At 53.2% G+C, this 107,212-nt stretch overlaps 3 protein-coding genes across 14 annotated transcripts; 1 reads left to right on the top strand and 2 right to left on the bottom strand.

Moving 5' to 3' along the window:
- Nucleotides 1-481: 481 nt before the first annotated feature.
- On the bottom strand, nucleotides 482-1,706 carry LOC141409676 (uncharacterized). The gene is made up of 3 exons (XM_074031959.1): nucleotides 1,435-1,706; nucleotides 1,181-1,323; nucleotides 482-1,063 (listed from the first exon to the last, which is right to left on the bottom strand). The coding sequence occupies exons 1-3, from the start codon at nucleotides 1,577-1,579 to the stop codon at nucleotides 779-781; spliced, it is 573 nt and encodes a 190-aa protein (XP_073888060.1). The 5' UTR covers nucleotides 1,580-1,706; the 3' UTR covers nucleotides 482-778.
- Nucleotides 1,707-4,215: 2,509 nt separating this feature from the next.
- NBEAL2 (neurobeachin like 2) lies at nucleotides 4,216-33,642 on the bottom strand. Of its 11 annotated transcripts, none has more exons than XM_005546936.4 (54): nucleotides 33,393-33,642; nucleotides 25,244-25,332; nucleotides 25,031-25,159; nucleotides 24,835-24,916; nucleotides 24,620-24,741; nucleotides 24,408-24,490; nucleotides 22,695-22,780; nucleotides 22,311-22,593; nucleotides 22,053-22,159; nucleotides 21,443-21,523; nucleotides 19,979-20,062; nucleotides 19,451-19,549; nucleotides 18,371-18,972; nucleotides 18,158-18,290; nucleotides 17,953-18,072; nucleotides 17,408-17,729; nucleotides 17,166-17,248; nucleotides 16,954-17,046; nucleotides 16,567-16,741; nucleotides 16,306-16,439; nucleotides 15,766-15,925; nucleotides 15,427-15,529; nucleotides 15,068-15,230; nucleotides 14,828-14,986; nucleotides 14,471-14,630; nucleotides 14,230-14,315; nucleotides 13,538-14,056; nucleotides 12,769-12,947; nucleotides 12,510-12,669; nucleotides 12,122-12,259; nucleotides 11,669-12,028; nucleotides 11,438-11,587; nucleotides 11,156-11,313; nucleotides 10,896-11,020; nucleotides 10,668-10,803; nucleotides 10,016-10,176; nucleotides 9,599-9,915; nucleotides 9,402-9,497; nucleotides 8,890-9,014; nucleotides 8,665-8,805; nucleotides 8,367-8,497; nucleotides 8,139-8,248; nucleotides 7,923-8,040; nucleotides 7,724-7,821; nucleotides 7,537-7,653; nucleotides 6,825-6,914; nucleotides 6,629-6,738; nucleotides 6,282-6,454; nucleotides 6,083-6,177; nucleotides 5,748-5,864; nucleotides 5,493-5,651; nucleotides 5,266-5,414; nucleotides 4,792-4,927; nucleotides 4,216-4,698 (listed from the first exon to the last, which is right to left on the bottom strand). In XM_005546936.4, exons 1-54 carry the CDS (start codon nucleotides 33,441-33,443, stop codon nucleotides 4,597-4,599), a joined length of 8,259 nt encoding a protein of 2,752 aa, XP_005546993.3. In that variant the 5' UTR covers nucleotides 33,444-33,642; the 3' UTR covers nucleotides 4,216-4,596. The 11 variants fall into 11 exon arrangements, 9 of the variants coding, with proteins under 9 accessions (XP_005546993.3, XP_065395496.1, XP_073888027.1 ...); XM_065539424.1 differs by lacking the exon at nucleotides 33,393-33,642 and adding an exon at nucleotides 25,923-26,010; XM_074031926.1 differs by lacking the exon at nucleotides 33,393-33,642 and adding an exon at nucleotides 25,556-25,600.
- Nucleotides 33,643-37,109: 3,467 nt separating this feature from the next.
- Nucleotides 37,110-92,598, top strand: CCDC12 (coiled-coil domain containing 12). Of its 2 annotated transcripts, none has more exons than XR_012431091.1 (7): nucleotides 37,110-37,261; nucleotides 71,719-71,786; nucleotides 87,379-87,458; nucleotides 89,241-89,302; nucleotides 89,543-90,072; nucleotides 90,603-90,679; nucleotides 90,776-91,104. XR_012431091.1 is itself a non-coding variant. In XM_015445796.3 (7 exons), exons 1-7 carry the CDS (start codon nucleotides 37,127-37,129, stop codon nucleotides 90,856-90,858), a joined length of 540 nt encoding a protein of 179 aa, XP_015301282.1. In that variant the 5' UTR covers nucleotides 37,110-37,126; the 3' UTR covers nucleotides 90,859-92,598. The 2 variants fall into 2 exon arrangements, 1 of the variants encoding a protein (XP_015301282.1); XM_015445796.3 differs by having other exon boundaries at nucleotides 89,543-89,577; nucleotides 90,776-92,598.
- Nucleotides 92,599-107,212: the final 14,614 nt, after the last annotated feature.

The following is a 107,212-nucleotide window of genomic DNA, read 5'->3' as shown; positions in this document are numbered from 1 at the left end:
GAGGCCCTTGGTAATTAACTGCTCAGGACCAGCCTGCTTCTTGCCTCCTGTCTAGAGGAACAGGCCTCCAGCCTCCCCTTGGTGCTGCTCACAGAACAAGTCAGGAAAATGATCTCAAACCCGGGGTCCCTCAGCACCAACCTGGGAGTCTTAGGTGTGGGGGAAACTACTGAAAGTGTCACCTAAACTTACTGTTCTCCAGCTAAGGAAGTTGATAAAATACCAAGGTAAAATAATCAGCAAGGTAAAAAAGCTTCCAAACAGGATAAAGCCAGCAAATGGTAGACGCAGGATATGAACTCTGATCTGTGCCTCCAGAGCCCATGCATCTTCTATAGGATCACAGTCCCTGCCATCCCAGGTGCTGCTTGGAGAGGGCCCTCCCACAGCCTAGGGACCCCCAGCCCTTTTCTGGGCCTCTCCCTCATAGCCACCCACCCAGCTGTCTCACAGGCCCAAGGAGCCAGATAGAGCCAGCGGAAAAGTCCGAACCACCTTTAATACGGGTTACATAAGTAGCAAAACCAGCTGAGGCTTAAGAGGAGGTGGAGTAGGGATCCAAAGGGCAGGACCACTCCTCACTGCCCACTTCCCTGCCATATCCTGGGGCCTCTTCTGGAGGGGATGGGTGGGTGAGGGGAAGTGAATGGTGGCTGGATCTTCGGTTTTCTTCTCCAGAACAGAGCAGGCTGAGCCCAGCAACCCCAGGAAGCCCATGAAGGGAAAGATACATGAGATGGGGGTACGGGAGCACCAGAGCAGGCTCCGAGGAGCCAGGCTATGGAGGCAGCACTAATGCCACAGAGCAGCCCTCAGCTTGGGGGCCCAGGACCTGGACCACATCTTCCTGGCCCATGGCAACCAGGGCATTCTCTAGCACCTTGTGGGTGGCGCCACTGCCTTCTTGGATAGCCCAGTCCCTCAGCAGTGTGTAGGCTCGCACCTGGCCTTGGGCCATGATTTCTACAGCCTCAGCCTGGTAGCCCAGATGGTCTGCCAGTCCCCGCCAGCCGTTGTCAGTTTCAACTGACACCTCTAGCAGCCGCTCCACTTTCTCCTGGTGCTGCCGAGGGAGATCAAGGTAAAGTTGGCACCCAAACTCAGGATGTGGTCCTGAGGCAGGAGATATGAGGACCACACAAGGGCTGGGTGGTGAGGCAGTTCTGGGAAAGGGGCTCACCCTGGTTGGAGGCACAGGGTTCCAGACTGCTAGGAGAGTCCAGGAAGACACTGCTATCCCCATGCATCTGGTCCTTGTTGAGACCTCCCAGCTCTGCAGTTCGAGCTTTGGCCAGCTGCTGTCTTTGTCTATGTGAGCGCCAGCTGTGGGGAGAAAGGGAGACCTACCGACCTGCCCCCACCTTCAAGACAGGGAATTGGTTGGGAGTCCAGACAGGGAAGGGGGTGCCACAAGGCAGTGCCCAGACCACCTACCACTTGAAGGCCACATAGGCAAGCAGACCGAGGACCACAGTGGCCAGGAGGGTACAGTAGACTGGGATGATGCGCCTGAGACACTGGAGGCTCCAGGAGGAAAGGGGAAGTATTGGGGTACAGGGCTCCCCCTGCCCCTACCCATACTCCTTCCCTGTCCCTCTCCTGCCTCCTCAGGATCTTACCTGTGGAAGAAAAGACAGATCAGGTCAGGAGCAAGGAACCAAGGCTAGGGTCCCTAGGTAGCCTCACCTAAACTTTGTTGCCGAAAAGGTTTGAAGCCAGTGGTCCCTACTACGTAGAGTCAAAAGCTTATACCACAGCATCAGGAGCTGTCTGGCCTATTTTTCCATTTTCATCTACTTCCCCTTTGCTTACCACTCTGGACACCTTGTCCTTCCTACCCTGTTCTCATAACCTTCCAGACTTCTGCTCTTGCCAATCTCCGTTCTCCATCTGGCATACTGGCAAAAATCTTCTACTCTGGGAAGACTTCCTCGATCTCTTCCTTTTGGGGGTCCATTTGCACGCCTGTCTACCACAGCACTAAATCCAGTTTTTTTTAATCCAATTATCCAGGGCACAGGAAGAAAGACCATGGCACTGTCTACCACGGCACTTGTGTCCTGTCTCTGCCACTAAGTCTGGACTGTGAGGGCACATTGATTCATGTGGTCCCCACAAGCATCTCTGTGCAAAGGAGGCCTTGTAAATTTTTGCAAAATAAAGCTGAACTGGAAAGGAAGTGTTGTTGCTTTCTTCTGCCTGGAAGCGACTTGTCCTCCCGATCTAGTGCAGTCAGGGTACACAGGATCTGAGAGACTCCAGAACCTGTGGCTGGACTTGGGTGTGACCTACCCACTTGGGGTACCTCTCAGCCTGCCTGGTGCCCATGATCTGAATCAAGGGATGCTTACCCACATAGGCCAGGCCTTTGCTGTGGCTAGAGTTGTGAAGCATGGCTGTTAGTGGGTAATGCTCCCTGGGGCTGTTTCTTGGAGAAGAGGTTAGAGAGTTTTAGGCAGCCCCCAGGCAGGGGAGCTGGGAGCTGCTTCTCTCAGTCCAAAAAGGGCTGTGTGCAGGAGGAATATGGGGGAAATCTCCAGGCCTGACGTTGGCAGTCCCTTGGGGTAGTCTGTCCCCCTTTTCTCACTTCAACCTGATTCACTCTAGCGCTGGACCAGTTTCCTCCTGTGTCAGATGGGGTGGAGGTGACAGAGGTGGTCCCAGCTGGCCAAAGTTAGAAGTGTCAGGTACAATTCAGGATGGAAAACAGGTTGGAAACCACCCTGTCTCAAAGATGTTGCGAAACACTTGGTCTGAGTCCAGGGATGGTAGGGAGGATAGGGGAGACATGCCTTCTAGCTCCATCTTAGCCAGAACCAGGCTGGAGAGACGTACTGGCCTGTGGGAGGCTCACTGCCAGGCTTTTCAGCTATAGCTCAGGAACCCAACATCCTGAAGCCCCAAGGCAGGAGGACTTTCTGCAGTGACCATGCTCGCAGTCCTTCCTCAAGGGTCAGTGTCCAGCCCTCTCCTGATCAGGAACTGGGTGGAATGCTAACTTGGTGGGTTCAGCAAGGGAATGGAGGATACGGGCCCAGAGATCCCCTAGTTGATCCTGCTTCATCCAGAAATTCAGAGAGGGCCTAAGACTCAAAGGATAGGACTACTCAGTCCTACCTGGATCCTATAGGGCTGAATCTGATGGGACCCACTTCCTAAGGTTTGAGGAAGAGAAGCTCCTCGTCTAGACTAAGGAGAGCTTGCCTGGAGACAAGGAATGGAGGAGACACCCGGGAAGGCCCTCCAACTCCCCAGTATCCACCACCACATACTGGGTACCAGTCTATCCCACACCATGTCCCCATGTGTATGGCTAAGTCAGCAACACAGTGCTGTGGCCAAGTGTGTGCGACCTGGTGGCCCTTGCCACATGTGGGGTGTGTACATTTGTGTCACTTACATTAAGGGACCCTGCAAGATCCTGGATGGTCGATGGGCTTGTGACCAGGACGCAGCAGCAGACAGGCCTGGCTTCCACCCAGCCCACTCTGAGCAGCGGGGACGGAACCCGTCCCACCTCCCATCCGTCTCCAGGCCCACGAATACGCACACACAATGCAACCACCCTGCACACCCACACCACCCTGACTTCTCATGCACACGCCGACACCAGCACACACAACACCTGCAGGATCACGAGTCTGGAGATGGGGGACAGAGAGGCAGCCCCCGGCTCCCTCCACTCAGCAAGGGCTCTGCCCCTAACTCCTCCTGACCGGTGGCCGCCAGGATGGATCCACTCAGCAGGGCACGACCGAGCCCTCCGAGAAGACAACGTGGAGTCTCTGGGGTGGTTCTGGCCCCCAACCCCAACCTCGCGACCACAGCAGCGCCACAGGGCGGCCCAAGAAGTAGGCAAGACAATGAGGGGGCAGGGCCAAGCTGGAGGGGCGCGGCCTCAGGTGTTGTCGCCCCCGCCCGGCGAAGGAATGCAAACGCGCTTGCGGGACGCCTGGCCGGGTTGCGGTCTTGGACGAATGGCGTGCGAGGGCGACCGGATGAAGAGATGAAATCTTGGGGAAACCACGAGCCGGGGCGAGATGTGGGGCAGGGGCTGCACGGCCGGGGAAACTGAGGCCCCAGTTCAGCGACGGCCACGCGGAGGGGGGCGAGTGAGCCCAGAGGGGGTCACGGGCCAAGAGAACGCGAGCCAGGCCAGACTGAGACCGCGACCCGAGACACCGCGCGCGCACGCACAGTCGGAGACAGAGCAGCTACAAAACTAGGCCAGGTTTATTGCCGATAAGGGAGAACCGGGGCCGCCGTTAGGAATTAAGGCCACAGGCGGCCCTCGTGCTCTGACGAAACCGGGACTTGGAAGCCGGGGAACCCCGACCCAGACTGTGCAAAAAGTGCTGCTACGGCCGCAGACGCCAGCGCTGACTCTCAGGGCCGCCCCTCAGCCGGCGAGGGGCAGGACTTCCGCCCGCCAATCCCTGAGGGAGTAACATCGCCCGCCAATCCCTGAGCTGGGCAGGGTGGGGCCCCGCCCACCCCCTGGGCGGCCCACCCCGGGGTGTTCCCGTCGACTTCTGGGCGGGGCCTTCCGGGCCAAGCCCGTCGGGGGCGGGGCCCGAGCAGCCGGACTGGCCAGGTTCAGCGCGCCTCAGCAGGGTTGTATTCCGTCTCTCCCGAGGACACCTGGGAGATCCGCCGCGCTGACCGCCACAGCTTCCGCGCGAACTGGCTGCTGCGCACCTGGTGGGCGTAAGGTTGAGTAGGGTCAGCTGGGACCGCCGCGCTGCGCCCCGCCCCGTTCGAGGGGCCTCCCCACCCTCGCCCCATCCTCACCTCAGAAGGCTGCCCGGCGCCCACCACGATGAGCTTGCCGTCCTCCAGGCCCACCAGCACGTGGCTGCGCTCCTTGGTCACAGCCACGCTGCGGATGGCCACCTTCATGGGCAGGGGAGGCGCGGCCGGGAGCAGTCTGGAAGGGAGAGGGGATATACACCAGCTTGCGACTGCAAGGGGGCTTTGCGACCAGCAGATATCCCTTATCCCATATACTCTCTCTGTCCTCATTTTAAGGATGGCTAAATTGAAACTTTTATACACAAAGAAATCTCTCACAACTGTGGCTAAGCCGAGGCCCAGGGCAAGACCTCCCTATGGGAAGATGAGGGGACAGGTAACAAACCTTGAAATATGTGCCCACAAACATGTATGGTGTGTGGATTCCTAGGGGGAATCCCCCCCGCTTTATTCTACACCAATGACCACAACCTTCAGGGGCCATGAACTCATAAATGGGGGGGGGGGGCTTACGTGTTTAGTTGGAGGATGTGCAGGGCGCACTGGGCGGTGCCCAGCAACACAAAGTCCTCTGTCACCGTCAGGGCTGTAGGCTGCTCTGCCAGGGGCAGTGAAGCCCGCAACTTCCCATTGACCGAATACAGGTGCAAGGAGTAGGTGACCTGGAGGAAGCAGGGAGTGTCAGCAAGGACAGGATCCCAACTGCCCCTCCATCTTTGCTGGGTACCCCTTCCCCATACCTGGGCCCCAGGACGTTCCCACGCTGAGCTCTGTACCACAATCTGGCCTTCGGACCCCAATGCCAGGTGGAAAATAGGTCCAGGCACTGAGGCACTCGGAGGCTGTAGTGCTGCCACAAACTGGCCACGGCGTACAGTGTGTATGATCACAGCTCCATCCTGCAGGAAGGCAACTTAGGGTCCTGGGCAGGAATCTGGGCTCCAGGGGGATTGCCCAGCAAACTCACCCTCCCCAGGGCACATGCATACACACACCTCAGATCCAGACACAGCCATGTCAAGTTCAGTGTTGATGGCCACACAGCTCACTGCAGCCCCATGCCCATATAGGACCTGCACAGGCTTTGGTGCCAGGCCTACTGACAGACCACCCTGTGGATGACCAGGGTTGGCTTAGGACTGGCCCCTGAGGCTCAGGAAACGAAGGCCTTGTCCAAGACTAGAGAGCTGGAGGGTCATGGAACCCCAGACTTGCTCATGGTAGCAAAGGGAAGGGAAAGACAGGAGGGCAGGACCGGAAGGCCACCGAGGGATGGATGGGCTGTAGGTCTGGGCTATGGGGACCCCACAGAGCTGCCCATCAGGCACACCTGATGCAGGAGCCGCCACACCATGCATGTGGTGTCCCGGGAGCCTGAGATGAGGTAGATGCCACAGGTGTCCAGTGCAAGGCAGGTTACTACATCTGCACGGGAAGGGGAGGGTACAGGCAAAATGGAGGAATCACATCCACCCCGGCCAGCCTCAGAACCCGGCCCCATACCTGCGTGCCTCCGAGGCTGTTCATACCAAGGTGGCGGCTGAGCTGGCTCAACAGCTTGCCACGGGATAGTGCAGTCACTCGCAGGCTGCCATCCCAGTGGCCACCGCTGAATAGCAGCTTTCCGTCAGGGGCCACTGCCAGTGCTTGTCCGCTCACACCACTGTCTGGCACCCATGGGCCACTCAGCAGTCGCTGCGTCCTGACCCAGTGAGGGGGATGACAAGTGAGGCCAGGCCACATGGAAGAGACCCAGGCCCTCAGGGAGCCTGGTCAGACCTTTCCCCTGCAGCTGGCCTACATTCTGATTAGGGAGAGGAATAATTCAGGGTGCAGAGCATTTGTAGCCCACCCCACCCACAGCCCTCTGTCCTACTTGTGGCTGCCCATGGTGGGGTCTTTGCTGAAGCTGAAGTAGTTGCTTATGTTGCGGTCATAGGGCAACCAGCTGTGGGTACCCAGCAGCCCACTGGCACTCACGGTCACCTGAAGGCAGGAGGGGGCAGAGATGGGTTTGTGGCAGAGGCAGAGGGGGAGTGGAGCTGAGCTAGGGCTCTGCACAATGCACTTACCAACAGGTCTGGGGAACCCTGGGTGATGAAGGAGTGGGGCTGCCGGTGGGGGACCAGAGCTAGCACCAGGGGTACACCATCACTGACGACCTGCAGGGACAAGGGCAGGCCTAGCTATGCCTGAGTACTATCAGATTACACTATCTTCTCCCTGAAGCATCATCCCTTCCTTTACCCTCAGTCCCCAGGGGTCACGGAGTAGGTATCACAGATGCAGAGGTCCCTCCAAGCAACAGGCAGAGACTTTAGGAGGGCATCTCAGAAAGTGGGTGAGAAGCTGGGACAGACATGGAAGGTGCTTCCAGAGTATCACGCTTAGTTTCAACCTTGGTCCTCCCACCCTGTTATTCCTTGTCCCCCTAGCCCAAAGGCAGGAAGAGAGGGAAACCTAAAAAAAAGTCAGGCCTGGGGGCAACATTCAGGAATGTTCCTGCCTAGGAAGGCGATGGAAGGGGTCCAAGGACAGATCTCCTCCCTCCTGATCTCCCTAAGGCTTTCAGAGCTTGTTAGGTGAGTCAACACTTTATCCTGGCCCTGATGAGAAGAGCACCCCTCCTGCCCCCATACTCTTCCCATGTTTAGCTCATTTTCTAAGGTGCTTTGAAATCAGTGACCTTGATTAGGGTTCCCATCTGCCCCAAGTGGTTGGTAAGGACAGTGGGGTTAAACCCATTTCACATAATATAAAGTTGAGGTCCTGTCTTCCTCTCACCTCTGCAAAGAATGCCTTGAGTTGGTCCAGGTGCTGGAAGATGCTAGGTGAGTTAGTGTCCAGGCGTGCAAGGCGATGGGCTGCTTCCTCAGCTGAGAGCCGAGTTGGATGTGGCTCCTGTGGGCAAGTGGCTGGTCAGCACCATGGCGTGGGCATCCCTGGCCACTATCCTCTAAGCTGGCTTTACCTTCAGCAGCTGACAGGGAGTCTGCCCAAAGTTGCTGATAATACCCTCCAGAGCCTTCTGTTCCCGCTCATCTGTCACATGGTCCAGGTCTACAGCCCCTGGGAAGGTAGGCAGAGCAGTCAGGGCTCCCCACGTGCCCTCTGCATCCACCCCTCCTGATTTTGTCCTGGCCCCGACTAGAGTCCAGCACACTGCCCACCCTCATAGGTGCAGTAATAGAAGACATTGAGGGCCTCCTCGGCAGCTGGCCCCCGCTGCTTGTAGCCAAAGATGAGGTCGATCCACTCGTGCAGGTGGGCAGACACATACTCCGACTCCTGGGAGTAGGGAGGCAGCAATCAGTGCAGGGACGACTGACCCCCCATGACCTTCAGAACCCCGGCTGCCTGCCATTTGCCTGTGGTTGCTTCCTCACCAGAGCCTGGCGGTGCTGCTGGATGAAGTCCTCAGGAGAGCTGGCCCACGGGGGCAGCACTACATCGCCCACCTTCTCGTTGGTCAGCTGGAGACAGCCCAGGTCAAAACCTGGCACAAAGGACTGCGTCAGCTGTCTCCCTGTCCATCCCAACTGCCCCCTGGCCACTCCACCATCTGCTCTCCATCCCCACACCTGCCTGCTCCAGTGCCAGCACCTCACGCCTACCGTTCTGGTTCTCCAGGAAGTCAGGAAAGTAGAAGAATTCTGGGATGAGCTCCTTCACATCGGCGGGGCTCTCCAGGCGTGCCTGCCAGGCTGCTGCCACTGAGTGGAACTGCCGGTCGGAGCAGTCAAAGCTGGGGGAGGGGCATGGGGCCAAGGTGAGGTGTGGAGAATGGGAACAGGGAGGGAGATGCTGTGGCTGGAGGGAAGAAGGGAGCCAAGGGTGGGCCCAGGATGTGGGGAGGACCAGCCTCCTCCCCTTGTCTGCCCCCTAGTCTGCCCACCAGCCCCTGGGCTGTACCGGCCACTCTGCAGCTGGACGTGCAGGGAGGTGAAAGGCTCCACGCGGATAAGGTAGTGCATCACGCCTGCTGCATTGGAGTAGTGGGTGCCATAGTGGAACTTGTCAATGGTCCCCGCTGGGTCCTCAAAGCTTTCATACCTGGGGCCACAGTTGGACATGTCAGCAGAAGCCCTCCCCTCACCTTTCCCTACCCGCTAAGCCCAGCCCTGCCCGCATGCTCACTTCTCCCTCACGAGCTGGGCATGCTTGGGGTTCACCACACCGATGGGCTTAGACAGGTCCCGGAAGACGGCTGGGTTGCTGAGGTCCAGGGTTGGGGACACGTAGTCCTGCAGGACCCAGGGGAACTGGCCGCCCACCCAAGCAGGGGCTGCATGAGGGCCCTGATGGCCTACCAGCCCACCCTGCCCTGCCCTCACCCTCACCCTCAAGAAGGCGGGTACAGAACCTGCCCACAGGTTGGGGGAGCACCACTTAGAGGGGTCCCAGGGGAGCAAGAAGGACTGTCCTGGAACAGGATTCCTTTTGAGGAATAGAGGCTAGGTGGGGAGGGGAAGGTAGTGAGGCTGGGGACCTCTGGGGGTTGGCAGGGAACAGAGGCCAGCTCTTCATTGGCACACCTACCCAGGACCAAGCTCAGGGCTTGGCCCACTGGCAGGTACCTACACTTGGGGGAACCAAGGGCTGATAGGTCAGAGGGGCAGGGGTGGAGGGGTACAGAGTGAGGCCCTCACCACAGGGTACTGAGACAGGTCATTGTAGGTCCGCCCCGCAATGGTGTTGAGTTGCATCAAGTACTCGAAGTTGGATATCTCACGCTGTACCCATTTCTGGGGACAGGGGCAATCAAGATGTGAGCCAGGTGGGCTGTCCAGCACTGCCCCCTGATTCAGGGTCCCAACTTCACATCCCTCACACTCCGGGCTCTCACCTGTGTAAGGCCTGAGGCACGCAGCATCTCCTGGGGGGAGCGGCTGCTTAGGTAGCCTTGAGAGGGAGGCCGTAGGCGCAAGAGCCACGAGTACACCTGGTTCCGTACCTGGGTGTGGGGTGGGATGGGGCCAGGCTGGGGCCTGGGAGTCTGGCTAGGAGATGAGGCTGGGGTCGTGCCCACCTTGCATGGGAAGTTGAGGAAGTAGTTGGCCTGATCGATAAAGAAGAGCTCAAGTGCTGAACGGCGCAGGTTGAAACGCCGCAGGTGGACCTCACGCAGCTGGGCCAGTGGGCGCCGGAAATCATAGCCAATGCCTATGGGGAGGAACAGCAGGTACAGGAATCACTCACCCCAGGCCCACCCAGACCTCAGCCATTCCTTGCCATCTTCCCAACCCACACCACCAGGACGCACCCTCCTCAGTTTCGACACGCTCAGTGCTGCCATCGTAGAAGTACACATTCTGTGTGGTGACCTCCAGCAGCCCTGGGACCACAGCCACTACCGTCACCAGCTGGCACTCAGCCGACAGCACCAGCTTCTCACGCTGCTCATCCAGTTCTGCTGCCTCCATCCTAAAGACCAGCAACCCACCTCAGGCTCTAGGCTCTGAGACCCCCTTCTTCACAAGCCCAAAGGGCATCCAAGTGCCATTGAGTCATGGGGTATATACTCTCATGACTCCCAGAGATGGGGAGGGGCTGTCTAGGGTCCAGAACCTACTGGTCCCAGCCCCTGTCCCCAGCCTGCCACCCACTAGGCTTCTGAATATTTTGCCAGGATGCCAACCCTTGTCCCCTGCTCCCCTCACCCAGCCCCTGCCCACTCCCTGGGCCCCCTTCCCGCTCTGGTTTGTTTCTCAGTGCTGTCCTCGGGTGCCTGGCTGTTAAAAGAGCAACTCAGCCCTGTTAGGAGACTTTCCCACCCCCCATCTGGCTTTGGACAGTCCCTTCAGGGGGATGTAGTCAGGCAGCAGAAGAGGGAGTTGATCCCACAGAGGCATGCACACACTGGAGCAGACCCCTTGCCCACCACCCCAGTCCGATCTCTCCAGGGCCTCACTCACGGGGTCTCCAGCTCAGCCAGCTCATCTTCGCCGAGCTGGTCCTCCTGCAGCTCCTCGGGTGGGGTGCTCACTTTGGCCTCTTTGGTCACTGCCAGAGGCAGTGAGGCCTCCTCGGTGGGTGTCAGGGGAACCTCACCTGCAAGGGGCCAAGGGTACTCAGATGAAGCAAGGCAGGATGGGACATGGGACAATTGAGTTGGGTGGACCCAGCTCAGCATACTCCCTCACCCAGATTGTCACGGAGGGCACTGGCTTCCAGGTGAGGGTCGAAGTGATGGTTGGGCACCAGCTTCAGACGCATGCGTGAGTATGTCTCAGCGCTGGACAGTTTCCAGCGGAGGGTGGGAGGGTCCCTGCAGAATGTCCCCCACGTCATGGAGGCTGTAGACACCCCCATCCCTCACCCCAAAGGCAGTCTGGGGTTCCAGGTGACCCCTCCCTCCCAAGCCCCACCCCTCCACAGTGACGCTGCCTCAAGCCCGGCCCACCTCAGCGCCCATGCCCCACATGGGCTGGCGAGCTGGCGCCACAGCGTGCCCCAGTGCAGCAGGGCTGTGGAGTGCTGGGCTGCCTGCTGCTTCAGCGCTGCCGCGTAGCGCAGCCCCTCCAGGCGCGCCCGCCTCTGCGCAGGTTCCAGCACCAGCTCCTGGGGTGGGGGAGATAGGTCAGTCCCCTGGCTGCTGCCTGTCCTACCCCTATTTCTCCACCTTGTGAGACATCTCCTGGGCGCATGTGTGGATCAGTTTCCCATCCCCACCCCTGTGGCACACCTGGAAGGCCCGACGACTCTGGGCACGCTCCCGCTGGCGCCGCTGCCCACTGCTCATGAGCATGTCATAGCAGGCATTCCAGAAACCTGACATAAGGTCGTGGCTCTTAGCATACGTGTCCATTTCGAACTGGGACATGGTTGGCTGCACCTGGAGGATTGGTCAGAGGAGAACAGTGCTCGATGTGGGCCCCAGTCCCCACTCCTCTTCCTGGGCCCCACCTCCAGGCACCTGTTTGTCGATGAAGTGGCGCCATTCGGGTGTGGCACAAAAAGCCTGGAAGTCTTCAAAGAAGGTGGGGCTGCCATTGGTGGGTGGCAGGGACGGTAGTCCCCACTGCAGCCCCAGCGGCTCATAGGCACGGTCTAGCAGCGTGCGCACCAGCGGCACCAGCCAGGAGCAGCGCTCTGCGGCTGCTGTGGCTGCAGGTGGGGGCCCTGCCTTATCAGTGGCTGACTCGGAGGAAGAGGTGTTCAGCGCCCGCCCCAGTGCAGCCTCCAGCTTGGAGAGCACATAGCAGGCTTCCTCGCGGCGGGCTGGCACTGCAGTCTGTAGCAGCATGTGCAATCTCACATAGGCCTGGGCATGCAGCTGTGGGTGCAAGAGAGATGAGTGGCACCCAGCCACTCTTGGAGCTCCTCACACCTCCCATGCCCCCTGCCCCCATGCTCACCCTGTGCTCACCTGTGGGTCTTCCAGCAGGATGTAGCCAAGCACAAGCCGCAGGCCAATCTGTGCCATCTCACGGAGATCAGCTGTGCCGTTGGCCAGGTGGGGCCAGGCTCCCAGGCAATCAAGTAGGCTGCATACACCTTCAAAGAGCTGCCACAGACAACGGGTTCCCAACAGACATCACCAGGGGAGGCCAGGAGTCCATGGAAAGAGAGCAAAGTAAAGTTTGCGCTGGGGGCCAGGTAGGGTTTGTGCACACAGGCAAGTCCACGCTCACAGGCACTCATGCTGATGTACCCACAACTGCGCACGTGTACCCATCCACCTCCCAGACCAGATCCCTGCAGCCTTGCGTGAACCTGAGTGTTCATGTGGCTCACGCCTCTCTGAGGGGCCGCACCTTCTCACTCCACAGTTCCTGGTTACCATGGCCTTCAGCACACAGGAAGTCCTGCAGCAGACGCAGCAGCCAAAGCACCTGCTGGGTGAGGCTGGCCAGGACCCCCACGGGGGCTTCCTTGATGTCGGTCAGGGCTGACTCCAGCATCATCTCCAGGAGGCTGGTGGGTGAGTGGGGAACTCAAGGGTCTACCTGACTGTCTTCTTTCCTTCCCCCGAGGCTCCCTGAAGCCCCTCCCGCTCCAGACTTGCCCTCTCACCTGCGCTTGATGCAGTCTGGCGGGCGCACAAGTGTGGCTGAGGCCCCCAGCTGGGTGAGCACCGAGAAAACCTGGCCACGCTCCCGCCAGGCAGCCTCATCGCTGCCTTCCACACCACGCCACGTCACCGAGAACAGCACGTTGGTGAGCAGATTGCACAACTCTTCCTCAGAGGTTTGCTGTGGGCACAGGTGGGTGATGTGGGCATGGGTTGTGGGCCGCAGAGGGAATCAGGCTGATGCCCATCCATCCCCAGTCAGCATCCCTCCTGGGGTAGCCACCCAGGAGGCAGAGCATTTGGCTAACAGTGAGCCTGGCACTAAGGGCCTGGAAGAACAGTTTAGGGGTCTCAGCTACTACCTGAGTTCCAGGCAGAATCCTGGGGTCTCGCCAGACTCCCAAGAAGAGATGAGGCAGTTCACATAGAACGAGCAGAGGCCCATCCCCAAACCCAGAAGCCCAGGGCAGGGCCATTGGCGTTTGCTGCCCTTGGACCCTCTGAGGTCTCTGCCCTACAGGCTCTCTTGAGGGCCCTCCTGAAGCCTGGCTGGTGTCACCCACTCTGGCTCGTCATGACTCGCCCTGTTCCAGGAGTCCTCTGGGAACACAACTACAGATGAAAGCTATGATGGGACAGCACAGGCCTGACTGGCAGTGCAACCCTGGTCAGACAGGGCCACACCTTTGGAGAGGCTACACTGCCAGCCCTGTGTAACAGAAGTGTCCTCCCTTGGGTACCATGCAGTGGCAGAGGGTGGGCCCATCTCACCTGTGGGTTGCTGGTGTTCGAGGTATCATCCCCGCTAATGGTGGGCTCTGGGAGGCTGCCGTCCTCCAGCACATTGGAGAGACTGGAGCTGTGGCGGCCAGGGGCAGCAGAAAAGGGCCTCGGCCCATCCAGTGGGGAAGGAGTGCCAGGCTGGCTGGCTGGAGTAAGAGTACCACTGCTGCCGCCACCACCACCAGCAGTGTTGCCTGATCCTACACTAGACCGTTCCAGGCCCAGGTCAAAGGGCATGCAGAATGGGGAGAGAGCATGGTAAAAGCCATCAGGGTCAGGGCAGGGGGCCTCTGAGGGCAGGAAGACATCTGAAGGCTCAGCAGGTGACTCAGTGGGTGGCTTGGGTGGGGCTGGCTTGGGGGAGGTGGGTGACTCTGGGGAAGAAGGAGGGGGACTGCCAGCTGTGGCAGCCTCCAGGACATATAGCCGGGTCAGCACATCCTGCCAGCCAGCCTGTCGGGCCAGAAGGCGCACTATATCTGGCTGTCCATAGATGAGGTGGAAGAGCTGCAGGCAAGAGCACAGCACGTGAGGACGCATCCAACTGCCTGCCCCAGACCCTCATCCGGGGCCTTTGCAGAGGAGGGCTCCAGAGACCCCCTCATGAGACAGGCAAGGTGAAGGCCAGAGGGTAGAAGCCACCCTCCCCCTCCCCCAAAGCTTTTACATCTCATGCTCACCTGGCGACAGATGTCTAGGCGAACGCTGAGGTCAGCCTGGAGGGACAGCTGTACCACAGCCAGCAGATCTGAGAGGTTCAGGCAATCTGGGGGGATGGGTTGGAGGGACCTGAGGGACTGACCTGACTAGGAAGGGTGGGGCCCAGCCCTGGCCCCTATGCTACTACCTTCCTTCTTCCTGCCTGCCTGCCCAGTTTTTCTGACATGTCACCCCCTCCACTTGGCTGTAACCAGGTTGTACCTGCCCCCAGGAACAGCTTGTAGAGGCCCTGGCAGAGCTGGGGGGAAACAGTCCCCTCAGGCAAGCAGGCAATCAGACCCTGGAGACCACACTCCCGCAGCCGGAGGCGCTGGCGGCTCCGCTCAGGTAGCCGCTCGTTCTGCTGCAGTCTGCGCAGGATCTGTGTGGGGGTCATCGGAGGACTGTCATCATGTGGAAGGAGTTACTGTAGGAGGGGAAGTCACCGTGCAGGTGTGTGGCTCAAGAGGCCCTTGAAGGCAGCTTCATCTGCTGGCCCAAGGCCTGCTGTACCTCCCTGAACCCCAGGCAGGGGCCCCAGTGAATGGGATGCCAGGGGAGGGGATGGGCTGGGTGTACCTTGCAGACTCGATCGGGCAGCAGGGGCAGTGACCCTGGCCGCACTAGCAGGGCCAGCAGCACTTCGAGGTTCCCTGGCTCCAACAGAAAGATAGCCAAGGACTCCTGCGCCAGGGAACCGTGCAGCAGGGCTAGCAGCAGGTCCAGCGCACCCACCACCTGGGGATGCAGAGTCTCACACTGTGCCAGGCCCCCATGCCCCCCTCACCCAAGCCTCCCCTTCCCCAACCTCCAGCCTACCTGGCCATCATCGCCTGTGGCTGCCAAAAAGTTCAGCATGATCTGCGTGACCTGCACGTCATCTGCTGAGAGGCTCCGCACCAGGAATTCCCTTGCCAGGCCCAGGAGGGAGGTCTGCACGGTGCGTAGGTCGTCAGCAGCCAGGGGGCGCTCCCGCTGCGGGCTGGCAGGTCAGCAGGCACACCCAGCCAGGTCCGGAGAAAGGTGGGGAGACAGGGGGAGAGAGGGGGAGAGAGGGGGAGAGAGGGGGAGGGAGGGTGGGCAGGTGAGTCAGGTAAGCGCATAGCCCAGTCCCCAAGGCCAGAGGCCACTGTGTCAGCGTCAGCCCCCCATGGCCCATCTGGCCCCACTGGCCTCACCTGTAGTGGGTGCGCAGAGCATCCAGGATAAACTGGACGCCGTACTTCTTCCGCAGCTTCTGTCTGTGCTCCCGAACTATGCTGGACATGTACTGGATGTGGCCTGAGCAGGAATGAGCAGGAGGCTCAGGCCACTAGGCTGAGCTGGGCCCTTCAGATCCTCCAGGCCAGAGCCATGTGCCTGTCAGACTTCTAGGGCAGGGTCATAGTCCCCTCAGCCACCCCATGGCATTCTGGATTCCTATCAGGTGAGTCCCTCAGATCCCCCAGAGCAGGGTTCTAACTTCTCAGTGCTCAGCCACCCTATGGCCAGCCCCTTGCCCAGGTCCTCACACCTACCGAGGCGCACGGCGAAGTCACTGAGGGTCCAGAGGTGAAAGTTGAAGAGCAAATGCTGGTAGAGTAGGTACAGGAGGGGCCCGCTGCCCTCAGCCGCCACTTGCTCCATCAGCAGCTGGGCAGACATGAGCACGTTCATGTCCATGGCCCAGCTGGGGACCTGGGGTGAGACAGGAGCTGGAGTGAGGGCTCAGGCTCTGCCCACCTGCTGTCTGAACTTCTCAGCTGCCACCCTTCCCTGCACAGCCATGACGGCCACAGACATGGCCACCCACCTGCTCAGAACCCTTTGGGGGCTCCCTGCCGCCTCTGACATGCAAGCCTCCTGCCTGCTGTGCGGGTCCCCACCCCAACCTGTGCTGGGCCTTTCCCCAAATCTTCCAGATCCAACCCTGCTCGGCCTTTCAGGGCCCACTCAAGTATCAACTCTCCCAGGAGGTTCTCCATGACTGACAGGGCAGCAGGTTCCCCACTCAGTCCCCTCGGTCAGACAGGCTGACCATATCCCTAATCCCCCATGCGTGCCCTACCAGGCCCTACCTTTCGCAGGAGGGCCCCGATGATGGCAGGCCCCTGGCACTGCGCCAGGCTCTCTTGGTTCACCAGGTGACCCTGAAGGAAGTTCCGCAGCATCAGCAGAAAAGCAGCCACTGCATTCCTCTCCATCCGTTCCTCTGCCAGCCACCAGGAAGGGGACAGAGGTGCATCAAGGGCCTGCCAGTGGCCAGGAGACCTTGGGCATTCCACCCCCCTACCATGCCAAGATTCCCGCCCCATAACATAGGCACCAGGAACACTTACCTGAAGATTTACCCAATGGGAGAACCAGGCCCTGGGTTTTGTGGCCAGAGGTCAGTTCAGGACCCACGAGGTCATGCGTTTCAGCTGGACTTGCCTCAGCCTCTTTGGGCTGTGCAGCTACTCGCTCCAGCAGGGGCAGCAGGGCACCCATACCCCCAACGCAGTTCACCACATCCTGGGGGAAGGAGGATGGCAGTGAGGGGGGCCTTCCAGTCAGTTTCCTGCCCTGCTCCACCCCAGCAGACCACCCACAAGGGAAGTTTTGCTCTCTCGAGCTGGACTGTCCAAATCCTCCCCACGCACAGCACTGCTCCCCACCTGACTCCAAACACACATGTGCCCCATGTTCATGCCTCCTGCACACACCACCCACACGTGCTCACAGACCTTCACATCCCAGGTCTCCACTCTGTGGCCCGTCAGGCGCCCATCGAGCCCATGACTGGGGGACAGGTCCAGGCAAATGTTGTTCTTACAAGCCTAGGGACAGGGGAATGGGCAGGCAGCCAGGGTCAGAGGGAGGAGGGGGTGGCAGGCACAGTGTGGGAGCCAGAAAGTAGCACAATCAAGCCAACCACTCCCCTGGGGCCCCCAAATACCTGAGGTGAGTAATGGAGGAGCAGCCTGGTGCTGAGCTCATGCAGCTCCCCCTCAGGCTTGAAGGGTGCCGTCTCATTGGGCCCTGGGAGGTGGGCAGGGGGCTTCAGACCTTGCTAGGCCTCTGGCCAAACCCCATCCAGAGCCTGCCTGACCAGAGGAGAGACCCCCAGAGATGCCTTCTCACCCCTGGACCCCTAGCTTCTGGCCTGGGGCTGGGGCAGAGATGAAGGATGCTGCATACCCAGGGTGCACAGGGTCCACAGAGCCGTCGCCTGCAGGGCTTCGTGAAAGATGGCCACAGTCCCCAGCTCACCCTCCAGGGATGTGGGACTGCCCCACCGAGTGTCCTGGGTGCCTGCGAGGGTAGAGTCGATGCTGCCCTCCTGCAGGGGGGCCACCAGCCCGGACCCCCAGCCAAGCCCCGTGGAGGCTGGGACTGACTGGGAGCGGGTGAGGGTGGGGTGAGTGTAGGCCAGGGTGGCGGGGACTGGTGGCATGGGCAGCCCCGTGGTGGTGGTCGTTGTGCGGTGCCCAGCGGAGCCGATACAGCAGGAGGAGAAAGGCTGTGGGACCGGGGTTGGGGGAGCAGTCAGGTCACAGCAGAACCTGGGGCTCCGCCTACATGCAGTTCCTCACAGTGACCCCCATGGCTGCATGGACCCCAGTGGCTAAAGTCCAAGGCCTATGGGGCAGCACGGGACACAAGGGCTCCAGGCCACACCCTGCCCACTGTGTTCCAAGTCCCCCCATCTATCCAAGGCCTCCCCAAACCTTGCTTTGGCACACCTCACTGAGGGAGGGGCAGCGAAGGGGTGCTGTCTTGACCAGATGGCCGTCTTTGTAGACATGGACCAGGTTCTGGCTGAAGGGCCGGCGCCCAGGCACATGGACGATAGCCACGCAGTGCTAGAACAGAAGCCTCATGTTAGGCCATACTTGGGACTCAGCACCCCTCTCTCTACTGGGCCACATGAGAAGGATGGGGTCTCACCCAGGCAGAGTCGGCAAAGGACACTTCGGGCAAACTCATGGTCAAGTACTCCTTCCGTGTGCACACAGCCACCACCAGGGTCCCGGCCGCCGTGAAGAAGGCCTCAAACCCTGAGCCGCTGCTGGTGAAGAAGCTGGGGGCAGGCGAGCCAGTTATGTCTGCTTGTTCCTGCTCACCCTGGCAGGAGGTCCCTGGCCCCTGGCAGTCACCCACCTGTACAGCTGCTTTCGCTGGAGTGGTCGGGTGGGGGCAGGGGTAGGTGCTATATCCATGGGGTGCAGACAGAGCCAGGCATGAAAGGTGAAGCCAGGCCCTGGCCATCGCTGCACAGGGGGTACCATGATGCCCGCCATGCTGGGCGTGAGGTCAAAGTAGCGTAGAGCGCGTGCAGGGCCCTGGTGCCTGGCCATGCCTGATAATGAACGGATGACAGCACCTGCGTGTCGGGCCTTTCCAGCCTCAGCTCCACCTGGTCCCGAGTCCAATCCTGGCGGAGGGCGCAGCAGGTGACGCAGCTCCATGGGCCTTATTGATACACGGCCCAGTGCTTGTAGCAGTGCCAGCAGTTGCTCTTGGCAGCGGGCCTCCAGGGCTAGCCCTGTGCTGAGTGTCTCCAACAGGCAGCCCACCAGGCCTGCCTGCACACAGGTGGCACGGCTGGCAGGGCAGCTGTCACAGAGCCACCTGAGGCGTTGTGCTAGGAAGAGCCGCAGCTCAGCGGTGGGCAATGACGGCAGCCACTGCACCAGCACCAGTATCGGCTGCTCATTGCGGATTGGTGGAGGTGGGCACAAGCTGTGGTCACCCTCCACAGCCTGTGGGTGGACAGAATAACAGTCCCTGGTCAGTTGTGGCACCCTGTCAACAGTAGGACTTTCTGGCTCCATTTACTTGCCTACAGCAGCAGTCAGCAACATGATCTACCCCATCCTGCCCACAGGTTGTGTGTGAGGCTCAGGAAAGTCAGAGGGACACAGATGACGATCACTACTACTAAGAATCCTTCAGTGCTGTTAATCCCTCAACCTTAGTTTTCAGCCTGGGTTGGCCTAACCCCTAACTGCATGTTCCTAAGATAATCCTGGGGCTTGCTAACATGCAGTTGCTTCCAGGATCCCTACAGGGCCAGAATCCTCATTCCAGTGACACTGATAGACATGACCAGGCTACAGGTCACACTATGTACTGGCCGCAGTCAACATGGCCCTCCAGGGTGGAAAGCTCACCATCTGTGGTAACCCTGACTCAGTTCTGGTTGCCTTTGGGACCCTGGTCCCAAGCCCCTTCCCTCACCATGTTGAGCAGCTCTTGCAACAGCCGATGGGTGGGGGGACCATGGCTCTGCAGAACCTCCTGCAGGTGAGGGTAGCCGATGCGCTCCTTAAACACCTCCTGTGTAAGGTAGTATGGGGAAGAAGTGAACATATACATGTGCCCCAGGGCAAACTCAGGCCCCCTGGAAACCCTGGAGGGGCATCACATTTTGCGGTTCCCTTGCGTGGCTCTGCCTCTGGGTGACAGTACTGGTGGGCAGTGGGCTGCAGAGGGATGGGGGGGACATGAGTCCATCTCAGAAGGCTATAGATGGAGGTGGGTCTACAAGTGTCCATTCCCCATCCAGCCCTGATAGAGGAGATGCAGCTCCAGGACAGACTGGCGACCACACCTGCCCAGTGTGCTTTAGGGCAGGGCAGTCACCTCCCAGCTCGCTTTGCTCCAGGGAACAGGATTCTTATAGCCACCGGCCAGGCCTGTTCTGGGGATATGGTCAGTTGAACTCCACCCCGCACCCCGACTAAAGCTGCAGTGCAGCAGCCTCACCTTGGCTGAGGGGGAGTCACTCATGATGCAGGTCAGCACTCTGACTACATGGACTGCAATGGCGTCTGTGTCTTGGTCCAGGACCTTGGGGTTGGGAGGGGCCGTCAGGAGAGGCAGGGGCCAGGGTGTCACAGCTGGCAGCCCCCTGCAGTAAAAAAGGTGCAGAGCCAAGCACCCCAAGGCATGTGGCATGTGCTAGATCAGCAACTCTGTTGGAGCACCAGACCTTCTACTCCTTGCCCCAACTGCTGTGACCCTATCATGACCTAGGGCCCTCTCTGAGCAGCTCAGCAAGACCCAGTCTAACAAAGGCTGGGAAGGGCCTCACTGGGACAGATTAATGGTGGACACTCTCACTGCACCGTCCAGTCCCCCTTTCTGTGGTGGAGTTAGGGCCCCACCCGCAACCTGTCTCCCTAAAGCTAGACACACGAGTACAGACAGGCCAGCAAGTGCCCCATCACCCGCAGTGATTGACAGGGGTCAGAGATTCAGGGACAATCAATCACAGGGTGTTAGAACCAAAAGAACCTTCGAGACCTTTAAGTCCCACCTTGCCCCTTCCCCCTAGATCCAGGTGGGGACACTGAGGCTCAGCCTGGCTGAACCTGACAGCCAGAGGCATGCTGCTGCCTCTCCTGCCCCACCCTGAGGGGGTCAGGGTTTGGGAGGGCTTGGAGAGCTTCTCAGCAGGGACCAGGTCACATTTGGCTCCATGGGGCCTTTGGTCCCAACTTTGCCTGGCTCCCCAAGTGACCTCAGGCATCAGTCTTCCCCCTCCAGGCCTCAGTGTCCTCATCTGTAAAAACAGAGGGAAGTCACTTTGCCCTGCCTGCTTTGCAGATGAATAGACGTGCCAGCTCTCAGAAAATGACCATGTGCAGTGAACACATAGGGTTACCTCATGAAGACAGAGCCAGGGTAGGGGCTATGGAGGTTGGGGTCCACAGGTTGAGCCCCCAGAAAGGGTGCCCGCTGTGAAGCCGCCAGCTGACACCCTGCAGCTGCCTACAGCCCACATGCAAGGTGAGTCAGGGAGCGCATCATCAGGGGCTGGCTGGGGGCACCCAGTGACCTGCTGAGGGTGGGTGCAAGAATCTACAGAAAGAAATGGCACCATGAGGGAGACCCCCTTCTCTGTGACTACAGCCAAACCCTTGAGTGTCTGGGCTTCTGTCTCCCCTTCTGAGAAATGAGGTAGGTAGTTGAGTTTCGAAGGTTCCATCCCGCTTGGCACAGGCAGACCCCAACACCCAATCAAACACCAGGCAGGGGATAGACCACCTTCTGTCCTGTTCCCTAGGATGGGGACTTGGAAGGCAGGCAAGACAGCATGGAGGACCCACACCCATTGCTAGACCACACCAGGCCTTACACACATCCGCTCATTCCCCCAGCTATAGTGGAGAAAGCTTAAAGAGGAAGTCCCGGGGGTGTCTGAGCTGGTCAGGCCCAGGATGGTACCTTTTGGACATTGGGCTCAGTCAGTAACCGGGTAGCCAGGTCACTGTCCCCCTCAGGGGGCGCCCGGGCCTGCAGGTACAGCTGTGGGCAAGGGGGAGGCACAGGGTGGAGGAGGCAAAGAAGAGAGAGGAGGAAGATGGGAGAGGGTGGGGTTAGAGCAGGACCAGGAGCAGCTGCCAGGTGCCCTGCCTGGCACTAGGGAACAGTAGGGTGCTGAGCCCCCTGTGCCCTGCTCAGATGGGCAATCGGGGGGATGAGTGGGTGGGAGCAGACACTGCATCTGAAAGCAGTGGTGTGCTCCTCTAGCCCCTGTACTTGGGGCCAGGGAAAGGGAAACAAGGCGCCAGAGCAGCTCCCTTCCTTCCATAACAAGCCCCGCTTCCGTGGGGCACAGAGCTGTCCTGAGCCTCAAGCCCAGTCCTATAGAGGCCCCAAGGGACGGGCCCTTGTCCATGCCCCAGACCCTCCCACTGAACTGCAGGCCATCCCACCAGCTGCAAACAACTGACTCTGTCCAGCCCATGTTTGCTCAGCAGCAGCCTGGCACCTATGCATGTCTCCCCTAACCTCTGGCTTCCAGATCCTCACCCCCAGGCTGGGGCCTACCCACCTTGCTGTTCTGAATGAGCCGAGTGAGGTGTTCAAAGCAATTGTTGCTGAGGAAGGTGGCTTGCAGCACTGGCCGGTCTTCACATGCCAGCATCATGGGGATGGCATCTGTAGAAGTGTCAAGGGTCAAGCCCTGCTCAGACCCCTCTAGGCAGCCTTAAGCCTTCCTTTGTATGCTGCCCCATCCAGCCCTTCCATCATCACTTAGGCTTTTCCCTCATGATGCCCCTTCCCCAAGAGCCTGGGAGCCCATACCCACCGAGCATGCTGACCCGGAGGGTGACAAGGGCCTCTTCGGGGCCTGAGCTCAGACCAGCTGGCCAGTCGGCATTAAGGACATGGAAGTAGCTCTCAAGCAGGGCACGAAGCTCTGGGCCACGAGGAGGTGTGCGGCTGGCATGCAAGACATGGACTGCACCCACCAGTGCCTCTAGAGCCAGTGGTACTAGGTGGGGGTCTGGGGCTGGCCCATGGCTCCAGCCCCGCACCACACTCAGCAGGCCTTTCACAGAGCCGTCACTTACAGCCATCTGCCCGTTCTCCTGCAGGTGTGGACAGAGATGGGCAGTGGGCAAGGGGCTCACCCAGCAGATAGATGCTGAAAGAGCCGCTCTCTAGTCCACAGGCTCACCTCCCAGCCTACCTTTCCTCCAGCGAGGATGGCGCAGAAGAGGTGGATGAGACGCAACAGCAGTATGGGAGGCAAGTGGTCTGCATTCTGTAGGCTCTCTGGGTAGGGGGTTGTGGGCAGGGTAATGTCACCAAGGTTGCAGGGCTATGGACCCAGGGGGCTGCACAAGAGGTGGGTGCCCTGGGGTGGAGGGGAGAAGGAACTGGGCCAAGTAAAAGACCCAGTCTGAGTGATAAGACTGGGCTTTGCCCTGGGGGCATCTAAGGAGTTATGGCTGTATAGTAGAGGGTCTGAAAGGGACACAACCCTTCTCTGGGGGACTTAAGGGGGACACAGCCCAGCCCTGAGAGTCTAGCCAGCTTCCTAGATCCTCAAGCGCCAAAGTGAGGGCCCCAGCATGAGCACATCCTTCCTCTTCCCCGTGATGACCAGGGCTTAGTTTCTCAGATGCAAATCTCTTGCTCCCTCTGCCCCTGTGACGGTTGGTGCTTCCCATGCTGTGCTCTGGGGACTCTGCTGTATCTCCTGTACTGATGCCACCTCCCCCACGCCCATGCCTTTGCCTGGGACTTCTAGGGGCTTTCACAGCCTAATACGTAGGAGGCCCACCTGGCCCTGCGCCAGCAAAGCTGGACAGGATGCCAGGCCAGGGACTGAAACTCAGAGGGCAGAAGGGACCAGCCCTGGGTCACATGCCTGAGGGAGGAAGAAGAGTAGGGCTGGGGCTTGATTCCGGTTGGATGGGTGGGAGGCCCCCTTGGGGATGGGGCTTTTGAGGGGAGACCTGAGAATGCAGTTGGAGGGGAGAGGGCACAGCATGGGCTAAGACCCTGAGGTGGGGTCAGTGGTAGCAGTCTGGGAATGAGAGGAGAGAAGCGAGGCTGGGCAGCAGGACAAGTGGAGAGAAAGGCTGTGGGAGGAGTAGGATTTCATCTTGAGGGTGCCAGGTTGACATCAAGGGATACGATGGGAGGAGGAATAAAATCCAGTTTGTTTTAAAAAGAGCACCCAGGCTATGGGAAAATAAAGGCGGGGAGCTCCCTAGGGGTGCCTCCCCTCCTGGAGCTGCTGCCCCAACTCTAGATCCAGGCCCACAGCTCCATGGGGGCATCACTGAGACACTTAATATCCCAATAGGTCACCACCTTCTCACAACCCTGCCCACCTCTGTCCAGGCCATATCCCACCCTGAGCCTATCTAAAGTCCTGGCCAGTCTCCCTCCAATGAGAGAAGAGAGGGGACCCAGGGGAGAAGGGTCACTAGGGAGAACAGGTTCACAGGACCACCTGCGAACAGGCGGCCGCAGCTGTCCTGGGCATCGGATCCTCCAGCAGCCAGGGAGCAGGAGGTGGAGATACCTACTGTGTCTCCAGGATGGGTGGAGAGTGGGTGGAGGCTATGGGGACAAAGGGATTGGACCAGAGAGTTTTAAGATCAGAGTAGGGTACAAGTGGCTAGAAGGATTCAGGAGATGGGAGGGAAAGAGGATGAGAAATCTGGGTAGGCAGGTTGACCCCACCCCTCCACCTGATGGGATGCCCTCACTCCAGTCCAAGATGTCCTTTCTCTTCTCTCTGTCCCTAAACTCCTGCCTAGTCTTTGGTTCTCCCAGACCTGCATGCAGACACCACCAAGTGGTTCCTGTGTATGGCAGGATCAAGGAACTACAGGAAGGGGCCTAGGCTTGGGGGTGGGGCCAAGTGGGGGTAGGGGCGGGGCCTGACCTTGGAAGAAGGCACTGAATTCCTGGGGCAAAGCAGCAGGAGGGAACTTGTATTTGCTCTTCTCCTTGGAGCTGATGACTTCCCTGGGGGCAGTGAGGCCAAGTACATCAGCCCGGCTCTCATCACTCCCCGCTCTCACCCCTCCTTGGGCCCAGCACGGCCATCCTCTCCCCACCCTCCTCTGGGTTCCCTGCCTTTGGGCTGGGTCTCACCCACTGCGCTGGCGCCGCCAGGTCTGGTAAGGGTCAAAGAGGCCCTCGCAGAGAAGCAGAGCATGTAGGGCCACATTCTCCAACTGTGCCCCTTGGTCCTGGGGTGGTGGGCATCCTTTCAGCTGTAGGTGTGGGGAGAGAGGTTTAACCCTGCCATGGCTACCGCCTGCCTCCCTGCATGTACACTCTGCCCCCCAAGGTAGAGGCCACTTCACCTCCGCCACCAACTTGGTCAACAGCGCCAGCACTCGGGGCACTAGCACCTGGCCCCGGCCTGCCTCTATGTTCTCCAGGTTTCTGGGGGAGTCAATGAGGAGAGAGGTCACAATAATATACCATGCCCCTCCCTGCCCCCGTTCCCTCTGGCCCACAGTTCTAGGCCCCTGCTCATAGAGTGGATAACAGGGACACCTGCACAGAATGATGAAGAGCTTGAGCAGCAGGAGGGCTTGCTCCAGGTCGGCCTGGTGCAGCTGCTCGGCCAGCACATGCAGCGCATCCAGTGGTAGCAGCGGGACCTCTGCACCTGCCTCCTCTGGCCTGCAAGGAAAGGGGAGACATGGGTGCTGAGGACCCCTCAATCTCCCTGCTCTGTCCCTGCCGTCTGTGTAGATCCGGCCTCACCTTCGTGGCTCCAGAGAGGACAGTGAGATGCTCTTCTTGAAGGCACCTACGAAGGCCTTCAGCCACTGCTGCAGGTAACCCAGGTCCTTCTGTAGGCAGAGCAGGGGATCAGTGGTGGGGGGCAGAAGGGGTGCAATAAACAGGGCAGGGACAAGGGGATGTAGACAGAGGTGAAGAATGAATGGTGGTGGACACAGGGCATGGACAAGGGATTAAAGGCAGAGTGGTGGGTGTGGAGGAGGGGAGTAAGGGATGGGGGAGGGAGGGCAGGACATTGGAAGGTCAGCATCAGAGAGTTAGGTACATACTGACCACTCTTCCAGGCACCCCACTGCTTCTCTCAGCCTCCTAGTTTCTGCTCCCACCTCCCTAACGCCTGCAGTCCTAGGCAGGTCTGACACAGCCAGGGGAGGGGCGTAAGTGGGGTGTGGCTGTGGCCCACACTGGTGCTAGGGCTGGAGAAGGTGTCCCACACAGCAGCCACCCCCTACCAAGAGCCTTGGGCTGGATCCTCATCTGCCATCGTCACCCAGCCCAGCAGAAGGGGTTACCTTCAGTAACCTTAACTGTGTATCCCGGGACACATGTGTACCATTAGACAGGCAGACCCAGACATGTGCACATCCTCATGTGCAGCACTACCTTGCCCCGGGAACCTCCACCCACCCTCACTGGTTACCTGGACCCCAGGCCCCAGAGCTGGTTCCATGGGCAAGAGGGGCAGTGGCTAAGCCCAGGTCTAGGCGCTGCCAGGAAAACTTTGGTGTGAACGGGAAATGTCTCCTCCCGCCCCGGGGCTGGGGCAGGAAACGCAAAGTCACGGTGGGGGAGGGGGACCGCTTCCTCCCGGCAGACCGCAGGGATGTGGGGGGGCCGGGGCACCCTGGGCCCCAGTGAGAGAGGCTGCAAGCGACCTGGCCTGCGCTGAGGGTGGGACCTGTTACAGAGGGGTGGAGTCACCTATCCTGGGTGGGGCTTGTGGGCCAGAGACTAGTTTTACAAGCATGAGGTTGGCGCCTGGAAGAGCTCTTATCCAGGTGAGGGTTCTGATCCTGCTGCTTCAGTACCCTTCACTCAAGGCACCCACAGCTCCCTGACCTGTGCTCAAGGCCTTAGGCCATAGAGGTCGATGTAGAAGACTCAGCCATACCTTTGTCCCCCCAGCACGGCCATGTCCTGGCCACCTCATCTGGACCCTGCAGTTCTCTTTGCTCAGGAACACAGCTGATAAATCCTATCCTAGCCCGTATCTCCTCTAACCTCTAAGCCCCTCCCAGGGGATAGGGGTGGGTGGTGGCTTATACAGGAATTCCTCCAGGCTGGTGCCATCTGGAGCTCCCAACCAGCTGAGTCCTAGAGTTAGAGGTGGACAGGGGGAGCTAGAGTGGAAAAGGATGAAGAGGCAAGGGACACATCATGGTCAGTACTCAGCAGGCCTGAGGCTGCTCCCCAGGGGCCATGGACCTCATACCCAAGGACCTCCAGAACTATCTTTGGATGGATGGCTAATTTTTGCAGTCTATGGACCCAGACCATAGGGCAAGGCCTGAATGGTCCCAGGGCAAGAGGCCTGACCACAGCAGACCTGAGCCAGATCCCAAAAAAACCTAGGCAGAGCAGCCATCCACCCTGTGACTGGGGAACTCCCTGGTATATTTTAGTGCAGATCTGAAGACAACTCAGAGAGGTGCCAGGGCCACCATGGAGCAGACCCACACAACCATGACATTTTGCCTGTCAGTGACATTTATTGACCTCTCCACCCTCTCCTGCTGGCAGCCTCCTCCCGAACAATCAGCAAGGAGCCCAAAATACCCAGATCCCGAGACAGCAGAGGCGGCCAGGGGTCCTGGACCACTTCTTCTGAACCTCTCCCATTACAGATGGGGAAACAGGAGGCCCCATAGGGGATGCCTTATCTACTACTTTGCCTTCAGTGTACCTTTGAGGATGCTGAAAGCCAGACCTTAGTTCTAGGCCAGGACCACTCATGATTGCTAGCAAGCCAGCCCATGCAGACCATGTGACCCGATCCTTGCCTCAGTGGCCCCACAGAGACCGCTGGCTGCCTTCAAAAATGTCCCAATGCTGTCTTCCCCTCTTCTGCCCCTCAGTCAAGCCAGTCACTCAAAATGGGAGTCTTCCTGCCAGCTGCAGCTCTACTGAGCACCAGAAAGCCCCACATTTGACTATGTCTAACCCCTCCCCATAAAGGCTCGACTGCTGAGCCTGGCATTCCAGGCTGCTGGTCCAACCAGGACCTGCTTCTCCGGCTTCCACCTCTCCCCATCTGTGGTTCACATCCTCTTGTCCAGGCCTCTGCCCACCCTATGCCCTACTGCCTTGTGTAACTTGGGCTTGTAGTACTTGAGCAGGAACCTCCCACCCTCCTGGTGGCCATCACCTTGATCAGCCTTCCCAGGATAGGGGTGGGTCCCTCAATCTCTACATACTCCTGCTTTCTGTCCCCAGAACCACAGCCTTGGCCTGTCCAGTCCTGTAAACTTTCAGCAGATTGGGCTGAGCTGGGTTCAGGGCTGGGGCAATCAAGACAGCCTTCAGGGGCTCTGAAAGGGGATGAGGAGGTCTCCAAGGCACAGTATTAGGCAGGGGTGGGGTGGCTGCCTGTCCTGCCTCCCTGGGTCTTACCTTTTCTCCCTGGAAGGCCTCAGGCCAACTCTGGCCTAGGCCCCATGGCTTGAGACTGCGATGTGTCGGGGTATGGGAGTCCCTCAGGGAGCCAGGGTCAGAAGGCAGAGAATGTCAGGGGATGGAAGCATAGTAGCAGTGCTGCATGTGAAGGCCCAGGGCCTGGGAGGGGTGGCCGTGATGCTCAGGCTTCCCATGCCCCTCTCAGAGCCTCTGCCTTGGTCAGTTGTGCCAGCTCTGAGCAGGAACATGGGTCAGGGACAGTCCAGCCCCTCGCTCCCACCTAACTGGGTCAGAGCCCCAACCCTGTCCCCCACTGAGGGCAGGCTGCGAGCAGCTACACCTGCCAAGCCCTCTCCAGGGCCCATAGGTAAGTGATGCCCAGGTCCTGCAGCAGGGGAGAAGGTTGTGGGAATGGGGAAGGCCGGTGTCCCTGGGAAGAGGGGGTCTCATGGTCGCCTCCACAGAGACCCCAACTTATGCCCAACTAGCTGTGAGGGCACTTGAGAGTGCTGGGGGTGAGGGGCTCCTGAGGGCTGCTTAGGCTCAAACAGTCCCTGGCTGCGCATGGAACTGAGACTCCTCTGGAATTCTGAAGTAACCCGGAGGGCTGAGGGCTGGTGGTTGTGACACTGGTGGGGAGTACAGGGAGTACACCTTGTTTGCCAAGGTGACAGGGATCACTGAGCTGCCTGACACCATGCTGCTCCCAGACCCTGCCTGACGTACCCCAAGTCCAGCGCACAGTGGGCCTCGAGTAGACATCCGTCACCATCGCCTGATCAGCCAGTCACATGCCCTATCACAAGCTCACATCTGAGGCCCTGTGTGGGTGGTGCCCACCTCACCTCCAGCCTCCACATCCCAAACCTGCAAGATGCCCGGGCCCAAGGGCGTGACTCGCTGTCTATACCCCCACAGGTCTGCCTGTGCTTTGCTCTTGTTTGCTCTGCTGGAATGCCCCCATCAGCGGCATCAGCACCCTTTGTAAGACCTATTCCTGTCTGGTGCCTCTCACGAACCAAATCAGTGGTGAGCACGTGGGTTCTGGAGTCCAGTCCCCATTCTAACTCTCGGTGGCTTGTTACCTAACATTCACCTCTTTAAAACCATCCCTTTGCTTCATGGGTAAAAGTTCTCCAGCCATACCTACCCAACTCGAGGTCAGGGTAAGGTGAGTGGAGCTCCAGATCCAGGGGCTCTGGACTGCCCAAGCTCCCTGAATTCCAGGCAACAACCCTCAGCCCCCACTGTGAGTGACAGTAAGAGGCATTAATAGACCCCAGGGAAGAGCTAGGAGCAGGAAGGGAGAGAAGAACACAGCTCAAGAGTGGGTGACTCCTCTCAGTCAGAGCTGCCTGGGTGGTAGTAAGCACTCCATCTTCAGGGACAGACAAGCAGAAGTGGGACAGGGTGGGGTCTGTGTGGAATAGCCTATCTCAGGCCTAGGGGGTCCCCCAATTCAGTATCCGGATGGGGAGGGCAATGTCAAGCTAAATGTGACTTCTGGCTACATCACCAGGACTGGAGGTCAGGCTTGGAGGATGTTAGGCCATGGGATGAAGCAGGAAGATGGGACTTTGCTGGGGCAGGGACAACTGAGGATAGTGGTTTGAGTGCCTGGGTGGCTGGGCCAGTCTCTCCCCCTTACCTGGAGAGGGGGTGCTGAAAGGGTGGACCTTCTGATCTCCATGACACCCACCCTGCCCCAGGGCCTGACCATCCCCTTGTACTATATATATATATATATATATATTTTTTTTTTTTTTTAAAGCAAGGAAAGCATAGATTTATTGAAATGAAATCACACTCCACAGAATGGAAACAGGCTCAAGCAAGCGGCTCAAGAGCCGACCACCCCCTTTTACTATCACTATGGAAAATGGCAATCTCCTTCCAGGGTCCCCATAGACCCATAGTAACTGACCCTGTTTCTTCGGGGACCCCACACTTCCCCATCAGCTCCCCAGTTGTCATAACAACCCCAGGAATGACCAGTGGCCACCCAAGCCTGGGCTGTGTGCTCATCTCTCTGTCACTACAGACCCTCCTCCTTCAGGCGCCTTGGTAATAGAGGCAGGGGACCAAGCATCAAGGAAGTGATTCCACCTTCCATTTACCCATTTCAGGAAGGTAAACTGAGGCCCAAAAAGGAATATGACCAGATAAAGTACCAGGGGGAGTGGAGGGCCTGACCAGGCTTCTAAGAGGCAGTAGACATCAGTTAGGGAGAGGGAACTGGGGGAAGTGTGGGCAGGACGGGGTTGCCTCCAGCCTGACCTAACCTTCCTGGACCCCTCTGAGGCCTCAGTGGCATAGCTGGACAGGTCAGCTTCTGCTCCCTCCTGTCACCTGAGGGTTTGTTCTGCCCTGACCTTTGTGACCCTGAGTGCCCTTCCATATTCAGTGCCCCCTCACTCTGTGACCCCATTCACTGGGGGGGTTGCTGAACATCACTGCTGCTCCTGCCTGAACAGGGACCACTCATCTGCATGCTATGTGGCATTAACTTTTATGGGCTGCCCAACCGCCAGCCTGTCAGGTGCTGTCCCCAGTCCCCCAAGACTCCCCTGTCCTTCTTATGCCTTCCCTGGGGGAGCTCTGGTGGGCTTGGAGTCCTCTGGATGAGCCCCCACTGTCCACCAGGCCTGCTTGACTAGCTCTGCCCTACCCCAACTCCTGACAATTTGCTTCTTGTCTCACTGCTCCTGCTGTTCCTTCCTCTCGGCCCTCAAAGCCCAAACTCAGCCTCCTCTGGGGTAACTTCCTGACTGGTCACTGCTATGGGACCCACCCTTCAGCTAATACCCAAGGAGCACCTACTACATGTGAGGTTTGACAATCGTGGTAGGACCCTGCGTTGGTTTCCCCACCAGGGCCCTAAGGAGCTCCAACTGAGTGAGGTCCTGGGGTGCTCTGACTCTTCCCTCTTCCCTCAGCGGCCACCCACAGCCCCCTCCCTCACTATGAGGCCCCCAGTTGAGCCGGGCCCACAGGGAGAGGGGGTGGTGGGTCTAAACCTGGGGTCTTTAAGGAAGAGGAAGGGCAGGAAGGAGTTACTCCCCCCTCTCCATCCCCACCCAGACCCACAACTGGGGAAACAGGTTTGCCAGCTGATGTCAGCTCTCACAGCTGAAGGGAGGGGTGCAGGTGTTGCTGGCTGGGTGGCTGGCCAACTAAAGGGTCTCTAAACACCCACTTTCAGCTCCGCCCCTTACCTTGCACTCCCCCTCCCCAAGCACACACACAATAGGTCCCTAACAGGACTCAAAGTTGCATAGCACTAGTCCTCCCTGGATTGGGGGTTCCAGGAGCAGGAGCAGGCGGGCAGGAAGGCGAGCTGGGAGGTTGGCCCTAGCTTCCTCTTCCCAGGCAGCCTGGCCCCGCCTGGCTCCTGAGTTTGCTGTCACATCCTGGATTTGTTTGCCTGGCCCCAGACTGCCCTCTGCCTGCTCAGGCTTCCAAAGCTACAACCTGCCAGCCTATGTTCCATATCTGCCCTGTGAGGTGAGGAGCTCCTGGAGCGGGAGGCTCAGCACAGATATGAGCCATAACCACCTCCTGAGGGGATGGGGGCTGGCCATGTACAGAGCTCAGCTAGATGGGGCATCAGGAGGCAACCATGCTGGAGTTACTGTCCTGGGAGATACCAAGACACTCCCAGCAGCCTGCCACCCGACCTGAAGACCTGTCATTAACATCTCTCACACTCATCACCTGGTTTAAGTCCCCTTTACCTGCCCATGCACCTAGAACCTGCCCATAGCTATGGGGCAGTCAGAGGGAGGACTAGGGGTAGGCTTCTCTTCAAATCCTCTGCTCCTTCACAACCACTGGGGATGGAGGCAGAGAAGCTGGGGCGAGGGGACCCAATGGGGCCAGGGAAACAGGAGCCTTCTCTGGTCTGGACCAGCTATAATGGCTACCTCTCCACAGAGTCTAGGAAGCCCCTGAGGTCAGGGCTGTGTAATTTTTTTTTTTTTTTTTTGAGACAGAGTCTGTCACCAGGCTGGAGTGCAGTGGTGCAATCTCGGCTCACTGCAACCTCCGCCTCCCTGGTTCAAGCAATTCTATAGGCATGCGCCACCATGTCCAGCTAATTTTTGTATTTTAGTAGAGACGGGGGTTTCACCATGTTGGCCAGCATGGTCTCGATCTCCTGACCTTGTGATCTGCCCACCTCGGCCTCCCAAAGTGCTGGGATTACAGGTGTGAGCCAGCACGCCCGGCCAGGGCTGCCCGGCCAGGGCTGTGTCAATCTTACAGGCGGGAAGCAGAGGCTCAGAAGTCGAGTTTGATCTGAGTTATACCTAAGAGGGACTCTACTCCATGCCTGGCCTCCTGCCGGGGGCATGGACCTCTCACAACCTGAGTGGACTGAAGAGGCTGTGGTCCTTCTGGCCTGGACTCCAGGTTGGTGGAACACAGTGGGCCAGCCTCCTCATGGAGGGCCAGCGCGTCTGAGCATGAATTCCCCCCACTGACAAACTGTTCAGGGCACACAATGGTCTATTGTGCCCAGGGCACACCTGAGCCAGGAGCATGATGCCAGGCAGGTGCAAGGAGGGAGGTGCTGGGTGAAGGGGAAGGGAGCGTTACCCTGGGATCCCTCCCTGCTGTGGGTGCAGAAGGAAAATGGGGGACTATGTGTGTGAGACGGTGTGAGTGACACCAGGTTCTCAGCTGATGGGACACCCAGGTCAGAGTCACTCCCCTCACCTTCTGAGACCACCTGAAGTTTTCTCTGAGTCGGGTGGGGAGCTCAGGAGGAAAGGGCCTCCCTCCAACCTTTTCAGACATCCTTCAGGGAATCAACGCCCCACCCTCACCCTGGGCATCCAGAGCAAAACCTTTTCTTCTGCTCCTAGAAAGGTCCTGGGTCCACCCCTCAGAATGGGGGCAGGGTGGGTCGTTTCAAGTCAGGGAGGAGCTTATCGCAGCCTGTCTGCTGGGGGTGTGGGGGGATGCAACTCAAGAAGGACCTGAAGTGGGAGCATTCCCCTTCCACACACCTCCCTACGTCAGCCCACACACCCCCCCTACGTTGGCCCACACCCCCAGACCCGTTGGCCACGACCACCCAATCGGGCTGCGCCCAAGGGAGAGGCAGCCCATATACAAATTGAGTCCCCCTCCCCCTAGCCTCCTGGTCAGTCTCCAGGTCTCTCCAGGCCTCAGTTTCCCCATTTGTAAAAAGGCGAAGAAGCGTCCGGCCGCCTCGGCCCAGGCCACTCTCCTCTAGCAAGAAAGACTCAGGCTGCACGGTCCTGCTTGGGGGGTGGGTTGCTGTGAAGTGCACGACCGCGAGGCATAAGTGCCAGAGGCACCCGACGGGCTGGGGGCACACACGTGTGTGCGGAGCCGTTGCATGCCCTTCGCGCGCGCGCGGCTACGAGGCCCCAGCGGCGCTGGGCGCAGGTGCAGCAGGCGCGGGACGCGGGAAGCTGGGGGCACCGCGGGTGCGGATGCGGATGCGGATGCGGATGCGGGGCGGGCTCACCTGCGCGTAGTAGAGCAGCCACAACTCGTAGAGCCGCTCCGAGGCGGCCATGGCCCGGCCCGGCTCCAGCCCTGTTGCGCGCCACCTGTCGCCGCCTCCTCCGCGCCGCCCGCCGGTTGCCCTCGGCCAGGCCCATGGGCGGAGGGCGTCACTCCGGGGCGGAGCGGCGTGGTACTACTGGGGAAGTCTGCGGCTGTGGCCTCCGCGGCGCTGAGCCACCCAAGTCTGCTCGCTCCTCCTCCTTCTTACTGCCGGCCGCCGCCCGGCTTCCTGCACTTCGCTGCAGTCACCGCCGCCCCGCCTCTCCCGGGACCGTGTAAAGGGCTGAGAGCCTCGCAGGAGGAGGGGCCTATGGGCCTGGCGGCCCGGGCGGGTGCCCCGCCGCCCCGCCGCCCCGCCCCGCCCCACCAGTGCCATTGGAAGGGCTAGCCTGAGCCTCCCGGACGAGGGTCGGGGTGAGGAATTTCAGACTTCTCCAGGGTCTGAATCCGCCCAGGACGCTGCTGGCCTGACTGCAGTTGCCGCCATTCAGGGAAGGGGCGGCGGGCCGCGTGGGGGTGGCGAGGGTCCTTCAACAATAATGACCACCATTGGCCGGGCGCGGTGGCTCACGCCTGTAATCCCAGCACTTTGGGCGGCCAAGGCGGGCGGATCACGAGGTCAGGAGATCGAGACCATCCTGGCTAACGCGGTGAAACCCCGTCTCTACTAAAAATACAAAATATTAGCCGGGCGTAGTGGCGGGCACCTGTAGTCCCAGCTACTTGGGAGGCTGAGGCAGGAGAATGGTGTGAACCCGGAAGGCGGAGCTTGCAGTGAGCCGAGATTGCACCACTGCACACCAGCCTGGGCCACAGAGCGAGACTCCGTTTCAAAAAAAAAAAACAACGGCGGCTCAAGCCTGTAATCCCAGCACTTTGGGAGGCCGAGACGGGCGGATCACGAGGTCAGGAGATCGAGACCATCTTGGCTAACACAGTGAAACCCCGTCTCTACTAAAAATACAAAAACTTAGCCGGGGGAGGTGGCCGGCGCCTGTAGTCCCAGCTACTCCGGAGGCTGAGGCAGGAGAATGGCGTGAACCCGGGAGGCGGAGCTTGCAGTGAGCTGAGATCCGGCCACTGCACTCCAGCCTGGGTGACAGAGCGAGACTCCGTCTCAAAACAAAACAAAACAAAACAAATAAACAAAAAAAAGCCACACACACACACACACACACACACACACACACACACACCCACCAATAATCACCACTACCACCATGACGACCCCTTGTAGCGCTTATCAAATGCCAGGTGCTACTCTGTCGCTTTATGGGAAGACCAAAACGCAACTTTTGAGCTCTAGCTGTTTGTGGAGTGTGATGGTGGGAAGTTAGCAGCAGGACTAGCCTGAAATACCTTCGGGGCCGCGGTGCCCTCCCAGATCCCAGAGAGGCTTAGACCTAGACCGTTCCCACGGGTCCCCCTCCCTTCTCCAGGAAGCCTTCCCAAACGCTCCAGTGGAGGGGTTCCCCCCACTCCCCAACTCCAGGGCCCAGAACTTGCTTCACATATGTTGTTTCTTTAACCTCAAGAGGTGGGTGCTTCATGGCTCTGTTTTTTGTTTGTTTGTTTGTTTTTGAGACACTGTCGCCCAGGCTGGAGTGCAGTGACGTGATCTCGGCTCACTGCAACGTTCGCCTCCCGGGTTCACACCATTCTGCCTCAGCCTCCTGAGTCACTGGGACTATAGGCGCGTGCCACCAGGTCCAGCTAATTTTTTGTATTTTTAGTAGAGACGGGGTTCCACCGTGTTAGCCAGGATGGTTTGGATCTCCTGACCTCATGATCCACCCGCCTTGGCCTCCCAAAGTGCTGGGATTACAGGTGTGAGCCACCGCACCCGGCCAGCTCTGTTTTACAGATGGAGAAACTGAGGCCCAGGTTGGCCAAATGAGGACCACCTGGGCATGCCCAGACTGTGAGGTGAGGGCATGGGGAAAGGGGCACAGGATGATGGTAGGAGGGACCCAACCCCTGGTGGGTCAGGTCCCCAGGGATCAGGCCCTTTGTTGGGGCTGGGGAGAAGTTTGCTGGGCCCAGAGAGGTGCTATTGGTTCCAGGAGTTGACCAGTCTGGAGACTCCTAGGCCTTGGGTGGCCAAGAGAACAGAGACCCTGTCCTGTTTTGTTCTCCTAGCTTCTTGGTCCATGCCTCCAGTCTGGACTTTTGTCCTGCTCCATCCATCATAGCTCTGAGCTGGGGTTTCCTGAGCACCTCCAACCTGCATGCCAGGCCTTGGCAGAGCAACCCATCCACTACAGGAAAGAAGGCTTAGTGAGGACAAGACGGTTAGTGAAGGGAGGGCTAGACCTGTGGTCTGTGGCCCAAGGGCCTCTGAAGGGAGTTGGAAGGGGAAGAGTGGATGTCCACCTGCAGCTAGCTTGGGAAGGGAGGCCTCAGGGAGGGAACAGCCTAAGAGGCTAGTTGTCCCCTGGCAGTGGAGGCAGGGGGAGGCATGGTCTCCTATTCCCAAGTGGGGGGGTGTGTGGCTTTGGGGACCCCCACATACTGAAAGAATATCTCGACTTCAGCTGAAGTGGTCTCTCGGTTATCAGGACACTCTAGTTCATGCAGGAAAGAAGACTCTGGCAGCTTCTGCTGGGGAGCCATGAATCTTGTGGTGACTTGCAGTCAAGGCCAAACCAAGACTTTCTAAGCTGGGGATTGGGGGCAGTCCTTGAGGCCCACTGGACCCAGGTTGGGGTTTGCTCTTCCCCGGGAAAGGTAACTTGACCCTGAGGACGTTGCTGCTGCAGGAGGGGATGGGAGTGAGAGGGGATCATCTTTGCGTCCAGAGGGAAACAGCCATACAGTCAGGTCCCTCACTGTACAGGCTTTTGTCTGAGCTGACAGTGGTCACAGAGGGGCTTAGGGGCACTTGTCAGGTGAGTCTGGGGAGCCACTGACAGCGGTAGAGGTGTGAGGCATATCTTATATTAGGGTGGGATTGAAGTGGAGGGTCAGGAAAGGCTTTTTTTTTTTTTTTTTGAGACGGAGTCTTGCTCTGCCGCCAGGCTGGAGTGCAGTGGCACGATCTTGGCTCACTGCAACCTCCGCCTCCCTGGTTCAAGCGATTCTCCTGCCTCAGCCTCCTGAGTAGCTGGGATTACAGGCACGCGCCACCATGACCAGTTAATTTTTGTATTTTTAGTAGAGACGGGGTTTCACCATGTTGGCCAGGATGGTCTCCATCTCCTGATCTCGTGGTCCGCCCGCCTCGGCCTCCCAAAGTGCAGGGATTACGGGCGTAAGCCACTGCGCCCGGCCCAGGGAAGGTTTCCTGAAGGCATTCGAGCCTTGTCAGGTCAAGTGGACAAGGATGGGTCAGGGCATTCCAAGACGCCAGCATGGAGTGATTAGTGTGATTAGTGCTTAGGCAAAACCGGAGCGATCGACGCACTCCTTTCACCTTCTCTCGGGTCTGAATTCCACTTGCTGCTCTTTGACTGATCAGCATTGGATAAATCGAGCCTTAGCTTTTTTTTTTTTTTTTTTTTTTTTTTTGCTGGCTCCCCACCCACTAGGCAAGTTGCCCGGAAGAATAAGGGCGGGGTGGGGCGGGGCAGGGCGAGGCGGGGCGGGCTCTTCCATAATACCCCCGCATTGATTGGCTTTCAGGACCTTCCAGTCTCTCATTCTCGTCCTTGGATTGGCCGCGAGACATTTATCCGCTGTCCTTAGGCCTGCGCGATGCAAGACGAGAGAAAGGGAGGGGCGTCGGCGGGCAAGATGGAGGCGACTACGGCCGGTGTGGGCCGGCTAGAGGAAGAGGCGTTGCGGCGAAAGGAACGGCTGAAGGCCCTACGGGAGAAAACCGGCCGCAAGGTGAGAAATGTGGAGTGAGGGTCGTCGTTGAGGCGATTCGGGGTCCGGGTCGGGCTTGAGGAGAGCGGAGGGCTAATAAGGAAAGACGGCTGTCGAGGACGCGCATGCGCGGGCGGTAACGCATGCGCAAGAAGACGGCGCCCTCCCACGATGTCTGGGGCTGCTTGGCGTGGGAATCCTCTGGCGCTGGTGCGGTCGTCGCGCATGCGCGGGGGTGGGTAAGGCAGTGGTCAGCCATCCGTAGTCTATCTGACTCCTGCTTCCCGAGTGTTGCTCGTGTAGGTGTCTAGGTTGCCTGTAGGTTCGGATACTTGTTGGGTTAGGCGTGATTTGTTCCGTTTATCGATGGCCTAGCTGGTCTTTAACCCCTGCCTTCGATTCTGAGTCAGACAGACTCCCCAGTCCGGCAGCACTCCTTGGACAGGGCAGCAAGTGACAGCAATGGGTACACAGCCGGAGTCGTTGCGTGCAAAAATCAAAAAGAGGCCGGGCGCGGTGGCTCACGCCTGTAATCCCAGTACTTTAGGAGGCCGAGGCAGGCGGATCATTTGAGGTTAGTAGTTGGAGACCAGCCTGGGTAACACGGCGAAACCCCGCCCCTACTAAAAATACAAAAATTAGCAGGGCGTGGTGGCTGGCGCCTGTAGTCCCAGCTACTCGGGAGGCTGAGGCAGGAGAATGGCGTGAACCCAGGAGGCGGAGCTTGCAGTGAGCCGAGATCCTGCCACTGCACTCCAGCCTGGGCGACAGAGCGAGACTTTGTCTCAAAAAAAAAAAAAAAGAAAGAAAAGATCTATTTCTAACTTAGTAACTTAGGGTGGGCTTTAGAAATTGGGAACGAGGGCCGGGCACAATGGCTCGTGCCTGTAGTCCCGCATTTTGGGAGGCCCAGGCGGGCGGATCACCTGAGTTCAGGAGTTTGAGATCAGCCTGATCTACATGGTGAAACCCCGGTTCTACTGAAAATACAAAAATTAGCCAGGTGTGGTGGCAGGCACCTGTAATCCCAGTTACTTGGGAGGCTGAGGCAGGAGGATCGCTTGAACTGGGAGGCAGAGATCGCGCCGCTGCACTCCAGCCCAGGTTACAGAATGAGACTGGTCTCAAAAAAAGAAAAAAAAAAAAAAAAAGGGAAAAAAGAAGAGGGCGTTAGTTCTTCCTTTAGGGATGGGCTTACTAGCCTATTAGTTGCCATATTCGAAAGCAGTTTTCCTTGCTGTCGTTTAACACCAAATGAAAAGTTCCATTTCTATTTTGTTCATCTTTCCAACGTAATGGAGAGGAAGAATTATTCTGAAGTTCACTACCTGTGTGCAAACCCTAGTTTGCTTTTTACTTGGACTTGGGACACGTTGCTTCATCTCTCTGAGTCCGGGTTTCTTCATGTCTCCAGTGGGGAATGACAGTCCCTACACGTTCGTTCTCATTGGGTTATTGTGAGATCTGATGGGATAATCTGTGTGAAAGGGCTGTAGAGACAGACCAGTGAGGGCCATAGTTGTTGGTTCTGTTGTCAGATGGGTGAAAGCGGTGTCTTTCAGTGTATGAAGTACAAAGAATGTTAAACAGCTAGACCTGTCAGAGATGGGAGGGCACTTCCCACTTTCCAACTGAAAAAACAGGTTGGACAGTGTGACCCCTGTTTTCCTTACTGCATGGCAGTCTGGGGTCCTGTGTGAAACTGAAAAGGGAAGTAATAGAGAGTGAAAGCTGGCTAGAGTGGCTTCTGCTTTTGTTGGCTGCCTGTCGAACATAACAGACATCCCCTAAATTGCCTGTCCCAGAGAAGCTCAAGCCTCAGCCTTTCAAACAATGGCTAGTCCACCTGAGCTGTTTGCTTGAATTTAGGGCTCAGGTTATTGGGGCCAGGTTTGAAGTCGGAATGCAAAGGACAAAATAGCATCCACAAGGCCCATTGCCAGGGAAGGACGTGCTAGATCATCAGGAGAACTGGCCTTTAAAGAGGGATTCTCTCAGAGGGCTGGAAATATGGCCTGATTGTTATTTTTTCTGTGTTTTAAAATTGTGGGAAAATACACATACAATATACCATTTTAACCATTTTTAATGTATAATTCAATGTCCAGAACATTTTCATCATCCCAAACTCTGTACCTGTTAAACAATAACTCTCCATTTCCCCTTTCCCCAGCCCCTGGCAATCACTGTTCTACTTCCTATCTCTGAATTTGACTACTCTAGGTACCTCATATAATCAAATCATACAGTATTTATCCTACTGTGACTGGCTTATTTTACTTAGCATGTCTTCATACTTCATCCATGTTGTACCATGTGTCAGAATCTCAGTCCTTTTTTTTTTTTTTTTGAGACGGAGTCTCGCTCTGTCGCCCAGGCTGGAGGGCAGTGGCCGGATCTTGGCTCACTGCAAGCTCCGCCTCCCGGGTTCACGCCATTCTCCTGCCTCAGCCTCCCGAGTAGCTGGGACTACAGGCGCCCGCCACCTCGCCCGGCTAGTTTTTTTGTATTTTTTAGTAGAGATGGGGTTTCACCGTGTTAGCCAGGATGGTCTCGATCTCCTGACCTCGTGATCCACCCGTCTCGGCCTCCCAAAGTGCTGGGATTACAGGCTTGAGCCACCACGCCCGGCCAATCTCAGTCCTTTTTAAAGGCTGAATAATATTCCGTTGTGTATACCATATTTTGTTTAGTTGGGTTGCTTCTATGTTTTGCCTGTTGTGAATAACGCTGCTATAAACATGGGAGTACGAGGCCAGGTGCGGTGGCTCACTCCTGTAATCCCAGCACTTTGGGAAGCTGAGGTGGGCGGATCACGAAGTCAGGAGATTGAGACCATCCTGGCTAACACAGTGACACCGTCACTATTAAAAATACAAAAAATTAGCCGGGCGTGGTGGTGGGTGCCTGTAGTCCCAGCTGCTTGGGAGGCTGAGGCAGGAGAATGGCATGAACCCGGGAGGCGGAGCTTGCAGTGAGCCAAGATCCCACCACTCATGCCAGCCTGGGCGACAGAGCGAGACTCCATCTAAAAAAAAAAGAAAAAACATGGGATTACAGATACCTGTTTGAGTATCTACTGCTTTGAATTCTTTTGGGTATGTAGCCAGAAGTGGAATTACTGGATCACATGGTAAATATTTTTTTTTTTTTTTGAAATGGAGTTTCACTCTTGTTCCCCGGGCTGGAATGCAGTGGTGCAATCTCAGCTCACTGCAATCTCCACCTCCTGGGTTCAAGCAATTCTGCTGTCTCAGCCTCTCAAGTAGCTGGGATTAATATATATATATTTTTTTGAGACAGAGTTTCGCTCTTGTTGCCCAGGCTGGAGTGCAATGCCAGGATCTTGGCTCACTGCAACTTCCACCTCCCAGGTTCAAGTGATTCTCCTGCCTCAGCCTCCCCAGTAGCTGGCATTATGCTGCCATGCCCTGCTAATTTTTGTATTTTAGTAGAGACGGGGTTTCACCATGTTGGTCAGGCTGGTCTCGAACTCCTGACCTCAGGTGATCCACCCACCTCAGCCTTCCAAAGTGCTGGGATTACAGGTGTGAGCCACCACACCCGGCCTTTTTTTTTTTTTTAATTCGGGTGATGTCAGGTGAGGAGAAGAGAGATCAGTCTCAAATCTGTCTTTTCGACAAACTAAAATTGAGGGTTTATATAGCAGGGAGAGGAATGTAACTATGTGTAGGGAAAACAGCCGGATCATATCATAATTCTCTGTTTAGCTTTTTGAGGAAACACCATAGTGTTTTCAGTGGTGGCTGCACCATTTACATTCCAGCAGCAGTGTGCAAGGCTTCCAGTTTCTCCACATCCTCCCCAACAGTTATTATTTCCTTCTCTTTAATTTTCTTTTCTTTTTTTTTTAAGGAGTCAGGAGTCTCACTGTGTTGCCCCAGGCCGGTCTTGAACTCCTGGGTTCAAATGATCCTCCTGCCTTGGCCTCCAAAAATGCTAGGATTACAAGTGTGAGCCACCAAGCCCAGCCATCTTCTTTTTTTGCTTTTTTAATTATAGCCATCCTAATGGGTGTGAGATGATGATATCCCATTGTGGTTTTGATTTGCATTTCCCCAATGGTGAGTGATGTTGAACATTCTTTCATATGCTTGTTTGCCATTTGTATATATATTTTCTTTGAAGAAGTATCCAGGTTCCCTTTGCCCATTTTTTTTTTTTTTTTTGAGATGGAATCTCACTCTGTCGCCCAGGCTGGAGTGCAGTGGCGCGGTCTCGGCTCACTGCCAGCCCTGCCTCCCGGATTCAAACCATTCTCCTGCCTCAGCCTCCCGAGTAGCTGGGACTACAGGCGCCCACCACCGTGCCCAGCTAATTTTTTGTATTTTTAATAGAGACGGGGTTTCACTGTGTTAGCCAGGATGGTCTCGATCTCTTGACCTTGTGATCTGCCTGCCTCGGCCTCCCAAAGTGCTGAGATTACAGGCGTGAGCCACCGTGCCCAGCCGCCCATATTTTTAATTGGGCTCTTTTTCTTGTTATTGAGTTGTCATTGAATTGTTCATATATTCTGGATATTAAATCGTTATTAGAGATGAGATTAGTGATATTTTTTTCCCATTCTCTGGATTTTCTGTTCATTCTCTTGGTAGTGTCATTTTTTTTTAAATTAGTTTTTTGTAGAGATGGGGGTCTCACTGTGTTTCCCAAGCTGGTCTCAAACTCCTGGCCTCAAGCGGTCCTCCTGCTTTGGCCTCCCAAAGTGTTGAGATTACAGGTGTGAACCACCACACCTGGTGGATAGTCTCATTTGCTGCACAAAGACTTTAAAATTTGATGAAGTTGAATTTATCTGTTTTTTATTTTGTTGCATGTATTTTTAGTGTCATATTTAATCCCTACAGTTTTTTGAGTGATTTTTTTTATTAAGGTGAATGCCTGGGGACAGAACAGGTAAGGGTCTAAACTTTTAGTTGATTTTCCAGCCTATGGCCCTTTCTGCGGGACCTTTTAAGTGGGGAGTCAGGGGAGGAAGTATGACTGCCTGCTGTGGCCACATAGAACCCCTCGAGTCCCCTCCCTCAGAGAGGAAGTGGCTTCACATTTTTAGTTCAGGTTTCTGATGTGACAACAGACTCCAGGATTGAGCATCTCCTCTGCCTGCACTTGGCAAGCACCTGTCTGCCCCATGAGGATGGCATCTTGCTGGTTTCCTAGCACTCAGTGGCAGGTCCTTCGTTGAGTTTTTACTGTGTGCATGGTTTTGCTGGAGGCCTTAGGAATTTCAGGCATGCAGTTGGTTTTCCTCACAGTTTTATCTTTCTTCCTAACTCTCACCAGACTATAAACTCATAATTTACTGATATTATGACAAATCAGGGTCCTGAGATTGTGGCAGATGGAGAGAGACAAGATTAGGGGTTGCAATGTTTCCGTATGTTATTCTATGCAAAGCTTGTTGTAGTCAAGCAGCTGTAGTTTTACAAAGTCTTCCTGGTCAGCCCACTTGATGCCACTTATTAGTGAGGGGAGCAAGGCAAGAGGCTGAGAAAAGCTGGGATGTCCAAAGCCGATGAGGGGAAGTGATGTCTCTTGGATTCCAGCCCATGCAAGACCCGCTGTGGGAAGGGGATTCTGTAGAGGACACAGCACTGCCTGAAGCAGCATCTTGTAGGTCAGCCCGTTCCCGTTGACAGGTGGAAAGACAGTACTGCTGGGTTCATTTTCGGGGAAGGCCAGGCAGAGCCTAGGGAAGCTTCATGGGAAGGCAGCGTGGAACTTGAGCTGAGCCATGGAGGGTGGAAGGTGGGGAGAAGGTCATTGAGGTAGCTGGAAAGAAGAGTGTTCCCAGGGAGCATTTTAGAGGTGGGAACATGCAGGTGCATAGAGGTAAGAATGGAGATGCTCCAGGGAGTTTGACAGCAAGCACTTGGCAGTGATTGGGGCAGGGTTACAGTCTGAAAGTGCTGGACTGGGGTACTCTAGTAGCCAAGTTTTACAAGAGCCAGGGTTTCCAGCAGGGATGGTAGCCAGCCTGGGCACACTTTTCTGTATTGTATTTGAACCTCATTTCCTGATGCTCATCCAGAAGTTCCAGGCTAGGTGAGTAGGTGAACAGTTCAAGGCTGTGTGGATGAAACTCTGGCATCTCTTTACAGTGCTGTCGGGTAGGGCAGTGTGAGGCCACTCTGTCCTCCTTTGACCTCTTCCTCAGCAGCCAAATGGAGGCTCTCTAAGGGTGATTAACTTGGCATAAACATTTGCCCCTTGGCTGTCAGCTTTCCTGAGCATTTGCCCTGAATTGGGCTGTCTCTTGCTGCCCTGAGACAGGGAGACTGGCTGTCTGGCTGACCAGCCCTTGGGACTGAGATCTGGCTGTCAGGTTGCAGGTTCTAGGCAACCAGCAATTCCTGGTTGTCACCTGGCTCTAGAGATTAGAGCAGCAGTGTTGCTCAGTAGAACTTTGTGCAGTGATAGTGTTCTAATGTGCACTGTCTAGTACTGTAGCCATGGGCCACCTGTGACTTTCAAGCCCTTGAAATGTGGCTACTGGCCAGGCATAGTAGCTCATGCCTATTATCCAGGGGTGTCCAATCTTTTATCTTCCCTGGGCCACCCTGGAAGAAGAAGAATGGTCTTGGGCCACACATAAAATACACTAACACTAACAACAACTGATGAACTTAAAAAAAAAAAACAAAAAATATCTCCTGATGTTTTAAGAAAGTTTACAAATTTGTGTTGGGCTGCATTCGAAGCAGTCCTGGGACTTGGGCTGTGGGTTGTACAAGCTTGCTATAATCCCAGCATTTTGGGAGGTGGAGGCAGGAGGATCACTTGAGTCCAGGAGTTCGACACCAGCCTGGGCAATATGACCCAGGAGTTTGAGACCAGCCTGGGCAATATGACAAATCCCCATCTCCACAGAAAATACAAAAAATTAACCTGGAATGGTGTCGTGCACCTGTAGTTCCAGCTGCTTGGGAGATTGAGGGAGGAGAATCACTTCAGCCTGGCAGGGGCAGAGGTTGCAATGAGCTGAGATCGTGTCACTGCACTCCAGCCTAGGCAACACTGTGAGATCCTGTCTCAAAAAAAAAAAAAAAAGAAATGTGGCTACTGTGACATTTAATCTTAGTTCACATTTAAACAGCCACACTTGACTCGTGATTGCCTTATTGGATGGTGCATCTCTGGAGGACTTGCTCCCTTCAGCCTGACTTACAAGAAGCTGTGTCTGTACCTGAGCTCCAGTTGTTGAGAGCGAAGGGGCAGGTGGAAACCCAGATGACCATCAGATCAGCCTTGGGAGCCCAAAGCTGGGCAGAGGGCTTGGAAGTTGGCCATCTTCATGGCTGGTATCTCCATCAGATGCTGATTTGGGGCCATCTGTGTATGTACCCTGTGGAGTTAAGTGCTGGTGATTCAGAGTGGTATAGTTGTGATTTACACACTCAAGAAATGGGAGTGCGGGCCGGGTGTGGTGACTCACGCCTGTAATCCCAGCACTTTGGGAGGCCAAGGTGGGCAGATCACTTGAGCTCAGGAGTTCAAGACCAGCATGGGCAACATAACAAGACCCCATCTCTACAAATAAAAATAAAATTACCCGGGCATGGTGGCCTGCACCTGCAGTCCCAGCTATTTGGGAGGCTGAGGTGGGAGGACTAAAAAACAAACAGAAAGGAGCCGGGCGCGGTGGCTCAGGCCTGTAATCCCAGCACTTTGGGAGGCCGAGGTGGGCGGATCACGAGGTCAGGAGTTTGAGACCAGCCTGGCCAATATGATGAAACCGTGTCTCTACTAAAAACACACACAAAAAATTAGCCGGGCGTGGTGGCAGACACCTGTAATCCCAGCTACTCGGGAGGCCGACGCAGAAGAATTGCTTGAACCCGGGAAGCGGAGGTTGTATTGAGCCAGAGATTGTGCCATTGCACTCCAGCCTGGGCGACAGAGTGAGATTCCGACTCAAAAAAAAAAAAAAGCAAACAGAACAAAATGCACAGTGCAGAGTGGGAGCAATGCCAAGGTAGAGGGCATGCACTGGTACTCTCTGACTTGGGGGTACTAGGGAGGGTCCCTGGCCAGGTTGGAGGGGATAAAAGAGGGAACCAGAGGGAGGGGCTAGCAAGTCTTGCTGGAGGAACAGAGGCAGTGGGTGAGAGCCTAGTGTGCTGGGTGAGGAGTCAGACTTGTCCATGTCCTGATCATGTCTCAAGAAGTTGCCTCTATCTCCATCCCACGTGGCCACATCCCCAGGCCCAGCAGTCCGGTTGCAAAGTCAGCCAAGGCGATCACTGCCTCCTGTTTGACAGCCTTTGGCAGGTTGGCAGTCATAACATTTGCGTGACAATTGTGGCAGAATTGTGTTCCATCCCTGAAGCAGAACTTTGAAGCAGGATGTGTTGGTTCATCCCTGTCTGATAGACCAGGAAACCCTGGGCTGAAGGAATGTCCCACAGTCATGCTTTGAGTTGTTGCTGACCCTAGATTGTCCCTTAGGCTCTGGCCTTCTATCCCTCTACGCTTCTCACCCCCAGGTGCTTGGGAATAAGTACCCCCCGGGAAGGAGCCTCCACCCATCACATATAAACTGTAACCAGGCTGTCAGGTGGAGGCTGAGTGATGGAGTGGAGAGAATGGACTTTGGAGACAGATCTGATTTAAACCTCTGCTCCATTAATCACATCTATGGGACTCAGAGCAAGCCTTGAAAAATCTGAACCTCTCTCTTGTCTATAAAATCGAGATACAGCTTCTGAACTCATCAGTAGCTAGGAGAACAGAGAAAGATGGTCTATGAAGTGTCTAGCTCAAGATCTTGCACACAGGCCTTTTATAAACGTGGATGCCTGTCCTTTCTTCCTTACCTTCTTGTAAGTGGGGACATCCAGGTGGTCTTCTAGCCTTCTCCACTGGGTGGCAGTGGGTGGAACAGGCCCCCGTTCCAGTGGAAGCAAAGAGGTCCTTCTCCTGCACCCTGGCTTTACTCATCCTAGCCCTAATTTTTTGCAAAGTGTTAGATTAAGAAGAAAATGGATTTGCAGAGCCACAGCCGAGGTGGAGTGCGAGTGCCCGTTCTTCCTAAGGACCCACCTTTTCTGCCCAAGCTCTCAGACTCCAAGGTTGTAGAGGCAGTGAGAGGGAGACTCTTCTGGGTGGAAGATTTGGAATTCCCAACACACATCTGTGGTGAGCCAGCATTTCCTTCTGAGGCCCTCAATATGTTCATGTGATGGTGTTGGATTTATCAGAGTTTCTCAGACCTACCTGTTCGTCCGGTTGTCTTGAGAGACAATTTGCAGTCCTTTTTTCTGGCCCTACCTCAGACCTATTGTGGTCTTGGTATATAGCCTATAAATTCATGCATTCTTAAAGTTCCCCAGGTGATTCTGATGCATTTTTCTGGACGTCTGATCAGTCCCTGACATTCTCTCATTGGAACAATACTTTTTTTCCCCCCGGAACCTTAGCTGCCCATGCTCATTGCAGGAACTCTGCAGCTAGCCACTAATAAGTATTTATTGAGTACCAGCTGTATGGCAGGCCCTGGGGATACAGCTATGAACAAGACTTCCTCCTTGCCTAAGGGGCTTCTGTGGAAGGAGTGGGGATACTTAGAAACAAGGAACCTGATGTCCCTGTTTATGTGTCCCAGGAACTTGGGAATGTGGTGTGTGTGTTGGGGGAGAGGCTGTGCAGCTGCCCAGGCTGGGAAGAGTACCACCTGGGAGTTCTGAGACGGGTGGGGGGTGAGATGCCAAGATCTAGGGAAGAGCATTCCAAGCTGAGCAAGACTAGCTTGGCATGTTTGAGGAGTAGAAGCAGAGTGAACAGTGGGAGGTATGGAAGAGGGATGAGGGTGGAGAGGGCCTGGGAGACCGGGCTAGTTAGAGGGGGGCCTTGCAGACCACCAAGGCTGGACCTCAGTCTAGGGGTGATGGGGAACCATTGGAGACCTGAGCAAAGCTGACATGCTGTGCCCTGCCCTTGGCTGACTGTGTGTGGAGGTAGGAGGCAGCTACAGGAGCCCAGGTATGAGGCAGTGCACATACACAGGGTTCCTGAGATGGTGAAGTACAGGGCAGAGGGGCTTTGAAGGGGAAAACAAGAGTCTAGCTTTGGCCACATTAAGCCAGAGATGACTGTTAGACAGGTAAGTGAAGAGAGACATAAGCAGTCATCAGGACTAGAAACAGATACAGGATATCAAGCCCTGGGGCTAGACGAGGCCCTCTGGTGACAGAGTTTAGATGGCAGAGACAGAGGACTGGGAGATCAGTCTGTGCCCTGAGGCTCGCCCTGCAGGTATTTAGCAGGAGTTGGAAGAATCCAAGGAAACTTGCTGGGGTGGGGTGGGATGAGGACAGTGGGGCTGAGAGAAGCCAGGTGAAGACTGGGGATGGATTTTGGCAAGACAAGGTGATAGGCGAACTTGGTCCAGCTGTTTCAGGGAAGTGTGTGGTGCCAGTGGAGTCCAGGCCAGCTGGGTTGAGGTGCAGCATGCTGGCCACAGCCTTCCTGTAAATTAAATGAAGCCTCCTTTCCACTGCTTGAAGTCCTCACTGGACCCCAGCCGGGACACCCATCCCTCCTCTCAGGAGGGTAGCGCCAGGCTGAGGCAGTGCCCTTATAGCCTTGCTATCTGAATTCACCTGGCATTTGGATGCTGGCAGCCTTCTTGCTAGTGCTCAGGTGTTTGTATTGCCACTCTAGCCCCTTTCCTTTCCTCTCCTCTCCTCTCCTCTCCTCTCCTCTCCTTTCCCTTTTCCCTTTTCCCTTTTCCCTTTTCCCTTTCCTTTTTCCTTTCCTTTTTCCTTTTTTTTTATAAGAGTCTCACTCTGTTGCCCATGCTGGGGTGCAGTGGCACAATCTCAGCTCACTGCAGCCTCTGCCCTGCCCCGTGCTCAAGCCATTCTCCTGCCTCAGCTTTCTGAGTAGCTGGGATTATAGATATGTGCCACCGTGCCTGGCTAATTTTTGTATTTTTAGTAGAGATGGGGTTTCGCCATGTTGTCCAGGCTGGTCTCAAACTCCTGGCCTCAAGTTGTCTCCCAGCTTTGGCCTCCCAAAGTGTTGGGATTACAGGTGTGAGCCACTGTGCCCGGCCCCCTTTCTTTTTTTTTTTTCAACCTGGGAGCATAGATTCAAGTTGCCCTAAATGTACACTCCCCCCTCCCCTTTCCTTTCTGTCCCTGCACATAGGCCCTGAGGGCTGCACTGCAGCTCCTGCAATATGACCCCTGCTTCTGAATCAGGCTGGCCGTTTCTCTCATGATTCCCTGCTCTCTGGACAGGTTGCTTTGTCCACCTGGCTCTGCCACCCTGCTCACCTTGAGATGTGTAGATAGGTAGGTCTCTTCACATCCTTCTTCAGCTGGAAGATGGCCATAGTAACTCCTCCCTCCCAGGATAAGTTAAGTGAGATGGTGTGTGCAGAAGGGAGTTGAGAGGTGGGAAGTGTGATGTGTGGATTTATTCTTTCTCCTATACTCTTATTTTACCCCTGGTTGAGGGCCCCTTTAACTTGCACCTGAGACAGCACAGATGTGGAGAGGCAAGGGACCATACGCAGTCACACAGGGCCGATCCCTTGTCCTCTGGAGCCCACCGCCTCCTGGCCAAATTTGGGGGTGCTCTTCCTCTGGGATGGAATTGGTGCTGCCCTCACCCCTTGGAGCTGTGCAAGGAGGGGCTCTGCATTGAGCTACAGGGAAGAGAATGGGACCTCCATTCAGCTTGGTCTGATATGCTGGGGAGAAACACCTGGCCTGGGCGAAGGGGGAGCCTCTCTCTGGATTTCCCTCGGAGGGCACGGTTTTCTTCGAGGCAGGCAGGTGGCTATTCGGGATCCTTCACGGTTTAGCTTACCTGTGGTGGCCGAAGCACCCTCTACGTAGCAGAAGAGGCACTAGACAGCCACAAAACCTCTTTCTTGCTGTGCCAGTGACACAGTTGTTCCACCACAGTCTCCCGTTTGATTGACTTCTGCGGTGTTACAAGGTGTAAGTCATGTTCCCCAGGTCTCACTGATGGGGGCAGGGAGTTGGAAAGCAAAGAATCTTGAAATTCAAGCTGGTTTTTAATTTTTCTGTTAGCTTTTGCAACAAAAGAATTTGCATGGCCTTGATGGTGAATCCCTCAGTTTTTTTCTTCTGTCTCCTGGAGCCAGGAGGGCGTGAAAGGCGTGTGCTTCCCTTTCAGTGTCCAAGTAGCTGTCTTCTGGGTGTGCTTCAGAGTCCTTAGTCTTCTCTTTGGAGGACTTTTTCCTTATGGTCCTCTCGACTGAGTTCTCTCTAGATTTCAATGATTTTATTTTTGGTTTCTAAGTGGGCTTAAGTTTTTCTTTTTAATGACTTCATAGCGGCATAAAAAATCCTTTAAAGTAAGCATACAAACTTTACAGAGAGAAAAGTACACAAATCAGCCCAGTAATTTTCCTAAGGTGAACATGCCCGTGTCAGTCACTCAGATCAAGAAACGTGATAACATCCCAGAATCACCTCCCAGATGTTCACTCTCCCAGGGGAACCACTCTGGACTTACTGACTCAAGAAGTTGCCTTCCTTCCTTTTGAATCTTATGTAAATGGAATTAAACAGTATGTAGTTTTCTGCATCTGGCCTCTTTCATTCATCATGTTTGTCAGTTGTTGGGTGTGGAATTAGTGCATTCTTATTTCTGTATAGTATTCCGTTGTTTTGAATAGATCAGATTTTATCCATTCTCCTGTGGATTTTCAGGCTGGAACTATTATGGATTGTGCTGCTCTTCCCAGTCTTGTACATGTCTTGGTGAACATATGTACACATCTGTAGGATCTGTGCCTAGGAGTGGAATTGCTAGGCCATAGGGTGAATATAGGACAGATGCTGTCAAACACCTTTGCAAAATGGCTCTACCATTTTGCACTCTGACCAGCATTGTATGGCGGTTCCTCTCTAATACTTCGTGTGGTTAGTTTTGTTTCATGTTAGCCATGCTGGTGGAGGTATAGTGGTATCCTTTTGTGGTTTAAATTTGTATTTCCTACCTAATGAAGTTGCATTATCTTTTCATATGTTTATGCAAAGTGCCTGTTCGTGCCTCTTCTTCCTTTTATTCAGTTGCCTGTTTTCCCTATTGATTTCTAGGAGTTCCTTATGTGCCCTTTGTTCTGTGTGTGTGATGTGACTGTGTCTTCTGCCTGCCTTGGCTTCGACTTTTCAGGCTTTTAAAAATTGAATTTTTATTTTTATTTTTATTTTTTATGTTGAGATGGTGCTTCACTCTTGTTGCCCAGGCTGGAGTGCAGTGGCACAATCTTGGCTCACTGCAACCTCCACCTCCTGGGTTCAAGCAATTCTTGTGCCTCAGCCTCCCGAATAGCTGGGATTACAAGTGCACATCACCATGCCTGGCTAATTTTTGTATTTTTAGTAGAGACGGGGTTTTACCATGTTGGCCAGGCTGGTCTTGAACTCCTGACCTCAGGTGATCCACCAGCCTCGGCCTCCCAAAGTGCTGAGATTACAGACGTGAGCCACCTCACCTGGCCCAAAATTGAATTATTTGGTGAACAGAAGTTCTTAATTTTAATGTAGTTTATCACTTTTTTCCCCCTAATACCTTTTGTGGCCTGTTTAAGGAAATAGTTGCCTATGTATAGGTCTAGATGATATTCTTTTGTTATAATCTAGAAGTTTGCTTGTTTAACCTTTAGACCTCTAACCGTCTGGAATTTGCTTTTGTATGGTGTGCGTAGGGATCAAGATTCTTTCTCCCCATATGGATATCAGTGACTCGGCACTATTTCATATCTGACATTTGTGTTTTAGAAAGAAGAGTTTTCTGTGACTTAATTGGCATGCACTGTTCATGATAATGCTGTTAACCTTCTGTAACATCTTGATAATTGTCATTGTAGACGTAGTAGTAGTAGTAGTAGTAGCTGCTAAAATATATTTATTTTTTCATGCTTCTAAGTCCCAGTTCATGCCACCCCTTCAGTAGACGGGCAGCTCCTTGTAGGCAGAGACAACTCTTAAACTTATTTTAACAAAACATTTCCTAGGTGCCCCATGGCACTGTAGTGGGTATGCTGCGTCCTGTGACTCTGAGCCCTGTAGCCTTTGTGCACTAGAGAAAAGACTCAACATGGACTCCCAGGGAAGACAAGGACCTGCCGAGCCAGGCTCTCCAGTGCTGGCCTCCTGACCTGCCAACCAGACTCTGTCCATAGTCTGGACCTGCTGGCCCTGGGATGTTCTGACTAGAAGTATGTATTACCTCAGATAGTTGCTTCAGGGCAGTTGTTTCAAACTTGGGCTGTATGTTTTAAATGGTTTTTGGGGCCGGGCGCGGTGGCTCACGCCTGTAATCCCAGCACTTTGGGAGGCCGAGGTGGGCGGATCACAAGGTCAGGAGATCGAGACCATGGTGAAACCCCGTCTCTACTAAAAATAGAAAAAATTAGCCGGGCGCAGGGGCGGGCGCCTGTAGTCCCAGCTACTCGGGAGGCTGAGGCAGGAGAATGGCGTGAACCCGGGAGGCGGAGCTTGCAGTGAGCCGAGATTGCGCCACTGCACTCCAGCCTGGGCGACAGAGCGAGACTCCGTCTCAAAAAAAAAAAATAAAATAAATGGTTTTTGGCTCTTCCATGGACCCTGCAGACATTGGGACCAGCATGTGATTCTGTAGTACTAAGAATTGTAATATAGAAATGAAATGCAATTCATGTTCTTGTTTCTGGAGAAGATGTCTCAGGTATCATCTTGGAATATTTTCCGTAACCCATCTCACATACCTCCAACCTACCTCCAGTGCAAATATACATGCACATACAGCGTGTACTCTCCACACCCAGCCCCCTGCCTACAGTGCATCCCACCTCCTTATACTCCCTTAACCTCACAACACTACCACACACCCCAGGCCCTGCCCCACACACCTCCCCCGACAATAGTACCTCCCTTCTCCCCACACCCTCCCGTTCCCTGCACACCTTCAACCCCCCACAACACCCCTCCACATGCCCCCAACCCACACCTACAAACCCCAACCCCTTTACACCAATACATATCTCACACACACCTCAAAACACACATAAGCAGCGCTACCTTCATACCTCCATACCCCCACTTTGCCTTCCCTACACATACACCTTCAGTAGCTGAGAGGGACTTGCTGTTTCTAAGCCAGGTGTTCAGAGATCTGGGGCACCCCATGGCGAGCTTGATAAGGCTCAGTCATGCCTGGCCCTCCTCCTTCCTTTGGAACTTTCCTTTAAATTCTGGGACCCTGGCTTCTCCCTGGTTTTGTTTTGGAGGGAAGCAACAGCTTGTACCCTTGAAAGAATTCCAAGAGGAAAAACAGTTGCTTCGGCAACAGTGCCCTGTGGCGGTAACATCCACACTCCTGGACTGTTTTGATTCAGGGCTCTAAAGAGCTGCTCTGTCTAGAGAAAATGTGAGTGGCTGGAGCAGAAAACATTTGTCCTTTCAAGGACATCCCCCCTTCCATTGTTTTCAGGGCAGGGCACCACTAGATTTCTTGCAGGGTAATTTGAATCCTGAAGAAAAAGCACGTGTGTTTGTCATCATCTGGTTAAAGCAGGGCTTTTCTGTCCTGGGCCCAGGAGTCCATGACTCAGGCAGCTATGTAGGAAGTGAGAGTGAATGCTGGGCTGTGTCTTGGGTGAGGAGTCAGTTTCCACACCTGGCTGTTATAACTGTTATTGTTGAGGCCGCTGTCTGCACAGAGCCTGGGTGGGAAATGAGGTCAGTGAGGCTGGCCTTTGCTTCAGACGTGGTCAGGCTGGGGCCCCGTGGGGAGGTTGACCTGTGTACCCCTAGTTATAATACTCTACACTGCCATCCACGGAGGAGGGGCAGGGGAGCGCTGTCGGTGTCTTGGAGGGAGGACTTGGACAGGGAATGGGGGACAGCACTGCATGTGGCATGGAGGAGAGAGTTGAGCCCAGCGTCGATATACATACCCTGCTTTATCTTATTGGTTGGCTTATGAGTCGTGTCCCCATTTGGGCTTCGTCCCAGGCTGCATAACTCACAAGACAGAGCCTGAGCTGGTAGAGGTGCTGAGAAAACACTTGAGGGATTGAGTGGATGGCATGGAGAGTGATAGCTGTTTCCAGGTGTGAAAGAGTTGGAGGGATTTTAGGCAGAGGAGGGGCAGGAGCAGAGCAGGCAGGCATGGAAGTGGTCTGAATTGGAGAAGACGATCTGTGGAAGGCCCTTCTTCCTTGCCTCCTCCCTGTCCCCCCACACTGGCTAGGTTTTTCTGACTTGGACTCATATTCTCTGCACACATGTAGGGTCTGCTCTTCTCAACTGTGGTAGCTCAAGGGCAAGGGCTGGGTCTTCCTCTGGGTGAAACTGATGGCCGCTCTGGGTGAACTGAGGGAAGGAACAAGGCATGAATGTGGGGATCTGTTATGTGACTCCTTTGTCAGTGGATGAGAGGGTCTCACCCTGAAGACGCAGGTGAGAGTCTCAAGCTCCACTGTCATCATCACTGTGGTCGGTGCCTACTGACTGAGGATGTACTGTGTGCCAGCCACAGTGTAGGGCTGTCACGTCACTTGCGTACCCTCACTTAATGCTATTTAGCAGTTGAAGAAACTGCAGCTCTGAGAAGCTAAACTGGCCCAGGGTACCACAGTACACAGTTCTCAGAGCTGGGTATCAACTCCTCATGTGGTTCTGCTTTCTCAACCTTTCCATATGCTGAGCATGTGGATTTTTAAAAACGCTTTGCAGCCAAAGGAAGTGTGTGTGGGTGAGGTTAAGACCTTGTGAAGCAGTATTTCCCCCCACAGAAAAAGGTGCCAGTTCTGACTTGTTTAAATTTGGTTTTAATTAGAATTTTTATCCCTTGTAGATCACACCACAGAGGGGACAGCTGTCTTCCCTTTACTTCTCAGAGTGTGACACTCCGAGAAGCAGCTGATCAGAGGTTAAAATAGCTTCCAGTCTCCTAGGAGCTTCAGCACATTTTGTTGCTGTGTAAACCTCTGACTTGCCTGGAAATTGACTTGTAAGGAATTTTGCATTTCATACTGGGGTGCCTGATGCTGGGGTCTGGTATGTTTCATGCTCAGCTGTGTGTTGGCTTGGAGGAAATGCAGAGATGGCCCCTAGCTCAGGTAAGGGCCTTGGCTTACGTCAGTGACTGGCCTTTGCGGTGGTCAGGAGAGTTGGGGAGGATGCTGGGACCAAGCTCACAGAACTCTTAACATCCCGACTCCCAGCTCCTCCATTTGCAGAGTGGGCATCACAACTTTTGCCCTGCCGTTACCTCAGGTTCGCCTTGGGGATTGGATGAACAGTGGAATGTAACACAACTTTGAGCCCTGTAAAGTGCTGAAGACCTTCCTCTGGACCCTCAGTAAGTTTTCTTAATATAAATGGGTCCAGGTGCTGGGGTGATTACCCTTATCTTGTCTTCTGCTAAATCATGGAGGTTTGGGGAGTTCCTTTCAGTCTCCCAATAAACTTGTTTGTGGAGGCCTGGGGAGTTTCTTCAGACCTCCAGTATAACTTATTTAATCCTATAACAGGTCCTGTTAAGAATTCCTTCATTATCTTGTCATGCTTCAAGGCCCAGGAAAGGCCTAGGCCAAACTCTTGGTGGGCTTTTGTTACATTCTAGCCTTTTTGTAAGGGCACTGGTTCTATCAGCTTTACATATATATATGTATGTGTGTGTGTGTGTGTATGTGTGTGTGTGTATATATATATATATATTTTTTTTTTTTTGAGATGGAGTCTCGCTCTGTTGGCCAGGCTGGAGTGCAGTGGCATGATCTCAGCTCACTGCAACCTCCGCCTCCCGTGTTCAAGTGATTCTCCTGCCTCAGCCTCCTGAGAAGCTGGGATTACAGGTGCCCACCACCACGCTCGGCTAATTTTTTGTATTTTTAGTAGAGACAGGGTTTCACCGTGTTGGCCAGGCTGGTCTCAAACTCCTGACTTCAGGTGATCCACCCGCCTGGGCCTCCTAAAGTGCGGGGATTACAGGCGTGAACCACCGCCCCGGCGAGCTTTTAATATTTAACCTAGCTACTCAGTCAGTACTAAAACGTAATGGAGGCCTGCGTTAGTGGGACCTGGCCTGCCACACACTTTGTTTTTAGGTTACTGCTATAAATGGCCATTTGTAGCCAAGGCACTTATTTGCAAACAACAGAAATTCATTCTGGCTGGTTTTAGAAGAAAACAAAATGCTTGTTATTTTAAAAATCGAGCTACTCACAGCTTACCAGGAGTAAAAGAAAAAAAAAAAATTAAAAAGAAAGACAGACCTGTAGTCCCAGCTACTCCGGAGGCAGGAGAATGGCGTGAACCCGGGAGGCGGAGCTTGCAGAGCCAGGATCACGCCACTGCACTCCAGCCTGGGCGATAGAACGAGACTCCTTCTCAAAAAAAAAAAGAAAGAAAGCAAGCCAGCCGTGGAGGTACATAGCCTGAAAGAAGCCCAACATTTCACAAGAGAAACGGAAAATGGCTCGATGAGGAAACTACTACTGCCTTCGAGTACAGGATACTACATTTAGCCCTGTTGCCCCGTGCCCTGGAATCAATCTTGAATCAAATCTTATTGCAGCTCCCCTAGAGAGAAGTCTGTGCCACCCCACCCCTACCTCTCTGCAGGTCACAACTCATTTGGAGTCTCTTATGGGCATTTTGGATCAACAGGGCCAGAGTTAACTTCCTGCTGCAAGGCAGGCTGGGAAAGTGAGTGGGGCACTTTTGGCTTCTGTAGTGAGGGGCAGGCTCTCCCTCCCCCAAGACTCAAGGTGGAGCTTTCGTAAGTGAAGGGAGGAGCTCGGGCTCTGGGCAGCCCATACAATAACTGGGAACATGGTGCATTGGATACACCAGTCTACCTGAGGTCCAGACCCGAGGTCTGGCCCTGGCTTCTGCCTTTCTCTTGCTGCACACTTCACCTGGATCTCCTGTGGCCCTCTGGATATTTACGTTGTATGAATGATTTTTATTTTGGGGGGGGGTGGGTGCGGTGGTGACAGGGACTCATTCTGTCACCCAGGCTGGAGTACAGTGGTGCAATCTTGGCTCACTGCAGCCTCGACCTCCTGGGCTCAGATGATTCCCCTACCTTAGCCCCCCAAGTAGCTGGGACTACAGGTGCGCACTGCCACTCCCGGCTTTGTCTTTTTTTGTGGTAGAGACAGGGTTTCACCATGTTTCCCAGGCTAGTCTTGAACTCCTGGGCTCAAGGAATCTTCCTGCCTCAACCTCCCAAAGTGTTGGGATTACAGGCGTGAGACACTGAGCCTAGCCCCTTATGAATGATTTCTCTGCGTTTCTTCCCATCCTGCCTGCCCTATGTCCAGAGCCCACCTTGGTGACCACGGTAGCCCTCAGGCAGCTGAGTGTGGCCTCATGCAGGCCGCTTTCTCTTCTAGGTCAGCCTCTTGAAGAGGAGGCAGCATGTGGTCTCTCTCAGAGGTTCCTCAATTGGGCCATGTATTAGAGATACGACCCAGGAGTGGGTGGGCTCTTTGAACATTCAGATTCCCAGGTCTTACCATGGAAGATTCTGATTTGGTAGGTGTATTTATAACCATTTCCTGGGCTGCTGCTAGTTTATCCTCTATCAGCTCATATCTGAGGCCTCTGCAGCCCTACCAGTTTGGTGGTTTTCTTATTTTTCTCATTTGGTATAAGAATAGATGAGATCACATTTCTCTGGCTGTTAGGCAGAAAGCACACCTAAGCCTCGGGGCTGTTTATTTGAGAGAATTTTGAAAGCCTGATGCAATCAGAAAGCCCCCTGTTTAATTGTGGGCCTATCTTTTATTAGCTGTGAACCATTGGTTAAGTTTCTTAGTCGTTCTGAACCTGGTCATTTGTATGCAGTGATAATGCCTGATTCTGGGGTGGTTGTGAAGGCCAGAGGCCCTGGTGTGCACAAGAGTGAAGTGTGAGTAGATGAGCAAGCACCACATGGCAGCGTGTGGTTGGAAGGGACTGTCCCTCCTGGCAGACTCAGAGGCAGCTGCTCTTCTGCTGTCCTTGGGGTGAGAAGGTGGCTCTCCTAACTCACATCCAGCTTGTTTTTTGGGGGGCCCCTTTGCTTTCTGGCCTTTGCTAAATGCTCTTTATAAATAATACTCTAATCATATTGTTGCCACCTCTCTACCTGTCGTCCAGCTTCTCAGTGCTTGTGAGATAAAGTCTAGCCCATGGGGCAGGCCCATCTCACTTCCCCAGTCCCCTTGGATATCACCACTCTCTGCCTGGACACACCTGCTCCTTCTACTGACCCTAACATTCCCCTCTCTGCCCGCTCAATCTGCATCTTCCCTCTTCTCTCCCTGGACAGCCTGTCCACCTGGCCCTCCAGGTGTTCTCAGGTCCCACCTTCTCTCATTCCCAGCGGCACTCAGGCTTTGCATGCACTGTAGGGTGGTTATCTGTTCCCTGTCTGCTTCCCCCTTCCCTGCCCTTGATCTCCCTGAGGGCAGCCATCTCGCTTTAGTCACCTTTTTGTCTGCCCCATGACAAGACTCAGAGACTCTGTAAACATTCAAATGAAGAGGCAACTAGGTAGGCACATGGATTTGGGAGTTGGATGGGCTGAGATTTTCCTCAGGGGAAAACAGACTTGCCCGTGAGGACAAGTCCAGGAGTTTATTTAAAAAATGTGCAGGCTGTGGCGATGATAACAGCAAGAAGACACTGGGTGATTGTGAAGTCAGTTAGGTTTCTTCGATCTGTAGTTTAGGCATGGACTAGGGGTGCTTTGACAGCCGCCAACATTGGCAAAGAACTGGGCATTTTAGTTGGTCACAGGCTTTAAATAAGCCAGTGGTGTGACATGGATACCAGGAACCCTGATGTCCCAGCTGTGGTGTTGGCTATCGGTTGGTTGGGAAATAACCTTTTTTTTTTTTTTTTTTTGAGATGGAGTTTCCCTCTTTTGCCCAGGCTGGAGTGCAGTGGCGCAATCTCGGCTCACTGCAACCTCCGCCTTCCGGTTTCAAGCAATTGTCCTGCCTCAGCCTCCCAAGTAGCTGGGACTGCAGGTGCCTGCCACCACACCCAGCTAGTTTTTGTATTTTTAGTAGAGACAGGGATTCACCATGTTGGCTAGGCTGGTCTTTATCTCCTAACCTTGTGATCCGCCCTCCTCAGCCTCCCAAAGTGCTGGGATTACAGGCGTGAGTCATCGCACCCAGTGGAAATACGTATTCTTTTAATAAATGGTAGCTCGTATTCCCTTGACCCACCCCATTTTAAGAACAAATCTACCCACGTGAGAGGTCACATAGATGCTATTGAGGTTGGTGCATCTGGTGCCAGGTTTGAGTGAAGGCCTTTGGCAGCTATCAGGGAAACTGTTTTAGGGGACCCAGAATTGACGTGAACAGGCCCATGGGACTAAGGTGTGTGTGGGAGGTGAAAGGGTATCATTTACAGGGGCCACCCACTGAGGTTTTCAGGCCTTTGCTTGCTGTCTGTTGGATCCAGCGAAAGTGAACACATAGTTGTTGGGCTTGCTCTTCTTCTCTCCTGAGCGCAGCCCAAGGATCCTATCTACCAGCCAGAGTTTGTGGAGAAAGGTCACCTTTTGTTCTGCAGGCATGACGGATCTGGAGATGGTCAGGTAGCAGCCACATGTCCACAGGACCAGAGAGTCTGTCTGGGTGGTTGTTCCAGTCCCTGGAACTGACCAGGTGGACCCCCTGTGCCTGACTCCTCTGGCTGTCTACTATGAGGCAATGGGGAAGGGGTTTCTGGGTGCCACGCAAAGCTGTCTCCCACCGGGGGAGAGGTCTTCCAATCTGCATTGACCTTATCATTTGCCTTTGTGATTTGCTCACTGCTGCTCCCCTTGTGAGCTTAGAATGGTGAGGAAGTCCTAGTGGTTGTAAATTCTGCTTTGTGGTGGAGGAGACTTTTTTCCCCTTCAAGAGAAGGCAAATGGTGGGGTAGGGTGAGAGAATGGGGAGGTGACTTCATTGCTCACCATCAGTTAGTTTCTTAACTGACATTTTAGTCCCCTCCGCTCCCCAGACATAATGGAGATGTTTGTCCTGACTTAAGGGGGCTTAGTCTGCAGTTGGCTGCTGCATTTGTTACTGTGGTTAGAGTCCCAGGCTGCAGAGGGACGCTGGTGTGTGCGGGCTCAATCTGCCCTCTTCTGCACCGGCAAAGCTGGACTTTTTTTTTTTCCAAGCTTGAGAAAAGTCATTACGCATTGACAAGGCTGTGTCAGGCCTGAGTGCCAGCCATGGTTTCCTGCTTTCCCATTTAGCCAGGTGAGGGTCAAGAGAATCTGTTTAGGGTATGAGTCAAGATAGTGAGCCACAGCCAGCTAGGTTCCTCTGGTTACTTTTATTATTAAGTCATTTTGACAGCAGAATTAAGGAAGATGGAAAAAATACTACCCACAGTTGAGTGCAGGTCCAGGAAGTCTTTGGCCATTTGTATGTATGGTATTGCCATGGTTGCGATCATGAGTGTGTAGTATAGGACTCTTCCCCCTGGCGTTCCTGTGCGTGTCTGTTGCATAGTGCTACCCTCGCTATTTTAATGCCTCCCCGGCCCATCACATGAATGCTGCCCTACAGGTGTTGGGCTCACTGCATAGTTCCACTTCTCCCTCTTGTGAGAAACACAGCTCTAAACACCTCTACATGCATTGCTCTTTTTTTTCCTTGTGATGCCTTTTGGGACTGGAGTTCTTGGCCAAGAAATGACCGTATCTGGGGCTCTCGATGGGTTTGACTGTATCTCTCTGAAATGACACCAGGAAGAACTGTCAACTCTGTCATGTGATGTGGAGGAGCCCTAGACACCCTTGAAACCATTTGCATGTGAAAGGTTAGGACAGGAGTGGGACAAGAACAAAGGGCAGGGGTTCTAGAGGGAATTAGCCTATGCCTGAAGCCTGTCCTGCTGTTCTGGGTCCTGGCAGCCTCTAGCTGTGTGACTCTGGATAGATTACTTAATTGCCCTGGGCTTCCATTTTTCTCATCTGTGGAAGGAGAAAGGAGTACTGACCTTATTAGATTTTTATAGTGATGAACTATTGATTATTTTCAATAATATCAATACTACTGTTTAATTAATGGAATAATCAGTTGCCTGGCACACTGTTATTACCAAAGAAATGACAGTGTTGTTGTAAGACATACAGAACAGAGAAGAGCGACATTTGGGTTTGGCACTGCCCAGAGCTCACCTTCTAATGGAAAATCTTCCAATTTTATGGAATCTAGTTAAAACCACACTTTCAAGAAGTGAGCAGGGTTGGGATTTTTGTCCTCATTTTGCAGGAGAGAAGCAGAGGTGCAGATAGTTGTTGGAAAGGAGGATAGAACAGACAACCAAGGGATAAACAAGCAGCATATGTGGTAGAAAGAACTGAGGATGTGGCAGCAGGGAGCTGGGCTTCTGTTTTATTTCCCAAAACTTGAGCTCTACCCAATGGAAAGAGTATTAGGTATGACATGCACAGACCTGGACCAGCCTCAGTTCTTGCATCTGTGCAACAAGGCCAGTGATAACCTAGTATGTGGGTGCTGTTGGAAGGCTCAGACAACAGAAGTTCCTGTAACATGGGAAGTTAGCATGTGCCTCCTGCCTCCCTGGGTGGTTCCTTTAGTATTGGTCCAGCTGCTGTTAGTGCCAGGTGCTGCGAGCAGTGATGGACAGGCCTCTGAGAGCTTCTAGCCTAGGAAGGAAGACAGATGTCAAACAAAATCTCATGCAGGGAAATAAAGGTAAAATCATATATCTGGGATGGTTATCATTAGAAGGCATGGGAAGAACACCTTTCTGCTAAAAGTGGTCGTGACCTTTGGCCCACACCGAGTTTTGTGGTGGGGTCCGAATTAAGGATTCTGTGGGGATACTTCACAGATGGGTGGTGCTTGTTCTTGTAGCTGGGGGCCTCTTGATACCCCTAAGGGAATCAGATAGCAGATAGCAGATAGTCATTCTTAATTTGATCCTTGTTAAAAATACTTTTTTTTTTTTTTTTTTTGAGACAGAGTCTGGCTCTGTCGCCCAGGCTGGAGTGCAGTGGCGCGATCTTGGCTTACTGCAAGCTCCGCCTCCCAGGTTCACGTCATTCTCCTTCCTCTGCTTCCCAAGTAGCTGGGACCACAGGCACCCACCACCACACCTAGCTAATTTTTTGTATTTTTAGTAGAGACGGGGTTTCACCGTGTTAGCCAGGATGGTCTCAATCTCCTGACCTCGTGATCCGCCCGTCTCGGCCTCCCAAAGTGCTGGGATTACAGGCTTGAGCCACCGCGCCCGGCAGTACTTTTTATTTTCTTATTTTAATTTTTAATTTTTTTGAGATAGGGGTCTCACTCTGTTTCCAAGGCTGGAGTGCAGCGGTTCAATTATAGCTCACTGCAGCCTTGACCTCCTGGGCTGGTTGGTCCTCCCACCTCAGCTTCCTGGGTAGCTGAGACTACAGGTGTGTGCCATCACACCCAGCTAATTTTTTATAGTTTTTGTAGAGACGGAATTTTGCCATGTTGCCCAGGCTGGTCTGGAACTCCCGGGCACAAGCAGTCCACCCGCCTCAGCCTTCCAAAGTGCTGGGATTACAGGTGTGAGCCACTGTGGCTGGCCAGTTCTAGTGTTTTAGATTCTACATATAAGTGAGATCATGCAGTATTTGTCTTTCTGAGCCTGGCTTATTTCACTTAGCATAATGTTCCCCAGATTCATCCATGTTGTTGCAAATGACGGGATTTCCTCTTTTTTTTTTTTAAAGCCTGAATAGTATTTCATTGTGTGTATATACTGAATTTTCTTTACTCATTCATCCATTTATGGACACAGGTTATTTCCATTTGAGCTTCACTTTTAAAAATTAAAAGTTTAGTATCTACAGAGACTTGGCCAAAAAAAGTAGCGCTTTCAGAAAAGGATAATGTGCTCCATTCACATGAATGTTGTTACATTTAAAAAATGGGCTGGGCATGTGGGTCATGCCTATAATCCAGCACTTTGAGAGGCCAAGGCAGGAGGATTACTTGAGCCCAGGAGCTCAAAACCAACCTTGGCAATATAGTTAGACCCTGTCTCTACCGCCCCCGCCAAAAAAAAAAAAAAAGAGAGCAGTGCATGGTGGCACGCCCCTGTATTCCTAGCTACTCCTATGCAGGAGGCTGAGGTAGAATGGTTACTTGAGCCCAGGAATTTCAGGCTGCGGGAAGCTATGATTGTACCACTGCATTCCAGCCTGGACAGCTGGACAACAGAGCAAGACCCTGTCTCAAAGAAATGCAAATGTAGGTCAGTTTCTCTTCTGGTTGGTCTAATAGTAATAGGCCTTCTGTTTCCCAGTGTGGATCTGGGCCCTGGGTCCTGGGTCCTGAGTTCTTGTTAAGTGCTTTCTTGGTTTTCGTGTCAGGGCAAGGGGTGAGTGAGAACAGAGGGAACATCTGGTTCCCTAAGAGGGATGCAGCAAGAACCAGGGTTCGAATTAGGCCCATCACTGATGGACAGCAGGACTTGGAACACTGCAAGATGTCAGCAGGCAGTTTTTCTTTTCTTTTTTTTTTTTTGAGATGGAGTCTCACTGTGTCGCCCAGGGTGGAGTGCAGTGGTGCAATCTCAGCTCACTGCAACCTCCACCTCCGGGTTCAAGTGATTCTCCTGCTCAGTCTCCCGAGTAGCTGGGACTACAGGTGCCCGCCACCATGCCCGGCTAATTTTTTAATTTTAGTAGAGACAGGTTTTCACTGTATTGGCCAGGCTGGTCTCGAACTCCTGACCTTGTGATCCACCTGCCTTGGCCTCCCAAAGTGCTGGGATTACAGGCGTGAGCCACCGCGCCCAGCCAGCAGGCAGTTTTTCATGGTGCAGGGTCGTGTGGGGCCCTGTACCACATGGTGGACCCAAGTTGTCTTGTGTAATCCTCACATGCCCCTGCTAAAGTAGCACCAGCCCCACTTTGACAGGGGAGGAGACAGAGCCTCAGGGAGGTCCCACCACTGGTAAGCAGTGTGTCCTGATGTTCCCACCGCTTGCCCAGTCCAGGGCTGCAGGCTGGGCTTCCTGCATACCACAGCGCCTCCTACAGGAAGGACCCTGGAGGGAGGTCGGAGCCAGGCCAGACTTCCCAGAGGAACTTGTCCAGTCTGGCTGCATATGAAGGAAGGGGAAGGGACTGTTCTTTGCCTTGCCCTCTGTGTGACCTTCCAAGAGGTTATTTCCTGCTGGGGCCAGCGTGGGTGAAGTCTCAGGGCAGTGGGAGGGGCCCTTTGCACACTAATGGTTCTGGTTGTTCCCTCTGCTCTCTTTCCCCCTCTGTCCCTCTGTCCCCACTCCCACTTATCCTTTAAGGTGACACTTCCTTTGGAAAGCCTCCACAGACACTTCTTATGCCACCAAAAAACAAAAAACCCACTGCCTTCCCTGGCTTTTGACACCTTCTCTTTTCTCGTGTGGGTCGCCATCCCTTTGAGAATCTGAAGCGCTCCAGATTTCTCATCCACTAAGATTCACCTTCTCACACCCGCCTGTGTTTCTGTCTGGTCATTGACCTCTGGAATCTGTTCACCGAGGATAAGAATCCCTGCCCTGCTCTGTGGGCACTAGGTGCCTACTCGTTACTCTTTCTCCTCAGTACCCAGCGTGGAGTATCTGGCACGGGGGAGCCAGTCAGTATTTGTCAACTAATCAAGTCTGCTGGAGGAGCTCTCTAGTGCCCCCCTTGAGCACGTGCAGCAAGAATAGGATCAGAGTTGACTTGGCCTGGCTCCGCACACTCCTGATACACACACACAGAGGATATCTGGGCAGGGCTGCGCGACGGGCCTGGTGAGGAGCTGTACTGGCTCTGCATGCCGTGGCCTGGGCGTTGAGGTGCCATATGGATGGTGGGGCCCGGCATGCCTGTCCTCTGAGTGGAGCAGGCCCTCCTTTCCACCGCTGAGGGCACATTGACAGGTGCTATCCCTTGGCGCCAGCCTTCGTCAGGCCCTGGGTATCAAGCCTCACCGTTAGAATGCCTGAAGGCTGCCGCACCCTTTCTCTTTGTCCCCTAAGCACCACCACCTTTTTGTCAAAGGCGCCTTCCTTCCCCCAGTGAGTCAGCAGCAGAACCTCAGTTGTTTCTGCTCCTCCCTGTCTCCCCACAGTGTTGAAGCACCTCCTTGTTCTAGTCCACGGCTACTGACCTAGTTCCCGTCCTTATCTCCAATCCTTATCTCTAGCCTCCTTGCTGTTCTCCCAGCCTCCTGCTCAGCGCTTTGTTCTTGCTCTGCTCAGAAGCCTTTAGGGAACACATGAACCCACAGGAGAGCAGTGACTCTTAGCTAATCCCAGCCTCTTGGATGGTAGTCCCCACCTGCTCCCGCTGACTCTTGGTGAAGCACTGAATGGGGAATCAGATCTGTCTTCACTGCACAGATCATCTGACATCATCTTCTAATGTCTTGGTGAAGCAGGTATTACAACACTGCCCTGTCTGCTCACAGGATTGCTGAGAACATCTGATAAGGATGATGGGCGTGGAAGCTTACCATGACCTCTGCAGAGGCACACCGTTCTGGGCCTGTGCCCCACTGGCTTTTCTGTAGCCCTTTCCTTCCTGCCCTGGCCTGATTCTCCCTGCTCTTCAGGCTTGACTGCTTCGTCTCCCTAAGCTGCAGGCTTTTCTCCATCATTTCCTTCTTGTAATAGTGATATGATGTCGGTATGATTAACCTCATTTTTGTAGATGAGGAAACTGAGGCCAGACAGGTCGTATAACTTGCCCACGGTCACACAGCCAAGAAGAAATGGAGCCGGGATTTCCCCGCTCCTGTGCACCACTGTGCTGTGCCTGCTGTAATTGGTGTCAGGCCTGTGGGTACAAACTGGTAACAACAAACGTCTGCCCTTTAGGAACTCTTGGTCTGGTCTGCAGATAGAGTGGATGCTTGGATCAAGTCATCCTAGCAGCACATTGAGTGCAGGGGACCCAGAGTGAGGAGCTCTGCAGCCTGACGAGATCTCAGCCTGCCCAGGAGAAGCAGAGTCTATCCCCCTTGCTCCCTCCCAGTCTCTGGGCAGTAGAGATCTGTGCAGTTTCTGGTCCCAGGCATGGTGGTGTTCAGCCGACTTCTTATCACTCCCTCTTCAGGGTGAGTCAGATTCCGGGTGACTGCCCTACCTGCTAAATGCCCTTGGAACACAGCTCCCACCGCGGCCACACCCAACAGGAAGTCCCTCCACCCCAGCATGGGGCTGCACTGGCCCTGAGGATGGGCACAAGGTGACACTGGGGAGCCTGCCAAGTTTGCCCCAGCATTGTCTGTCTCTTCCTGTCACCTTCAGGCACTATGTGCCCATCTCTTTTGGTTTTTTTCCCCATCCCAGACCCAAATCAGAACTGGAAAGGCTCAAAGTGGGGCCAGTTTGGCCTCTTCTTAGGGGCCTGGGATTTTGAGGCCTTATTCTCTTAACTGTTGAACAGAGGGCAGTTTCCCATGGACATCATAGCAGGCGTACTCAGGGCTAATGAGGCATGTCACCTGGGGGTTGGAAAGTGTTTCTGTACCCGTGAGTTGCGTCTCTAGCTTCTTCAGGAAGCTAAAGAAGGGTGGGAAGACCCTAGATGAGAAGTTGAATGTCTCTCTCTTAATCCTTTCCTGCTTCCCTTATTTCCTTCTGGAAGGGAGAGCTCTAGGCAGCAGCTCCTAAAAGTTTGAGTCCCTGGGAAGTCTTAGGAAGAGGGAGAGGCTTATTCCTTATCCCCTGAGCTCAAGTCCTCCTGCTTCGGCACACTTGCCCCCAGTGACAGTTCCCAGCCCTCATATTAACCTTAACCCCCCTCCCAAACAGACACACAAACAGCAGCAAGCTGGGGCAGGTCCAGGCTGGGAGTGGAGGATCTCACCTGACTTCTGGTCTTCCCCTTTCCTCCCATGACACATTTTGTAGGCTACCACAGTGCCCGTTCAGGGTGTCGGCCCTCATGCCCACGGCGCTGGAGGAATGCCTTGTGAGCCCTGCCCCTGACACCATCAGGTGAGGCTGGGCCAGCTATGTGGGTCTGCTCTGCAAGCTGTGACAGTGCTGTTGCTTCGCTCTCATGTCTTTGTAGGGAGTTACCACTCCCAGGAATGCTCTGTCTTCTTTAGCTGCTTCGTAATCCCCCAGCGGGCATTTAGAATTGAGTTTAAGGATTACTTCCTTCCCCAACAACGCCTATCCCTTGCTAATTCCCTAAGTGTACGAGATATTTAGTAAAGCTTTCCTCGCTACTCATGGCACAGTTACATTTTCTAAGTCTGCTCCTTTGAGTAGACTTGAGATTCTTGAGGACAGGGTTCTTATTTTCTTTATCTTTGTACCCAAGGTAGACCTAGCCCACAAAGGAGACTGGGGGGAGCAAGGAAAGAGAGATCTTCATCTTACTGTGGGTGGGAAGGGACAACAGGAGGGCATAGAGCAGCCTCTCGTCTTCCTCCCTCCTCCTGTAGGCCTGGTTGTTGATTGACCTGCTTCTAGCAGTGGTACTACATTCAGACAGCAGTGTGGATTGATGCTGCCCCCACGCTTCATGTGCCATCCAGAGGCAGGTGTACTCATCCAGTGAGGGATCCTTCCAGAGAGAGGAGACTGAAGAGCAAACCCATTGTTGAAATACCAAGTCTGAGGAGATGAGATAGAGGCATGTGCCAAAATTGATAAACCTTCAGCTGGTCTGATAAAGAAAAATGACACAAATTAGCAATATCAGTGAACATCACTACAGATCTTACAGACATTGAAAGGCTATTAAGAGAACAATATAAGTCACTTTGTGCCAGTAAATTCAGTAACTTAGGTGAAACAGACATCTTGAAAGACATGAATTAATAACACTGACTGGAGAAGAAATAGAAAATCTGTACAGTCCTATAACTAAAATCTTTTCCCAAAGAAAACTTCAGGCCAAGATTGCTTCACTGAAGTCTTGTTGAACATTTAAGAAAGAAATGATACCAACCCTGCACAGCTCTAATTTTATTTGTAACAGTTTTGTCCCTGATAAAAAGGATTTCAAACATTAGGAAACAGGTCAGTCAGACTCTGTCCTGAGCAGGGCTGTATTTGAGACCCCCTGAAGTCCTTCCTTAAAGGCTTCTTCCTCCTGAAGGCTCTGGGACGAGGTGAGGGCATGGGTGCAAGGTCTAGGCATGGAGATGTGGGCAGGGGTGAGAAATGTGGGAGTACGTCCATTAATAGGCAAGTAGGCTATGGAGAGGGCCCCAGCCCAGGTCATGACTCTCCTGCCCTCCAGCCAGCAGTGTTCCTGAGGTTTACTCTTCTGGAGTTGGTGAAGAGGGTAGCAGTTCAATTGGTAGAGTTTCTGAAGGTTGTTTAGCCCAGGCTCTGGGCTAGGCCTTGAGGTGCTCTAGGAGATGCCCCGTGCTGAGAGGTTTTTGAAGGGAAGGGGTAGTAAAGCCAACTGTGAATAGGAATAGCCACAGGCCTGTGCCCTGGGCCTACGGTCAGACCCTGATATGCACCGGGTAGGCCCAGAGGATTCCTTTGCCTGGGAATCTTAGAAGGCTGCTTTGAGGAGGTGGCCTTTGACCTGGCCTCTAGGACTGGCCAGATGGTGTTTTCTTGGGGGTTATCAGAGTAGGTATTTCATGATTTGAGACAAAATGTGGGGTGTAAGAGTGTTCTGGACAGAGCAGATGTGAGGTTGAGATGAATGGCTATTGTCCTGGGGGTATGGAGACCCAGTGGGAGCTTTGAGCAGAGGTGCAGTGTGGTCTGACCAGTATCTTTGAAGAGGAGGCCAGGAATGTGGATTGATAAGATGGAGAGCGACTTAGGGGAGATAGGTTGGAGAAAGACGGAAAAATGCAGGAGGCAGCTGTATTCTCCAGAGTAGAGGGGAAGGCTGGCTGGCAGGCAAAGGTGGAGGGGAATGGCTGGGGGCTTGGTTGTGGTGGGGAGCTAAGGAGGTGGTTGAGGAGACTAGGGATTGGGAAGGAGGGAGAAGATGGCAAGATTTGGGAAGGGTGTGAGGTGGGGGGTGGGGGTGGTGAGGCATTGAGTCTGATTTAAAGGTCCCAGGGTGAACGAAGTGTCTCTAGATTCCTGGGGAGGCTGTGCACCTTGGGCCCTGCCTGCTTTCTTACTGAGTGTCCAGCAGGGCCTAGGCTTGGACTTGGGCTGGCTGTGGCCGTATCTGAGCACTGGGGCCAGGTCTGAACTGTGGGGAGCACAGGAGAGGCGAGTAGAATCAGAGCTCTTTAGAAACTCGGCACCACTCTTCCACTCTTGATAGCCTCTCTCTCGTCTCCTTGGCAAGAACGAGGGCCAGGCATCAGGACGACCTGGAGGCAGACTTGCAGCTACCGCTGATGGGTTCTGTGACTTTGGACAAATCTTTTCCTTTTCCCTGACCGCCATTTCCCAGGTTTTCCCATGGGTTAAATTGAGGATCTAGAATGGGTGATCCTGCGAGCCCTCCAGGTCTGAGGCTCTTTGAGTCTCTCAGGTAGGGGTGAGCTTCAAGTGGTCTGCTGTTCCCTCCACTGTCCTAGGCAGCAAGGGGCCATATCTTGTGATTCAGGCCAGTGTCACCAAAAGCGATTTTCATTCCCATGAATGCCCATTATCCTGTTTATGAATCACTCTTTGTCAGGAAGGCTGAGGTACACCTTGTCTCTCCCACTTAGGTGGCCTGTTCATTTGTTCACCTGCTTCTGCCACAGATGTGGATCTTTATCTTTTTTGAGCCCCTGCTCTTAGCACAGCATCCCAAGCTGGGGTCATTTTTAACCTCATGCCGTCTGCAGAGCTAGTGCTGCACCCCACCCGCCAGATTGCTAGGCATTTTTAAAAAGTCATTTAGATAGTTGGGTGTTTTCTCATTTATTAATGAATAACTTGGCCTTTGCTGAGGCACTTGAATGTCTCTGGGGCTCCAGGAGGGTGGTGGCAGCTGTTTGACCTTGCTTGAGAGCTGAGAAAGGGCATGGTATTTGCAAAGCACTCCTCCCAAAGGCTGGACACTTTCCTGTAGTCCCCGCCTACTTCTGCCAGGTGGTTCAGGTTAACAGAACCCGTTTGGAAAGGAGTCTTCCTTTGTGACTGGGGGTCTTGCCCCACCAGCCCACTGTGGGGAAAGAAGAGCCCTTTCTGCTTTTCCTTCTCTGCCCTTACCCAGGGCAGGTGTCTGCCACTACTTCCCCTGCGATAGGCACTTCTGGGAGTAGCCTTCAGGGTGTCCGCTGGTTGGGAGTCGGGAAGGAATTTTTTTGCTAGAATATGCAGGCTCTGGCTTGCTTCATCGGCTCGTCTTTAGTCAGGGAGGGCTGCATGCGCCAGCAGGGCTCCTGTGGAAGCCCCGTCCGGGTCCCTGTAGCCCTGGGAGCCATTTGGAGGATCCTGATTTGTTTCTCAGTGAAGCATTTGTACTCTGTTCTCCCTTCCCTCTTTGGCCATCACCAAGCATCTGCCTGTCCACCCCAGAGCCTGCCTTGCCCAGCAGGGGTCGGTAGACTCTCCCCAGTCTCTCCTCGGTTTCTCCATTGCTTAAGAACACTGGCCAGAGCCCTCTGTGTTTGGCCCTTGCCTGACTTGACTTTCTTACCTGGCAATCATCGTCACCCCCTTCCCCAGCCCCAGTCACCTGCATGCTCTTAGACCACACCCTGCCTTTGTTCAAGTTCTACTTCCCACCGGGAATGCCCTTCCCACTCCTGTCCCCCATCCTGTATCACCCAATTCTGCCCAGCCCATCTCTTAGTAGGAAACCCCTCACCCCTCCCGCAAGAACCATGTTCCACGTTGACCTCTCTCATGTAGCTGCTGTCACTTGGTCAGTTATTTTGTTCCCGCTGCCTCATTGCCATGAGATGAGCTGCCCTGAGTTGGGGTAGGGGGCATCTTGATCTGTTCACATGACAGAAGCCTTTCTCTGGGCCAGGCCTCCAACCTAGTTTTGGTAGTCTGCTCCCTGGAGGTTGTGTGGCCAAGGCGTGGCAGGGTCTGGTCGATGCCTGCAGTCTTCACATAAAGCAGATGCCATTCTTAGGAAGGCAGTTGTCAATGGCATAAATAAATGTTCTAGGAAAGGTAGTTCAAGCAACTGTTTTACTTACAATTTATATGCAGGCTCCAGCTCATTCTGTGTCCATCAGAGCAGGCTCCCTACTGAAGGAGCTCACAGATCTCTCTCAGAACACTGCTCTGCGAGAGTGGAAGGCAGGACACTGCCATAGTGAAGTACGCATTGTCACCTTCTGGAGTGCCAACCTGGCATGCAGGGAGACCCACGACAGCTCTGTCTTGGAACCTCTCAGTCCATGCCCTGGGCCCGAGATGTGGTCACACGAATTTGCACATGCGCACACACGCCCTGTGTCAGTTTGTCCACAGGCAGGCTGACCTAACGGTGGTAATCACATAATAAGGGAGAAAGTCCAGGAAGACATTTTCTGCTGCAGGTGGAAGCAGTATGGCAGTTTCTTTCTGTTGTAACCCCCAGTGCACCTGAGAACAAGCATAACATGTCAAAGTTAAGATGAACATGACTCTCTAGACTTAAAAAAGAGGTGCAGTTGGTGGGAAGTCAGAAGAACCAGATTAAGAAAATTTTCATGGAAACTTCAAACTAATTCCCCTTGCCTCTGTCTCCTTGAATGTAGCACAGGCCTAGGCAGTGAGTCTTGTTATAAGCCTGGTCCTTGTTCATGTTACTTCTAAAGCGAACCAAATAGGTATTTCCGGAGAGGACTCTGGCCTGAAAGGTGTCTCAGGAGGCCCAAGCTCTCATCCTGCCCTGGTTGCTGGTGACTTCTTCCCCCAGTCTTCCCTAGCTTAGCAGGTGTTTCCATCTAGACCCATGAAGGTGACTGGTGGCCTGCCAGCATGGCCCCTCCATGGCACCAAGTGGCTGCATTTCTCACCATCTAAAGCCATCCAGCTCTTTCTGCGAGTGTTCTCTAAGGGCTACCAGGTACCTGGGACTGGGCTGTAGTTACAGATTTTTTGTTGTTGTTGTTTTTGAGATGAATCTCACTCTGTCACCCAGGCTGGAGTGCAGTGGCTCAATCTCGGCTCATTGCAAGCTCCACCTCCCAGGTTCACGCCATTCTCCTGCCTCAGCCTCCTGAGTAGCTGGTACTACAGGTTACCAGCTACCACGCCCGGTTACCATGCCCGGCTAATTTTTTTTGTATTTTTGGTAGAGATGGGGTTTCATCGTGTGTTTGCCAGGATGGTTGCGATCTCCTGACCTCGAGATCTGCCCACCTCAGCCTCCCAAAGTGCTGGGAGTACAGGCCTGAGCCACCGCATCTGGCCAAGAGTTACGGATTTTTAAATTCTGCACAGGCAGTGAGGCTCCAGTTGCGCCTATGAGATGCAGCAGGCATGTATCCTGCTTGGAGTCTGGGACACCAAGCTGGGCCCTGCCAGGTGTCCCCCTTCTGAGATGTCCTGTTCTTTAGCTCCCTGGGCCGTGTGGACTGGAAGTAGGAGCTTTCAACTGAGCTGGTGGTTTTTTCCCTTTCTCTGCAGGACAAGGAAGATGGGGAGCCAAGGACCAAGCATCTCAGAGAAGAGGAGGAAGAAGGCGAGAAGCACAGGTAATGCCCGTGTTGCAGCTCCAGGCTCTGCTGTCTCCTCCAGCACTCATCGGTCTCCCAGTCTCTGGGTCCTCCCATCTCTGTTCAGCGTCTACCCTGTTCCCTCCCCTCTTCTTTCTGCCATGGCTGTCTTGTTCAGACCTTAAAATCTCAACATCTCAGAAGGCCCTTGTTGAGGCCTTCTCTGCCTCCTTTCCCTCATTTTCCATTTGGCTGTTATTCAACCCCCAGCATTTTCTTTCTAGCCCTTACATTATGCCGTTTTACCCTTCTCATACACCTTTCGTGGCATGGTTCTCCATTGCCTGCTGAGTAAGTGCCCCTTCTGTACCTGACATGTGAAGCTCTGCCTGGGTCATCTGGCCTCGTCCAACCTCCTCTGTTTCCCTCCAGCCAGAGCCCTTTGTGGTCGGCCCTTGCCACCCCTAGCCACTCAGCATTTCCTGACCAGTATTTTGTCCGTCCTGGAGGTCCTTCTCATCTCTCCTATACCTTTGATGTCTGGGTCTTCACATAGCGTTCGGCTCAAAGGGCGCCTGTCTCATTTTTCTGTGCCCCTTTGGCGTCATTTCTCTCTGTAGTATTTATCTTATTTTGTCGAATACTGTCATCTGGTTGGGTCCACTTAAGTTGCCTAAACACAGCACATATGAGGGTCTTGGGTACCCTTCCCTCGTGATTGCAGGCACAAGGTCTTCCCCCGCAGTCTTGACGGCTGCCACCTCCACAGAGCCTCAGATGCTACTTTGCCTCCCAAAAATCTGGAGCCTGGAAACTGTTGCTGGAACCAGCGTGTGGGGTGGGGTGAGGCAGAGCTGTGCCTCTGATCTTTGTGAACAGAGTGTCTGACTACCACTCCTGTGTCAGCAGTTCCAGAGGTCTCATGTCCTCCTTCCCATGCCTAGCCCTGAGCTGGCGCTCTCTTCCTGGGGTCAAACTATGTGTCTTTCTGGACATGTTGCCTTGATTTCCTTTGCTCTGAGCAGCTTCCTTCAGGCACAGGGGTGTATCTCTTGATGCGCTTAGGCTCTGCTTTGCATAGGGGCAGCAGGAGGGGAGGGAATGCCCTTCAGAGAAAGCTGGGCGGTCACACCAGAGCAGGCTTTCCTGATGCCACAGCCTTTTTTCACCTTCACCAGTATGAGTAGAACCTCCCCACATGCGGGCCTCATCTCTGCCTTTGTAATCAGGAGCAATCACAGACACCATTTACAAAGTGTTATCACACTATCCTGAGAGCCCTTCAGAGTCCATGCCCCCTACTTGGGTTCAGACATGCTACCAGCTCCATGCTGAGAGGCTGGTGATGCTAAACGCTGAGTGGGTCTGCTGCCACTGGGCCTGGGGCATTTTGTTGGGCCTTAGCCCCCACCTCTTGAGATGGGAAGACAAAGGCCAGTTAGTTGCTCGTTTGTCAGGTGACCCCAACATATGTGGCTTTATGGGTGGGTGCTGGCATAGATTTCCCCATTCTGTGGTAACTACATATTAGAGGCCCTTTGGTCTTCTGGTTTGTTCTTAGGTTCTCAAAAACTGGAACTCTGGCTGGAGCCTGAGTTCCAGTTTCTGGGCTCTGATTTGCTGGTGGTTTTTTCTCTTATTCCCACCCCTCCCTCTCCTCGATGAGAAAGAAGGGTTACTGGTTTAGCATGTGGGTGGGTGTGTCATACAGTAAGAGGCTTGAATGCTGAACCATGTGGTTGTGAATCTCAAACGTGGTGTCGAGTGAAGGAAAAAGCAGGTTTCAGAATTGAGGCATACAGGCCAGGAACATTTGTATCAAATTTAGGAACACAAAATGATATATGTGTGTTTCTCAGTTGACAAGTACTGACTTTATTGGTTGTCTGCTCTGTGCAGGGCACCATTGTGGGCCCCTGGAAGGCAACAGTGGACAGAGTACAGCCCCTACCCTCACGGAACTGACATTTTCTGGAGGGAGACAGGCTGTTAGCAAAGAAGCAGGTGTGTGATAAGGTGTCAGGTGCTCCCAAGAAAGCAAAAGCAGAAGTGTAAACACATGCATGAGGAGTGATGCCTCTGATTGACGCCTGGGGAAGCAAGGAGGAAACAGGATTAGGGAAAGGCTCTGTGATGTGTGATTTTTTTTTTTTTCTTTTTTTTGAGATGGGGGTCTTACTCTGTCACCCAGGCTAGAGTGCGGTGGTGTGATCTCAGCTCACTGCAACCTCCAAGTGGCTCCCAGGCTCAAGCGATCTTCCCACCTCAGCCTCCCAAGAAGCTGGGACAACAGGTGTGCACCTCCATTGCTAGCTAATTTTTTGGTACAAAAACAACATGGTTTCACCAGGTTGCACAGACTGGTCTCGAACTCCTGAGCTCAGGCAACACCCACTTCAGCCTCCCGAAGTGTTGGAATTACAGGTGTGAGCCACTGGGCCAGGCCAATGATGTGTGGTTTTGTTGTAACAAAAGAAAAAAAAGGGGAACAAACCTGTCTTGAATATGGCAAAATGCTTTTATTGACTCTGCAGGAGGTGAGTACATGTGTTAGGTTATTGTGCGAACTTTTTTGTGTGCCTGAGATATACCATAATGAAAACAGTGGGAAAAAACCAAAGGGCATGTGTAGTTCCAGGCTCCTGTCAGTGAGTTCTAGATAAAAGGGGCCCTGCCACGTGAGGACCTGCTCCATGTTAGGTCTTACAGGTCATTTGTAGTGGAGCACAGGACCTGCTCTGAGGCCCCGTCCTGAGCCCACTGAGCTGGGCAGGTGCAAGGCCCTGTTTTGTTTTCTCACTGCAGCCTAGGGACCAACCATGCTGGACATTGAATTGGGTTCTGCTTCAGCTCATCACATTCTTCTGATTTGCTCTCATCTGGCCTCTTTTGAGGCAGTGGAGTGTGGTGGAACGGGTTTGCCTCCCAGTCGTTGGGAGCTTGGCTTTCAGGGCTGTCCTTCTAGAGACTTTGGGCTGGTGGACTTCTAGCATCCTGTACCTGGCAGGGCCTGCCGCTTGGTCACTCCTTTGGTTGCCAGGAAGCCTAGCCTTAGCAAGGAGTTGTGCCTGTATTTGTAGACCCCAGAGAAAAACAGACTCTTCTGACTTTAACAGATCCCCAGAGCAGAGGGCTTGCTTGGGTTATTTAGGAAGGCAGACTAGAACATTGGTTGCCCTAACAGAGAGCGAGACCCCATATGGACTTAACTTTAAACTGCAGGGTCCAGGGCTTGAGGATGATGGACTTTCCAGGAAGAACAGGATGTAGCAGAGGCCGTGTCCATCCCAGGGAGGAGGATCTTGCTTTTTATTTGTACCCCAAGTCTGGAAAGGGGCTCTCACGTAGGAAGCTTATGGATTGGGAGCTGATTCCAGAGAACCTCCTAGGCCATAGCCCCTGCTGCAGCCTCCTTTGCCACTGGGGAGAAAGAAGTGACCTTCCATTCCATTGCAGGGATGACCCCTGAGGCCATTCACCAGTGAGCATCCTTCCTCGCCTGCTGGGAGGCGAGAACAGCCTACTTCAGTCAGGGTCACTCTGGGTTGAGCCCAGGTGCCAGGTGGGAAGCCCTGCTGACACCAGCCATTCTGGAGTGTGCTGAGAGGAGTGTGGTGCCCACTCTGAGGTGCTTTCAGCTAACACTGTCCTGCCTTCAGTTTGACAAGGCCTTATGGAGAACGTGCCTTTTAAGTCTGGAATCCAGATGGTAAGGTTTGGGTGGCAAAGGTCCAGAGGCATGAATCTGCAGTGTGGAAGGGTGGCTGGTATAGCCTGTTGTTGGGGAGGCATGAACAGACATCACGCCAACTCTCCTTTACACAGTGTCAGTGTCCCTGGGGGCCCCTTCCAGTCTGACCCGCTCACCATCTCAGGAGTGACCAAGGGAGTTAAACAGATCTGCATCTAAGACCCAGGGCCCAACCTGGATGGGAAAGGCTGAGTTGTCTCTGATGCTGCCTGACCCAGGCCCTACAGGGAAATGGAGGTGGCACCCTCCTCTTCTCCTTCTTCCCTAGTTTCTCCTCTTACATCCTGACCAGGATTTCTCCCTGAGTCATTCCATCCCACACTGCCACTCAGCTCTGAACTCTAATGACTGGATGACCCCAGGGCCTGCTGCCTGTGAGTGTCTCGGCTCCCTGTGTCCCATTAGCTGACAGAGAGCAGGGTCCATCTGCCTCAGTTACCCTCCAGGTCACTCAGTGTCCCTTGCCTGGTGGTCAGTTCCATGTATTGATGTAGCTAGTTCATCGTGCTTTAGATTCTTGGTTCAGCAGCAGTCCCTGAGATGAAAGGACCTAGACAGATGGAGCAAGGTCTAGCTTTGGAAGCGGTTCTCAGGTTTGAGGCCAAGCCCTGCCAGTTATTAATTCTCTAACCCTGGGCGAGTCACATTGCCTCAGTGAGCCTCAGAATCTTCAACCAAAGGTGGAAAATAATGAAATAAAACTTGCTTCACCTGATGAACAGAGCAAATGCCATACCTGTTTGCTCAGCTAGTGCTGGGGCTCTGGACAGAAGGAAGGCACCCTGAGAGTGAAAGGACTCTGGACACACCTGGAAAAGGCAGAAGTAACTTTTACATAAAGCGTGTGCCAGCTTTGCAAATAAGGCAACAGTTGGGGGAAATGTGAGGCAATGGATGGGAGTAGAAATAAGCAAACGTGACCTAGAAGTTTGTGATTAGGAACCACTTTGTACAGCCTCGCTTATTTGCTGCATTAGATAGTCCTTGGAAATAAGCTGAGTGGCCTCATTTTGCAGATTCATTTGTCTAACCAGATACCCTGTAGGGCCAGGGTTTGTGGCTAAGTAAATGAAAATCCAACAGGATTGGAGGGAGCCACCCCAGGACTTTGCCCCTCACCAGCCATCCTGAAGAGTCACCCGCCTGCCTGCGTGTGTTCCTGCCCCACTGCCTGAGGAGACCTTTTCAGAATTATTGTAGCTGTTGTAACAGTTCCTTTGCCTTTCCTTACGTATTTTATAGTCAGCTTGTTAATACCTATTTTAAAAAAAGCTTGCTGGGATTTTGATAGAAATCAGTGCAGATTCCTTTTTAAAAAATTTGTATTACTGTCCTAGGATAAATCCTGTCCCATCCCCATACAACCAAATCCCCATTGGGTGGGAGTGAGCTCCAGCAGCTCGACCAGCCCAGGCTCTGTGGGAAGAAAGGATGCATTCCTACCCCTAGATGGGCCCTTCTTCTCTGGGCTGACTCTTCCCTGTCTCTGCCAGCCTTGTTGTAGCTAACTCTGTAGAGGCATGGGTGACTCATCTCTAAGGCAGCTCCCTTCCCCCAGCCCCCTGTGTACTGCCCAGATAAGATGTGCCCTGGAAGGCTGGCCCATGGAAGAGGGTATTCAGGGGTGTTCATGTCAGTGTCAGCTGCTTTGTTTTTTTTTTGAGCTGTCCATCGCTTCTTGGTGATGGGAGGTTGGCTGATGTGTGCCATGGAGGCATGTCTAGGGCAGGGTTTGTGGCTGACAGCCATTACCACCCTGCCTTGTGGGATGGATGGACTGTTGGGTTGGGGCTGACAGGTGGGAGAAGGGAGGAGGCACTTAACCAGGAGCACTCGCCTCCTCCTATGCCAGAAAGTGCCTGAACAAGCAAGTCCCGAACTCCCAACCTCCACAGCCGCCACCTCCCCGTGGCTTTGTATGGAGGTCTGCACACTGCTGGAGCAGTCGGTTACCATCAGAGATAGTTGTTTGACCGGGGCTGGGTGTCACATATTACAAAAGAAATGAGGTCACTAGCCTTGCTTCTTCAGAGATGGAAAATCTGTTCCCCAGCTCAATGTGTGCATGACCCTCTCATGGAGAGACTTCCCACCCCAGCTAAGGCCCAGCCCTGGCCCAGTGCCCAAACCCTTGAGTCCAGCCAATGCCAGGCCTCTGCGTGCTGGGCCCCGGTGATGGTTTCCACACACCAGGATGTGTCACAGATCATGGTTGTTTGATCCATGACATCAGCTTGATTTTGCATACATTGCTCCACTCTAGTGGTACCAACCAGGGCGGCTCCCGTCACGCCTCCCGAGTTCTTTCAGTCCCACTGTAGAGGATGTCTACATCTGGTGATGTCCCAGTCACAGGCAGTGGAGATCTCCTGCTGAAACAGCAGCATAGAGACCCACCACCGCCTCATTTTTCCTGACCCTGTTTCTCGGGAATAGGCCTGGGAATGTGGGAGAATGAATCAAGAGAGAACTGGTTTAAAGAATATGGTGAAGCCGACTCACCGTGTGTTGGCACTGGGCACCTCCCTTCTGGGTAGGGTGGGGTAGGAGCACAGCTGAATCCTTTCTTTGTGCATTAAGTCATATCTTGTGTGTCCTGATCTCGCTTCCAAAGCTCCTATTAGGAAATCTTCATCTCTGTTCTGGTACTCAATGTGATCTGCATTTATAGGTGAAGAAGCCACAGTCCAGGCAGGTGAAGCAACTTGGCTAAAATTTCCTTGGCTAAAATCCTCCAACTTTTGAAAGGGAGTGGAGCTGCCACTGAGACCCCTCCGTGTGTGGGGAAAAGAGGCTTTTTTTTGGCAGAGTACAGTGGCTGCTGGTGGTTTGCCGCTCAGGGCAGCCTGTTGGGGTTGAGCACCATCCACTGTCCCAGAGTGGTCTCTGGGCTCGATTGGGCCAGGGAGGGTGAGGGGCAGTGGGCTATGCAGGTCCCTGTCCCCCAACATCTGGGCCCCGCATGGCCAGTGTGGCCAATCCACTTCTCACCTTATGGGCCCTTTGGGGCTTAGCTCATCTGCCATAAACCTTTACTCCTCTCCTGTTTTAAAATTTAAATTGATATTTATGGCCAGGTATGGCTCACGCCTGTAATCCTAGCACTTTGGGAGGCTGAGGCCGGTAGATCACGAGGTCAGGAGATTGAGACCATCCTGGCTAACACGGTGAAACCCCGTCTCTACTAAAAATACAAAAAAAAGTTAGCCCGGCGTGGTAGCGGGCACCTGTAGTCCCAGCTACTCGGGAGGCTGAGGCAGGAGAGTGGCGTGAACACAGGAGGTGGAGCTTGCAGTGAGCTGAGATTGTGCCACTGCACTCCAGCCTGAGCGACAGAGCGAGACTCCGTCTCACAAAAAAAAAAAAAATTAAATTGATATTTACATAAATTATAGATTTTCTGATTGTAGAAAACTTAGAAACTACAGATCAACATGTATCTGTGCATATCATGCTGTTTTGTAACCTTTTTTCATGTGCCGTGTCATGACTGTCTTTTGGTAAATATACTTTCATGAAATTATCTATGGCAGCTTAATATTTCTTTGAGAGTACCATGATTTACTTTTTAGTCCTAGGTTTTTTTGTTTTGTTTTTGGCATACCAGTTTTTTCTGATGCCTTAAGTACCCACTAGCTATGGGCTTTCAGGTGGGATGGGTGCAAAGTTCAGCTTGTCAATGTAGAGCACCTTGGTTAGGTTCTGCAGCGTCCAGGATGAGAGTGGGTGCAGACCACGTGATGCAGATGTGATGGCAGCTCCGGCAGGGCAGGGGCCTCATTTAACTAACACTCAGCCCCGGTCATTGCCTGGAACAGCCTTTGGCTGTTTATAAGCCGTCCTTCGGGGGCCTTTGGGTAGGCCTTGGTGCGAACACGTGGCCATAGCTGTTGATCGGTCTTGGTGGGGGCTCCCATACAGATCTCATCCCCAGCCAGCTCTGGCGTCTCTGGCCTCCTCGTTTTTAAGGCAAGGGCTTGACTATACTACTTCTGAAGCTCCTGCCTCTGAGACCTGTGACCTAAAATTGTAATTTTTAGGGCCGAGGAAGGCTTCTTCTGGCCGTGGGGAGAGCTGAGAGGCTGGGCTCCTGTTGAGGGAGGGAGTTTCCAGGATGATACTGTAGGCTGAACTCCACTGTGGGGCAGGCTGCAGGAGTTTTTCCTTTGAGGAACACTTGAGTGCCCAGAGCCCTGGCAGAGCCACCTGCAGCCCTGGCCAGACCCCAGTCACTGCGTCAGGTAGCTTCTCTCCCGTGATTGCTGGTCCCGGAGGAGCCAGATGGAGGAAGCTGGTATGGGGTCCACCCCTAGGCCAGAGAGCAGGGTGTGGATTCTGCCTCCGGCTCTTCCTTCAGCTCTGGCACCTCGGTAATCTTTCTGGACTGTTTTCCACATTGAGAAAATGTCAGTGACAATCTCTCCCTGTGTGGAAGGGTGGTCTCGAGAGGTGGCCTCTGAGAGGCCGTGTGTGGAGGCTGCCCCTACTGGGAAGGGCGCATTATCTCATGCTTTCTGGCCTGTGGTTTCAGGTGGTAGCACAAAGGAGCTCCCACTCCTTTTCCTGAAGCCTGCTGAGGACACATTTGCCAGGGCTTGCTTAGAGGCCTGTCCACCCCCTGGGGCTGTGATGTGGCCCTGTCCTGTCCGTGGTCACTTCGTGTGTCATGTGTTCCAATAGACCTTGTCCTCTTTGGCCAGAAGGACAGGAGGCTTGGGGTGGGCTGGATAAGAGAAGGAAAGGGAGGTTGTATTGCCTTACGCTATACCTGTTCTTCAGTGTGCGTCCACAGTTGCCTTACTGGGTGACAGCTGGAGCACAGTCTCCTCTGCCCACAAGTGGGGAAGCCACTGGTCTCTTTTAAAGTCTCATTTGCTGCAGAGCCAGCCATTGAGTGTTCTAAAGAAAAATACCAATCACCAAACAAAAACATCCATCTACTAAATTGTCCTTTGCCCTCATAGCCTGGTGGTACTTTAGGCCTCTCTAGGGCACTCTGCCAGAAGAGATCCCAGAGGTGTCATAGCTATTATGAATTATGCTGCCAGGATTGTGTGTATGTAGAACGCTTTGTTTTGCTTGCTTCTGTTTTGTTACTATTTCTATGGAATAATTTTCCCAGAGCAGGGTTACTGGGTCAGGGGGTTTGAACATTTTAATGGCACTTGAAAGAAAGACCAGAGCAGCCTCTAGAGCAGCTGTGTACCTCATCTGGGGTAGTTGCCTCTCCCCTCATTTTCATGCTTCTCTCGGGTCTGGCCTCTGGCAGCAGCAACTGAAGCCTTGTTATTTATGTTGGGGACAAGGGGTAGGTCCTGAAGCCTAAAGCAAACAGAGGGTTATTAGGGGCGTGTTTGAGTGTCATGAGTGTGTTTTCCTGGCAGAGCTCCAGTGTCTCTGTACTCTGAATATTAAAAATGAAAGTGTTCTTTGATCACAGTTGCTAGTCTCTCTGGCCAGTGGTGGCCTCCGCAAGGCCTGCAGGCCCATCCTGGGCGTGGCCTTCCCTGTGGTCTGTTATGAGGAGGAGTGCCTCACAGCAGCTTTCTCTCTGGCCCCTGAGGGGGCCTGTATGGGCAGGAGAAGGGACCAGGGTGACCAGGTGGAGGACCTTGTTCTCAGGGAACAGGCCATGTGGGACTGCCTTGTCCTTACCCTCTCTCTCCCTCCCTCCCCGGGCCCAGGGCAGGGGCAGAATGTGGAGTAGCCTCAAGATACAAGGGATGAGAAGAGAGGCTAGCGCCCCAAAGGATGAGCGAGTGAAGTGGACCAGGGGCCATGAAACCCCCATGAGCAGTGTAGACTTTGAGGCCAGTTTGCCAGTGATGGGGTTGGATCAGATGCATAATCTATCTCAAAGCTTCCTTTCATTTCGCCATTCTAGAACTCTACTCTGGCTCTGTACTTGACAGAACATCAACTTTCTCCACCTGCTTCCTCTCAGTGGCACATATGGAAGGTGTGAAAAAGCACCCCAGGGGTGCTTTCCCCTGAACCTCCCTGGCCAGCCCGTGTCAGGGGCTCCTGCAGCTGGCCTGAAGCGGAGTAAAGTAAATAGAAAAGGTCAGCTACCCGTTTTAGAAGGAAACTCTATAGAATGCGAGCTTGGCATTGCCAGTTGCTTTGCCACAAAGAAGCTGCTTAGGAGTTGGCTGCCCCGGCCCAGCCACATTCCTGCCCTCTCTATCTGCTGGGCACAACTTCTTTGCTTCCAAATGTCTTCTCAAGTCATTGAAAGACTCAGAGAGCCCCAGGCTACCCATAAAACTCTTTCTTGAGTGCCTTCTGAATTCCTTTATCCAGCTTGAGGCAATGTATGCTGAGCCCCTCCTGGAGTTGCCTGGTGCCTTTAGGGCAGGCTGTGAAAGACAGATATGCAGCCAACACAGGGCCACATGCCTGGAGTGGGGGCTGCTGTGGAGAGGGTAGAGAGGCAAGTGGGACAAAGAGGGCCCTGGAGAAGGGCGGTCACTGTGCCTCAGGGTGAATAGGGACACTGGGAGGGGCCCACAGGGCCACCTCCTTGAGCTGGCTCTTGAAGCGTGATGGACAGGGAAGTGTGTAGCCAAGGGGATGAGCAGGCTGTGGGGCCAGGATCATGTGAAGAAGCTTAGACTCGTTTTGGGGACACTGGGGTCCCTGAGTCAGAGGGAGTACCAGTGGAGGCACTGAGGTGGCTGCTGTGTCTGCTCCTGTGGAGACATAGCAAAGCTCCACCGAGACACTGGCTGCTGGTATAGGGTGGACTGTGGGTGGCCTAGGGCATTTGGTGCAAAGGATAGTGTCTTAGAAGCCATCGGGTTTTCTCGGCTGCCCTTCCCATAGACTCTGGGGCTGAAAGCCCCAAAAACGTGGCCTGGTCTCTGCTTCCCTTTGGCTAGGGGACAGCCTGGGCCTAAGCCACAGAGACTGGACACCAGCAGAGCTGAGGTGCTGGTGCTGCCTGACTCAGAACCCTGCCACAGTCCTCTGCTGCCTTTCGGCTCCTCTGCCTGTTTCTTCTTTATGTTTTTGAGTACTTGGTTGATTGTTTCTATGTAGAAAGAATTACTGATTAGAAATTCTGGAATCTACAGAAAATCAAAAAATCAAGTGAAAATCACTTCCCTGATGAGCTGATGGCTCACGCCTGTGGTCCCAGCCATTTGGGAGGCTGACACAGGAGGATTGCTTAAGCCCAGGAGATCAAGTCCAACCTGAGCAGCATAGTGAGACCCACATCTCTCTCTCTCTCTCTCTTTTTTTGTTTTTTTGTTTTTTTGTTTGAGATGGAGTCTTGCTCTTCTCACCCAAGCTGGAGTGTAATGGCACCATCTTGGCTCGCTGCAACCTCTGCCTCCCGGGTTCAAGTGATTCGCCTGCCTCAGCCTCCCAAGTAGCTGGGATTACAGGCACCCGCCACCACATCTGGCTAATTTTTGTATTTTTAGTAGAGATGGGGTTTCACCATGTTGGTTGGCCCGGCTGGTCTCCCCCTGACCTCAGGTGATCCACCTGCCTTTGCCTCCCAAAGTGTTGGGATTACGGGTGTGAGCCACTGCACCCAGCAAAACCCCCATCTCTTAAAAAAAAGTCACTCCTAGAGGTAACCACTGTTGACATTCTTGTTGGTTTTATTTCTTTTCTTGTAGCTAGAGCTAGTACCTTCTCCCCTTAGCAACCTCCTCATTCTCAAGTGGGGGTGGCAGAAGCATTGTTTGACTCCAGTGGTCCTCAGAAAGGCGGCTTCCAGATGCCAGTGACTGCCGGTGAGTGCAGGCTGCTTCAGCGTTTCCTGGCCGGCCGACAAGGTGTTAGGTGTTGGCCTGCCCTACTGGTCTGGCTGGCACCATCTCGTCACACCCTGCCCAGTCTCCAAGAGCTGTGGCGGCCCTGGACACTGTAAGGCTATGGGAGCCCCTAGGATGGCAGCCTGGGCCTGCTTTGTGTGTGAATCTGTTGTCCTACTATTTGTTTCTTGACTTTCCTTTTTTATCTCCGTTCTTGTCTCTTTTTGTTTTTAATCATTCCACTTTCTTCTTCTGTTAACTTGTTAATTGTATACTGTGTTCCCTTTCTTTTAGTAATTTCCACAGGCATAACAACAAAAATCCTTGACTTACCAAAGTCTAATAGAAAATAGTAGCATGTTTACCATTTCCTCTACAGTGCTTAGGACCTTAGAACACTTCAAGGCTATTTGCCACTCTTTCTTTTATACTATTGTTGCTACATTTTAAATACTGTAAGTCACTATTACTCTTTTATACAGTGAATATTCATTTAAATCTACCTACGTATTTACCCGTTTTCCCCCTGCTTTTTTTTTTTGAGATAGGGTCTTGCTTTGTCACCCAGGCTGGAGTGCAGTAGTGTAATCATAGCTCTGTGCAGCCTTGAACGCCTGGCTCAAGCAATCCTCTTGCCTTAGCCTCTCAAGTAGCTGGGATTACAGGCACAAGCCATTGTATTTACCCTTTCTGAGGCATTTTATTTTTTCCCTGCAATTCCATGTTTCCGTCTGAGATCATTTTCCTCTAGCCTAAAGTATTGCTTTTAGTATTTCTTGAATAACAGATTCGCTGATAACTAATTCTCCTAACCTTTCTATGTCTGAAAAAGTCTTTCTCTTGAAGGCTTCTTAACTAGATTTAGAATTTTGTGTGACATTTATTTTGTCCACATTTCTGAGATACCATTTCGTTGTCTTACGGTTTCCATAGTTTCAGTTGAGAAGTCAGCAGTCTGTTTTAGTTTCTGCCTAAACACACGTCTTTGTTTTTTTTTTAATCTCTCCAGGCCCATGAGATTATATGAGGTTGGTGCAAAAGTAATTGTGGTTTCTGCCACTATGTTCAATGGCAAAAACCACAGTTATGTTTGCACCAACCTAATGGGAAGCTCTGCTCAGTCTCTTAGCTTTTCAGCTGCTGCATGTAAATAGACATGCTTTAAAGGGAAAGAGGGACGTGATGTCAGGCTCACTTTGTTTTACTTGCCTTATCTCCGTGATTGCAGCCCCTGAAATCCTTGTTGTCTTGGTACTTCTCTGAAGCCAATTAAATATATATATGTATTTTTTATTTTTATTTTTTTTTGAGATAGTCTGCAGCCTAGGCTGGAGTGCAATGGTGTGATCTCAGCTCACTGCAACCTCCACTTCCTGGGTTCAAACGATCCTCCTGCCTCAGCCTCCTGAATATCTGAGATTACAGGCATGTGGCACCACATCCAGCTAATTTTTGTATTTTTAGTAGAGACTGGGTTTTGCCATGTTGGCCAGGCTGGGCTCAAACTCCTGACCTAAAGTGATCTACCTGCCTCAGCCTCCCAAAGCTCTCGGATTACAGGCGTGAACCACCGCGCCTGGCTGAAATAGATTTTTAAAAATGTGTTTGCTGTCAGGTTTATTAACCTGTGTTGGAAAGACCAGGTCCCCAAGCTGAACCCCCCATGCTCCTTGACTCTCCCAGAGACTCCTGCCCTTTGGTAGTGGTGGAATTCCAGGGATGGGCAGTTAAGTGGGCATTAGGGAGGGGAAGTCTCTTAGCTCTCCAAGCTAAGGGGACTGGAGGTCAGAGAGACTGCACCATTTTCACGCGATCGCACAACAGTGGCTGCACGTCAGATTAGCTCTGCAAGAGTGAGTCTGGGGAGGGTGTGGACTCAGCTCAACAGAGCTGGATGCACCCAGCGCAACCTTAATGTTTTTACATGTGGAAACTGAGGCCCAGAATGAGACCTTCCCCTAGTGGTTGAGATCTGGGTATTCTTGGCTGCTTGGCCAGTGCTCCACTCTGGGGGTGGCAGGGCACAGTGGGCACAAGGCTCTGCTTCCACCTCTTGCTTGTGGTTCACTCCTCCAGTTGGCCTTCTGAAGCCTGGGCAGTGGGCGGGGCTGGAGGCAGGGTGCGGGTCGCTGCTCTGAGTTCTGGGTCAAGTTCCCTTTGGCCTCTCCTCTCTCCTGTCAATTTCTCATAGAACCCTGGAGACAGTTTCTGAAAGTGACAGTTTTTCTTCTTACTAATCCCTGCAGTTTTCTTCCCACACCCAGTTTCTCTTCCTCATTTCTCCCCACCCTGTTGTGAACAAAAGCCTTTGCACCCAGTCATGCCCCACTTTGTCTCCCTGTACCTCTGTGACCTGACATGTACCCCCAGGCCCGAGGCAGGCGTTCAAGGATGGGGGACGGGGTGGGGTATCTCCGCACCTTAGAGGAAGCAGGCTCTCGGAGTGCAGGTGGGCTTCCTCCACACAGGCGATGTTGGCACTGCCCCATCTCCCCCATCATCCAGTGGTTCAGCCCAGCCCCAAGGCTCCAGGCCCAGGGGCCCTGGCAGGAGGGAAGGAGATGGTAAGTAAGCTGGGGGCAGGAAGCAGGTGGAGCCCTTGAATAGGAGAGTGAGTGGCATCTGAAAGCCCCTGAGTCCAAAGCACTGCCGCTTGCTAGCTGTGTGGCCACAGACACCCCTGCCTCTGGGAAAGCTTGCTTTCGCAGGTCCTGAGAAAGTCAGCAGCACTTTTACCTGGTCCAGACAGAGGGCTTTGAAGATGGCAGACTATGGGAGGCTTGTTGGGAAATTGTTTCCTGCCTTAGAGGCCCAGAACTTTTCTGAGGGACCAACGGTCAAGAACTGAAAGAGGTACTGGGGAGGGAGGAGGACCCGCGGCCTAGTCTCCCCTGGCCGGCATCTGAGGGGCCACTCTTGCATCCCCTGGGGCTAGGGGTCTGTCCCACTGCCTCTGCCTTGCCTTTCTTAGACCCAGCAGCCCCCCAGGACCTCTCGTCCTGCTGCCCTGTGGAGTTACCAGGGACACCTCTTCCTGGGAGCCTGCTTCTGTGTGGGGGGGTCCAGGATTTGATGAGCCCCTGAGCCAGAGAGGACCCCAGTGAGTTCTTGGTTCAGCCACCCCTGCCTGAAAAGACTGAGGCAAGAAGAAAATAAAAACATAGTAACTAGCCACAGCTCCCCTCGGGCGATTCTGGTCCCCTGTGGCTCCTCTGTCTTCATGGAGGCCTTGGGGGCTGTGCATTTCTCACTGCTGTCCTGGTGGACTGTGGCCTTCCCAGCCTTGCACACGGTCATGCCTGTTTTCCCAGCCCTCACGGGCCACTCTCAGCAGTCTTGGAGCCGAGTCAGCCTCTCGTGTGCTTTGTGCCTTGACCCTGTCCACGTCATCTGCAGGCCTAGGCGCTGCCACCTCCTGGAGTGCCTCCCCTCCATGTTCCCACGGCTTGTAGGCAGCTGCGCCCCTCTGGAGCCCACCAGCACCTGCTTGTCTGTCCACACGTCACTCCTCACTCACTGCCACTTGCCCCTGGCCCAGCACACCCAGATGTTTTTCTCTAAGTAGTTGAGGCGTACTCCGTGGCATGAGCCCCAGGGCAGGAAGGCTCTGAAGAGGGACCAGACTTGGGGAACTTGTGGGTGACCACTGGCCTTGTCTTTTAGGAATCACTCAGTCCAGGAGCTTTAGCCCTGGCTGGGAGGCATACCTTGCCTTGAGCTCAGATGTGCACCCATTGCTGTGTGATCCTGTGAAAAGGGTATGGTCTCTCTGACCTCCAATCCCCTTAGCTGTTAAATGGGGATGATCCAGGAGAGACACCCTGTGAATGCTCCCTAGGCGTCCTTGGCCCAACTCTGGAAGAGAACCATACTCCAGCAGAGTAGACAGGGCCTGTGGAGGGCAGCCAGTCCCGCTAAGTGGCAGGGGACAGTGCCAAGTGGCCTGACTGATGACGCTTCATTCTGTGCTTTTCCTCCTCACCAGGCCATCTCCAGAGAGCGCAGAGGAAAGTTGGGAAGTCATGGGCTATGCAAGTTGTATGAATGAATGAATGAATGAGACCATGTCACACACTGACTTCGTCTCTGCTTGTTCTCTCTGTCCTTGCAGGGAACTTAGGCTGCGGAACTATGTCCCGGAGGATGAGGACCTGAAGAAGAGGAGGGTGCCCCAGGCCAAACCGGTTGCAGGTAAGCAGGCTGCCCCTCTCCACCTCTGCTTCCTGGCACTGTCAGCCACCCTGCACCTCAGCAGGCTTTGCTCTCTGAGAATAACCAGCAGTACCAGGACAGGAGTTGGGCTTTCAGGCAGGACCCTTTGTTACCATCTCATGGCAGATGCGCACAGTCGGCCGTCGGTGGCAGCAGAGGCTGTCGGGGCGCTGAAGAGGCCTCTTGTGCCTTCTCAGTCCTGCTCACACCCGCCTGAGACTGAGGCCTCCCCGGGATCTGAGTGGGGTTTGAAAAAGGCCACATCCTCTCAGAGGACTCCTGGGCTGAGAAGTGGACGTGGTCATGGGGCCCTTTGGCAGCAGGGCAGGTGATGGGTCCTGTGGGGCCTGGGTGGGTCAGAGACAGGGGCCAGTCATTCAGCCATGCACAGCAGTGGACCGGCAATGTGGAGCACCGAGGCAGGGGAGAGGGCCTGGCCCAGGGCTTGCCTAGTCTCTTGCCATGGTGTGGGAGCAGCACAGCCACTAGGAGCTTCTGGCCGTCCACACCACTCATGCCAGGAAGTTTCTTAGTCCTCCGGACCCCTGGGCCCTTGCCCTGGAGAGTCCCTGTTTTAATTCTTTATGTTTGTTGCTTGTTTTTTTTTTTTTTTTTTTGAGACGGAGTCTCGCTCTATCACCTAGGCTGGAGTGCAGTGGCATAATCGCGGCTCACTGTAATCTCAGCCTCCTGAGTAGCTGGGATTACAGCTGTGTGCCACTGTGCCTGGCCAATTTTTGTGTTTTTAGTAGAGACAGGATTTCACCATGTTGGCCAGGCTGGTCTCGAACTTCTGACCTCAGGTGATCCACCCGCCTCGGCGTCCCAGAGTTTTGGGATTCCAGGTGTGAGCCTCCACTCCTGGCCTTGTTATCGTCTTTCTTTGAATTGCATAAGTAACAAGTGAATAAATACATTTATCTTGGGAAAAAGTAAAGTGTTTCTGCTTGGCCACATCCCAGTCTGCTTCCCCACCTCCTTCATCCCTGAAATCCACACATTTCCCCATGATTTGCTCTGTAGTCTGGGCCCCACCTGGTAGGGTAATGGTGCAGTGGGGGTCAGTAGGCAGGACAGAGGAGAGGTGAGGAACTGCCCAGGTCAGGGGCAGCCCTCAACTCTCATCTGTTTCTGGAGGGAGGTGAGGCAGAGCAGGAGGGCACTCATGGGCCCACTGAGTGCCAGGGGTTGGAGGAAGCCCACAGAGCTCAGAGTTGTTAGTGCTTCCGCCATTTGTCCCCGAGGGGCAGGAACCTTCTAGTCAGATTGCTCAGAGGCTCGCTATTCTGGCAGCAGCTTGGAGGAGCTGGAAGGTGCCTCTGTCCTGGTCTTGGGAGCATACAGCTGAGGTGGGATGGAGGAAAAGCCACCTGTGGCTGTGGCTAGGCTGGGACCCAGAGGACATCCTCAGAGCCCAGTAGCCCTAGGATTATGTGAGAAGCCAGTCCTCACTTTGTATGTACCCAGGCAGCTCTCTGGTCTCGTAGTTACTGTCAGCATCCATGCTTCCTGACTGACTGTGGCTGGCTGCCTCCTGCTGTCCCATTCTTGGCCTGTGGGGACTGCTTCATCCTGGAAAACCCAGGCCCCCCCTCCAGAGCTGCCTTTGCAGGGTCTTCACCTCTGGCTGATTGGGGACCACAGAGAAGTGGGTGCAAGGAAGCCTGGGGTCCTGTCTCACTGCGGGCCACAGTAGGCAGTGTCCCTGCAGAGCAGCAGCGCCTTTCCCACAGGTCTTCTCTGTTTTATTGCACCCTCTAGTGGAGGAGAAGGTGAAGGAGCAGCTGGAGGCCGCCAAGCCTGAGCCCGTCATCGAGGAGGTGGTAAGTGCCTGGGCTGCCCTGGCATCCTCACTGCTTCTGTGTGTCCTGTTTCTCTTTGCCACCTGCTCTCCCTCTGCCCCTCATTCCTTCTCGTCACTTCTATTCTCTTCCCACCTGCCTCTTTGCCCTCGTCCCTCTCCTTCCTCCTTCTCTTTCTCCCATTTCCCTCCTTCCCGAGCCTGCCCTCCCCCTTCCCTGGGGCGGCCCCTCCACCCTGATATGTGTCTCCTCCCTTCCCAGGACCTGGCCAACCTCGCTCCTCGGAAGCCTGACTGGTGAGTGTTACCCGTGTGGGGCTGGTGCAGGCTGACTCAGGGGCTCTTGGTGCCAGCATGGGCCAGGGGCTTGGCCCTTCCTGCCCTTACAGTGCAGAGACTGGCAGTACAGACATAGAGTTGCACGAGATAGCTACTGTTGGAAACCAGTGCTGAGGAGGACGTAAGTGGCGGGATGAGAGGGGAGTGATGGAGAGGGGCTCAGGTGCGGGGAGCAGCAGGCCCCTCATGAAGGCCCTCCTGAGAGGTTGAGAGCCCATCTGCTCCAGAGCTCCCATTTGAGTGAGCCCAACCGCTGTCCTTGGGGGCCAGGGGTGGACGGAAGGGCAGACACAGTTTTCTGTTCCTGTTCTACCACCATAGTTTGTTCCCTCTGGCCCTGGTTTCCTCCTCTCTGAAATGAAGGTCATCATCCTTCTTGCTAGGCAGAGAGAGAGTGGGAGAGAGGGTGCTGTGGGCCGGGAGGCTTGTGTCTGTCTTCATCTTGAGCTGGAGGTAGGGCTGTATCCCTGTCGTCTGATTCTGGGTCCACTTAACACCAGCTGAGGGTATTTTAATTTGATGAAACAAAAGCATGGGGCATATGTCCTGGGAATCCCAGAGCCAGAGAGAATGGACTGAGTGCTTGTGCACTTCCAGATGCCCACAGTGGAGGGACTGGGCCTGTGGCTGGAGGAGGAGCAGGGCCCACAGTGGACGGGAGCAAGTCACTCCCTGATGGTGACCGGAGGAGCAGAGCAAGAGAGGGTCCCTGAGAAACCATCCACTTTTGCATGTCTTAGCTCAGTCCCTTATGTTGGGTGGGTTTGTGGTACTAGTCCCCCTGCCTCAGTGGGACAGGAAATAATGGTTCGTGCTGGGTTTGAGAGGGTGCAGAAGGGGAATGTCCTGGCCTCTTCCACAGGGCAGCCTCCTCAAGCAACTGAGCATGACTCCTGTGCCAGAGGGCTGCAAGAGGGGAGGGGGTCCAAGGCCACATCAGGCCAACCTTCACCTTCCTGCTTTTCCCTGCCTCCCTGCTCCAGGGACCTCAAGAGAGATGTGGCCAAGAAGCTGGAGAAACTAAAAAAGCGGACTCAGAGGGCCATTGCCGAGCTGATCCGTAAGTGCAGTACCTGGGAAGGTGGGGTCCTACCCACTGGATGGTGGCCCAAGCACAGGAACCCTTCCCACTCCTTCTGTCTGCCATCCATCCCAGGTGAAAGGCTGAAAGGCCAGGACGACAGCCTAGCCTCTGCAGTGGATGCTGCCACCGAACAAAAGGCCTGTGACTCTGACTGAGGCGTGCCCTGCCCCACCACTCGCCCATCAGGCCTGTCCTGCAGGGGATGGTCTTGGGCAGGGATGGGGGCTCGGCTTGCCGTCACCTCCAGTTTGGCTTCTGAGCAGAGACTCCCTGCCCGTCACGTCTGAAACCCCTATCGGTGAGGTCAGCTCCGTGTCTCCTGGGTGGCCCCTGCCATTCTGAATGGAGGCAGAACCAGCAACAACTCTGGGCATGCCTGTGTCTGCCCATGTGAATGTAAATATGTCTGTATATATGTATATATTTTGAACTTTAAAAAAAAAAATCTGGAAATAGAGACAAGTAAATCCCTGTCTGTGGCAGAAATCTGTCAAATATTTCCTACTGTGGATTTGGGCTCTACAGGGTGGAGATGGAGTGACTGCAGAAGTGGTACTTAATATGTATGAATAATCCCTGTGTTGGACTGGGCATGTTAAGGCTGGAGGGGTGGGGAATACTCAGGGCTGCCTTCTGCAGCCATGTCCTGGCCCAGTCCATGGTCACTGCTGGTCATCTCAAGATCCTTGGGTGATAGAGACAGGGTCTGAGAAAATCCTTTTTAACACCTCCCCCAGGCCTAGGCCTTGCAATAGTCTGTGGAGTAGCTGGAGAGGCTCCCACCCTGGTCCTCTGGGGATCCTTTCACAGTATGAGAGAGACTGGGCCTTGGCAAGCCCCAACTCAGGGCCACTCCAGATTTGATGCTGCTGTCACTGCTTTCCCCACTCTCCCCAGCCCCAGGCAGCCCCTCTCCCTGTTCCACCAGTCAGAGCTAGACTGTGGCTCCCCTAGGACAGAAAGCCTGCATGGGAGGGGTGGCCCATTCTGCTAGAGACGGGGACATTGTAGGCTGGGTTTCAGGTGTGGTCGTGGACCCTAGATCCCCAAGGTTCTGGCTTTAGGATATGAGCCTCCTCTGTGGAGCTGACTCTCCAGGGTAGCAGGCTGGCTGCGTCATCTCTGACTGCAGTACCTGTGGCCAACTGGTCTTGCATCTCCTCCAGGATGGTTACACCCTTGAGTTTCCTTCAGGATGTCCCCTTGAGCCTCCTGCCTCTGCCCTAAGCCGTCTAGTGTGTTCTTCCTCTCCGCAGTGTTCCAGAAACACAATGACCCATCTCTGGCAGACAGTGCCAAGCACTCCAGTCATAGAGGCAGAGTGGGTTTGTGCACACAGAGACCAGTGCACTCACACAACCAATGAAAAAACCCTTTAAGTTAAAATTATGCAACTATTCTTGGAAGGTAATTCCTGTGTGGAAAAGAAGCAGAAACTTCTAGCCGTAGGTGAGGGCTGAAGTGGTAGCTGGCCAGCTTCTGCATTGAGTAGTAAGACCAGACCAAGACCCTGACTCCCACATGGGGCAGAAACCCTTCCAGTATTTCCTAGGTCCAGTGGTACATGCAGGACTGGAGCCAGGCTCCCTCTGTCCAGTTGGTAAAACTGGAGCTGGGCTGTTTTTCCTACGGAAAAAAAGGGTGAAGAGACTCCCTGCATCTCCTGGGATTGCAGCTGGAAACAGGATGCATGTCTGTAGCAGTGGAAGGACATGGATACCTGGTGACTGGCAACTAAGCTGCCACTCAGCATCAGCTCTGGGACTAGAGTAGGGTTATCCCCCAGTACGACAGTCCCGAGAGCTATTGAAAGGTATGCTTCTGGTTTTATGACCCTGGGTGTTGTCCTAGAAGGAAAAACAAAGTACCATGCATCATGAGTACGCAAACAAAAATTACAAAATACATGAGAAAATCCAATGCCTTAAAGAATGACCAGTAACACAAGTGGGAGGATTTATACCCAAACTGAAATAGTAACAGCCTACAAGGTTTTAAAAATGAGCATTTTTTGGGAGGCTGAGACGGGCGGATCACAAGGTCAGGAGATCGAGACCATCCTGGCTAACACGGTGAAACCCCATCTCTACTAAAAAATACAAAAAACTAGCCGGGCGAGGTGGCGGGCGCCTGTGGTCCCAGCTACTCCGGAGGCTGAGGCAGGAGAATGGCGGGAACCCGGGAGGCGGAGCTTGCAGTGAGCTGAGATCCGGCCACTGCACTCCAGCCTGGGCGACAGAGCCAGACTCAGTCTCAAAAAAAAAAAAAAAAAAAATGAGCATTTGTTTTTACATCAGAGAGATAAAAGAGGGTGTGGTACCCTTAAGAACAGAGATTAGACATAAGAAAGAACTGATGATAAATTTTGGAAAGAAAGAATACAGCCCTTAAAATAAGAAACTCACTAGAGAGCCAAGTATTAACCTATAGTCCAAGAAAGGATTAGTAAATTGGAAGTTAAAGCTGAGACAGTCATACAGAAGGTGGCAGTAAGAGAGAAAGAGGGTGAGATGGAGGGTAGCTTGAGAACCTTGTCATACTGATACATGTCCTATAGATGACAGGAGTTCCAAGAAAAGGAAACTAGAGAAAGAAGGTACTTGAAGAAAGAATGGCCAACAACTTCTTTTTTTTCCCGAGACAAAGTCTCACTCTGTCTTCCAGGCTGGAGTGCAGTGGCACCATCTAGGCTTACTGCAACCTCTGTCTCCCAGGTTCAAGTTATTCTCCTGCCTCAGCCACCCAAGTAGCTGGGATTATAGATGCGTGCCACCACGTCCAGCTAATTTTTGTATTTTACTAGAGATGGGGTTTCACCATGTTGGCCAGGCTGGTCTCGACTCCTGACTTCTGGTGATCCATCTGCCTCGGCCTCCCAAAGTGCAGGGATTACAGGCATGAGCCACTGCACCCAGCCGGCCAACCACTTCTCTTTCTAGGTTCATGGTGGAATAGTTACCTGAACTGATCCTCTCTTTGCAAACAGCTAAAAATTCTAGGTAAATAAAGAATAACAACAAATATTTTAAAAATACAGCAATGAGCTGGCAAGAAAATAAGGAATACTTTGGCAGAATGTAAAAGAGATAGCAGAATGCCATAGTCTGACCTTTGCCTTGAGAGCATTTGACAAACCAGGTGAAACTGAACATTGTTTTTTGGGGTTCCTGATGCCTGGGCTGAAGACAAACCAAAACCTTTGCAAAATGAGGGCCCTAATAGAACTCTCTATAAAGCTGGGTCCCCAAAGGGTGACACCCTCTGTGAACTAATAGCAAATCTGCCCTCCTGGCTTCCCATACAAAAATTAAACCTTGCCACTTACTCGACTGAAAAAAAGGTCTTCCTTGAGAACTGAGCCAGCCTTCGTGTGGGTTTTTGCACATGAGAATCCAAGAATTTAAGTGGTCCCACTGGTCCCAGAATGTTGGAAGTCTCAAACACTTGATAGAAGAAAATGTAGATCCTACCTGGACAAAGCTTTATTCATATCGGTTCTCAAAGAATTCTCACTTATAAAGTTCCAAGACATATGAGAATCTTAGGGCCTACTCAGTGACCCTTGATGGACAGTGACCCTCAAGGATCATCCCCAAACATGACCTGGGCCACTTCACAATGTACCGCCTCACTGCTGCTGAGTATGATGGGCACAGCACCTGTCCCTCCCCACAGTGCGACTAGGAGTCTGGCCCCATATGGGACAATGGCTTGCTGGGAAATGAGCATCAAAGGAAGGGAGCAATAAATTTTGAGCCAAGAGCTTTAAGTTATTTTTAAAATAGGAAAGAGAAATGAACAGATTGCAGAAACGCTTATCAGACAAGCAAGGTAACAGAGCCTCAGGTGCAAGATAACCAACATCAAAAATAACATGGTAGAACCAGACTTGTAAAGACTTCAGACATCAGAATTATCAGCCATGGAATTTAGATATGTTTAAAAATTATTTAAGAACTAAAAGATGTGAAAATAGCAGATTTGCAAAAGAACCAAACCAATATTCTGGAAATAAAAGATACAGTAATCTGCCCCCCACCCCTTGCGTCTCCAGTTTCCCTTTCTGTGGTTTTAGCTACCTACCTGTTGTCAACCATGCCCAAAACTATCACATGCAATAAGATACTTTGAGAGAGACCACGTTCACATAATTTTTATTAGTGTATATTTTTATAATTTTCTCATTAGTTATTGTTAATTTGTTACTGTGCCTAATTTATAAATTAAACTTTATCATATGTATGTATGTGTAAGAGAAAGCACAGTATATATAGGGTTCAGTACTCGCCACCATTTCGGGCATCCACTGGGGTTGGGGGTCTTGGAACATCCCCCCACATGGATAAGGAGTGACTATATACTACTGTAGTGTATTACGGCAATTAAAAACCTTGTATCTGTGGATTAGACAAAGGTGAAGAGATAATTAGTGAATGGGAGGCTAGATCTGAAGTTTTCCAAAATGCAGCCCAGCAAGATAAACAGTGATAATGTAAAGCAAGAGACTGAGAGACATGGAGAATAGAATGAAGAGATCCAATGTAAAACGATGGAGTCCCAGGTGGAAAGAAACAAAACAAAACAGTGAAAATGAGTCAGAAGCAATATTTAAAAACAGTGGCTGAGAACTTTCCAGAACTTTTGAAAATCACCAGTTCACAGATTCAAGAAGACCACCAAGTCTCAAGCAGGTTGATAGGAAGAAATATACATCCAAATGTTCTGTTTCTTCATCTGGGTGATGATTAAGTAGGTATTTGTACTTTATGAATATTCATTGAACTGTATACATGTTTTATGCACTTTTTTAATGTTTATTCTAAGTAAGCAAATTTACTTAAAAAAAATTCCATACTTTTCATTGATCATCAGTTGCTACACACAAATTACCCAAAACTGGGGGCTTAAAATAACAAACACTTATTACCTCGGTTTCTGTGGGCCAGGAATCAGGAGTGGCTTAGCTGGGTGAGTCTAGCTTGGGGTCAGTTGGAAAGCTGCACTCATTTGAAGGCTGGACTGGGGCTGGAGGATCTGTTTCCAAGATCACTCATGGGGTTGTTGATTGGTGGCCCCTGTGCCTCGCCACATGGACATCTCCGTCGGCCTGAGTGTTCTCAGGAGATGGCAGGTGGCTTTCCCAGAGTGGCAATCCAAGAGAGAAGGCAGGAGGGAGCATTATGGGGCTTGCTTATGATCTGGCCTTGGAAGTGATATTCTGCTACATTCTGTTTGTTAGAAGCAAGTCACTACACCCAGCACACACTTAGAAGAATTAGGTTCCACTTCCTAAAGGGAGGACTGTAAGAATTTGTGGACTTATTTAAAAACTACTGCATACCCAATCACGTTGTAATAACGTGATTAAAGAGCACAAAGACCATGAAAATACCTTAAAATCAGAGAGAAAGGACATACTACCTTTCAAGGAGCAATGTAGCAGCAGATATCTCAGCTATAACCAGTGTAAACAGGAATGAAAGAAAGTTGTCATCCTAGAATTGCATACTCAGGGAAAATATGAGACGTATTTTTTTATAGAGATGGGGTCTCACCATGTTGCCCAGGCTGATCTTGAATTCCTGAGCTCAAGTGATCTGCCTACCTTGGCCTCTCAAAGTGCTGGGATTACAGGCATGAGCCACCGCACCTGGCCTGTTTTTAGACCAACAAAGTCAGGGATTCTGTCACCCGCAGACTCTCACTAAGCGAAAATTTATTTTGGGGTAATGAAAATGTTCTAAAAGTGATTGTGGTTGCACAAATCTGTGAATATGCTGAATATGCCAAGAGCCATTGAATTGTACACTTTAATGGGTGAACTGTATATGTATAAAGTTTTTTAAAAATGAAATAAGCATTCTCCTTTTTAAAAAATCATAAAGGATATTTTCAGACTGAGGGGCACAATCCCAGATGGAAAGATCAGAGAAACAAAGTATAAATGTAAATAAGCACTGACCTTATAAAAGAAAAATGTGTTGTGGGGTAAAGCAAGGGCCATTTAGAATACATAACAACAATGGTATGTAAGTTCAGAGGTAGGAGGTGGTTGGGGTTACAGTCCTTGAAAACGCTCACTCGGGAAGAGGGATGAAACTAGGAAACAGGCCTGTTGACATTTCTAGGGTAACCTGAAATGAGTAGAAATAGAGTGTACTACTTTCAGAGGAGATGAGAGAGAGAGAAAAAAAAAACAATGAGAAAAAAGTATCCAAAAGAAAGCAGAGAGAAAAGTGGATTGAGTAGTTGAATCCAAATGTGTCAGTAATGGCAAAGTATTAGACTGCTTTTCTTTCTTTTCTCTTTTCTCTTCTCTTCTCTTTTCTCTTTTCTTTTCTCCCTTTAAACTCAGTTTGCTGAGTTTTAAAAAACCTGAAGCCAACCAGGTGCAGTGACTCATGCCTGTAAATCCCAGCACTTAGGGAGGCTGAATTTGCTTGAGTCTCAGGCAGATTGCTTGAGTCCAGGAGTTCAAGACCAGCCTGGGCAACGTGGTTCTTCTTTTGTAGAAGAACCTATCTTCTACAAAAATATAAAAAACTTAGCCAGGCGTGGTGGTGCGTGCCTGTAGTCCCAGCTACTTGGGAGGCTGAGGTGGGAGATCACCTGAGCCTGGGAGGTCAAGGCTGCAGTGAGCCTTGATCACGCCACTGCACTCCAGTCTGAACGACAGAGTGAGACCCTGCCTCATAAATTAATAGAAAGAAAGATTAATGGGACTAGAAAAGCTGTATCAAGCACAAGATAAACAAAAGAAAGTGGAGGTGGCAGGAGGAGGCAGGCAAGGGAGACTTTCAGAAGTGTCATTAGCTGCACCGCTGTGCTGTGGAGCACTGGGGCCTCCCCCGACAGCCGTAGGAGTGGGAAATGTGTAACCGTGTTGGGAAAGTTGAACTTGTGCACCCTGGGACCCATGAGTTCTGCCCTCAGTGCACCAGAGGACTGTTGTGCATGTACACCAGGAGACAGGGACAGAAATGCTTGCAGAAGCATTGTTTGTAACAGCACAGGCACATGTGTGCACACAGACACACTGAAAGCCAGAATGTGGTGATAATAAGTTGTCATTCTGACAGTGCAGTGTTCCATAGCTGTGAGAAGAGCTACAGTCAGGTGCAACAAATGGATAGATGTTGAAAGAAGCAAGTCATGGAAGAAAGAGTATGAGCCATTTGTGTGATGTTCCAAACAGGCAGAGTGAGACAATGTAAGGACACACTCAGGTGGTAAGGTCACGGTGGAAGAGCAAGGTGGTGATCGTCAATTTCAGGCTTGTAGTTAGCTCAAAGGGGCCCTGTGAGATCATGATAAAGTGTTTTTCCTGGCTCGAGTGATGGGATTTTATTCTCTAGATGTATTTATTTTTATACGCGTTGGTATATATGCTGTATTTCAACACACAGGCTTGCTTGCTTATTTATTTATTTATGGATGGATGGATGGATGGATGGGTGGATGGATGGATGGGTGGATGGGTGGATGGATGGATGGATGGATGGATGGATGGGTGGAGTCTCTGTCACCCAGGCTAGAGTGCAGTGGCACAATCTCAGGTCACTGCAACCTCCGCCTCCTGGGCTCAAGCAATTCTCCAACCTTAGCCTCTCGAGTAGCTGGGACTATGGCTGTGTGCCACCATGCCTATTTTTTTTTTGAGACGAAGTCTTGCTCTGTTGCCAGGCTGGAGTGCAGTGGTGCGATCTTGGCTCACTGCAACCTCCACCTCCTGGGTTCAAGCGATTCTCCTGCCTCAGCCTCTTGAGTAGCTGGGACTACAGGCACGTGCCACCATGCCAGGCTAATTTTTGTGTTTTTAGTAGAGACAGGGTTTCATCATTTTGGCTGGGATGGTTTCTCTCTTGACTTTGTGATCTGTCCGCCTCGGCCTCCCAAAGTGCTGGGATTACAGGCGTGAGCCCGTGCCATTTTAAAATATTTTTAGTAGAGACGGGGTTTTACCATTTTGGCCAGGCTGGTCTCAAACTGACCTCAAGCTATCCTTCCGCCTCCCCTCCCAAAGTGCTGAGATTATAGGCATGAACCACCGTGCCCAGCCTATTTTTTCTTTTTTTTTTTAAGAGTAGTTTTACTACATCTGCAGTTTGATTCCAGTGGTCTAGATGAGAACATCGAAGCTAAAGGGGAAAAGTCACACAAGCTACATGTAAAAATTTTAAAAGATTACCTACAAAGGAATTAGTTTCACTTTTCATCAACAATAGATACCAGAAGACAGTTTTCCTAAGTGCTCAGGAAACAAATGTCAAGTCTGCTCAGTTACCATAAGTAGGGGCATGACAGACATTTCCAAGCTTATGACACTAAGTGTTTACCATGCACTGATCTTTGCTAAAAGAACTAAAGGATGGGATGCTGAGCAAAAACCAGGGAGCGAGGAGTGGATATGGGAATCAGGACTGTTTGACAGTCACCCACGACTGGGCTTAAGGAAGGAGGGGTTTTATTCTTGTGTTAAGTCCAAGCTGGTACCATGGCTCCCTGAGGCCACCAGGGATGTGAGTCCCTTCTGTCTCCCCAGTTGCCATCCTCACCTCCCCATGGGGGCTTCTGCCCCATCACAGATTCGAGGTACCGGGAGGGGGAGGAGGGCAAAGGGCACGCCAGCTGAGGAAACCCTGTCTCTGAACTCTGTCCCCAGACCTGTCTTCACTTCGCATTGGCCATGACTGTGTCAGCAGCCGCGAAGGCATCGGGGGGATATGGGTGTTTTAACCTGGGCACTTTGCCAATGAATTGAGACTGTCTGAGGAAGGTAGAAGCTCCTGGGAAGGCAGCCAGTAGTGAGCTACAGGGTGCAGGAAAGAGTGGTGTGGAAAGAGACTGGCAAACGCTGGAAAGATGAATACCATTGATGAGCCTTTAGGAAGACTGACACAAAAGAGAAGTCAAATTACGAATGTCAGCAATGAAATAAGGGCATCATACTCCACAGACATCAGAAAGACGGGAAAAGGGCACCATCAATGATCGTACCCACATCAACTCCACAGGTTCTTCAGAGGGGCCAGTTTTTTGAAAAGCACAAATACCACACCTCGGCCAAGATGAAATAGATAATTTAAATGGCTCTATAACTGTTAAGGAAATTGAATTTATTATTTTAAAGCCTTGAAAAACCTCCAAGCCCAGGTGTTTCATTGGAGAATTGATAGATTTAATGTAACTATTAACAAAAGCCCAGTGAGATATTTTTCTCGATATAGACAAGATTATTCTAAAATGTGTATGGAAAGGCAAAGGAACTGGAATAGCTAAACAATTTTTAACTAGAAGAAAAAAGCATAAGGAATACTAAACATTTTACTACCTATTATGGACTTATTTTACAGTAATAGCAGTCAGGATTGTGGTGTTAGTGGAAAAAGAGGCAGATCAACAAGACAATGCACAAGCACAGCCAACTTTTTTTTGTTGGTTGGTTGGTTTTTGTTTTTGTTTTTTTTTGAGACACAGGGTCTCGCTCTACTCTACCCAGGTTGGAGTGCAGTGGGGAGATCTCAGCTCTCTGCAGCCTCAAAACCTCCTAGACTCAAGCGATCCTCCCACCTTAGCCTCCTGAGTAGCTGGGACTACAGGTGCTTGCCATCACACCTGTCTAACTTTTGTATTTTTGGTAGAGATGGGGTTTCGCTTTGTTGCCCAGGCTGACCAACTGATTTTTGGCAAAGGTGCAAAACAAATTGATTGGAGGAAGGACGGTCTTCAACGAATGGTCCTGGAGCAATGGGAAATTCATAGGCAAAAACCAAACAAACCCAAGCCGAAAGGCCGGGCGCGGTGGCTCACGCCTGTAATCCCTGCACTTCGGGAGGCCGAGGCGGGCGGATCACGAGGTCAGGAGATCGAGACCATCCTGGCTAACACGGTGAAACCCCGTCTCTACTAAAATACAAAAAATTAGCCGGGCGCGGTGGCGGGCGCCTGTAGTCCCAGCTACTCGGGAGGCTGAGGCAGGAGAATGGCGCGAACCCGGGAGGCGGAGCTTGCAGTGAGCCGAGATGGTGCCACTGCACTCCAGCCTGGGCGACAGAGTGAAGACTCCGCCTCAAAAAAAAAAAAAAAAAAAAAAACCCAAGCCGAAACCTCAGATCTTATGCAGAATTAACTCAGACTGTACTGTGGACTTAAATGTAAAATGCAAAACTATGAAATTTTAGAAGTAAGCAAGAAAACCTTCAGGACCTACAGCTCGGTCAAGAGTTCTTAGACTTGAGATCAAAAGCACAATCCATAAAGAAAAAAAATCGATCAATTTGACTTAAAAGTTTTTGTTCCAACAAAAACCCTTCATTAAGAGAATGAAAAGCTACAAACAAAATATTTGCAAATCAAATCAAGGACTCCCAAACTTAACGGTAAGAAAAACAAAACAAAAAACAATTAGAAAGTGAGCAAAAGACATAAAGAAATATTTCACTGAAGAGGATATACAAATGGTAAGTAAGTACATGAAAGATGTTCAACATCACGAGCCATTAAGGAAATACCAGTAAAGATCACAATATCTTTACACACTTATTTGAGCAAATAAAAATAGTGATAAATGCTGACAAGAAAGTGGAAAAATTGAATCTCATACATTGTAGGTGGGAATGTATAATGGAATACCCACTCTGGAAAATAGTTTGGCCATTTATTTAAAAACTTTACGTACTTTTTATTTTTATTTCCCAGAGAAATAAAAACGAATGTTTACACAAAAATGCATATACAGATGTTCATAGCAGCTTTATTTGTAGGTTGCCAAAAGCTAGGGAAAAGGTCTTTTCAGCAGGGGACAGGTTAAGCTGGGGTTCATCTGTACCGTGGAATACAGCTCAGCAATAAAACAGGACCAAGGACTGATACCTGCCACAGCTTGGGTGGATCTCAAGGGCATTATGGTGAGTGAAAACAGCAGGTACAAAATGGTCACATACTGTATGGTTCCTGTATGGTTCCACTTCTGTAACATTCTTACAGTGACAGAATTATAGAGACAGGGAACAGTGGTTGCCAGGGGTTAGTGATGATGGGGACAGGTGACTCTAAAAGGGGTGGCTCCTAGGAGATCTCTGGAATGGTGGTGATGGAATAGCTCTGTGTGTCTTGGCTGTGGTGGTGGTTACCTGTGTCTGTGCACCTGATGAAATGGAGTAGAGCTGTACACACTGCACCGATGTCTGATTCCTAGTTTCGATGTTGTACTGCAGCTGTGGGAGATGGAACCAGGCAGAAGCTGGGTGAATGTTACACAGGACCTCTCTGTACTTTTAAACTTCCTGTTGGCTGGGCATGGTGGCTCACGCCTATAATCCCAGCACTTTGGGAGGCTGAGGTGGGCGGATCACCTGAGGTCGGAAGTTCAAGACCAGCCTGGCCCACATGGTGAAACCCCCATCTCTACTAAAAAAACGAAAATTAGCTGGGCATGGTGGCGCACATCTGTAGTCCCAGCTACTTGGGAGGCTGAGACCTGAGAATCACTTTAATCCTGGTGGCGGAGGTTGAGTGAGCCGAGATCATGCCACTGCACTCCAACCTGGGTGACAGAGTAAGACTCTGTTAAAAAAAACGAAAACCAAACTTTGTATGAATCCATACTTCAAAATAAAAAGATTTTAAAAATACAGGTGGTGAGCAAAGAAACTGGTAAAACATGTTACTGAAATGTGTGTTTCTTTAAAGTGTGCGTTCTCCATTTAAAACAAACATTCTAGGATCTGGACCATAGTCTTGGGGAAGATCAGGTGAGGATAGTTCAGAGTTAGTCTCAGTGATTCATAATCCCCTGAGAATTTGGTAAAGAAAAAAAAGTCTCAGCCCTGGCCTTGGTTGGCGGGCTAGGTGAGGAGGGTGGCTTGAGACCCTGGCAGCCCCTTTGTCGTAAGCCCTTCGGGCTTAAGATGGGCCAGGGGCCAGTGCCCAGCACTGTGGATGGAACCCTGGTGTGCCTGCCACTGCCTGGTCCATCACTGCCCAGGCACTTCTCCAGGACAGCCCTAACCAACCTCGCAGTGTTAAGGTCCCTCCATCTTATGGTTCTCTAGGACACCCGGCCTCTTCATCTTGGGAGAGGTGTCAGGCCTGGGATGTTCCACGGCAGCACAGATGCCCCTTCCCCAGAAGAGGACAGGAGAACAATGCCTGCTGACCAGAGACCCAGGTGCGGGGCCTCTGGTTCTGACTCTCGCTGAGGAGGCAGCGAGAGGGCTGGGAGGAAGTCCCACCTGGGCTTGCAGAGCCAGGGTCCAGGCAGGCCGCCAGCCAGCACAGGACCTTGTAGCCACAGTGAGGAACTATGGGCTTGGGATCAGAGAGAGGCACAATCCCTGAAGTCACAAGTGAAAACTGTCCAGCCTCAGGCCCAAGCCCCTCACTGTCTTGGAGGCTTCCACGTGTGAGATGCCCGCTGACCTTCAGGCAGCCTCTCCATGGGGCTCTGAGCCGGGCCCAGGGCTTGCTACAGCGCTGCCCTCCCCCAGGAGCCCAGGGAGTGGGCCATTAGTGCAGCATGCTTCCCGAGGACCCACGTCGTGCTGGGCACCGGGGATGCAGCTGTGACTGACGACGGCTCTGCCGTTGAGGAGCTGACCTTCCGGGTGGTCTCCAGATCTGTGCTGGGATCCAAGGCCCTTCCCTCAGACCAGTTGAAAGGCCTGGCTTCCCCATAACTGTCTGTCTGGGAACCACGTGGGGCCCTGAGAGTCCACTCAGACAGGCTGATGAGCAGCTCCATGCAGCTGTGATTTCCCCGGTGTCCTCCCATGGCCACTGGGGGGCAGCAGGAGATGCTCGATGGGGTCCCTGACGGGGCGTTGGTCCAGACGGCTCCTGCCAGCAGCGGGTCTTCTGTAAAGCAGGTCACTCCACCGCCTGACGCACGCCTGTCCTTTCCTGTGGGGTCTGTCATTTGTAAGTGACTGCTCATCAGAGACGATCCGGAGAGTGGGGTCTAGTCAGCCTGAGACCCAGAACAGCAGGGGCCGTGTCCTGGGAGAGGAGGTTCCAAGGCACTGCCAGGTGTGTGAGGTCCGGGTGGGGTATCGAGTTCCCGCCCAGCCCGGCCAGGTCAGCACAGCCTCCCCTCTCCTTGAACTGTGGGTGTGTCTGCATATGCAGAGGGTGTGTGTGGGCAGAATGCCTGTAGCCTGGCTGGGAAAGGGCACCTCGGAGGGTCAGGTCCTCTTGGCCCCTGGGCCAGGCCTGAGCTGGCATCCCCTGAATCTCCTGAACATCTACTGCTCGGAGCCAAGCAAGCTCTCAAGATGCCCAGTGTTGACCAGGGACCATCCATCCAGGTGGTGGGGGCCTGCATGGGTAGCTGTGGGCATCCCACAGAGCGAGGGGGTGCTGTTGCATGCGGGGGCTCCTTTCTCCCTGGGCTTAGGCCTGCCCCAGGGGCTCTGGCAGCTGTGGGCTGGGCAGGGGTGTCTGGGCTGAGTTTCCCAGCCAGCCTGCCCCTTCTGTATGTATTTACTGGTTTTCTTTAAATGTTCCCATTACTCAGGCCTCCAGTGGGCACTGAGACAGAAATAAATCCCGCAAGGCGGCCCAGCCAGAAGCCGGGAATCCAATTCCCCCTCAAAGACCGGAAGGGGCCCCTCTGCAGAGCATGCCAGCCCTCTGTGGCCCACACACTCCACACAGCCACAAATATGGCCACTCCCCTGCACACACACGTGCACATCCATGCCTTTACACACGTGTTCCCCCATGCAGACTCCACACACACACGCGCACATGCAGGCATTCACACGCACCGCACACAGGTTTGCCTCATACGCAGAGTTGCTTTGCACATGCATGCACACATTTCACACACATGCACACACACCCCGCTCATGCACACATTCCCTGACAGCCAGGTTCACACTCAGTTGTGACCACATACTGGGTTCACAAACTCGGCCATCCTCAAGACACTGGTGGGCGAGACAAGTGGGCGAGGCTGTGGAGGGTGCACGGAGGAGGCCAGCCCTGTGCAGCTCGGGAGGAGTGTGGCCTCATGGGAATGCAGGCCCAGGGCTGCCAGGGCTTCTGAATTTTTAAGAGAAGTTGGAAAGCTGAATTTTTATGTGAAATATCCTGATTTTGAATGTTGGCTCAAGATGTTGAAAATACTGTGGGTGCCAAACCAAACATGTCTATGAGCCAAATTCCACCCACAGGCGGCGTTCTTAGACCACGAGTCCACACACACACAAATAGACACACAGAGAGACATACACAAACACACAGACACATACAAATAGACACACACACACATACACAAATACACAGACACACAAATAGACACAAATACAAATAGACACACAAATACACAGACAACAAATACGCAAATATACAGACACATAAATACACAAATAGACATATACAGACACGCAGACATAAATACACAAATACACATACACATACATACATACACCAGCATAGACACGTAGACACACACACATACACAGACATAACAGACACATATACAAAGACACAGATATACACACACAAGTAGACACACATACAGAAATACACAAATAGACATACAAATGCACACAGACACACAAAAATACATAGACACACTGGTACACACACATACAACCACACACGCATAGACACACCAGAAGACACAGACACATACAAATGGCCATACAGGTATATCCAGACACACATACACATAGAAACACACATGGCCACACATACACAGGTACACAAACAAGCACAGACACAGGTACACAGACACTCATGTACACGAATACAAAGAAATACACAAGCAGCGCATGCATACAAACGCTTGCACATGGAGAATGACACCCAACGCGTTCCTCTCTCTTGCTGATGTATGGACATGAGTTTGTTGTGGGCAGGTTGTCTAACTGTGGCCTCTGGGTAAAGGCCAGGGTGCGGTCCATGCCAAGGCTGCTCCTGCCTGTTGAAAATGCTGGAGTAAGAAGAATGCACCCTCACCTGGCCTCCACTGCCTGCATGCCCGTGGCACTGAAGAGGGAGAGAGCCGGTCCCAGGGGGCGGTCCTGAGGTTCTCTCGCCTGCCCGAGGGAAGGATAGGGGTCCTGTCCCTATCCTTGTCCGGGCCTGGTAGCCTATTGAGGAGCAAGGTAGGATCCTGAGCCCACTGAGGTCATGACGCCTGAGCAGGGGCCTGAGCTGTGAGGAGAAGTTGAGGCTCAAGAGAGGGGAGGTGGCTTGCCCAGAGCCACACAGCCCACATCTGGAGCCAGCCAGGGCTCAGGTCCCTGCCTAGCTCTGGAGTCCCTTCCTCCTCTGTCCCTCCCAGCCAGTGGGACCAGTCTCCCAGGCAAGGTTTATTTCAGTTGGCCATGGCAGCCTCGGGCTGGGATCATTCTCCTGGAGTTGGCTGAGGAGGCACCAGGGACAGGGAGTTGCACCCCCTCACCCTAGCCCCCCACAACGGGTCCCTGCAACCAGACGGCTCTTCCAGCAATCCGTGCAGAGGCAGTGCACTCTCAGATCCCCAGGACAGGTCCATATCCCCTCAGACCCCCAGAGCAGGGCTGTGTCCTCCCAGACCCCAGGGAGGGAGGGGCAGGGTCATGTCCCTCTTGAACCTCCAGAGAACTCAGCCCCCTTTCCTGTTTGTCCATACCCCCTCTGGCCACCTCCCAGGTTGAGGGCTGAAAATTGTGGCCCCTCACAGCCCGTCCACTCCAGGCACTTGGGGCCCAGCTCAGTCCTTGCTCTCGATGGGGTGGCAGAGCTCGACCCTATTCTGAGTTGGGAGCTTTGCATCCACTCAGCTTCCCCTTGAGGCTAGGCCTGTGTTCCAGGGCTGGACAAGCACCCCCAGGAGGTCCATTCCTTCCAAGGGCCTTAGGCAATCCTTCTCGCAGCCTGGGCTGAGGGAGACAGGCCAGTGAGGGATGGGGCCGTCCATGTGTTCAAGACAGGTGGGAGCAGGACCTGGCCACTGTACTGGCCTGCCTTGGAGTCTGGGGCAGCCTGTAAGGCGCCGGATCCCATAGCCAAGGAGGCTGAGGAGTTGGGGTCTCCAGGTGCCCTCCTCCCTGCTGACCACCCCGCCCAGCTCTGCTAATGTTTACGTGTTCCCTGTGGCTTGGCCTTGCTGTGGGGCCTTGAAGGGAGAAGTGACCACCTGGATCCAGCCCCTGCTTAAGGCAAACAGGGTCCTGCCTGCCTGCCAGGCCTGCTGAGGGCTCCACTTCCGCTGCCAATACCTGGATGGCCCAGGTGGGGCTCTGAGGCTTCTCTGAATGGAGGCCAGCCCTGGCCTGGGGGCTTCTAGTCTAAGGGAAGAGAACTGGTCCTAGCCTAGGGGACTTGGACTGAGGTGAGAGGTCCAGTCCTGTCCTGGACATCCAGACCGAGGGGAAAAATGGTGCCTAAAGGGGGAGGCCTGGCACTGCCCTGCAGATATCCCCAGGGGAGGGCGGTCCTCCTCTTAGAGGCATCCAGCTGGTGGGGGAGGCCTGGCCCTGGCCTGGGGACACCAAACCTGAGATGGGGGTACCCAGT

This window comes from Macaca fascicularis, chromosome 2 (assembly GCF_037993035.2).
Source record: "Macaca fascicularis isolate 582-1 chromosome 2, T2T-MFA8v1.1".
Classification (NCBI taxonomy): domain Eukaryota; kingdom Metazoa; phylum Chordata; class Mammalia; order Primates; family Cercopithecidae; genus Macaca; species Macaca fascicularis.
The sequence above is the reverse complement of the archived record's forward strand: the minus strand, read 5'-3'. Positions and strand labels throughout refer to the sequence as shown.

What these genes read in the sequence shown, in the direction of transcription:
- LOC141409676 (XM_074031959.1), bottom strand. Translation starts at nt 1,579, where the DNA reads ATGGGTAGGGGCAGGGGGAGCCCTGTACCCCAATACTTCCCCTTTCCT. An exon ending in GCCTATGTGGCCTTCAAGTG is followed by an intron (nt 1,324 to 1,434) that starts GTAGGTGGTCTG and finishes TTCTCCCCACAG; the next exon opens with CTGGCGCTCACATAGACAAA. An exon ending in ACCCTGTGCCTCCAACCAGG is followed by an intron (nt 1,064 to 1,180) that starts GTGAGCCCCTTT and finishes CTCCCTCGGCAG; the next exon opens with CACCAGGAGAAAGTGGAGCG.
- NBEAL2 (XM_005546936.4), bottom strand. Translation starts at nt 33,443, where the DNA reads ATGGCCGCCTCGGAGCGGCTCTACGAGTTGTGGCTGCTCTACTACGCG. An exon ending in AGCAGCACCGCCAGGCTCTG is followed by an intron (nt 8,041 to 8,138) that starts GTGAGGAAGCAA and finishes CCCTACTCCCAG; the next exon opens with GAGTCGGAGTATGTGTCTGC. An exon ending in TGGCTGTGTCTGGATCTGAG is followed by an intron (nt 5,652 to 5,747) that starts GTGTGTGTATGC and finishes GCCTTCCTGCAG; the next exon opens with GATGGAGCTGTGATCATACA.
- CCDC12 (XM_015445796.3), top strand. Translation starts at nt 37,127, where the DNA reads ATGCAAGACGAGAGAAAGGGAGGGGCGTCGGCGGGCAAGATGGAGGCG. An exon ending in AGCCCGTCATCGAGGAGGTG is followed by an intron (nt 89,303 to 89,542) that starts GTAAGTGCCTGG and finishes CTCCCTTCCCAG; the next exon opens with GACCTGGCCAACCTCGCTCC. An exon ending in GCTCCTCGGAAGCCTGACTG is followed by an intron (nt 89,578 to 90,602) that starts GTGAGTGTTACC and finishes TCCCTGCTCCAG; the next exon opens with GGACCTCAAGAGAGATGTGG.